Here is a 144,179-nt window from a genome sequence, read left to right on the forward strand (position 1 = left end):
GCCAACTTTCTTCCATACCGTTGGTCTGACATATAATTGATCTCATCTGTTTTATCTACATCAGGTCTGAGTCTGCTCTTGCTGGAATTAATGGGAGCAGGATCGGGCCCGATAGGTCATCAGAAAGTTTTAAGAACACTTAACATTTCCCATAGGGATTTGAGTAAATTTCAAGACAAGGGCCCAGCAAGAGTAACAATCACTCCAGGTGAGGAAAAATATATCGCTTAAACTTGTCTTTAAATGAGAGAGATTTCAGAGTAACAGCCGTGTTAGTCTGTATTCGCAAAAAGAAAAGGAGTACTTGTGGCACCTTAGAGACTAACCAATTTATTTGAGCATGAGCTTTCGTGAGCTACAGCTCACTTCATCGGATGCATACCGTGGAAACTGCAGAAGACATTATATACACACAGAGACCATGAAACAATACCTCCTCCCACCCCACTCTCCTGCTGGTAATAGCTTATCTAAAGTGATCATCAAGTTGGGCCATTTCCAGCACAAATCCAGGTTTTCCCACCCAGCCGCAATCATGACGGTCATGACATGAAGGTAAGATAGCGACAGACATGAAGGTCGCTATCTTACAACAAAAAAACTTCAAATCCAGACTCCAGCAAGAAACTGCTGAATTGGAATTCATTTGCAAATTGGATACTGTTAATTTAGGCTTAGATAGAGACTGGGAGTGGCTAAGTCATTATGCAAGGTAGCCTATTTCCCCTTGTTTTTTCCTACCCCCCCACCCCACCCCACCCCCAGACGTTCTGGTTAAACTTGGATTTAAACTTGGAGAGTGGTCAGTTTGGATGAGCTATTACCAGCAGGAGAGTGAGAGTGTGTGTGTGTGTTTCCGGGGGTGTGTGAGAGAGCCTGGATTTGTGCTGGAAATGGCCCACCTTGATTACGATGCACATTGTAGGGAGAGTGGTCACTTTGGATGGGCTATTACCAGCAGGAGAGTGAGTTTGTGTGTGGGGGGGGGGGGGGAGGGTGAGAAAACCTGGATTTGTGCTGGAAATGGACCAACTTGATGATCACTTTAGATAAGCTATTACCAGCAGGACAGTGGGGTGGGAGGAGGTATTGTTTCATGGTCTCTGTGTGTATATAATGTCTTCTGCAGTTTACACGGTATGCATCCCATGAAGTGAGCTGTAGCTCAGGAAAGCTCATGCTCAAATAAATTGGTTAGTCTCTAAGGTGCCACAAGTACTCCTTTTCTTTTTGTTAAATGAGAGAGAGTCTCTCTCCCCCCCTTCCCTTTCCCTGAAACCTTAACGCCACAAATCATCCACATGGGTTGAAGGAACTTGTTCCTCCATCTACATGGTTATGTACAGTCGAAGCCCTACGGTCACAAGCGTCTGCTTTGCTCTTCTCCAAAAACTCCGGTCTTCTCCAGGAGCAAAGCTGCTTCTGGAAGGGCAAGAAATAATTTAACTTTCAAACAGGCCCGCCACTTTTATGAAATATAGCTGGTCAAACTAAAGTGCATTACACAGAAACCTAATGCTGGAGTCGGTGATATTTCATTGTCTGCTCCTGACTTCCTAACTCCGTCTCTGTTTAAGCGCGTGCATTGCATGTGTACACCCAGTGCGATCGTTTACAAACTTTACAGCAAACTGGATAACTGCAAACCCAAATGAGAGTGTTCTCCCTCCCCAATTGTGGTTGGTTTGGCTGGGTGGGTTGTTTGCTCTAACCTTATACACTCGCTGTCCATAGCCTTAGCTTTTAGCCACACTGCTATACCTGGATTTCACATCCATTATTTATTCTTCTTGTGTTGCAGCGCTCCTAAGATTGAAAAAACAAGTTTGGAAATCGCTGACTTGACTTTGCAGGACGCTTCTGCCTCACAAGAGCCATGGAGCATCTATGCTATGGTGAAAGCCTGTTCTATTTAACAGAGCACTTAGCCCAGTGAATGTGCTGGAAGAGGTATGAGGTTTTCTCTTCTCAAAATAAAAGCTGGGTGGGATAGAACTTAGAACACAATCCCAGACTAACCGACCAGACTTCCCAGACAGAGCATATCCAGGGAAAAAGAAAAGGAGGACTTGTGGCACCTTAGAGACTAACAAATTTATCTGAGCATAAGCTTTCGTGAGTTCACTATCCCATCTGCAAGGGCCTGCCTGCTCCTGCTGGTTGAAGTCAATGAGAGTTTTGCTATTGATTTAAATAGGATCAGCACCTGTTCCTCTTCCCCTCCCCCATCCATGTACTGAGGCTTTTCTGCTCTGTTTGCACATAGACTTGAACAGATCGAACCGGCGGATTGTGCATTTTTTTGCAGGGTTCCCATCTTAAACCCGTCGGCTGGCACCTGGCTGAAGCAGTGACATTCCTCCAACAGGCCGATTGATCTCACTTGTGTCGTGGGGTTCCGCAGCAGAACCTCAGATGACAAAGCGGCGCTCTGTGTATGACAAACCTGTTTCTCCCCGTGGTTAAGTGTACTGACCACTCTGCTCCCGCCCTGTCTGAGAGCCCGAATCCCAGAGAGTGCAGCCAGGGGAACTGAGAAAAGTGGGGAGGGCTTGCACTGGGATTTTGCTTTATTCCTTAGAATTTAATTGTACTTTGATTTTAAAATATGAACAAGCATTTTCTATGAGGATCAGGCGACCGGCCTTTCAAACCAACCCCAGCGCTCTGAAGAACCCTGCTGCTCCCTTTCAATCAACGGCCGGGTCAGGGCAGAGGCATCTTTGCTCCTAACTACCTTTGACTCCAAGGGCTACTTTCCTTTTATTCTTCCAGTGCAGCACGCCTGCGCACAGTGTGCTGGTCCCATTCCTGGCAGGCGGCTTGTAAGATGAGTGAAGAAGCAGGTGGGGGGAGAGAGAGAGGGAAGCTCTGTCATTGAAAATAGCTCACTTTGACAGAAGCAAGCCAGAGAGACAACCCTGAATCTATGTCAGGGGCTGCTTACCTGCAAGGTGTGCAAAGATGATGGCCATGAACACCAAGCAGCCTTTCACTATGCACCCTGCCCTGCAGGAGCCCAAGTACTCCAGCTTGCATTCCAGTTCAGAGGCGATGCGCAGAGTTTGCCTTCCAGCCCCGCAGGTATGTAGCTTAAGCATAATTACTGCTTTAAGGCACATTTTTTGACAGGCACTTGCTTAATGTTTTTTTCATGTCGCCAGAACAATCGCATATCTCTGAACCGCTCTCTCTCTCTCTCTCCCCCCCTTCTCTCTCTCTCACTCTTGTCTCTGATCCACATGTCTATTCAAGCAAAGCTGCTGCCTTCATATTAATTTTTATGACCTGAGCTTTGAGGAGGAATCTCTGTGCTTGGAAATGTTTTTTAATCCTGAGTTGACAGTATTCCCCACTGACTCCAATATGCGCATTCTTGCTTGCAGCTCCAGGGCAATATATTTGGAAGCTTTGATGAGACTCTGCTGGCCCGCGCTGAAGCTCTGGCGGCTGTGGATATTGTCTCCCACGGCAAGAGCCATCCGTTCAAGCCAGACGCGACCTACCATACCATGAGCAGTGTCCCATGCACGTCTACCTCCTCCACAGCGCCCATCTCGCATCCGTCGGCCCTGACTTCGCATCCCCACCACTCGGTGCACCCAGGGTTGGATGGAGACCTCCTGGACCACATCTCCCCAACGCTGACCGTGAGCGGCATGGGGGCCCCCGACCACACGGTGATGTCGGCTCAGATTCACCCGCACCACCTGGGCGCCATGGGGCACCTGCACCAAGCCATGGGCATGGGGCACCCGCACCCGGTCTCGGCTCACAACGGCATGTCCTGCATCAGCGACGTGGAGTCGGATCCCAGGGAGCTGGAGGCTTTCGCTGAGAGGTTCAAGCAGAGGCGGATCAAGCTGGGGGTGACCCAGGCAGATGTAGGGGCGGCTCTGGCCAACCTCAAGATCCCCGGCGTGGGCTCGCTCAGCCAAAGCACCATCTGCCGGTTCGAGTCTCTCACCCTGTCCCACAACAACATGATCGCCCTGAAACCCGTACTCCAAGCCTGGCTGGAGGAGGCTGAGGCTGCCTACAGGGAGAAGAACACCAAGCCGGACCTGTTCAGTGGCAGCGAGAGGAAGCGCAAGCGGACCTCCATCGCCGCCCCGGAGAAGCGCTCCTTGGAAGCCTATTTTGCCATCCAGCCCAGACCCTCTTCGGAGAAGATCGCAGCCATAGCGGAGAAACTGGACCTGAAAAAGAACGTGGTGCGGGTTTGGTTCTGCAACCAGAGACAGAAACAGAAACGCATGAAGTACTCCGCCGTGCATTGACTCGGCCAGGGGCTGGACGGGGTGGGCTGCTGGCTCTTCTAAGCCTGGACTTTTATATATTTTATTCAAATAAAGAGCAGGGATCTCCGTGAGGACTCTCACTCAAACCGACCGACCAACAAAGCCATTAACTTCCCCATCACGCTGATTATTTTCCCCCTCCCCCTTTTCTTGTCCTGTCTTCTTGAAAACAAAAACAAACCAAGTTTCTCCTGGTTGCTCCTCGGCTGAGATTCACTTTTGTTGTGTCTGTTGTGCACTAGAATGTAAACCGCGTGTCACTTTTGGAAGAGTTGGAAGCTGAGAGGTACTGGAGAGGTGGGAGAATTGTCTTCTTTCTAACACAGTTGCAATAAAAACAAAAGGATAGATTTAAGGGGAAGGGGATGGAAAGGGGAAATGCCCCTGAGGTGAAACCAGAGGATACATATTTATTAAGATTTGTGAATTATATTTAAAAATAAAAAGACTATTTTCAGAATGTCATGATTATACCCGGAGGTCAAATTCTACCTATACTTTTTTGTGTGAGTCTATATCTCATCGCCTTCTAGGACCGGAACGCCTGGTAGAGGGACCAATCTTAACCTGAGATACATGAACAATTGTTTTATACTCCTAAACTTTGGTGAAGAAAAGCAAATCAACCTATTTTTACTCAGCGAAATACTCTGGCTGCTCTTAGTGTGAATTTTTCTTTCCCCCTGACACTAACACACACACACAACTACACACAACTATCTCCAATTAGATTCCAGGTGTATTGCCTAGATTTTTTAATTCACCTTTAAAACAAGTTCTCTTATTTAGTTGACTTTTTTTGACAAGAGATTAAATTGGGGAAAGAAGTGGTATTCTTGCTTTGGTCTGAACACAGTTTTACGTCTCAGCTCCATAGATTCCCACCACAGACTTGTACAGTGCACTCACTTGGGTTTGCAGCCACAGCACTGGGACTGTATCATCATAGAGACTTGGCGGAATTAACAGTAGCTCTGTAACTTCATGGACTTGTCTGCAATCACTTCAATAATGTCTCCACTCGATGATGGTGGGGTTTTTTTTTTTCATTTTTTTTTAATCCAAGGAATTTTTTTCCGTTTTAATTAAACCCTGTATCTGAGTTTTGTAATCAACAAAGTTGGTAAGGGTTCTTGTAACACATTCGTGGTTCAATATTTGCAATGAGCTTTCTCCCTCCCACCCCCATATGTTTCATATTTTAGTTATTATCTCATAGTTTATGTGCTTGTGTGTGGTTATTTATTTATTCGTTCATTCATTCATTCATTCCTCGGGATAAATGCTGAAACGTTGTTTTCCCTTGGATAAACTTCTGAAATAAATGCTTTATTTTTCAACCCGAATGGAGAATTTTCTTTTCAGAGATGAAAGCAGGTCGGATGAAGCGGAACAGAATATTATAAAATGTGCAGTAATAATAAACTTTAGACAGTGCTTTTCCACTGGACAATGAAAAGGGATTTTTAAATCGTAATGAATCATCCTTCCCAGTTAACCTGTTATCTTTTTCTTGTATTATTATGACTGTTTCTACAAGCTATAAAGTTTCCCCTCCTTGTTTGTTGACTTTTCCATGTATTGATTTATCTCCATATTTTTTCCCAAGGCGGTCATAATTTCTCTATGCCAGAAAATGTATTATTTCCATCTATAAAATGTAAATTACCAGATTCCGATAGATTCCTACTGTGCGTGGATCTCGTTATGTTTATTCACTAGTTCCTAGGCTACGTGTAATTCAAATTAGGAATAAAACCAATTCCCCTTTGCAAAACAAATGCCCCAAGTTTAGTTAAGTTTTGGAAGCGACGGGGATTCATTCTTCTCATCCAGACAGTTACAGGAAGAATTTCATTCTCTAAAATTTAATTTTAAAAAATCGCTCAACCAACTCTCTGAAAGCTTCATTTCTAATGCTGTTTAAAAGAAAAAAGGGGGCTTTTTATTTATGAATCCCAGAAGCACCTTAACGATTAAAAATTAATGATCGAAGCCAAAGTATCTTCTGAATATTTCACGGTAGCATTTCAATGAGTGTCAAACATCAAACCTTAGATGAGGGAATCTCTCTCTTTCACCCCTCCTCCCCACCTTTGGGAAAGCACCTTACAAATCCATCGTTTCAATTTTAGGGCTTTTAAGAAACTAGAATGCTAAACCTCTCAGAGTTTCCTAGTTCTATTTCTTACTAATCAGCCCCAATGATTTTTCCCCAATCAAATGTCCTTTAATAATAAATGTCCTTATGCCATTACATTATATTGTGGGTTTTGAAAATTTAAAATAAGGGTGATGCAATATTAATTGGCTATCGTAGTATAAAAAGGGCAAAAGCAATTCAGGCTGCCTCCTTTCACTACTGTCCACTAGGATTTCAGCAGATACTCTATAAGGGCATGGCTGGGTTTGTTAAGTCCAGGTAAGATATATTTTTAATATTTTTCTCAATCCTTAAAATCCTATTAACGTCACCTATTATATTTATTTGTGGGTTTGTTTGTTTTACAGCCAAGATATCAAGATCAACAAAAACAAGAAGCTGTAGTTGGTGGTGGTTGTTTATTTAAGTTATTTTTGGAGTTTCAGATAGAGAAATTATTTCCTAAATGTGGGGTTAAAATATGGGCTCTAATAAATTAGCCAGAAGCGTTGTTCTGGAATCAAGGTAGCCGGTATTTCTATGCCAGGTCAAATATTTTGATCCAATAAATATCTGACAAATACAGCAACCAGATGCTAGAAAAACGAAAACACCAATTCAATTTAAAAGGTGATTGAATAATGCACCAGCTTCTTATTTTCCTCTTTTCCTGGCTTATATGATTTTTATTCCTCCCGATACAACTCTGAACTGAGAACATGTCTTAAACCCTCAAAATGCTGTTTCCTTCCTTCGGGCTTTAGCAGCAAGGCGTTCTGGATTTCAGAACTGGACAGATCATTGCGGCTGCTAAATGCTTTTGTTTGATGTAGGGAACTTTCTCCAAGTTTTTCCCTGGATCCCACTTTCAGAAGAGATGCCTTCTTAAAAAAAAAAACAAAAAAACAACCCTCTTTTAGCACCGTATCTTTTATTTATAAGATGGCTGTTGTATTTTATTATTTTATCAGCTGCCTGGTTTGGAAAGTGCTGCTAATGGCTCCCTGCTCTTAGTCACAAACTGTCTGAAGCAAGATTTAATCCTTTTGGAGCAAATGTACTAATGTTGCCCTGAAGGACCTGGGGGCAGAGAAGGCTAGATCTTCTATGGTCTCCTAACAGAGGAATGGTAGCAAACCGTCCGCTTGTCTCTAACACCAGAACGAGCAGAGCGTAGATTTGCAGTGAGCTTGTTTTTGGTTGCAATCTCTCTCAACTCGGACTAGGATATTTGGGCAAGAAAGTCACTGTGCTCTGTTGCCAGCAAAAGCAAAGGCAGAGTTCACAAGGAGATGCTGCTGGTGGAAAGTTAAACTATAACACTTTGAAGAACCCAGACCCTTTTGCTTGACAGCAGTGGCCAAAGGAAAGAAGTGCGTAATCTGTGGGAGAATGAATAATCTCTCTGGGGGTAGGATACGTGCGTGATCTCTGTGCGTGTGTGCTTACGGTAGTTTATTTACAGACAGCTGAAGTGTGGGTGCCTAGATTTATTTGGTTCTGAGACCTGGTAAATCTGTCACCTATGTCTCTCCCTTCGGAGCGAAATTCAGAGGGCCAGGCTTGGCTGGGGATAGCTGGACGCTAGCGAGCTTTAGGGGAAACCCCCTCCCCCCAGTCTCAAAGAGCCCACTGCTGGGTACTGCGAGCGGCAGGGCCTTTGCCCCACTCTGTGGCCACGTCGCTCGCTCTCCCCAAACCAGGCGCCCCCCTGCTCATTAACAATGACTCAAGTTACACTTTCTTTCCCTGAGCTGGCCCTGGGAGCTGGCGCTCCTGCGGCCCAACGACTTCTCTGCACAGGAAGGCGAGAAAACGCTCTAGTCCGGCCCGAGCAGCCGCCAGGCAAAGACGCTGGCGCTTCTGCTTCTCCTCCCCGCTCGGGAGCCCCCTAACGGCACAGGAAGCCCAGAAGGGGGCTGCCCCGTCCGCGGAGACCAACCCGGGAGAGGCTGGGAGCCTTCCACTGGCTCGTGCTGGAGTTAGAGGCAAACCCCGCGTTTTTAGCGGCTTTGCAAATCTTTCCGTCTGAGGGATAACCAGCCGCTGAGAAGGAGGTTGGCAGAGCTGGGGGGGAGGGGGTGGAGAGCTCTTTCACCCTCACCTCCAAAGGAACGAACGTCGAATTGGGGGGGGGGAGGGGTGTGTGTGTGTGTTTGCAAATGCCCGGACGTTTGGTTACCATAGCGTGCACCCAACGCCCAAGCCTGCTCCCTCGCCTGTAGGGCGCTCGCGCTGCCGCCAGGCGCCGGCAGACTGGAGAGCGGGAACCCGGCGGGGAGGCCGGGGCCTTTCGAACCTTGGGCCGGGCGTAACGTTACCCCCGCGCGCGCGCGCGCGCCCGCCCGCGCCCGCCTGAGGCGAATGGACGATGGCCGAGTAGGGTTTTAAGCCAGGCTTAAAGAAGAAGCGGGTCCGTGCAAACAACAGGCAGGGGAGCAGTTCGGGCCGATCCTGCTCCCCGTCAAATCGACACGAAACTCGCGTGGACGTGGACTTCAGTGGGAGCTGAGCAAAGCCCCTTGTTTCCTCGGGGGGAAGAAGAGGAAGCAGCTGACCTGGGTTCCCAGGCTCCGGAGCTGTTCATAAGAAGGGGCCTGTAGGCCACGTTCCCCTCCCGTTATACCCCCTCCCCCCAGCGCATATTCCTCCTTCATTTCCCACTGCCTGGAGCAGACCCGCAACCTGTAATTACCCCCTCCCCCCCAATTCGTGGCGAACTGGCCTTGGGAAGGGTTCTGGCTACGGGCCTGGGCGACTAGCCCCCACATCCCCATTGTGCAGCGCACCCTCACTCCCCTACAACAAAGGGGCTGGTTAGTGTAGCCCGATGGTGCTTGAGGTTCTTCCTGGCTGCTCACCTCCTAAGTAGAGCTAGTCAGTATCCACCCCTCTTCAATCAGGGCTTACTTTTATATGCACTCAATCGCTACCAAACCCAAACTAATTGCATCAATTCCTCTAAGCCATTTTGCGCTGTAATGGTGCTTGGGAGCTGATCAATTAGTCATTAGGCTCCTCCATTAGCTGAGCGTTAAGCTTGCTAATATAAATGTCTTGTGCCCATTTCCTTGTAATTGAATGAATAAAAAATACAATTATTAGCATGAGGGGCAGAAAAATGAAGCCAGGGTTGTTACAGCCAATATGAAAGCGGTACACTCTGTCCTCTTAGCATGGACTTTTCCAAGTCTCTCAGCTCTCTCTGGATCTTTGTTTAGAAGATTATAGCAAATGTAGCTTTCTCTTATCCAAAGGAAAATATCGGTGTGTGTGAGCATCAGGCTCTGAAGCTGCTAGGTTAGTCAGACCTACCTTACCAAGTAGGCAATGTATATGATCCTAACAGAAATGTATCACCTGAAAGCTACCAATGCAGGTGTAATTTCTTAGCCTCATTGAAGTCAATGGCAAAACTCAGTAGGTCCAGGATTTTTCCCCTTATGCTAGATTCTGACATCCATGGTTCTTAAATTCCTTTTGAAATCCATCCTAACCCCCCCCCCTTTAGTTCTAAATAAGATATAGAACATTTTCAACAACACTTTTTGTCAAAATTTTCTGTTTCATTGAAGTTGAAACGTTGACAAAGTTTTTGATGGGAAGGTTTCTGAAATCCAGGATGAACTCTCTGGTCACAATAGAGAGAGAGAGAGAGAGCGAGAAAGAGACTTGAATATAAAACCTGATATTTTTTCCATCAGAAAAATGGATGTTTCTGCCACAATTCCATTTCATGAAAATGGTCAAAAGGTTTGGTCTTCATTCCAGTAAGGAACAAAGACAAATTCTGAAACATCAAAAATTGTCCCAAAATGGAATTGTTTTCCAGGCAGCTCTAGTTCTAGGGTGTGCCTTGCTAAAGCCCAACTAAAGCTGAGTTACCAGATGAAGAATATTTTGTGATTACATTCACCTAAGGAAAGGAACTTTTTAAATGGGAGAGTAAAATATTTTTATTTTCATTCTCATTATGGTAAAGGGTGGAAAAATAGGCTGGGTTTGCAGGCTTTTTTTTTTCCTGGACCAGTCCAATTTTGTGGCAATTTTGTATAAGTTCCTTAGAGCTCTGATTACAAATAGACAACAATATATGGGTTGTGGTGATTTCACTGAAGCCAGTGGCAAAATGCTCTTTGACATCAGTGGGAATAGGATCAGGGCCTGTGTTTGTTCCTTAGGAAAGAGGGAGAAAAGGTGAATAGTTTTCTCTTGATGTAAACAAAATGTAGCACCACATGAATATAAAACTACCACATACCAATACCTTAGGGGTGGCTTTTGCATTGATGGATACAAGAGACTGATAGCACTAGTTAGAGTCAAGTGTATTGGGCTGGATTCTGATCCCACACACATGCATACACACCATCAAGTAACTCCACTGAAGCCAATAGTATTACAGATGTGTACCAGGTCTGAAAATGACCCCAAAAGTGCAATAGAAAAAGTGCTGTGGGTCACACTCAGATGTGTAAACCAGCTGTAGCTGAAAGGAAACTCAGGCCCAATGTACAAAGGTTCTGTGTATAGTTCTTCCACATTGATCTGTTAATGCACTTTGAGTGTGACCCACAGCACTTTTTCTATTGCACTATTGGGGTCATTTTCAGACCTGGTATAAGCAAATACAGCTCTTTTAAAGTTAAATCTGTACCTGCTCATGCCAGGTCTAAATTTGGCCCTTGGGCTTCTGAGAATAGACAGTCATCATTATTTTATTATTAACTGTTGAATTGTGCCAGGTCATATCATGTTTTTTGTGATGTGGACGTATTGGGCCAAATTCCTCCCTGATACAACTCTGCTGCCTTCTTGCAATGCATCACACGTGAATCATGGTATCTATTATCTCTGATTGCAAATTATTTAAGGTCCTGTTTGTTCAAAAACATTTAAATACTTACCTATATAAAAATAATGATCCAGGCTTGCCACTCCAACAAAATTGAAGTCAAATCAGAGGAGCAATGTGATTTTTTTTTCAGCTGTGGTGAGAAATTGCTTACATAACCCTGTAGATTGCTGGTGCTGGATTTAAAGATCTGTTTCTATGATATTGGGAATATAATTCCAATGGCACGGCAGGGATTAATATGTCATTTCATGGGATTTTTTTATTTTTTGGGCTCTAGTGCTGGAGAAAGGATACAGGCTGACAATCCTGGGAACTGAAGTCCTATTTTTGCAGAACAAATATAAGACTGGTAGAAACTTCACCATCATTGTCTCCCTCAATCTGAACCTTGATGGGCTACCTCTTAGGGTGAAGGCAGTTCAGTGCCTCTTTTTTAAGCAGTGACAGTTGTGTCTATGGTGCATGTGTGTGATGTGAACACTAATGCTAGGAACTAGGCTGAGCCCTCAAATTTATTTTACGTAGAATGCCAAACAATTATCTGATGATTATTCCTTTCAGCCACTACTGATTTAGGTTGGATTCAAACTAGCAAACTAAAGGTGAAAGGGTTACTACCAAGCCTATAAACCATCCTATTGCCTAATAAATCATTAGTTATAAAGGCCTGGTACTAATTTCATTGAAGTATAATGACAGGATCAGGCCTACCTGTGTAATCTAAACAGGATTTATTTAGGATGTAGGACTTGTGCCTCTTTTTTATTTTACATTTTTTCTTTAAAATGAGTCACATTACAAACCCTTTGCTTTTTTATCATCAAAGCTGTCTATGGAAGTGTGGAGAGCAAGATTACTTGGAACACAGCTTGGTACACCAAATGCAGAGAGCTGACTAATTTTTTTTATTTCATCCCTGCTGTGTTGTGTCCTCCCTATGCACCCACTCCAGTCCCAGACATGTCAGCACAAGATATTAAAAAGGGGAATCTAACTAAAACTTCAGTTTTACTCTATCTGCGAACTTGCTTAACATTCTCCATGAACAGGCTCACCTGTGAGATAAAAGTCTCGGTGGTGGACAATCACTTCTCCAGATGGTGAGATGATGGTCTGTCTTAGAACCTTACTATATTCACTTTAATTGTTCTTTAAACATGGTTGAATGGATGAGCAGCGGGGCTGCTGTTTGTTCTCTGTACCAAAGATGTGAAATATACAAGACTCATCTGTTTGAGACATTGCAAAGCTCCAAATTCCTTCATTAAATCCAGAGGAGAAGTAAGTTTTATACTGAACTGATCTTCTAACTGTTGGTGCTGATTATTTGATATCATTTGTGAATTGATTTAGGGCCTATTTAAAGTGAGGGACCAATAGTATTGGCTAGCGGAGGCACATTGCTGGCAGGTGTCATGGGAATATTTCCTTCAGTGCTCTGACTAATATGTTGCAGTTCTGTCCTGCAACACCCATTCTTATTCACTTCTGGAATGGGAAACATATTTTTGTAGTCCGCCTCAATCCTGAACCGTCACTGTCCTAATATTCCAGGTACACTTGGTGAAATGAACTTCAGTCTTTCTCACCATCAACACAAGCTAGTTCAGTTCTGAGCTTCCTGTGAATTGTGTATAATACTGTATCCTTGTAACCTGCAATGTGTTTAAGGGAAGTTTAGCATGAGACCCACCTAACTCCTTTTCATCTCTGTGACTGAATCAGGGTTGAATCCAGAGGTGAAATGTTATTCCCATTGAAGTCAATGGCAAAACTCCCATTAATTTCAAAGGGGCCAAGATTTCACCCCAGGTCTATATAGACAAAAGGCCAGACCCTGATCTGCTCTCAGTAGTTTGAACTATCAATGGGCTGTCATTATCTGCTATTTTATACATATTTTTCCTATTTAAATTTTTGTTTTCCTACAGAGAAAGAACTTTCAAGAACCAGCAAAGTAAACATGTCAAAACTACAAATTCTAAAGAGCTAGCCCATCTGGGCAGAGCAACAAGATTACAATCAAGAATGATGCAGAAAAGGTAACTGGCAAACTACAACTAAAGTAAATAAAATGTTACCCTCTGATGCTGCAAAGTCTTAGGCACACAGAGTGAGTGAATAGTCCCATGGGTCGCAGTACAAAAAGTTATTCACGTGCAGAAGTCCTTGCAGGATCAGGACCTTAGGTTTGTTCATTAATGTTTCACAGGGCTGAACTGAGCCTGTGAGTCAAACTACTCTTGTCCCTTGGGGCTTCCAGGTTTCTGGTGTTAAGAGGTTGTTGTTCCTAGGTATTTTTTTTTAAATAAATGTAACCTCCTATAATCCTGTTTTAAGATCAAGTATTACATTAAATAGACTTGGACTTGCAGTAGGAGATGATTATATTTCTTTAAACCTTGGAGACCAAATGAGAATTATGTAGAGATGATATGACACTGAATTTTTCACACCTTGTAGCCATGTAATGAAAGCTAAGACCAAACTGGGACTCCATGATGCAATTGTCAAAAGCCCTTATGAACAGGAGCCAAGGGCAACTTTCAGACTTGAGAACCTCTGCAACGAGTCAGATCTGCTACACTTTAGTATTGGTAATGTGATGTTGTTACACCATGACCGTGAAATTATATTATCTTCTGTATCGTGAGGAGATAACACTTGTATGACAATGTACTCCACCACAAGTTACTACAGCAATATAGCAAAAAGGCATTCACACCTTCCTGGAGCCTGATCTTTTTAATTTAAGTCTAGTCTACACTGGACTTTTTAATTTAAATCTAGTCTACACTGGGCTTCTAGCACCCTCCTCCTTTCCCCCATCCCCACTGTGGCTCTCTGGGCCAAATTTACCTCTGGTGTAATTCCATTGAAATTCCAGGGGGGAAGTCCATGGCAAAGCTTCCATTGACTTCAGTGGAGCCAGGAATTTCACCCAGGGTTTTTAACAGGGTACCATGTTGTATGAGATCTATACTGTGACTGGCATATAGGGTTTCTCTTGCGCTCAACAGTAGCTGGGTGGATTTTTAGGGAAGGAAGAGAGTCTGTAGTTGGTGATGTCTTCCAGGACACTATCTCAGATGTGATCTGAGTTCAGGCTGTGGCAGCAAATGCAGATGTCTGATATTCTTTGTCTATGCTGAGGAAACTCACGTTGACATCACTTGGAGCTAGGCATTTAGAAGGACAGGAGAAGTGACCCTTTAGTTCCTTGCAAGGCAGTATTAGTATTACAACACCCAGAAGCTGCTCCTTAGGGGCTAGATCCTTTAAAGTTATGACTAGCTCAGATGAGATGTAACATGTCCTTAACTCCCATTAGTCTCAATGAATCTTGAGGCGCTCAGTACTTTGTAATATTGGGCTCCAATATGTTTAGTCTTTCATATGCTGGAGGGGTTGGGCTGGGTCAGGTATTACCCATGTTCAGTGGTTCTGTGGAATCATCCTGTAATAATTGATTCCTTTAAAAGAAAACTCCACCCCCATTTCTGGCTGTGATCATTATGGGAAAAGGAGTTCCCCTTTAATGATTGCAGTGGGCAAGGGAGTAGAGAAGGAACAATCCAACCTGGGCTGGGAGGGGGAAAGCTCAATAAAGTGCATGCTGCACTGAAAGAGATTTGGCAAGACAGGTCCCTTACATGGTTTCTGAACCACTAACAATTGATTTTTTTTTCCATTCTGTGCTTGTTCCCTAATATCCTGCTCTCCGTCTCCCGGGGACTGCACACAGGAGATGAAAGCAAAGAAAACCAAACAAGCCATTGGCGGCGCTCACTCAATTGATTTTTACACAAAATTTGCCTTCATGCACGAAGGATGGAAAAATGATCCCATTAATAATGAATAACAAAAACAAATGCAGGGAGGAAATCAATAGAAGCACATTTGATATCATAGGGAGATGAGAAGGGGGAGAAAAAAAAAACCTATAAGACCAAACCTAGCAACACAGAGATGCATAATGCAGGAGCTGTGAGCTTGGGGGATGGCTGCCTCTCTGTGTTACACCTGTCAGGGATATACCCGAGGGAAGCTGGTGTGCAGCAGAAAGTGCTGAACACCTTCCCAGCCTGTGTGACATTTATACTTTATGCCAGGCAGTTCTGCAGACCCAATGAGAGATGGAGTAATGGTTTGAAAAGCAAAAATAGCCTAAATTTGCCTCTGAAACACTAACTCAACTCTTCTGATGATTGAAAATATCCAGTTAACTTTCTTTTGTTTTCATTTTCCCTGGGTGCTTCTGTGCTTCCTGGTTTCATCCCTGACTGAAAGTGAACACATACAAGAAGGGATAGGCCTTGTATGCACGCACAAGGTGTACCCCTTTATCAGTACAGTTAAAGGGGTACAATCCCCTGAGGATGGATGCAGTTAAACCAATATAAATATACTTATGCTGGTATAACTTATTCCTCTATAGGAAGAGGAATAAGCTATACTGGAATAAGGCACTTCTGTATTGGTATAACTGCATCCTCACTAGGGGTTGTGTATTTCAATAAAAAAAAATCACATCCCTAACCATAATAGTTATATTGGTACAAAAACTGTATATAGCCTAGCCCATATTCTGTTTCTGGCCCAGCTGGAAATATCATGATTGGGCTGATTTTCATGAAGTTTCTAGCCTGATTTCCAGGTTTGCATGAACAGTGACATCAGTGAGGCCAGCATTTGGCCCAGAAGAAGCTCTAGAGTGTTACCAAGCTTAGCTGCGTTCCTCCACCTACAGCTCATTTGAAGCAGTCGGGGAGGACGTTTTGATATCTATAGATTCAGCAACTGTCTGAGGGAACTGACCGGCCCTGGGATGTGGTGGTGACTATGTATGTTGGCATGCTTGGCCAAACCCATTGGGCAAAACTAAGCTCTAATTAATTCAAGATTTCAGTTAATAAATGAATAATAATAGTGCATATCTTAAAGCTGATTCAAGTTTCTTTTCCCACGGAAAATTTATATTTTTAATTAAAAAAGAAATCTGGAAACTTTAAATGGGTTTTAAATGGGTTTTCTTCAGTTTTCAGCAGATTTTGAAGGAAAAAATGTTCAGTTTTCTGATGAAAAATCTTTTATTTTTCCATTTGTAGGAAATCAGATATTTTCCTTGAAAATTTTTATTTAGTTGAAAATCTAATTTTCTGTCAGTGAAAATTTTCTGTTGAAACTTTTGTGTCAGCCCTAGAATACATTATTTTTGGCCTGTAAATGTGAAAGCAAGAATCATTATTCCCATATAAAGGACAGAGAAACTGAGGTGCAAATAGGTCAGTGGTTTCCCAAGGTCACACAGCCAGTTAATGACAGCTAGGATTAGTAGACCACAGGTACCAATTTAATGGTGCCAATTTCTAATCCAATATTCAACCAACTAGATTTACCATTGGTCTCAGTGAATGGGATCATAATATACACAGCAGTTGGCCCAAACAGCTCAGTTTCAGATTAAAAGAATGGTTTTAAGACCAAGCATAGAAATAAAAAGGTTCTGGTGTTGGTCTTAAAATACAACAGCACTGAGTTCCTAGTGGTTAACAGGAAATTACAAGTCTTTTCCTTAGCCTTATGCCAACCTGAGTATGGGTTAGGAGTAGTGAATTAATGTCGATAGTAAAGGTTTGGGACCATTAATGGTTCTAGTTCTAATCAGGGCTGTGATGTTTACTCAATGTGTATCCTTAGAGGAATCGCTGGGTATAAATTACTTACTTGAAAATTAGATGATGAATCTGAGCTGACTTTTCTGGGGGAAAGTCATAAAACTCCCATCCCAACCCCTTCATACTGAAACTGTTTTCATTGGACTGGTCTGGCTGAATAAGGGAATCTGAGTCTGGCGGTATGGTGCTATGGTGACCTGAATGTAGAATGAGGGGTATGGCATCACCTGAAATTTAAGACAGTCCCATAGCCCCACTCATCTCCATTTTTTTTGCATACTGCGTATATCCAGTGTTTCATCTTGTTTTGAAAATATTCTCTTTTCCCTTTCCTCCGGCCTTTGCTCTCGCCTGCAAAAATGTACATTTTAATCTCGTGTAACTGAAACACTCGATGGGCCAAATTTTCAAACCAGGGTCCCAAAATACCAGGCAGAGCGCATCCATTGCCCTTGCAAATCCTGCATGTAATGTAGCAAACCACCACATATTCATAGTCATATTCACCACATATTGGTCTTTACTAAGTCTGAATTACAGGTCGGCATTTTGTGAGTGCACTGGAGGTACATGTGCAGAAAGTACAGATCCAGTGAAGTTCGAGTGCACATCAGGAGGAGGCAAGATTTTGGGAGCCCACACAAGGGACTGGAGCTCAGATCTGCACGCACTCCTTGTCTGTGTGCAACATGAGAGTATGCAAAGGAAGGGGGAGGGGCAGAGCCTGTGAATCCCCCAGCTATTTCCTTAGCTGCTGCAGTGATGAGGGCCATACAAGTATACAGACAGATACTTTTCCCATGGAGCAGGAGCACTGTGGAGACTACTCCAGCCTGGGGTGAGATTAGCAACATAGACTGGAGCCATTGCTGCTCCAAAGCCTTGGGAAGAGGATTTCTGCCTCCCTGTGCCAAAGGAAGTCACCAGTGCTCAGGACAGTTACTCAGGCAGGGCTTGGGGCAGAGAATTTACCGCTCACTGGACGTCTCTCAAATAATAACAACTATCATCCCTCTTTTCTAGGGCAACCGTCCTGGTGTGATGAGCTGCTAAGCCTGAAAAATGAAGATTTATGCTGGAAAGCCTGGCAGACCCTAAAATGGAGCATTGCAAGGCATGGGAATGTAATAACGTAAGCTCATCCCTAATAAAACCAACTTAACAGTTAGCTACACAAGGGAAAATGGGACTTTCTTTTCATGCCACCTGTTGTTTCAACTTAATCAGTCTGGGGATACTGAGTACATTTTGCCATAGGCTTCATTTGGGCATTCAGAGCAAACAGCACAGAGATACAATGAGAGCCATACAGAAATGCACTGAGTCAAAAAGGAAATATTCTACTACACTGGTATAAAGTGAAAGGAATTTATTTCAGTCATGCACCTTCACTGGCTATTTCCAGCTAACTACATTGGAAAGCAAGGAAGTGGATTTCTCCTTTCACAGCAGTAGCTGGGTTACTTCACCTGGACAGTGTTAGATACAAATTTGTTCCTTCAGCAAAGCAAAGATTTGGGTTTTGTTCTGTAAAGCAAATTTAGAACTATGTATTGTGTGAGAGTGCTTATAAAATTCTTTTCTATTTTATAGGGGGGAAAAAGCAATATGCCAAAGGAGATGAAAAGATTTGATTATTTTTTAAATGAATGGAGCATTTTAAAGCAGCAATAATGCTACATAATCTAGACTGACTATTAAAAAATTTTATTGACATAGTCTAAAATTTTCCAACCTGGGTGACTAAAGTGAATCCTTCTAAGTCTATAGTTACACTTCAAAATAAAAGTGGCCTGATTTTCAAAGGTACTGAGTACCGGTCTTTCCCCATTGACATGAACTGGATGTGCGGGTGCTCAGCAGAGCTCATAATCAGACCACTTATATTTAGTGCATATGGATTTAGCAGGCCAGCTTTAAGGCCCAGGTTGGAAAATGTTAGCTTCAGTGCACTGTCAAAGTTTACAACAAACGAATACTTTGAATTCTCTCTCATCTGAATACTTACCTCCCTTCTCTGCCAGGTGTTGAGGGTTAATTAATTAAAGTTTGTAGAGTGTTTCCAGGAGGCAAATGTAAGAATAACAATGATACCAATAATTAACAAACTATAGAGCTCTTTGCGGATTTGAAATATTGGACCAGCATTAATGAATGTGTCCCTATAACACCACTGGGAAGTAGGAAAATGCTAAAGCCCCCTCATACAGATGGGGAAACTGACACAGAGGGTTGATGTGACTGGTCCAAGGCTGCACAGTGGTAGAACCAGGATTAGAACTCCAGACTTCTAAGGGCTTGAACTCCAGCTCTGGGACCCCTTCTTTAAACCATCCATGCTGCCTTAAATATGTGCCTTCTAAGGGCTAGTCTATGCAGGAAGATAGCCTGGAATAGCTTTTCCACACTAGCGCCCCCTGTGGACACTCTCGTTTTGCACTAAGAGTGGACTAACCTAAGCCACATAAAGTGTGGCTGTTAGTGTGGAATAAAAGTGTCCACATGGAGAGTTATTGTGGAATAGCTATTGCACTCTTGCACAGCCTGGCTTATTTCACAATAGCTTCTCTATGTAGACACTCTCTAAATGATAAATATTACTATTAGTTTATTATCTTGAGGTGCCCATTGGAAAACCGAGAGCTGATCCAATAGTTTGTGGATCCATGTTTGGAAACGGTTGTTGTGTTCCAAGTGTTAAAGAAGCAAATGGCCATGAAGCCTTCCAGTCTAAGCACCTGAGAGAAATCCAGAGCCAGGCATTTCCTCCAGGAGGTAAGCTAAATGTCTTCACCTCTGTCACTGCCTGATTTGTAACCCAAACTCAGTGGTTGAGCATGATCCTTAATGCAGGTTATTATTTATAAATTGTTGAGGAGTGCAATATCTCTCCATTTACTGACTGTCATAACAAAAGAGCTGGGAGGTAAACCAAGTCATCATCTACCAAAAGAACACAGCATTTGGACAGTGCAAAGGCACTAAATAATTCAGCATCTATTTAAAAGTATAGTGTTTTGTAATTTCAACAGAAGTTAGAATAGTTCAAATGCTCTGGCAGCCCCTAAATTCTGGGAACAGAAAAGGTGTTGTGCAGCCACATTGGATCCTTTGCCAAGCATGGTGGGTCAGATTTAAGAACTGGGCCTTGTATGCATAGACAAGGGTGAAAAATTAAGGATTTAGAGCCATTTCAGTGTGAGGTCTAAATTGATATTGTATATGATATTACAGTGCTCAAGACATGTATCCATTTGATTTCACTGGTGATACTGGAGTCAGATGCTGTCCAGCTGTGACATGAGAGATTCTGAGAAGTAATAGTAAAGCTATTGAATGCATCAGATGAAGTGAGCTGTAGCTGTAGCTCACAAAAGCTCATGCTCAAATAAATTTGTTAGTCTCTAAGGTGCCACAAGTACTCCTTTTCTTTTTAGTAAAGCTATAGCAGTTTTTCTGGAGGAGGGGAAAAAGACTGACTTACACTGTGGAAGAACCTGGTCAGAGTAAAGATGTAGATTGAGTACTGAAGAGTAGAGACTAGAACTCAGCAGGTTGAGAAGTTCTGTTCAGATAGGTGCTGAAAAGTCTGATGCACACATGAAAAATAACTGTCCTATTCTGAACATCTCAGGACAAATCAATCTCTGGTATAACTCTCTTGTTACCCCAGATATTAATTTGACCCTAGGGGACAAAGTCAGCCTGCCTGGCCCAGCCATGGGTGTCTAATTGCAGTGTAGACATACCCTCTGGTTCAAATCTGCAGAGTAGATCACAGTAGGAGCATCTGTTGTGCTGGTACAACTCTGCATTTGTCTGTGCAAATGAGGATTTGCACATATGCAATGGATCTTTGTCTAAGTGCTTGTTTGCATGCCTAATTGCCCAATTTGCATGCAAAAAAGTGGTGCTTTGCAGCACAGCAGGAACATACACATGTTATAAGTGCACCTGTTGATCTTGATTTGAAAGTCCATAGATGCCTCGTGCACACTAGCCCCACTGCCAAAATGTGTACCGTACTGGATGGACAGGAGGCAGGACAGGACAGTCCTGTGTCTTGGTGAGGTGCTAGAAGCTGAGCATGGCCCAGGCTGAAACTACCTTTTGAGACCCTCACATAAAACCACTTCCTTACAGCTTCCCATCATTTTACTGCAGTTGGTTTTAGCTGCCCTCACCATTGCTTTTTGATGTCACTTCTGAAGAGCAGGGGGAGTAAATCATGGGGCTGAGGGAAGATGAGAGAAAAAAGCTGGTACCAGCAGCACATGCTCAGGGTCAGGCTTTCAATAAAACATCTGTTCCCTGGGAATCACCTGAAGCTATGATCCACATGAAAACACAAAAGGCAAGTGAAAAGTGATAAGACACTAATATATTTGGGCTTCCCTGCATTACATGTTCTAAAAAGAAAAGATAAGAAAGCGGATTGTAGATGTTCCTGCCTTTCAAATGCACAGAGCCACAAGTAGAAACTGCAGTATTTATGGGAGACAGAAGAACATCCCTTTCATCTCTGGCATTTGAAATTTTCTTTTCGAGTTACCTGTGGGACAATGGTACACAGAGCTCGCCTGCATTCACTGTATAATTCACACAACAGAAACTACATTAAAAAAATGTTGTGCTTAGAAATCAAACCCACTAGAACTAGCCAAGAAATACTTTAGAGTGAAAGACCTAAGCAACTACTGGATGCACAGCAAAGAAACTTCCAAGTGAAAATCCCATTGTGCCCAGGCACTCATGATGGGATTCAGAATGACGAATTCCTGACATACTTTTGGGATGTCACCTGGCTTATATCTCTCTTGAACACAGGATAGGTACCCCATTGCTCCATGTAAAGAGCATTCTCCTTTGATTGTGATATAGGCTCAGGGCTTGATTTTCAAATGTACTTCTACAATTACTGTGACTGCACACACAAATTGGGTATTTGCAAACATAAATGCTGATTTACTTGTCGCACTGGCCATTTGCATTCATAAATATCCCATTTGCATGTATAATCTAAGTAAAAGTGTGTGAAAATTAGGCACTGAAATCCATGGAGTCGCATGCGTTTACAGTAAGTCTAAATTTGACGCTCAATGTTCTTTCTCTTAGGGACAAAATTTCAAGCCTGGCACACCTGCAAAAATGCACATGCATCCACTGCCCTTCAATGCAATGGGTATACTGGAAAAATGTGCATTGCACCCTCCATACCTGCAAAAAACTTCAGTCATGTGGTTGTGCAAACTGACCTCTGCAGGTCCAAGTTGAGGATTTGCACAGCTCTTTGCATATATACATTGTTGCTGGAATAGATGTATATGAATTTTTGCAGATGCTCCTTTTTCACCCAGGTTCAAGAATTGGCTCTTAAGATTCTCTTATTCTGTGAAGCATCTTGCATTTCCTATTTCATAATATATTTTTTCAGAAATGTTTGCTGTGCCCAGGAAAAGTATCAGATTGTTGGACCTGGAGACTGATATTGTCTATCCACAGAAGAGGTGCGGCCTCAGCAGTAGCAGTGTTGGTTTCCCCTACACTCTAGCCCATGTGCCTCAACCCTGAATTATAGGAACTAAGCCTAGGGATAAGAGGATAGTTCAGTGTCTGTGCCATAGTCAGTATTTGGCCTCTTTGCTGAGATGACCAAGGCATTGTTATAACTACCATTTTATGGTGGTGGATTTTTGTGAGATCGATGCCCATCCTAAGGGAACTGCATAAGGACAACTAAACTCATTTCATATAAACTTGGCTGAATTTGACCGGACAATCTGGACAAAAGACTGTATCTCATCTCCAGTTCCCCTGGATAATGTCACAGTATAATAATTTAAATAAACTGTCAAAAGTTGTCCTGCATTGGCTGAGGGATTGGGGGAAAAATCAGACTATGGGTAAAATCCAGGTTACACTGGAGTCAGTGGAGTTTTGCCTTCGACTTCAAAGGGGCCAGGATTTCAGCCTACCAGGCCTTCTCCAGATGTAATTGCTGTGTTCTTCTGTTGAAGATTGATGTGTTAAATATTCCTTCAGTAGCTCTGAGAACAAGGGAAAAAAAGATGTACAGGGTCAGAAGCAAAAGATGATATTTAAAGTTTGATATCTCAGCTGTTTCAAAATAGGTTTGTTTTTTCCCAAACGCCAAAACAGATTAGTCCATAAACATTACCGCATCATGGAATAAGTGCCTGCAATCCCCCCCCCCCAAATAAAATAAAAACCCAACAACCCTCTTTTTAAGTAATACAGTAGGAACATATAAAAGCAGCTGAAAAAATTATAACTTGTTTGTTGCTTGGTTGGTTTTTATCCACATTATACAACCAGCTAGATGGTTATGGCTTAGCCTTAGGGAACTGGTGTTGGGGTATGGATCTGTATAGCACTTGGGCAGGAGTTCAAGTTCAGTTGGGGCTGAAAGCTGCTATGATTTGAAGGCTGTTCAGTTGCCAGTATGACAGGAGTCTGCAGTCTTTCCGTCTTAAGCATTTCTATAGTGCCCACAAGCTTAGCTTCAGATCACTGGGGGAGGTCTCAGTCCAGTTTCTAGTCTGTCCTTCCCCTAAAGCAAAGGGAGGGTATATGGGATACACTGGAGGGGCAGAGAAGCCAAGGACCAAATGAGCTGTGGAAACTGTTCTTTTCCCATTTCTGGTTAGGACTGAGGGCTGTTGATGGGAGAAGTTTGTGCTGTTTTTTTCCTGTGCTGTATCTGGTCTATGGTTAAATTATAGTATCTCTGTCACCAGGGCTCTCAAGCTTTCATGAGCAATAGATTGGTGAACCATACAAAATGCAAATGAGCTACACACATGCTTGAGGCCAGATTTAGCAAGAAACATCTTAGACTGAATGTTTACACCCGAGTCCTAAAACCCTGAAAATAGAAGAGTCTATTTGGGATGTCAGCACAGTCCCTTTTGCAATGGACTGGTGTGTGCTGGGAATCCAGGCAGGCACTGGAATGGGTGGCTGTTCATCAGGACTCTCTTCTTCTCACTGACCAGTCTCTTCCTGTTTGATCTCCCCCCTTTCCCCCTTTATTACCATGGCCCAGCCCTCCTCCTTATTCCTTCCCCTGCCTCTCCTTCATGGGGGTAGGGGGTGGAACCAATGTTAACACAAGCACAAGAGATGTCCTCACTTGAATTCCCCCAGTGTCAGGCATTTGTCATTGTTTGGCAAGCTTCAAAAGTGAGAGTGATGGCTAATGACGAGGCAACAGCAAATGTGGTCCCTGGTGGTCTGGATGACTTGTTTCTCCTCTGTCACACTGAGAGGGGCTGGCAGTCAGCATCCAGAGACCAGCCCAAATGTAAGAGCCGTGCTAGGAACTTTCTTCTGCTCTTTGTGTTTGCTTGCTTGCTTGGATACATACTGAAGTATCACAGGCAAAGGATAAAAATATAGCAGGGTCAGCGCTGTAAACAATTAGGCCATTGCAGCCAGGCAAAGGGTAGGGCAAGAAACAGCTCTGCTTCCATGTTTCATGATTTTCCTCCCCCGCACCTAATGGGTGCTCAGGGGGACTGTCTTATTTCATTTTATCTGCTGTTCTTCTCTGGTTGAGTTTTCTTTCCTAGTTTTATCTATTGCTTAGAGACTAGGGTGATGGAGCCATTAGAAAAGTAGAAACAGACAGACAAATAGCCAAGCTTCTCCTTCCCCTAGTGCAAAGGGAGGCTGATACTATATGGGGTACAAGGGAGGTGATGTCTGGAGTCTCTGCTGGATGTAAGAGAGGTGGCATCTTTGTCAGACGCATTTTCTACATTAGGCACCAGGAAGATGTGTTTACGGGATACACAGGAAGAAGGTGGGGGTCTATCTATATTGGCCATGGGGCGACACAAAAAGAAAAAAAGTTTTCCCCAAAAAGCTCACCTTTCAGCATCTAAGCTCCTAAAGCTTTAAAGGACAGCTCTAACCCAGGGCCAGCATAAGGGGAGATCAGCTGTGAAAGTAAAAAAATAGAGGGCACCTTTAGAGAGAGGTACACGAATATCCCCATATCTTTATTGCTTTGGTGGGAAGAGTCCCAGATTCAATCTTACCTACAGCACTGTTTGACCATAGCCTTTCACTATCCATGGTCATTCACACCTGTGCAAAGGGGGTGTATTACAGGTGTGGTGGGGAATACTGATTTGGTAGCATTTGAAATCCACTTTGCACAGGTGTGAACAAGAGCAGAAGGTTCAAGATAGTGGCAAATCAGTCTCAAAGGGGCCCTGCATTAAACGGCCATCTGGTAAATGGAATAAGGTGCGCTAACTCTTTATGGCAGAGAGGATGTGCATTTCTTCCCTGCTTCCCCATGCAAATCAGGCATGTAAGTGAGTCCCATACTTCCAGCTGGATCCACGTGGCAGATGGGTTTGATGCCACGTGCACATGCATTAACATGGAAAACACATTACCACCCACCTTGGTTCCTGATAAAATGGGCCATAAGCATCATTGCCCCAGGAATTAATGGAGGACCTGGATTGCTGACATTGCATGTCAGTGCCATTCCCTGTCTCTCAAAGGCAGACCTGAAACTGATGCAGAAAGGTGAGTTTATTCCAGCTTCACTGCAAAGTCTGGAGATGCAAATAAATGTTAGACAGATCAAGACCACTGATCTTAAAAAAAAAAAAAAGCCCATCTCCACTCATTGTTTTATCACATAACTGCGTCTTTAGCCCCCTCCCTGTCTCCATCTGACTTCTCTTTCTGTCTCTTAAAACTAGAGATGATGATTAATTATCTTTGTTCAGTGCCGACAGTGCACTCAGTTCTGTGCAAGACATAAAAGAAGGCACGAGCATACACCACGAAGTCCACTTGGGATTATGCTATTGCTTTTACCGGGAAGACATTCAGATACTACGGGGATAGGCAGCAATATAAAACTTTAATATATTGTCAGAGTCTAAATAACAATCTCCATCCTGCAAAATTCAGACCTGCCCATAAACTTCCCATCAGTACAGGAGTGTTCAGAGCTGAGATTTGGATTCAGGCTCATTGCTTCTTGATTCTCTGCATCACAGGCCTTACCTGGCAACTTATCCTGTCTGATTCTGCCTACATTCTCCTATTACCTTTAACTCCTGACCTGTATGATTGTTTACCCTTAGTTCAGGCATGTGGGTTATGGTGTTGGACAGCCACTCCCACCCTGTGTTACTGGGCAATTGTAAATGTTCACCTCTGATGTACAGTGTCTGCAGGGTAGTGTGGGGTGTGGAGGAAGCTGGCACTGCTGCTGTTTCTCCTTTAACTATTCTGTAGGCAAGTAGATGTCTTTGGTCTCCAGAGCCACCAGTCTGCCACCTCTCACCAGCCCTAAACCAACTAAAAATAATCCCCCAAACTGCCTGTTATGCATCTATATCAGGGAAAAGAGAGCAGGAGCTGCCGTACTCTTGGGTAAATGATATGCCTTTTAAAACGCAATTAAATTTTAGAGACCGCATTTCTGATCTCTTAAGGAGAAAAGTGCACTTTTTTTCTTTTACTATTTATTTAGGACATTTTAACAGGTTTACAAATCCTTGCCGTGTAAATATCAGAAACAAAACAATCACTACAACAGTAAGCTTTTGTTTAAAGAGACATTATACAGTAACACAGTCACCAGCTTTCTCTGTTAACAGGCTGTAACCATACTGCAGGTGAGTATTATTACAACACTCATGGCATTGTTTGTAGTGATTTTATTAAATTGAGTGAAATCTCTGATTTAACAGACCAGGCACGTCTATCAAATGTTAATATTCCCCCCAAATTGGACAGATATGGTGGTTATTTTTGCAGGCAAATGTACTTTGTCTGAATATTGAATAAATGGTAACTAAATATCTAAGTAACTATTTGTTCTCAGTCTATTTTGCTGGGTTTGTAATTGGTGCTTTACATTTTCCATAACAACAACCTCCTATATTTTTTGAACCATTCCTTTAAAGTTGGACTATTTTTATTTTTCCAGTGAGAGGCTATCAGTAGTCTTGCAGCTATTAGCAGATGAAAGATTAATTCTTCATTTTTTTTTGTGTGACCATTTTTGCTAGGAAGCCATAGGAGGGTTTTTCTTATTGTGATACAGACTGAGATTGCTGATCTTTTGCAGATCAGATCCATTCCTCTGGAGGAAATTTGTCTGTCCAGATCCTTTCCCCAGCGTATCACATATGGACTTTTTTTATGGTTAGAAAGTTGTCTGTAAAGATTGCTATAACTTAGTTATAATTTTTTTGTTTCCTAATTGACCAAACACCACTTCTATTAAAGTTAGCTGTCTGTAGAAGAATAAACTTTTCTAGAGAGTTAAGAAATGTAATTCCCTAACTTAAAAGCATTGATATCATGGGAGAGTGGGCCAGCTGAAGTTAGTTTTGATCTCTAAATATGTTAAAAAAGTTTCTTTACTGAATAGCTGGGTTATACAAATGAATACAACCATTTGTATTCCATGGCTTTCCCAATCTTTAGAAGCTCTCTGGTTTGTGATTTGGGTTAAGATATGGATTATTTACAATGGGTGTCATTGGGAAGGAGAAAGAACATACCCAGACCCATCGAGTAGCCTATGCTAAAGGATGTGTATACATTTCTAGAGGGCATGATGCTTTTATGAATTCATGGTAGCCTGGCAATCTTTACATTGCCACAATTTCTTGTTGATTTAAAGACCCAGTGTTTGGCTGGGTTAGAGCACCCCAGTTCACTAGTCTTTTGATCTAGCTGGCTTGATAATACCATAGAATATGTGGAACAGCTAATACACCCCGTTTAATGGATCTGTACAAAGTATGTGCATTCACTCTTGGGTTTTTTTTATTCCATGTAAATTCTAACATCTTCCTCTGTATTCCTGCCATGGTTTTATCTGGGGTGATTACAGAGAGATTTTGAAACAAGATAGATATCTTTGGCAAAATTTTCATTTTGACTGTGGCTATTCTTCCCAACCAAACAATTGTACACTTCCCCCACCAATGTAGATCTTTTTCATTTGCAGAAGTAGTGGTTTGAAATTTAAATTATAGAGCTCTCCTAGGTTTGAGATTTGAATTTCCATGTACCTTACAGGATTTGTTGCCTATTCGTACCCAAATGTTTTCTGGATGAATGACTTCTACGAGTTTGGCAAATTTATAGCTAGCATTTCAGATTTGGTATTATTGACTTTAAATCCAGAGGCTTTCCTCTAAAGACATGGATTTCTTTAGATACTAATTTTAGAGAAATATTTGGTTTAGATAAAAATAATATATCATCTGCATATATAGCTATTTTCTTTTGTGTTCCTGCAAGTTTTATTCCTGTGATAGTCATTGTTCTGTATCCTGTGTACAAAAGGCTCCAGGGCCAATGCAAAAAGTAAAGGCAACAATGGACATCCCTGCCTAGTCCTTCTGCATAATTCCAGTAGGGGAGATTTAACTCCATTAACTTGCAGAGCTACTTTTGGGCTAATGTAGAGAACACTTATCTGTTTAAGGACGGGGGGCCCAATGTGCATATGGGATAGAACTTAGAATTGAGTGGAACTTCGTTTCATCAAAAGCTTTCTCTGCATCAAGTGATGATAAAATAATTTTTTTTTCTGATCTGGCATTGTGGATGATTCCAGGTACGCTCTGAATATTGTCTGACACTTTTCTCTCCTTAATGAATCTATTTTGATCTGGATTTATATATACTCAGAGCACAATCAGCTAGCTAGTATTTTTGCTAAAATCTTTGTCATGATCCAGCAGTGATATGGGCCTATAAGAACTGCACAAGTAATGTCTTTTCCAACTTTGTTTGTAGGTTGTGGAAGTTTTTCCCCTAACAGAATAGCATTGAAAGGTAGTTCTCAAGGGACTCATTAATACTTCCTTAAATACCTTGTAAAATGCAGATGGAAAGCCATCAGGTCCTGGAGTTTTACCACTTTTCATGTTTGCTATTGCCTCTAAGATTTTCTTCTTCTATTATTTTTTTAACCTTTATCAATTTTGTTTATTTTTGACAAGCCTGCAACTTCCAGGTATTTTTGAATAATTTCAGAACGTGGAGTATCTGAGGTATAGAGATTTTTACAATAAGTAGCTGATTGTTTTTAATTGTTGGAATAATATGTTGCTTTTGAATCCTTTTAAGCTTTCAAGCTAATGTTTTATCGAAAAGGAAATAGAAGTGATAAGCTATATGCCCTGTATTCCAAAGGTCTTTTTCAGTGGCATCTGTTATCAACATATTAAATTTCCCCCTTATATTAATTAATGGTTGATATACTTTTTTTAAGCTTGTGTTTTTATGAATGTCTTATAATCTTTTAATCTCTTGTTCTAGTTTTATTTTTTCTTGAGCTCTCTTTTTTTCAGTCGAGAGGCTCTGATTTTCAACTGCCTCCTAAAAATTACTTTACCTGCCTCCCAGAGAAGATGACTTTTTAATCTTTATCATTTATTTGAAAATATTGAATAATGTCCTCTTTAATTGCTGCAACCCAATCTTTGTCTTCCAGAAGGAAGCAGGTCATTTCCAAAAATAGTGGTCTTAGGTTAACAAATATTACTTCCAATGGTGCATGATCTGACCATGTAATGGTGCCAGTTTCTGCAGACTTTGTCTGTTTCATTAAGAATTTAGCAGTGCTGGATTAAAGAATTTGATGGCCCTGTGCACGATGGAAATCAGGGGGCCCCAGCTTCCTTCAAATTTGACCCAGCTGTCTCCCCCACCTCTCCCCTGTCATGACAAAGAAGTGGCCAGGCCAAGCCTGAATGGTGCTCTGACCCCTGTGCACCAGGTCAGAATGCCACTCACACACATTTGGCTGTCCCCTGTCATGACAGAGAGGTGGTTGGGCCAAAACTGAGGGACACTGAACCTCTGTCATAATGCCACATATCCAAATCTGATGGTCAGAGGCCTCCCTCAGATGGGATCCCTATACAAATGCTCAGTGTGCACATTGGTTAATCTAGGCCTGGGATTTAAAGATTAACATTACATCTGTTTCAATATATAACTGATGAGGGTGTGAATAAAATGTGTAATATCTTTCCTTATGGGTTCAGTTCTCTTCAACAGTCTGAAAGATTGAACTTTAAAGACATTTCTTTAAGAGAAAGAGCCATTGAGAATAATTACTTAGCTTATTGAAAAACTTGAAATTATTGTGATTCCTTAGCTGTGTGATTGCATGAACCCTTGTGTGGCCAATGTCTTTCTTGTTTCTAATTACGGTGTATTCACAGTTGTGTGCCTGAATATGGTTTGGTTTCTATTTGCAAACTTCCATATCTATTTCTTGTAATAATTTCCTCACTGCTTCCCAGTTTCCTCCCCTCTCCTGCCTTCCCCTTAGTTTAAATCCAAAAATAAAATACCAAAATATCATAAATAAGTCCCCAAATGATTGTGCTTTGCTGAAATCTAAATCCCCATACATGCCTCATGAACTCTTGAACTGCTTCTCTTGCAGTCCAAAGGAGAGACATTTTCCACCTATGGGGCCTTAATCCTCGCCTTAGGGAGAAATTACCATCTGATCCTTTGAGTTACATGAAGGGAATTTAGACTGACCCCATAAAGGCTCCTCCCCATCCCCACTCTGTTTTCTCCAATCTCCTCCATCCCTGGGACCACTCCTGCCCAATCCCCCCTTATTTGTCCTTTATTTTCCCTAATTTTGGAAATACAGAACACAGCTATCACAAAGTTATAATCATCCCAATTAAAACAAACCTCACACAGTTTTCTTTTTTCTAACATGAAGGTAGTTACCGCATAACTTTTCATTCTTGATGACTCCCAGGAAGTCCCTTCTGGATAATCTTTATGTTACTTCTCAGGTATCCGAGTCCTTTGGTTCAGCTTCACTTCTGCTATTGTCACTATGTTCAAGAGATTTTTGTCTTTTCTTTTCCTATCCTATCCTCCTTTTCTTGGGAATCACCATTGCCAGGATTTTTCCAGCATTTTATCCTTGGTTTCTACCTCTGGAGTATCCTCTTGTATGGCTGAGGTTGGGAGTTGTGTCCCAAGCAACCGGAGTATATGTTTTGTCTTGTTTAAAGTCTCTTAATGCATTATACTTATTTTGGAACTGAATGAGAATTTAAATAGGAATCCCCATCTGTAAAGGATATCTCCCCTCCTGAGTGCTGCTGTAATTTCCCTCATATCTTTTCTTTTTTTAAGGCTAGGTCAGTGAGGTCATGGAAAAATTGTAGCCTGTTGCCTTTGATGTGAGCTCTGAATGCTCTCTGGCTTTTTTCATAATTAAATCTTTCTGCTGATAATGATGAAATTTCACAATTAGATCTCTGGGTCTACTATTATTAGGGCCAGATGGGAGGTGGGAGCTCCATCAAATGTACTTTCTCTACTTTCACCTCTTCCAGACAGCTCAGATTTAACAGCTCTGCAATTAAAGTTTTTACGTACCAGATTGGTTTTCCTTCTTCAGAATTAAGGGACTGCCTGAAAACACTGATGTTGTTCCTTCTTGCTTTTCCCCCTGTATCATCCAATTTAGGTTGCATCTCTGTCTTTCCCTCTTTCTCCCTGTGCCATGGAGCTCCGCAGGTCTATCTTCATCTCTCTTGCTTCTCCTTAGACTAACCCTAACACAGACTCGCTCTTCCAAGTCAGTAACTTCCTTCTTTACTGCCAGAAACTTGGTCTTTAGATCAGGTTTCAGGGCCTTAAACTCAGAGATCAACTCCCACATGTCCACCTTGGTAGCCATTTGATTTTCTTCAACCCTGGAGTTTCTACCTGATTTGGCTGCCATGTGTCCATTATGAGTCTGAGAGGTCTCTCCATGTTAAGAGCCAGAAACACTCCTCTTAGAGAGCTATTCATTTAAAATGTCCAGCTCTTTTTGGAGAATCCATCTTCTGCAACCCTGTTTGTTTGTTTGTTGAGGGGGGAGTTTAGTATGTTTCGGGGGTCAGTGGAGGCAAATAACTCTGCCATCCCCTCAGAGCTCAGGCTTCATGCAGCTGTTTTAGTCTGGTCCCCCTGGTCCTCCAACAAATACATATTTTACAACCTTCCATGGAAGATTTTCCCCCCTCCGACTACTTGATGGAATGTAAGTCTATAAAACAAAAAACTGAATTAAATATTAACAATAAAAATACCCCCATGCCCATATGGGCCCAACGTACACTGATATCAGAAGGGGAATTCAAAGCCAGTGTCTTTAAGTCACCATTTTAGTGCTGGGCATTTTCCCTTCGGGCAGCAGGCCTGATTCTTGTTCTCAGTTATATTGGTGAATATCCAGAGCAGCACCACTGAAGTCAGTGGAGCTGCACTGGCACAAAAGCAGGGTTGACAGAATTAATTATTTTTTATAATTTAAATGGCTAATATCAGTGTTTATTATTAAGCATTTGTTTTCGATATTTATCTATTTAAATGTTCACAGTTGTGGGAGATTATGGTATGTGGGACTCAGACAATAATTATTTAACGACAGTAGATGGTGAGATCCAAAGTTAAAGCTTTATAACGGTTAAAAACACAAATTATCAGTATCACGTCAATATATGAAGTAAATATCCTTAAATCAAATTAATACATTCTCAAGCAGCATTTTTCATACTGTGCTTATCTGTAAATTTCACTTGCTATCGATGGAAATATTTTTTCATCAGTTTGTGCGTGTACGGTGCAACCGACATTATCCTTCCAAGTTTACATAAAAGCATTGTTGGACCAGAACCAGTCCAGCACTTTCATTCTCTGCCTTTTCTAAGCAAGTGGGGAATTGAACGCAGGTCTCTCTGGTAAAAAAAAAAAAAAAAAAAGCTAGTGTCCTAACCACTGGTCTATCTGTGACAGTCCCACAATGTCCTGGACACACCCTGTGGAATGAAGTTAAACCTTATTCAACTAATTTTACATATTTTGAGAGTTCATCGTACTGAAAATGCAAATGTTTATGTACTATTGTGGGATTGTATGGAACTTCTTTTGGAGGAAGGACACAGTGAATGCAATCTCTAGACGATATTAGGAACTTCAAAGGAGTATTGGGGACAAATATGTGTGAAGTGGATTTTCTAGCCAGTATTTGGAGAGTGAGGAAAATGCAAATGTCCACCTTGAATCCATCCATTTGAAGCTGCACTTACAGCAGAGACCCACTGTGTTGGCTGATTCCTTATATACAGAACGAAAGAACCAAACTGGATAAATGAATGATTGACAGAGTCATGAGTGGTTCTTGGTCTGAGCAAAGAGTGCGGTGATCTTGAAACCACATGGCAACCCCATGTTGGGTTTTGAAGGTCTGCTCCTGCTAGAGCCTATGGCAGAGTTGGTGTGATCTCTGAAAAGCTTATTACCCTGCATGTAGGTTCTTTTTATTGTTTTTAATATGTTTTCTCTGTAGTGCTTTTGCCTTAAGTATAAAATGTGCTTGCTTAAAAAGAGCTGTGACGTTCCTTATAACTGGCACAATTACACAGTGCACCATCTCTGAGGAGATAAGCAAAGCAGACCTGCTTAGGCAGCCTGTCCTTTGCTGGGAAATAACACAGTGATGGAAGGGAACTATTCAGCCTGAAAACACCCCATCGGAATAGAGAGAGACGTGAGTCTCCACCCAAGAGAGACAATTGCTAGAGAGCTGGAAGCCTGAGAGTGGGTGCCCTTGCTGGGCCACGGAGGGGAGATACAGGTGCAGCTGCTCTGAACTGTGACATCATCATGTCTCCCTCTGATGCCTTGGTCTCCCTCCCTAAAGTGATGTTTAAGGCTACCACCCTCTCTTCCTTCACATCCCTTCTCAAGATCACCTTGTTCGGATGGCTACAAGGCCAGCCAACTTAGCCCCCAATAGTTGGGGAAAGGTTATTATTAATTTTATTTTGGCTTTTGTGGTACTAGAGATGACTCAGTGCTTAAGGGGATTGTCAGAGATCTGCTTTATTTGACATCCAGTTCCAGCTGTTGTGCATAACAAGAGCTTCACAGCACCCTGCCCATACTCTCTGTCTGGGAGGCTTAAAGGCACAGTTCCCAGTACTACAGTACCAGCTGAGACCAGGGCCCAACTGGACTATACTCTGTGCAAATGCACAATAAGAGGCAGTCCCTGCCTTGAAGAGCTTGCAGTCTAAACAGATAAAGGGTAGGAGGATAAAACAGAAACACCCAGAGGTGCAGTGTTTTGCCCAGCACCACACAGCAAGTCTGTGGCAGAACAGGGAATAGAATCCAAGTGTCCTGATCACTGAATCAATTTATTTATGTCATTACAAAAGTAAACGGAATGGATCTGTGTCTACTACAAGTGTCCATATTTTTGGTATTGCCCTCTCCTCCACCCATCATCTTAGTGGCCCAGTCTTGCAATGAGATCCATGGAGGTGGAATCCTGCACAGCCCCACTGACTTAATTGGGAGTCTCCAAGGATGTAAGGTTCTGCCCACCAATGCTCATGGAAAGATTGTGGTTTTGGATGGTAAGCTCTTTGGTGGCAGGGAGTCATGTTGACTTCTGTATTTGTACAGCATGAAGCACAACTGGGACTGGTCTTGACTGGGGCCTCTGGATGCCAGTGTAATGTGAATATTGACTCTGAATAATTTAAATTAGGGATTTACAATCTTATTTTACCAAATTGCAAACCCACTCAAACATGGTGGGTTCAAAAGTTCAACCTGAATTCAAACATCCTTGGGTTTTGCATTGTACTTAGGAGGAACTGTAAGAAATGCAGCAGAGAGGGAAAGGGAGAGAAATAATTCTGTGACAATTGAGGATTAAAACCGGGTGAGGGAATGAAGACCAAATACACACAGTGTGAAACAGGAGCCGATACATACTGATGAAAAACTAAATATAGTTTCTGTACTAGATATACAGGGCAACCACTTGTGTCAGCCAAGGTTTTGGGGGCTGCTTATACTTCTAACACATTGCAGAAGCGTCCCTCTAACTAGAGAAATGTAGGGAAAGAAATATCCATGAAAAACAAACGTGGCTTTAAATGATCATGGTAATGAAAGGTTCACAAACTCAGTTTTGCACATCTCCAAATTTGCTAGGAAAACGAAGCCACAAATCTCACCAGGTTCACCCATCCCTAAGGTAAGCATTGGGGGAAGACCGAACTGAATTTTGCAGAAGGCTGGAATCCTGTCTTGGGAAAGTAAGTTGTGCTGGCTTTGCAGCAATATGTACACACATGCACACAAAACTAACTTTGTAACAAAGTGATGCAGGCTGCAAGAGCTGTGTCAGTGAATGGAAGCAATCCTGACATGGCAGCTCTGTGAAAGGTGCTAATTATACTGATCTGGGTACTATGCTGTGCGGTCCTTTGCTCAGAGGAAGGATGTGATGCAGGCATAAGGAACGGCACTACAGAGGAAATGGGAGAGCAGAAGCACCTAGACACATCAATAATTCATAAAATGCCAGCAGCAACAAAGGGAAAGAGGGACCAGAACTAGGGGAACAGAATACCATAAAGCTTTTTAATGGTCTTGTTCTATTAATGTCAGATTGTGACCGTTTTTCAAGTAGGTGGAAGTTTTCCAAAACTCCCACAGAATTCAGTGACAATAGCTAAATAGTGCTTGCTTTAGCTAAGGCGTTTGGTCTCAGAAGCAGAGTATTATCAGTGTTACTGGGTGTTTGATGCTATTTAAAGGCACTTGTAATTTTTCAGGAGGTTTTAAAGGAAGGCCTGGAATGGTCTGCATACCATAAGTCTTGTAAAGGAGCTGCTGTATAATAATAATATTGTAGAATCATACTGGAAAGGCTTCTGGTATCTTGTATTAATGTATTATTAGTTTATTGATTGCCCACATGTTTCCTTTGCCTATATCCAACCCACACCCCATCCGTCTCTATTAATGATTAGCCAACTGTCACCTATCTGTCATCTGTGAGCATCCTGCTCCCACCAGGGCTTTGATCCAGTTGCTAGTTCTGGTGCAGTGCACAACAGGGTCTGCAAGGTTGAGTGGAGGCATCATACGGCTGCAAGCAAGTTCAACCCTAGGCACAGTCCTCTACGCTGAGAAGGCGTGTCAAGCTCCTTGTACATCTGCTCCCTTCCTTCCACCAGTTTCAGGATAAGGGGTAGGTGTGTCTGAGCAGATATGGGTTTAAGTGAGATCCCAGCATTCAGTGAAGTGCTTAGCTGCACGCTCGCCTCTTTGGCTCTAGTCCTGCTATCACGCAGCAGTAGCTGGGTGGCCTTACAGCTCCACTCACAATGGGGCAGGATCAGGTCCCCTGCTTGCCCTGTCCTTGCTTACCACTTTTTGTGTTAACTCATGAATATGCCACACCTGCGCTCTGCAGGATCAAATCCCTAATGCTGCTTCTTCCTCTAGGTAGAAGAAGATCATGATGTACTTGGGCAGAACTCCACTTCTTCTGGGAGATGATTTGTGAGGCTCATAGATCACGCTGTTAGGAAGCTTTTCCTGATACTCAACCTAAAGTTTCCTTTGCTTAATTTCATCTCCTACTCATAGTTGACACCTTCATACCCTCATAATTGTAGCTAATAGTTGGCTCATAATTATACCCCCTCTTTTTGCTCTCCCTCTTCGGTATTTACACTGGATTGGCCCTGCAAAAAATGACTTGGGGACAAATCCTGTTTGCCTTATTCATGTGTGCAATTCCCATTAACTTGAGTGGGACCACTTATGTATGTAAAGCAAGTAGGGTTTGGCTTTGAGTGTTGAGCAGGGAGGTACAATATATGGGAGCCAATGGAGAGGACACCGACACCATATGATATACCTACTCCTTTCCCGGGGAGCTGCTCCATGAAAGCTCAATGCCCACGTGTCTGCCAAGTCACATAGAAATGCGTTGGGGAACTTGTGCACTTATCTGGGTGTCTCTGCTCTTCTTGTGTTCAGGACATCTCAACCAATTTAATCAGTAAGTGGATCCTTGGATGAGCATATTGGCCTTTTTGCACTCAGATGAATAAAATAAGAGGGCTAGATATTTAATAGCCCATTGTGGTACAGGGTCTGGCCTCAGTGTTTGTAGGTATTTAGCTATGGATTTCATTCAGCAGGCATCACTTTCAAAACAAGGGACTGTTTCATTACTGCAGCATGGCAAGCCAAGAAAATACTTTCCCACCAGGTGGTTCATGCTGGCATTGTACAATGAACTGAAAAGTTCTAAATGAAGGCTGGTACTTTTTTTTGTATATGTGATCTATGACATTAAGTGGCACATCAGGTGGTTTGTGGTCCAGTTCTGAGGTGGAGCCAAAGAGGAGACAGTGGAAAGATGAAAAGGGTGTCCTGATTCTACCCTTCTGCAGGCTAGGAGTAAAGCCCACTGATTTCAGTGGGAGTGATCCATATCTAGAAGTAAAGTAAAGGGCACACCACCCTCTCCTCAGCTAAACAGAGGGAGACTACCCACACATCCTTGGTCAGTGAGGTGAGGAGAGCTCCCCCTTTTATTTCAGTCAGAGAAAAGGCCCTGAGTAAAGAGGAAAAGCAGGACAGAACGAGAAATAGGAGAGAGCTGGCAGGAGCTTGAGACCTAAAAAGCAGAGAGAAAAAGAGATACATAAAGGAACATGCTCCCCTGACGGAAAGGAGAAACAAGTAGCTCTCAGTGGAAGAGAAGGTGTGTGTGTGAGAGAGAACGAGTGAATCCTGGAAGCAGAGAGGAAGAGATGCTGAAAAAAGGGGACCCAGGTAGCTGTACTTTGCCAACTCTGAGAGAGGTGGCCTTAAAGGAGACAGCTAAGTTTATAGACTAAGAACAAACTGTTTTGTTATTGCAGGGAAATTTATATGGCTGGATTGCTGGCATTTTATAAAAGAGCATTGAAGCATCTAAAGTACATGCATACAAAGAACAGTCTGGATTTTTGTCATATAATTATAGGAATATAAGGTAGACCAGACCTTGGAGCTTCCGGCCCTGAGAGTGCTCCTTCAATACACCCTATTGTGTGACAACTGAATTGATAGTATGAGGACTCATGTTATTAAAAGTTTAACAATATTCAGAACCATTTGTTTCCCACCTACACTCCCAGCACTTGCAATTTGCCACAACTGTCATTTAAAGCAGTCTCAGTCCTGCAGAACAATAGAAGGACAAAAGAAAAGTATGAATACTACATGACGGCTGATCTCTGTTATGACATTTATATCCACTGGTGAGGAGGAATAGCGTGAAGATGTCTGTCAGACCAGAGCTTAGCCAACATGTATTCCACATACTGGGGCAGAGTCTCAGCATGATGGGTGCGCACATCTCCTGACAGGATTCAGCGGGTTAGGTGCATTCACGGAGAGAATTATGGACCCCAGCGTATAGAAATACAAAGTATATATTTATGAGTAGAGCAAACAAACTCTATGTGCAGTGGAAGTGGCATATAGTGAGCTCAGAAATCATGGAATTTCTTTCAGAGAACCAGTCCCAAATTGTCTTGGTGCATTTAAGAAATGGACCTGTAGCCGTGTATTCATGCCCCAGCGTCTGTTGCAGCGGGTAATCGGGGCGCTGACACAGTCACTGTCTACCCAACTGTTTCAGATCTCACCACGATAAGGCACAGTGGTCAGATTCAGCACAGCTACTCTTGGGGTCAGGACTGTGAGGCCCAATGACCAGAGCCAAAGAAGTGGGCAGCCACCCGGGGTGGGTGGCAGGAGGGTTGGTAGGGGGACCCAGCCCCTCCCTCTCCACCACATCCTGGTCCAGGGTCCTGTCAGTGGTGAGTGTGGTCACTATCCAGTCAGCAGGGATCCTATCGCAACATGCTTACTGTCTTCGGGTGAGTGGTACCACTCACTGCATCCCCCTGGGCCACTTCCTACCGTGAGTCCTGAAGCCGGGGTCCATTCGTCGTCAGGATTTCCGAGCTCCTTCGTACGGGTAGCTGGTTGGGACTCCGACTCCCATCAACTGGCTTTGGGCAGCTGGTCTCCAATCTGGGCCTCAGGCTCTCTGGTTCCTGCAATCGGGGGCTGAAGCGGCTCCTGTGCTGGAGCCTCCACCAAGTGTCCTTGCTCCCCAGCAGTCAGCCAAGAATGAGCTGGGCTTCTCTGCTCTATACTAGTGCAGCATTTGGAGCATGCCCCTTCTGGTCTAAGGGGCAGGACTTCCACCACCCATCATGTGGGATTAACTCTTTCCTGTCTAGTGCGGGGTATGCACGCTCCATCAAAGGACCCTATCCCAAACCTGTTAGGGAGTTCACAACCGGAGTTGAAACAGGATGGCTCAGGCCCTTCATGTGCTGGCTGCAATGTCAGGGAACCTCTTCAATAGGGTGAGGTGTCTTTGGGGGAGAAAAATGACAATTATGAAAAGTTTCTTCTAAGTAATGTGCAGATGGTATTTTCTTCAGATATGTCTAATAGTGTAGTGCTTTACAAACACTAATTCATTAACCCTCACTATAGCTCTGCTAAATATTATTATGATGGTTTAACAGAAAGATTTCCCCATAATGTCATCTCAACATCCATTAAGGTGCATGCCACATCAGAATGAGATGGACCTGCATCAAAATGCCACACACACTTATGCTGATCACCAAACTATGTAAGACCCTGATGCAAGTACCCTCAAATGTTGATAGGAGCAGTACCTGGAACCCAGATCAGATTCTGTGACTGGTCCCTAGCTCTATAATGGGTCAAACCAAACCACTGGTCTCAGAATCTCATGTGTGGGAAAACGGCAGGTGAAGGGGAGAGCACACTCCAACCTAGCACCAACACCAGCAGATTAAAGGCACTAATACAAGAGGGGAATTTTACCTTGTCTTGTATTAGGCTGTCTCCCTGCAACCTACCTGGAAGCAGCAGCTGCCTCACCTGTCATGGCTAAACTGCTCCCACGACATAGTCCCAATCAGGAAATGAGGACAGGGACTCATTTATCATTTCTATACTACACTAACAATTTCCAAATACAAAATGCAAATCTTGACTTTGACATTGTTTTTAAAGATCTTTAATAAAAATCTAGTGGGAGCGAAATGTCAAAAATGTGATGATCCCCAAACAACTTTCCTGCAATTATTGCACTTGAGCCCATATGCCTGGTTTTTGGTGCAGCAGAGGAGAAAAAGATGTAGGATGCTTTATTTTCAAAGGATATTAAGTATCAGTCCTCACGAGACTCTGAGGTAGACAAGTGTGGTTATTCCATTTTAGAGATGGGGAATAGGAAGTAAGGATGGTTAAGTGGGTTGCCCAGATCGTACAGTGTTAGAGAGACTATTACTCAGCAATTCCTGGCCCCAAGGGCTCTATCCATACTAATCCCTGTATAGGATTGCATAGGGATTTGTTCAGTCACCATAGAGTTTTTCCTCCATTTTGATACTATAATTATCATCATAAAATGCAATTAGCTAGAGTCAGACTGTTCAGCATTAAACTAATTATTGTCCTATGCAAATAAAATACAAAAAAATCTATTCCCCAAACACTTAAGAATGGATCCAGTTCAGAACTACAATCCAAGGCCCTCCTCTGCTTATTTTACCATTTATAGCAAGTGTGTAGTGAATGTTCCACTGGGAACGTCTCTGAGAACACCGACGAATCACCTCAGCATGGCAAAGATTGGCATGTAATGCAGTCTAATACACAAAAAGAAAAGACACATTTTATTAGGAGGTAATTCCAAGACAAAAACTGACCGTGGTGCACAGATGACCCAAATTCCTCTCCCCCCACCACCCTCAAATTTCAGCTAATGAAGTTTAGAGTAAATAAAAAGTCTTGGTTGCAAACTGTGATGGTCAAATTTTGCGTGTGTGTGCGCGCGCGCGCACATTTCCTCCTCTGCTCCTATAGGCATCTGCAGGTGCAGCTGTTTGCATATATAAGCACCTATATTTGCACACACCAGCCAGGTGTTGGCACCTCCCAGATCTGTGAACAAACTTGTGTTAATTTAATGTTAACATTAAGGTTTGGTTTAACTTAACCCACTGTCATCTGCAGACCACAGTACCTTGGAGTGGTCTTTTATCCCCCTCCTCCCTTCAAAAAACCCCCAAAATGAAGGCACTCATTTACACAGAAGTCAACAAAATGCCAGAGTGCAGAGTTAGAAAAGTAAATACTTCATTTACTCTTCCTAAGCCAGAAGCTCCCTCCCTCAGCCCTTGTGTTCAGATGCCAGCTGAACATTGCCACAGTCCGAAATAAGACCTGTGGGTCTCCCATGGCAGATGCTGCCACTGCTATAGCCTAAAGACCCTGCAGCCAGCCCAGGGCAAAATTTTTAATTGAACATCAAACTTCAACTTTAAATCTGAAAAAATTTAAAAAAACAAAAAAGACAAGATGTTAATGTCTCTGAACCTCTTTAAATGAACTTCTAACTGCAGCTAATGTGAACCACACAGTACTGGGGAAAGGTTTGTGATTAGCAACTATACAGAAGGCCTTTGCCCCTCTAGGGTTGTGCATGGAGTCCAGTACAAGACAATCAATGGCAAAGGAGCCTAAAGAGGCTTTCTTCTTTAACCAGGAAGTAAACCAATGTGGCAAATAACAACTAATGCTACAAGATTACAAATAGAAGGGGAGGTCCAAGTGATTCTGATCCAGATAGCTTTAAGAACCTGACTAGATTCAAGAGACAATGTCAAAAAAATTCAAATTTTATCTATCTTATCAATTGTCTGCCTGCAAAGTCTGTGTCATTTCTCTTGATTTTTTTTTAACCCCCAAAACAAATGCTTCTCTAGTAAAATAAAAACAGCATCAGCAGCCCTGTGTAGAGTGTACCACTGAGGAGCAACAATGCAATAATAGATCTATGGGAATGTTTTGTCTGATGGAAAAAAGAAAAAAATAAGGAAGTAGCTGTTTCCTGCTCCCAAGGAGTTAGAATGAGCAGGGAGGAGGGGAAGAAGATTTTTGTAAAGTTATGGAGGATTCTCTGTAGACAGCAGATTGGCCCAAAAGATACCAGATTGTGCCCTATCTGATGAGGAAACCTTTCAGGGTTTTGCTTTGTGTTTTTTCCTAAGAAGATCCGTTCACTTAAATAAATGTAAATGTTCGTTTAAATTTTCATTCTTTGAAGACTTGTTTTCCTATGCCCCCCCATTTAGTTTCACTCGCCTGGAGGCAGAATTGGCATCTGTCCCATTTTCCAAGGAGTAGTCCCGTTTTTGGTAGGGTTTCCACATTCTACGGGGCAATAGAGATGTGCAACCCAAAGAATACATTTCCAGAATCACGCAGATAGTGGCCCCAAGGTTTTTTCTGACAGTGGTACAAGGGTGTCTATGGAATCTGGTCCATGATACAGAACAGCTGGCAGCAGAGGCAGCACAAAAGTAGGGCAGTTTCCTATTCTCATTCCTGCAGAACAGTGGGGACCAGCACCCTCCATCCCATCTTACCCCAGAATATCTTCTTTGGGGTTAGGGACAGAAGCCTGGCCAGGTGGCCCCACCACATTCTCAAGATGGGAGACCAATCATCCATCACCCTCAGGAGATCCAAAGAAGAGGTGACATTGAGCCCTAAAAACAACGAACCTCAGTGCTAAGAGGGAGTGTTTCAGGGTACTGAACATGCTCCTAAGAAAACATTCAAAGGCAATGAGCAGGCTGGGGGGCTGTGAGAAGGCAGGGGGATATTGGAGGAGAGTCTAGAGTGAGCCCCATTTGGAAAGAGTCTGATATTTGGATTCAAGTCTCCAAATATTTTGAACCTAGATGTGATCTTCATCTGAATTTAGATACCCACGTACAAGCAGTAAAAGAGTGCTCAGAATACATTTGCAGCTGACACGTTACTTAAACAATGCTACCCCTCTGAAATGTTACTTAACTTCACATCCAGATTTGTGGGAATGACTCAAGCCCCCACCTCTGTGACTCTTTGTTTGCATTAGAGTCAGTTTGCTGTCTGTGTTTGTTCCCGTTTTGTGTTTTCATGCCATGAGTCTCGCAAACTAGTTAACTGGCAGAGTGTTCGTGGAAAATGCAAGTTTTATATTAATACATATATATGAATGCGGACAATATCTTCAGAAAGTGAATTTTGAACTCCTTAAATTGCATGGTTTTCCAAAAGTCACATTCCTCCAATCACGGAGCTTAAACAATACTGATTAAAATGGTCTGAATTTAGAATACTCACAATGAACGGCTCTTGAATGATCTACAGACCAAGAATTATTGGCTGATATTACTCAGCAAATAAAATTGCAGAGCAAATATATTGAAGACAATTGTAAACTGCACATGGACAACAGAAAAAAAAGGCAAAATTTGACAGAGAAATTATTCACTATGAATTATGTGTGTTTGGCTGTGGTCACAACACAAAACATTACGCTGCAAGACTTTAATCCTGTATCAAAAAGGAGGCAGCCCCTGAGCAAACGGTCCCTGCAGGGAGATAAGCCATGTGAAAGAGTTGTTTGGAAATGGTGAAAGGACCTCCTCCTGGAAAAGGGCCAGTTCTTCCTTGAACATAAAATATAAAAGAAACCAGGCCTTGCAGATGCCACTATCTGCCAGTCTGTAATTAATAAATTATTGAGACAATCCTGAAACAAGTAGATGAATAAGGGGATGAAAGATCCTATAGGAAGACAGACATCCCCACTGTTTGGGGAGGATTTAAACTGTCATGTCCAAAAATTGTTTTAATCTCCTGCCATCAGATAGTGCTGAGCACTTCAGAGGTGGAACAGGCAGTTGTGATTGAAGACAATTAGGGGCAGGGACTCGTGTCCTTTTTCATCTCCTCTTCCTTTGGAGTTCAGGAGACAGATATATTTCATCTTGCTGCTAGGACACAGTCAGAAAGGAGTAGTTTGAACTCCTGCTGCTCCTTGGAGGGACAAAGGAAACACTTCTGAATCCTCTCCTTTCTGGAGACCTATCACCACCCGCCCGTCACCCTCTGTAAACATGGCTGCCTTGAAAGGAGACAGTGCTGGGGATCTGGGGACTGCTTTTGAATGGGAGAGACTGGGGGGGACAGAATGGATCACTCACTCATCTCAGAAGACCAGCAGGCGCCCTCTGAACTGTCAAAACTTTTGTAGCACTAGTGGTTTTCAGCAAAATGCATGAATAAAAATTAGATAAAGTGAACAGGAAAATCAAAGTTAAAATATCTAAGAGTCTTTTTATCAGAGTTCCATCAAAAGCTCCCTCAGTAATTCTGATTATTTTTATTATTTAAGAACGGCTGCTTTTTTTTTCCAGGGGAAGAGAGAGCCTGGTAAAAATAAGATCATAGAATCAAAGCAGTTAGAGATGGAAAAGCTTATTAGATCAGCAAGTCCACCCCTGCAAGGAGAGATCATTTGAGGCCTCAGATATGGATTCAGAGCTTTCTGAGTCTTTAACTGAAGAGGTGAGAGTGTTGAATCTTTAACAAAGACAGCTTTTCTCCCCACTGCTTCTCGGGTATTTTAATTGTATGTGTGTTAAATTAAACATAGTTTTAAACAGTCTGAAAAAATGGTTTCCTTCAACAGATAATCACATTTCACTTGTATGGTATCTCTGATATCATAATCCTACCAGTTCTCCAGTCATCTATAGAGTTTTCTAGGGAAACTAGGGTCCTGAAGGCCTGAATTTCTAATTTTTTTAAAAAAGGTAGGAAACAGCTGTTTTGGTTTTGAAAGAAAAAAAACTTCCATAGAGAAGCAAAAAGGGAGCACAAAACATACTTGTTTTTTTCTTTTGCAAGGCAACTTTAACTGATTCTACACTTGATCTCGGCCAGTCCTAAATTCCACTAATTCCTAAGGAAGTAGCTACATTATTTTTTCTACGTCTTAATTTAGCAGTGGGAGAACTTCACAATATCTGGGGTACATATTGAGATAGGTTTCAGAGCCAAAAACTGTAATATACACTCCAAAGCTTTATTTAAATAATCTTACTCTTTGGAGTCTGCTGGACTGGGTCTTAAAATGTCACATTCATATTCTCTCTTCCTCTCTTTCATGACCAGGACTTCCTGTTTCTTTAAGTTCAAGAAACATCACCGGCCTGATTCTGCATTGCCTACACGCTTGTGTAGTAATTGACTTGAATGCAAAGTGGGTGTAAAATGATATTAAAGGTTGTAGGGCAATGAGAATCAGGCTCTGTGATAACAGCTTTTTTTCTAAGTAAGTTAGCATATCTGCTTCCAGATCCAGGCAGAGACTGGAATAGCAGAGTAGCAGAAAAAGAAAGAAAGTCCCTTTAAAATCAAAAGCTTCAGTCAATTTTTTTCCACTCTCCAAATGGTTCAGTACAGATGAAAGATCAGGCTGGCTCTTATTGAATCTGACTGGTTTATCCAGCCCTACATTTTCTGAGTTAAATCTGGTGAATTTTTGGAGGTGACTGGTGTGCTGGGGATGCCTGGTCTACACTACAGACTTAGGTTGTTGCAAGGCAGCTTCCATCGACCTAACTATGGAAGTGGAGTGAAGTCCGCTATGCTGACTTAATAACTCCACCTCCATGAGCAACACAGAGTTAGGATCGACGTAATTAGGTCAACACACTGTCAGTGTAGACAGTGCATTGCTAATGTTGGCTGTTACTGGCTTTCAGGAACCATCCCACAATGTTCCACACTGACAGTACAATCGACACAAGCATTCCTGGTGAGGATGTGCACTGTCGACAGAAGGAGCAAAGTGTAGACATGCACAAGTGATGTAATTACAGCAGCGGTTGTATGCTGACATTAGTTAGGTTGACTTAATTTTGTAAGTAGAGACATGGCCTAAGCATGAGCGTAGCACAGGCATGTGCAGGCCAGGGCTGTCTCTGCCCAGAGACGACCTGTACCTGCTGATGGGCCAGGCGCAAAATGAAGGCAGCATCTTCAGCAGATGTTACTGAGCACTCTCAGTCCATGTGAGCATACTCAGTACAAACCAAGAAACAACTTGGAGGTGTGTGTGGGGGCACATGTGCCGCCTCTGCAATAGGATCCTGACTGGCAGTAAAAGTCCTGCATTTTAGAACTGGGTCTCTTCTGTGCAGAGACTGTCAGTTGTGTTTGAGGGCTTATGGTGCTATAGCTGGGCACCCGGCTGACAGATGTGTGGGTGAGGACGGGGAGGAGGGATGCTGGGATGGGGTCTAGTGTTGGCAGCATGGTAGGTCCTTTGTTTGTGGGAGGGGCATCTCTGCCCTCCTTGTAGACACAGTGGTCTGTCATGGAAGCTGCGCTGGCAGCACAGCCCTTTGGGCCTTGTCTAGACTCGGAAAAATGTATGTTTTGCAATCAAGTTAATTCCACTGAGCTAGCTCCACTGGATAGAAGACTTCACTTAACACTCTGTTTCACACCGTTAGTGTGATTTTAGCAGGCCAGCCGAGAGGAGTTTAACTGTGTCTACATTGGGGATAACTGAGGTTTTCAATCCAGTCAAGCTAGCAGTTAGCTTATTAGAATTCACTCGAGTGGAAAAAAAGCATCTTATCTCCTAGCTTACACAAGACATTGGAAGGGCAATTTCCCCACTCCACAGCTGTAGGTGAAGGAAGGAGGGGAAGGCTGGCAAGCTGCAGGTAAGAGGGTTAGAGGCAGGCACAGCAGAGACAAGGAGAGACTGCAACAGTAAAAGAGAGCAAGTTGCTAATTCCACCCCCTGTTCTCACTGGGTCTCTGTGACTGGCATTTACCTTTTTTTGTTTTTTTTGGTTTCTCAGTCTATGAGGGATGACACCGTGGGGGCCCCCTGCTGCAGTGACAGGCCAGTTGAGAAGTTCTGTTCTTGTCCATATCCTCAAATTAACCTGTAGGAATGTGATGATTTGTAATTGCTTGGCGCACAAATCTGGGAATGTTTCTGGATTCACATTGGTACAAATCTGACTGCTGTACAAAGTTTAAACCTGAGCTAGACACTTACAAGGGCTGCCTGTCATCAGGTAGTGGCTTTTTAGGTATGGCTTATGGTAGCTCCTGCAGCTGCCAACCACTGGCCAGAATCCCTCCCTGATTTCCACAACTACTTTCCAGACTCTCAGGAATCCAAAGTGGTTGGAGGGTAGTGAGCAAGGGGGTGAATGGCACCAAGAGGGAATATAGGGTGAAAGGCTGGCGGTCAGAAGTGAGTTCTGTCATAGGTGGGAGCAAGGAAGGGAGAGGGAAGATTTCTACACATAATTCATTTATGTGGAGAAGTCTTCTTTTCCCCACTCCCCCCCAGCATTATGGAGTCCTCTTCAATGCCTTGAGATTCCTCACCTTTCTTTACTAGAGATAGAAGATGCGGGGGTGGGTGTCTCCAAAATCTGGATCTGTACTTGGTATCAGATTAATACGGATGGAATATACCAGATCTGACAAATCCATCCAAATTAGATTTGTCACACACTTTTTAACATAATTCATAGTATCTACTGTCTGCTGGGGGTGGTGGGGGGAATCGCTTTTTGGTGAAAAGTTTGGTAGAAGAGTTCCCAAATTCTGGGAATATTAAGGAGCTTTGCTCTTGTCTGTTGTGAAGCTGGTTCAACTGATTTAAATGTCTTCTTTATAAGAAAGAAAGAAAGATTTGCCTCTGAACTCATAAGGTTTTAACTTGATAGTATTTCAAATGTCCAAAATTTTATTCTATCAACCAGACGTGCTCCAGAAAAATGTGATTTACTGTGAAATGAAGAATCTGAGAGAACCTTTAATAATGTGACAGCAGTTGGCCCAGACACCATGCTAATAAATTGTTTGTGTAACTGTTTTTGGATGATGAGGTTGACAAGCCAACATGAGGCTAAAAGAGGAAATCTGCCAAGTCAACATGGTATGCCTCAGGCTCAGCCTGCCTCTAGTTGCTGCAGAAGGCAGCATGCAATGCACCAATTCCCAAAACACACTGCTTCAGTCACAAGGTACAATCCACTGACCTGGTGCCAGACAGAAAGCCAACTGGGCCCTTTGCATCCTCAGGCAATCCTGATGTCCGTGTCCCACGAGGCACCTGCTCTTTGCACAACTTGCTCAGAATGCCTGTGCCTTGCAAAGGGCAACAAATCCACTTCCTTCCAGAGCAGACATTGAAACTGGGAGAAGGATAACATTTGAACTGCACTGCCAAAACCATAGGCTACTGCACTACAATAGGTAAGTGGGTAAGGCAAGCCATCAGGACTCTGGGGTTCTTATCCCAACCCTGCCACTGACTTCCTGTGTGACCTCAGTCAAGTCACTTTATGAGAGAACAATAGATAATGCACACATGGCTGATACACATCCTTCTTTCCCTCTCTGAACTGAGTCTACAACCACTGAAGCTTGTCACACTGTGACTGTAGCATGGAAATGGAGGGCTGTAAATTTGCTTAGTTCAGTGAACAAAAATCAGTCTGGAATTGTTCTTTTCGTTTATTATGCATATTGCACTGCAATATGCTAGGCATTGTACAAACACAGAGAAAGACAGTCCTGCAATTACATTCCAAGTAGACAGGACTGGCAAACAATAAACTTACACAAGCAGAAGGTTCAAGATGAGGTTAGGAACACATCTTTGTAAACTCCTTTTATTTCCTGTTGTCCCCTCCCCCCCGCCTCTTCCTCTCTCCAGATGACTCCACCAACATGCCCTGCCAGTGCTGCCCCATGGTTGTTTCTTCCAGTTGCCTACCCCACAGCATAGATAAAGATTTAAAATAGAAAATGCTCCTTCCCCCCACATCTTCAAAGAGATAAGTTGGAGCATTTTTCCTCTCCCATGGTCCCCAGAGGATGAGGTCAGAGTCCATCATGCATCAAAACCAGTATCTTTTTATTTAAACCCCCTTAACATGGAGATTGAATCACCTTATAAGATCATATGGCATTCAAGTAATAATTCCAAAGTCCCCATCTGGATAAGGAGCCCTGATCTGAAATACTTTAGTAGGGTCTGAAGACTTGCTTTCTAGGCCTTTTGCTCCACCTCACTTTGGCTTCCTCTGAAATGGCTCCTTCACCTTTCCATGCTGTTTTACCCCCATAGTTTGGTGTGTTTGGCTTTAGCCATTAAAATAATCTACCACTAAAGCATCTTCTGGCCATCAAGAAGTGAGGAGCAATCTACATCAGTTGCCCTTGGAAAGACAAACGAGACAGAACAAACAAACCATGTCAACAACCAACCAGTATTGCAGACTTTCCCCACTCAAGTCCATGAGAAGCTGCAATGCTGTATTTCTGCCACCACATGGTGCTGTGTGAGGCTACAGATCAGCAGAACTCCCAGGTTCATAGACTTGACTGCAGAATGGCAGCTTCCAACAAATATTACTGCCTTTTCTTTAGGTGGAAACCCAGAACACAGGAACCATCCCCCTAAGTTAAGAGTGCAATGTCTCCCACCGCACCATGGCAACAATGGAGATGCATCATGGATTCTGCCGTCTCTGCAGGTCAGAGTGGATAACACTGCTAGAGCAGCATTCAGGAGAATGCAAAGGCTGCAGACCCTGCCTAGGAGACATAAAGTTTGGGGGTAGCAGGGAAGGCTTCCTGTCATCCTTCCTCCAGCGTTGTGCATCCACTCTGAAATTAGCTACACTCTGATGTATAGTGAAGGACAGCTATCACCTGCTTTCTGAGGCCACATAACTTTTTGGAGTTGTTTGACCCACTTCTACTTGAAATGCCAGCTGGCGAAAGCATTTTTCTTTCTTTTTATATTTTCTTTAAAAGAAGAAGAAGAACAACAACATGTAGCTGTAGAAGCAAATCAAAAGTTCTTCTTGATGCTCTGACAGGCTCACCACAGAACGTGTGGAATATACTCCATTTCTGTGCAAACTCTTTGTAGATTCCCATCTGTGACTCTATGAATATTTGATGCCAATGGCCAGTATACATACCCATATTACTGATACTTTTGCCCAGGAGCTACAGCACAATTATCAGCTAGAAGAGTAAGTTAAAAAGAGCCCATTCATTAGCAACATCAAAGGGTCGGAGATATATATATATTTTTCCCAGCTAGCAGTTTTCTGAATTTACACTGTCAGACCGTTATCATCTTACATTCATGCCATTGCGGTAAGGCAACCATAATAGCTTGCTTTTAGAAACACTGTGAGCTGCCTTTATGCTGACAGTCACATACACAGCTTATTTGAATGAAGTAAAACACACCATTAATCAGGAGTAAATAGTCAAGGCATCATATAATAAAAATAATAGAAGGAACTCCAGATAATACAATAAATAATACTTTGCCCTTGTATCACATATTTCAATAGAGGATCTCAAAGTGCTTTACAAACACTAATTAAGCCTCACACAATCCCACTGGGAAATTAATTCAGTATTGCTACTATGGCTGGGCAAATAGTGCAATCGCCTGCAAATGTTCACAAACAAGCAAAGTTTGAGCAAATTTGGAGGAATATTTATGAAAAGGAAATGTGTAATCATGAATATTTGTGCCAGAATTGGTTTCAATCAGAAAAAAGAAAGTAAACCATGTGATCTATGTCCGATCAAAACAGCTCAAATATCAAGTATCAAATACTCTCATTGAACCTCTTTCTAGAAGGATGATTCTTTGCAAATACTAAGCAACAAATAATTCTGAGTGATGCACACACATTCTAGAAAATTGGGATCTCTTTTTAGACAATTAGCAAACAGAAAAATGATTCTCTCACTCTAATTTCCTCTCCCATTCCACAGATGAAGAAACTGATGCAGAGACAGTTGAGAATAGTTTTACAAAGTTATACCATCAGTCAACGGCACAGCGGGGAACAGAACCCAGAAGTTTTGCTAGGACAGCATGAAAGACTCAGAAGCCATTGCCCACTCAAAATCAAGGTGAGTTTCTGTGTTTTTTCACCAATAGCAGCCCTGGTTTGGGAAAGAATCCAGACCAGGCTGCCAGCCACTGCCATTCTCACAGGCACCTCCACCTCTGTCCCCTTTCGCCCCAATTCCATTTTATCTCGGGCACCATCATTCTGTGTTTAGTTAACCGTCTCAGGTTTCAACTGGGAGTTCAAGGGTGCCAGCTAGCTGTTCTCCACTCCATCATGATTTCCAAGGTGGAGCTGTTTGGGCCACTGCCCTATAATTCATACAGGGTCTTAAGGGAATCGAGGGGCAATGGAATAACCCACCTAATAGCCAAAGAGAAAAATACTTTTACTCCAAATTCCTAGCAATTGGCCCAACTGAGCCAGTGGTATAGATATCCCATAATCCCTACCAACCACAAAGAGAATTTCTTGAATACCTAGCTCAGGGGTGGGCAAACTTTTTGGGCCGAGGGCCACATCTGGGTCGGGAAATTGTATGTAGGGCTGGGGCAGTGGGTTGGGGTGCGGGAGGGAGGGAGTATGGGGTGTAGGAGGGGGTGTGGTGTGCAGGAAAGGGCTCAGGGCAAGGGATTGGGTCAGAGGAGGGCTGTGGGGTGTATGAGGGGGCTCTGGGCAGGGGTGCAAGAGGGGTGCGGACGGCGGGAGGGAGTTCAGGGCAGGGGTCTGGGGTGCAGGAGGGGTGCAAGGTGCAGGCAGAGAGTTGGGGGGTGGGGTGCAGGAGGGGTTCAGGCTCCGGCCCAGCGCCGCTTACCTAAAGTGGCTCCGGGGTGGCAGCGGCGCGCACCGAGGCCAGGACAGCCTCCCTGCCTGCCGGCCCTGGCCCCATGCCATGCCACTCCAGGAAGTGGCTGGAACCATGTCCCTGCACAGCCCCTGGGGGAGGGGAGGGCATAGGGCTGCACGCGTTGCCCTTGCCACACCTCCAGGTACTTCCCCCCGAAGCTCCCATTGGCCACGGTTCCCCATTCCCGGCCAATGGGAGCTGTAGGGGGCGGTGCCTGGAGGCAAGGGCAATGCACAGAGCCCTCTGCCTCCCTACCCCCCCCCCCCAGGGCCCCAGGGACGTGGTGCCAGCTGCTTCTGAGGGCGGCGCAGGGCCTGTGGCACCACGGGAGGTAATCCCACAGGCTGGATCCAAAGCCCTGAGGGGCCGGATCCGGCCTGCGAGCTGTAGTTTGCCCACCCCTGACCTAGCCCTACCATGCAATAGAGCTTATAGGGTGTGCCTGCTATCACTGCAGCAGAGTGGAAAGGAGACAGCAGGTGCAACTGTTACCTTGTTCCAGTGCCATACTATAATGAAGGCATAGATTGCCCCCTTAAGAATGGATTGGAGAAGCAGTAACTCAGACCATATGATCCTTTCTTCCCCTACAAAGAAGCAGCCATATAGCACCCCCTGAAGACTCAGCATATGGTAGAAATGGTTATTGGGCCCCAAGAGGATGGCACAGAATAGGAGAGGCTCATCTCAAAGACAAAGTGTGCTGGAGTAGAAAAGAGAAAACACTGAGGAAGGGGGATTTCAAGGAGGTCTGCTCAAGAGCACCTGCAGGGTTTGGTCCAGCATTCCCTTGCACGGTTTGCGCAGCACTAGTCCTGTTCCCTGCTTTACCACTAGATCTCACTCAATAAGGCTGTTGTTCCATTGAAAGAGTCTGGTGACATAAGAGCCTCTGCCCCAGGATGGAATTTTCAAAGCTACATTGTTGCATCTTTGTTATTAAATGTTTTCCTTTGAGAAGTTGTCAGTTTAATCCATAGTTGAGTAAAGTCCATTAATTATTGCCTACCATGGCAATACCAACATCCAGCTACCAACAAAACCAATGATAATACTGTACGTCAGTCAGAACCAGACTTTGCATGTGATTTAGTCCATAATGATCTCATCCAGATTGTAGTGTAGATTTTAAACCAACTCAAAGTTCAGAGCTGTTTCGGTGAGCTGGATTTGGGATCAGGCACCTCTTTAGTATACTGATTTTTGTTCTATGGGAATTTTAAGAGGGTATGTGTCATAAGAACATGATAACACCTGACCTAGGGCATGTTTGTCAGTCAATACACACATACCTTGTACTTTCATATTTGTAATTAGTTTTCTAGCATCTGTGGTTGTCCAGAAAACCGTCTGAACCTCATGTGATGCCGTGCTGTCTGCCTGGGGGTATGGTAATAATGTAGGGACAGGCTGGAAAATATCTCTAATGGAAGGTCTTAATATTAATGGGCATCATGCCATGCACCTCACATGGGAATTGTGAGGCTTAATTAATTGAAAAGCTCTTTGGGAACTACAGATGAAGGGTGCCACATAAGTGAACCTATTTTTAAGAACATATTTATTATTCCTAACATGCATATAATAAATAAATAAAATTAACCATAACCAGGAATCTGTGAAGTTTTGCTGCATCTGAATGTAGTGAAACTTGATAGCTTTTCACACAGCTGTTCAAGGGGATCTCCTAGTGACTGAAAGGAGAATTACAAAAAAGAGTTTCAGAGTAGCAGTCGTGTTAATCTGTATCCACAAAAAGAAAAGGAGTACTTGTGGCACCTTAGAGACTAACAAATTTATTTGAGCATAAGCTTTCATGAGCTACGGCTCACTTCATCGGATGCATTCAGTGGAAAATACAGTGGGGAGATTTATATACACAGAGAACTTGAAACAGTGCATGTTACCATACACACTGTAACAAGAGTGATCAGGTAAGGTGAGCTATTACCAGCAAGAGAGTAGTGGGGGGGGGGGAGGGGAGGGGAGGGGAAGGGGCATCTTTTGTAGGGCCATTTCCAGCAGTTGACAAGAACGTCTGAGGAACAGTGGGGTGGGGGTGGGGGGGTTGCATGGAACCTTGTACATCCCTATAACAAGACATCTTTGTTGACTTCTGTAATCCGCATGAAAAAGAAAATCAGATAGGCCAGAACTGAAGGAGTCTAGTCTCAGAGTTCTCCCTTCCCCAAGGAATCTGCCCCCTCCATCACATTCTTTCTTTAGAGCACCTTCCAATGGTGGTTCCCATTAGAGCTTGTTTCTGATGGCAAAGAAAGCAAACAGGAAGTGTGGTGCAGTATGGAAAGGAAAATACAAACTTTTCCCCTATCAAAACTCAGCTGGTAAACAGGAAATGGGTCTGCATTAATCCCCACATCCTAGAATTTTGGAGTAGTTTGAATGTAGGCTCTTTGGAACAGGGACCACCTGATTGGTCAGTGTTTGTACAGCACCTAGCATGATGGGATCCTTGACTGGGGCTCCCAGTTGCTATGGTGATACAAACAATAAGCCCCACCTTTGAAGCTCAGGTCAGCTCTAATTAAACATTAGAAAAACCTAATCTAAAAATCTCCTTGAAGGCTATTCTGAAAATCATTGGGAAATAGTAATGGGGTTTTGGACTCTCTGTTCCAAAAACTGCAGGGAGCTAGTTGCCTGGAGAAGAAGGAGCAATGGGGTAGTGGAATTTTGGTCTGAGGGAAGATGGGAGAAATGTGTTTCTTATAAATCAGCTTTTGCAGCAAAATATAGTAGACATTAGGAAGAGAGCTTGGTTCCATGTCAATCTTCTCATACTCCAGTTATGGGATCTCTAGTCATTTACAGAGCCAAGAGTTGGATCCTTTTAGCACAGTCACTTGCTATGTATGCAAATGTGAGCTCATGCCCAATGCAAATGCAGCATGGATGTTGTGACATTTCACTCCATATCGTTATGAAAATATGCTTATGATATGAATATGACATAACTGAGATATACTTTATACAAGGTGGCTTCATGTGAGATATCATTGGATAGAAAAGGAGTACTTGTGGCTCCTTTTCTTTTTGCGAATACAGACTAACACGGCTGTTACTCTGAAACCTATCATTGGATAGGTTTTTACTGAATGTGATTATCCGATTTGTATGACTATCATTTCTGTATCTAAGTTAGGAATATTAACTATGTATCTGTACTTTAAATGTATCACTTTGGGTGTCACCCCCAACCAGCCCTTCAGGTGCAACAGTGGAAAAAGCCAGATAGGGCTAATGGGCCATTAGCAGAGACAATGGACTGTGAAAGGGCTTAGGGTTGTCTACACCTGCACTTTACAGCGCTGCAACTTTCTCACTCAGGGATGTGAACAATATCTAGGGTGAGAAATTACTATTTGTAACCAACTTCTTTGGTGAAACAAGCTTGTTTGTGTGTTTGGTTTTATTTGTTTAGTAATCTGCTTTGTTCTGTTTGTTCTGTACCCTTTAACCACTTAAATCTGCCTTTTATAGTTAATAAAATTTGTTTTGTTTCTTATTAAACCCAGTTTCTGTAATTTCTAACTGGGGGGTGTGTGGGTGGGGGGCGTGGCAAGAAGTTGTGCTTACCTTCCTCCATCTTGAGGGAGGAGGCGGATTTCATAATATACCTTTGGGTCTCCACTCCAAGGGAAGTGGATACCTGAGTGCTGGGGCAAGTCCCGTAAACTGAGCCATCCCAGAACTGATCTCAGTATCTGTTTCATTCTAAAGCAAGACAGGTAAAAAGGGTCCCAGGCTGGCATGACAGGTGTGCTCAGTGTATCTCAGCACATCAGGTGGCATTCTAAGGGGTCCAACCCATCACAGGGTGGTTGTGGGTGGTATTTGTAATAACAACTAATTTTTAATTTCCCGTAGGAAACATAGTCAGCTGTCAGGATTATTTTGTTCTTAGTAAGACCTATTATTAACTAGCTAGTTCTAGCTAGCATTTTACTGATCTGACTGTGTGTAGCTGAAGGCAATACCTCCCGTTCATGTATAAATTTCAAATTGTTAGCTACACTCTTAGGAGAAAGGGCTGGGGATGTAACTGGTAAAGGCAAGGCACAGGTAACTACAGTTCTCTTCTGCCTGTGTCTGGGATGCGCACATTAAAGATCCCATAGCACTTGTAGGGAGATAATCCCACTATTTTGGGAAACATTTCCTTTCTCAGCAGTAAGTTCTAATACCCAAAGCTGTATACAGGGTATTTCTTATGTGCATAACATATGCTGGTTTCCCCCACACACTTATTATACTATCAGAAAACTATAGAAATAATTTTGGGATACCTCAGCTAACCCAAAGGGACACAGATAATTAAGATCTAAACCAAACATAGGGGATACACATGCTTCTGAAGTGAGGGCCTTAATTAATAAAGACTTTGTTTAAAAGAAGAAGTGGTACTTTCTCATTCACTTGGATAGATAATCCTGCATTTCAATATATTTATAATTTTTTACTTGCTAGCTATACTTAGTGAATTGAGATGAGAATTTAGCCCTATGGGGCAATTTTTTAAACGTGGATATCATGGGTCAGGTGCCACCACAAAACAGTTTTTGGATACAGAAGTAACTTGCAGTTACTCCACTTGTATAAGAACATAAGAATGGCCATACTGGATCAAACCAAAGGTCCATCCAGCCCAGTATCTGGTCTACTGACAGTGGCCAATGCCAGGTACCCCAGAGGAAGTGAACCTAACTGGTAATGATCAAGTGATCTCTCTCCTGCCATCCATCTCCACCCTCTCACAGAGACTAGGGACAGTTTGTACAGTTACCCATCTGTCATACATATATGTAATTTTACAGGAACAATGTTTAGCCTTAGTTTGAAATTTACTGTGCAAATACTCTCTCAGATTCACTGTGCTGGACACTCTCCTATATATTCCGTCTCTTTCACACATACACAAAATTGATTTCTGTATTTTGTATTTATTGTTGCTGGGCAGGTGATTTTATCTTGATTTTATTTTTCAAGCACTCCAAACTGTGCTTGCCAAAAGGTAGCTGGCTCCAAAGAGTGTGCAAATGAAATTAAACGTGAAATGGCCAGTGGCATTGGAAAAGTTCTTACAGTGGGGTGCTGAAAGCTATCGAACAAAACTGTAAACCCTGTATATGATGGAAACCACGTCAAGCCAGGGGGTGCTACTGCACCCCCAGTACCGCTAGTTCCAGCACCTCCTGGACATGGCAATGTAGGAAGTGGAGAATGAAAGTGCCAATCTGGTTATGATCCCAAGCATATGTGGGGTTTTAAAAGTGGGAGGGGGGGCTGTTAGTTAGCCTCCCCCTCGCTTCTCAGGGGCGTTGCAGCAGAAGCATTGTGTGTCAGCTACAGGAAATCTAGTCATAAGAAATCAACTAAAACTATCTCTGTCCTTCTGCCATCCTCAGAAAGGGAGGTGGTTGCCATAGGAGCCGGGGCCACTCACTAAGTACATGAGAGCTTTGCTTAGCTCAGCAGAGCCAGCTTCTCCCAGTCAGCGGCCCCCTTGGGGCAGAATGACGCCTGCTGCCAAGCGCCGGCATCTAGGGCAGGCCGTGGGGCAGCGGCCAGCCCGTCAATGGTTTTCTTCATTGGCCAGCCCCAGCCCCTGGAACTGCCCGGGCAGCCGGCCCGACTCTAGGAGTCCAGGGTGCCAAGGCACCCGGGAGGCAGCCCCCCCTGCAGCACGTGCAGCCACCCAGCCCGCCTCTGTCCCCGCCGCCTGTGCGACGTGTCCCTGCCAGTAACTTATGCATTTAGCCTGTAAATCAGACAATAATGCTAATACCGCTCGCTGATTGGCTGGCAAGGTCCTAACTCTGTTCCCTGATTCGCTAGAATATCTGAATTTTGTTTCCTGCTTCGTTGGCACGCTCGCTCCTGCCAGAGGGTCTCCGATTGGTTGGAGTGGGAGATTATTCCTTTCTATCATTGGTTGCATGGTACCTCATTTTGTTTTTTGACTGGCCGGCACATCGCTCATCCTGATCTTTGATTGGTTAATATCCTACTTGTCCTCTCTTTGAATTGGTTGTATCTTTCTTTCCGTTTTCCTGACTGGCTGGCATCTTATGTGAGGTCAGTTCCAGTCTTCCTGTGGGTCACGGATCACGTGATACGGGTCGCCTGGGCCACTAAGGGGAGCAGGACCGCTTCTCGCAGCCAATCACAGCTTGCTTTACTTCCCTCGTTCAAAGTCGGCGGGCGCGATGGCCAATCCTGGTTAGGTCCCGCCCGTGCGTCTAGTGAGCGACGGTCCCGTCAGCCAATGACGTGGGGCGCGGCCTGGCGGTGGAGGTGGCGGCTTCGGCGGGGCTGGTGAGGCGGTGATGGCGGACAGAGGAGGCGGTGGCGGCGCTGGGGCTGGCGGCGGCGAGGCCGACGCGGGGGCGGCGGCGGCGGCGGAGCGGTACAATAATGAGATCAGGTAGCGCAGGCCGGCGGGGATTCAGGGAGAGGGAAGAGCGGGATTTCACACGCCCCGCGTTGCGGCCTGGCCGTCGGGCCTCCCCCACCGGCCCCTGCGGCTGCAGGCTCCTCCCCCAGGGCCTTGTGGTCCCGCGTGCCCACCCTTCACTCCCGGTGGTTTCGCAGGGTCTTCCGCTTCTCCCCCATGGCCCGCTGGGCAATCTGCCCATGATCCCTGGGTCCGGCAGCTCCTCCCGCCTCTACCGCAGCAGACCTTCCCCCGGGCCCCGCCATCTCTCTGTATCTCCCCCTTCCCCCGGCGGATCCTCCCCTCCCACCCTCTCTCTGCTTCCCCCTCTGTGCTCCCCGCGGAACCGGGCCCGGCGACTCGTGTGAGCTGCCTGCAGCATGCTGCCTTGGGAGGCAGGCGCTGCCTGTAGGCTAAGCACACCACGAGCTCTGTGTTCCCTGGCGTGACGCACGGTATCCAGGGCCTCAAGGGGCAAATGCAGCCGTGCCTGTCATGTTTGATTTTTCTCTGACTCGTGCTCTCTTTCCATGCTTCCCAAACTGCAGTGTTGCCCCCGTGTTAGTAATTGCATAAAAGCTATAAAGCTAGAACGAAAGCGTTCAGTATTTTTGGGGTAGGATTGATGTCTTTTGGGTGTGTGTGTGTGTGTGCACAGCATCCAACAGGCTGGGACTCTCATCCTGATTGGGGTGTTGCACCTGAAATAAAAGTAACGGTCTCTGGTGCCTGGTGCAACAGGCAGGAACTAATGCCAGCATGAGTGGTAAAATAGCTTTATTGGGCTTATTTAATTGGAACATAAGAACCTGCCATACTGGGTCAGACCAAAGGTCCATCTAGCCCAGTATCCTGTCTTTAGACAATGGCCAGTGCCAGGTGCTTCAGAGGGAATGAACAGAACAGGTCATCATGAAGTGATTCATCCCCTGTCCCCATTCCCAGCTGCTCACAAACAGGGGCTAGGGAAACATAATGGCTCCTGGGAGCACATAACCTGGTGTTATGGTGATAGGTGTTCTAAAAACTATAGTTCTGTCTTAACAGTACGATTCATGGTGTTGCTGATAAAACCCTGTCCTGTTTGGGACCTTGCTCTCTGACTGTCATTTGCCTTGTTTCTCTCATGACTATTAAGATTAGCTGGGATGCTGTTATTGTCAATTCCTAGGATCATGTTTTCCAGGCCTGACAGAAGAGTCTTCTCAGTAAAGAGTGCCCCTAAATTTAGAATTTGCTCCCTTTGGTGCTCCATCACTGTTAGAGGTTGGTGATCTTTGGGGCATCATTCAAAGCACATTAATTTTGTTTTGCTCTTGGGCATCTCAGGGTTGGTAGCAATGGTCAGTTGTGTACCACATAGTGGGCTGCCCCTATAATTTCCTTTTTTAAAACCTATGTAAAACAGCACCTGGTTTCTAAAACTTTAGGTGCTTTATGAAACTTAAATCAGCAGAAGTAGAAGTCTGTATAATCTGAGTGCTGAGTTGCATGTGTTTTGCCGTTCACCACCTTATAACCTTTGTTTTTTTCAATTTTGAGTCATCATGCCAACATTGGTATTGCACTGGCACTAAATGGTGGGCAAAATTGTTTTCCTGAGAGCATCAGAAGAGCGTTTGTTGGTTGCAAAGGTGAACGTTTTTTTCTATATATACACTTATTAAGCTGCCTGTGTAGTGGGCTGGGTGGCACATTGGGTTTAGTATATTAGCCTTTCATCATTGCAGATCAGAGTTCAAATCCTTCGTTAGGTCATAAGTGAAAAGGATGCAGATGGTCTCATCCAAGTCCCTGGTGGACACCCATTTACATTATGGAATAGCTAAAAACCTTGGCACAATCGGCAGCCATTGCTCGAGAGGCCTAAGATGTGACTATAGATAGACATGGTGATTCAGGTCACGTTTGAAGTGCTTTGGCAGAGCTGTGTGAGGGAAGCTTGCACAGTGCCTGTCCGTACTAAGATGGTTCAATCTAAAGGTCACTCATTTTCATGAGTGAAAAAAATCATATTCAAACTTCTAATGAATTTAAATTGTGGGGCGGGGGGGGGAAACCTATTAAAGTACTTGTACTTTTAATTTTATCTATTGAAACTTGACAGAATTTGTCATGTCCTTCTGCTTTTACTAGTTTCACTTTTTGTAACACAAATTAATCTATCCTGCAACTAATCAGCAAACACAAATAGTTTTCTTTTGGCTTTACACACAGAATGGCTCAGCAGCAAGCACTGAGATTTCGTGGCCCAGCACCCCCACCAAATGCTGTCATGAGGGGTCCACCACCTCTCATGCGTCCACCTCCACCTTTCGGCATGATGAGAGGTCCACCTCCACCACCTCGTCCCCCCTTTGGCCGACCTCCATTTGATCCTAATATGCCTCCAATGCCACCTCCGGGAGGGATTCCTCCACCAATGGGGCCTCCACATCTACAGGTAAAGAGTGTATGGGTTTGGTTTTCTGTTTTTGATGTGGATGGATGTGGTAAGAAGTCAGCAGCATTCAGAAGCAATTACAGCAGGAAAAGAAAAAAGTAAATGTAAAAAAAAAAAAAAAAGATCAGAGCCCAGTTAGTTTTATCACACTGCATGTTGTTCAAAAATATCTAATAGAGGGTCCTTCACATGGTTCCTAAAGGCAAACATAATGCAGTCATGTGCACAGTTAAGATGAGTTCATTGACAAAAAACTCCAGTAGTGCAGAGTTAAAATTCTCTGGTAGTGCATTGTGTCCTTCCAAATCATCAAGTTTAACTACACTCTATCTTTTGAAAACAAGGTAATGAAGAGTAGAGCTAACACAAATTTAAACCTCGGAAAACCATTAAAGTTAAGGTACATGCTACCCCCACAATGTAACTGCTCCTTGGAGCTGGCCTTAGCCACTTGGAATGCTTTAGTAAGGGTGGTGCTATAATAAGATATGAAGAGTAAAAAGGAGAATGTCCCATTGTGTTGTGATCAACAGTTTTTAATTCCAACGTTTATCTACATGCACTCCAGCTGCATTCCTTGTGTTAGATATGGTTATATTGAATGGTGGATCAATTAGTTGGAGCAGTTTGGAAGAGTAGTTACTGTGATATGAAAAGAGGTGCATATGTACCTTGAGGGATCAAGTGGGCCTAATTTCAACGCTGGTTCTGTTGAGGTGTGTCAGTAGTGGTGCACAGTGGTCTTGTCATGTGGATTGTCATCAGTCTAGTGAGGGGATTGTAATATTTAGCAAATTTGGGTTGGTTGCTGTGGAGTGGGCACAGTCTGTGTAGGTAGCTCCTGTTTGCTATGCCTGGCTTAAACCAGAGTTTTGTCTTAGCAAAGAGGTGTACTTTGTCCTACAGTGCTCGTAGGTGCAGTTCCCTGAGTGTTCTGCAGCATCTCCAATGACAGAGTGCTTGTATGTGTGTTATGGGTGTGTTGCGGTATTGCTCGGAGAGAATGGAATTAAGATTATGTTGTGGTGATGGTATATACCTTAACTGTGTATTTTCTGGTGTTTAGGAAGGTGAGCCTGGCACCCTTTCCCACTGCTGGAGGTAGCATGGGGAAGATGGGGAGTTCTGGATTCTCAGGCTGGTGGAGGAGTCATGGGAAGGAATTGTAGGTGTATTTGTAAGGGAGGGAGGAGGATTGTGCACAGATGACTCCACTTCTTTTCCCTCCAAGCATGTCACTGGAGGGGAAGGTGCCCAGCTGCCCACTCTTTATGGTAATGTTGTGTCCGTGCTTCTGAGATGCCAGAGAGCAAAGACTTCAGAGGATGATCCCTTGTTTATTGAGAATTGTAGAAAAAATACTTTTTTTGGAAACCCAGTTTTTTATCAAAGCTTTAAGTCATCCAACTGGGTTTTCAAAAACATAGTGTTTGATCTCTTACACAAATAAGGGTTGTTATCTAGGGGTGTTCTGGCCCCTCAGTAGCTGTGCCAGAGCACAACCCTGAGGGGCAGAGCCCTCATCCCACTCCCTCCCAACCCTCCATGGCACTGCTCTGATCATCATTCCCCCCCCCCCCCCATATTCCCTTCGCTCTCCACCAAAAAAGTTATAAGAATCAGAAGAAGTTATGATCTGATCATGCTAGTGGAGCGGTGTATTGAGAACCCTTGACCAGATGCCACCGAACATTGATCGCATTAAGTTTTATTGTTCAGGAAAGGGTGAAGACTGAGTCATGATTACGTTATCCTAACCATTTACTGTCTTTCATCTTCACTGTATTATTTTTAAATTCTTGCTATTACTTTAAAGTAAAAGCGGAGTTTACATGTAGATTTCATAGCATTTTTAAAATATCACTTTTAAACCAGAAATTTGGACCTCAGGGTGAAATGTCCAAAAGAGCCCTGCAGCACAAAATGCATTTCCTGAAAACTGCGTAGGGTAGGCCTTAAGCTCTCAGTGCCTGGGTGCAGCTAAGGTCCAGTGATGACAGCAAGTCATCTTGAGCCACCTATTCACTCTCATAGCAGGCTGCCAGCAGACCTGTTTTTACAGAGCCCCTGGTCTCGCTGCGTATATATGTTTAAATGCATCCATGATACTTGTGCCAACCTGGAGTTACAAACATTGTCCTCAGTAACTTTGTCAGTATTGCTTCCTGAAAGGGCCAGGAGGGGGAGAGGAAGCACATGCTAAAATAAATCCTGAGTGACTAAGGTCAGTTTGGGATGGATCAGAGCCTTAGTTTGAGCACAGGTTTGCCCAAAAAAAGTGGACGAACCCGATGATTTTGTAAAATGCTGTGTTTTAGGGGGTCTGTATTTTGGGGAGCCCCTGGCTCAAATGACCCCAAATTTGAACTGCTTACACAGTCTAGCACAGCAAATTTAGAAAGAATCAGAATATACATATGTTTTTTTAGAATACTTAGAATAGTCAACCTTTAAACAGAAGAAATGCTCAATCTTACTAACAGGAGAATTGTTGCTTTGCTATTATGCTAAAACAGTGATATTCAGACTAAGGCTCGCAAGCCATGAGTGGCTCTTTAATGTGTCTCCTGCAGCTATTTGCAGCACATGATATTAAAGCACTGTGATTCAATTATTAACCAATCAGGATGCTTTTATCATGTTAACCAATTGTAGTTGATTAAAAATAATAATACCTGGTCATTTTTCTGGGAGAATAATATATAAACTAAATATTTCCCCTGCTTTACTGTTTAAATATGAATATATAGTAGTATACTAAATGAAGCAATGAATTCATACTACTGTGGCTCTTTTGGGTAATGTTGATCTCTAGTTTGGCTCCTGAACCACTGAGATCTGAGTATCACTATGTTAAAAGTTCATGTACTATGGGGGACATGCATGAAATAAGAATTTAGAATGATATTGGGGTGTATCAAATTAGTATTAAGCATTTTAAAATTAAGATTTTTTTGCTACCTTTGGACATTTAGTAATAACTACTTAAGTTGAACTAATCCTCTGCTGGATCATCTGTTTTTTATTTCTCTTCAATGAGGGGGGGAATCATTTATGCTACTCCAGGCCTCTTCTCTTTATATGGCCGCTTCTTTGCTGCTTTGCATTTAGTTAATACCTCAAGGCTTGAAGTACTTGTTAAAGCTGTTCTCTGTGCTATGGGTTGACTTGTCATGAGGTGTGGCCCTTGCCTTGATAATACTAATTGAGGCCATGGCACCCCTGATTTTCTGTCACTGGAGGCATTCCACTTCCGTAAGCAACGAAGCTAGGTGGATGGAAGCATTCTTCCACAAGGCTGAGGATTTTTCATACTCCCTGAGTATGCTATGTCAATCTAAATTTTAAGTGTAGAACAGGCCAGAGATTGTAATGTTGTTTCAGTGGACTGTATTAGAACAGCATGGAAGACTGTTGCTAAGTCTTTGCTTGCTGAGGCTGTGCAGTCAAGTGATACAGAATATGAACGCAAACTGTATATGGCAGACCTGTGACATTGTTACTGTTATATGATTTTACACAGAGGCCACCATTCATGCCTCCTCCCATGGGTAGCATGCCACCGCCTCCTGGTATGATGTTTCCTCCAGGGATGCCACCTGTCACTGCCCCTGGAACTCCAACTATGCCACCCACTGAAGAGATATGGGTAGAAAACAAGACTCCAGATGGCAAGGTAAGACTGGAACCAAATATAGCAAGGAGCTATCAGGAATAGTGAGTGACTGCTACCATGTTACAACATCTGATCTTGTTTGCATTGGTGGTGGTGTTGTGTTGATCTTGGCCATTGAGGCTGCAGATTGTGTATAGTAAGAGTCTTTGTTTTTGTCATGCTAAATAGGTAGGCAAAACAGAGCAATTTCCTTTTATTAATACATATTCGTATAGATATTAACTTTTTCCCTCCTAATTTGAGGATGGGGGACTAGGCCATTCATTGTGAAAACATACTATTGTTTGACAATGACTTTTCTACTCCATAGGTCTATTTCTATAATGCACGAACGCGTGAGTCTGCATGGACCAAGCCAGATGGGGTAAAGGTTATTCAGCAATCAGAACTGACACCAATGCTGGCTGCTCAAGCGCAGGCCCAGGCTCAAGCGCAGGCCCAGGCTCAAGCGCAGGCCCAAGGTGCCTCCACACCAACAACCAGCAGTCCTGCATCTTCAGTGTCTCCATCAACCTCGTCAAGTACGCAGTCCTCCATGACCTCTACTACAACCACAGCCACTTCAATTTCACAGACCATTTCCAGTGAGTTACTGTGGGTTTCTTAGGCTTTGTGAGAGTGGGAAACAAATGCTACCTTGGAGGAAATACTGTAGTAAAGACTTAATGTGACATGGGGCTCCTCTTTGCCAGGTATTTGTTTTTTCTGCTACTGCTACCCATATGTTCTCAAATAACCAAATAGATGCTTAATAGTTATTGATATACTTGGAAATGCTTTGTTAAGAAAAGGAGGAAGGGGTTGTTCCACCAAGGTTTCCCATCTTACCTGTCTCCAGGATCCAACCTGCCCTTCTGGCTGAGGAGGTGGACATGTCAGTGCTGCCTCTGGAACAAGCAGAGTTGATTGTTATAGAGCAGAACTTCTGCTTTTTCATTCTGCAGAACATCCCAGTGCTGCAGTTACTTTGTGTTTTGAGTAACAACACAGACCACGAGAGGTTCTGAGCTTTATTGATGAATGATCCATGTAGTTTGAAAACTATTGCTCTTCACAGGGGATTGACCTTGTGGAATGTATATATTTAGATTGTAGCCAAAGCAAATAATCTTACAGTTGACTCATATGTCATTTTTTACTAGACCTGCAAAGCTAGAAAGTAGCTACCTAGCCTATTCTCTTGATATAGTTAAGTGTAGTGTGTAGGGCATTATTTTATAGTCTGTGTAGACATTTGTTAAATATGTAACAATGGACAAGAATCACAGATGTTTAGATTCCATTCCATATCAGATCTTTGAGATCCATAGTTTACTCACTGTAGTTTTCTCTGCTTTTGAGGCATATGTTTATAGTGAGGCCCTTTTTATGTAACTTAATAGAGTATTGTAGACGTTGACTTGACTGTTGGCTGCCAAAAATGTAATTTTCTGACACCAAGCACTAATGAATTTTGCCTTTTTTCTTAAGGAAGTTCTGTTAATGTTGATGCCTGTGGCCAGGTGCTAAAGCTTGTGTTTTAAAAGATCAATTTTCTCAGCATTCAGAATCAGTCTGTAAAGTATTGGGGGTCAGAAGAGCTGGGTTCTAATTCTGACTGTGCCATTGGTTTATTGTGTGACCTTGAGCAAATCATTTAATCTCTGTATGCCTCAGTTTCCCTATCTTTAAAACACGAATAACTCTTACCCTTTGAGAACTGCAGATAGTGTTAAATATATACTAAATATTAAGTATCTTTATATCATTGAAAAAGTGAGTTAATCACTTTATTAAATAAAGGAGAAAATAATTTCCTTGCAATATGTTTTTCAGTTTTTATGACAAATTTAATATCTACAACATAATCACTTAGTACAAGAAAAGTGATATTTCTCCATCATTACACTGTATCGTCTCGTAAATTTATAACATTGCTTTCCAGGGTAAAAAATCAAAATGATGCCTAGTATAAGTTTAATTCTTGAAACGCATTGGCTGCCACTTTTCCTTCTTTTACCCCACACATTGATATGCAACATTAGCATCCTGTCGAAGGCTAACTCGAATCATCCTGCAAGAAATGTTGAACTGAATGTTTAATATTCATTTACCCACTAGGAGGCACTGAAGGCCACTAGAATTCTTCCATTCCATGACAAAGCATTTTCCTAAACTTTTCTTTGATTATACATGTTTGAATCACAGTTGCATGGCCACAATCTAAGAATACCACACTGTTGTCATGTACATGCACATGCAAAACTGCTGCCATTATATTGTTTAAACAACAATATTCTTTGTGCATTAGTTCCTTCATTCAAGGTTTTGTACAACTTTCTACTCCTAGTTGTCTCAATCTGAACAGAGGTTCATATTTCACTTTTCACCCAAACAAGTTAGACTAATTCTCTGGTAACCAAAGCAAGGAAACTTTTGCCACTGCTCTAGAGATTTGTTAGTTATATTATACAAACAAGGGGGTGAGGGAAATAAGAAATATAAATTGATTTTTTTTTTTTCCTGGAATGATATAATGTCACAGGGTGGAGGGAGGGATTTTTATTTCCAGCGAGCATCCTTTTCTTATATGTGCTTCGGTAAGGGATGAAATACTTTATAGTATGTGTAAGGAAATATTTGTGAGTGCTCATATATTTACAGTTCACATGTTGTACCATTTAAGAAAACTACACGTTTTTTTTTTTCCTTCTTTCTTTTTATCAGCACCAACAACACAAGACCAGACCACAAGTTCAGGTGTTTCAGTTGCTACATCTTCAGTTAGTGTTTCAACCTCCGCTCCTTCTGCTACACCTGTGCAGACTGTACCCCAGCAAGTCCCGCAGACGTTGCCTCCTGCAGTTCCTCATGCAGTACCTCAGCCAACAGCAACAATTCCTGCTTTTCCACCCGTAATGGTACCTCCATTTCGTGTCCCCCTTCCTGGCATGCCTATTCCACTTCCAGGTAAATTGGTACACTGTAGTTGTCTTATCAACTATGTGTCCATGTTGTCAATTTGTTTGCACTCATGTGTCTACTGTGTATTTAATTGCCTAAATCCTCTCCATTTAGAACATTTTCTGAAATAATTCAGGTTTAGTGGACAGACTTTAAGTAATAGTCACTTGAAACACATTTTAAATATTTAATTTTCTGATACAATTATTACAAAGTTATTTAAACATGTAAAATCCTTGCTTTGATAATACAAATAAATTAGAATGCACTGAAAAGTGCATTTTATAAATGGATTATTTTAAAGGGATCGTGTCTATACTCCAGTCCCATACAAAGTAATGAAGAGCTGCATTAATTCTTTAAGTGACTCTGAGACTGTTAATCAACTGTAAAAATAGTTTATTGCCAGTATGCCCTAGCACTACTTTTTTTCATATAGCAGAATTCATGGTTGGTATGTGATCATTGCAGTCACTTTGTTACTTGGATTTAGAGCTTTAATCTTATGCACAAATGGAATAAAACTAGAGGGGACTAAAAGTGAATTACATATTGTAGAGTCTCTCTAATATCCGGGGACCCTCACATCTACAACTATTCTGCATACATATTCAAGAGCAGAAAGTATTACAATTCAACACTGATCTCAAGTGTTCCCAAGCCTGATCTCTTGCAGCCACCAGGAATAGTGTTGGAAAAGGAACAAAAAGGCTTGAGTTGCAAGGGCTCATGTTGAAGCTTAGTCCATGTTCATAGATTCTAAGTCCAGAAGGGACCATTGTGATCTAGTGAGTCTGACTACTCTATAACACATACGATAGAACTTTCCCAAAATAATTCCAAGAGTATATCTTCTAGAAAAACATCCAATCGTGACTTCAGAATTGGCCATGTTGGAGAATCCACAACCCATGGCAAATTGTTGCCATAGTTAATTACTGATACGGTTAAAAAATTACACCTTATTTCCAGTCTGAATTTCTCTATCTTCAACTTCCAACCATTGGATTGTGTTATACTTATCTATCCGATTGAGGAGCCCATTATTTAATATTTGTTCCCCATGTACATACGTATAGACTGTAATTAAGTTACTCCTTAATTTTCTCTTTGTTAAGCATAGATTGAGCTCCTTGAGTCTATCACTGCAGGGCGTGTTTTCTAATCCTTTAATCATTCTCATAGCTCTTCTCTAAACCCTTTCCAATTTTTCAACGTTCTTGACTTGTGGGCACTAGAACTGTTCACAGTATTCCAGCAACAGTCACTCAGTGCCAGATGAAGAGGTAAAATAACCTCTCTACTCCTACTCAAGATTCCCCTGTTTATGCATCCCAGGATCACATTAGCACTTTTGGCCACAGCCTTACACTGGGAGCTAATGTTCAACTGATCATCCACCACAACCGACCTATCTTTTCCAGAGTCATGATTAGAAAAAAAAATCAACTTTATAGGAGTGATACAACAGCACAATATTGCTTTAAAAAGGAAATTATAGGGAAGTCATCAACTTAAACAAGACAAAATTATAGCAGGTTGAGGACAGTACTCTGGTTGATATTGAATGTTAGGTAAGTAATTTAGAGGTCTGATTCTGTACGCAACTGCACATGTGCAGAATTTATGTCCATCTCAGATTTCTTTGCTTCCCTGCAGAAAACTGACTTTCTGACGGGGAAGCAAAGGGAAGCCACAACAGCAGTCATGGGGCCCTCTCCAGCAGTATGTTTTGGGTGTCCAGGGCAGCTGGCAGAGAGAAATCATTGAGGCAGGGGGCAGGACTGGGGAAGACCGGCTGGTGGCTCCTGCTTGTCCCAGTTGGGTTGGGGAGGACGGGACTTCCTCTTTCACTGCATGGCATCTGGGGCCGGGTCATTCCACCAGCATCTGGACCCCACCCCATATTCCCCCCCCAACCCACACCTGGATCCTCCCACACTAAGCCTCTCCACACTTGGATCCTGCCTTGCTGAGCCTGCCTTCCCACACCTGGTACATCTGGAATGGAGGAGCAGGGCCCTGGGGTGTTTCTGGAATAGGCCCGGTCCTTGCGCTCTGTCGGGGTTAGGTGCAGCCTCACCACTGAGTCTTTGTCCTGGTGGGTAGCTGTACAGTGATTTCCCACCTCTGTGCAACCAGTGGCCTGTGTTCCCCAGTGCCATGCTGGAGCCTTCACATTTATTTGACAAATAAAATTTGCAGAATTTTAAAATTGTGTGCAGCATTTTTATTTTTTTGGCACAGAATTTTAAATTTTTTGGTGCAGAATGCCATCAGGAGTAGATTCTTACATATTTTGGGGAGTTAAGGGAAAAGAATAACTAATTATTAAGTTTTAAAATAGGCATCTTAAGTCAGGATGAAGAAAGTTTGACTACTCTTAACTTCAGTTCCTGCCTCTGCCAGCAAATGATCAGTGTAAGATGAAGGATCCAATATTCTTCATGTAAAATGCATATTCAGCTATTCTTAAGTGTAAACTGGCAGGCAAAATTTGAATGATCAGTACAATAAGGAAACAATTTCAATATCCAATAAACTGCCCATGAACAAAGGACACTTGTATTTTTTGTAAGTTTCCAGTGCAGAAACTCCCACACTGAACTACACTGGAAAAGAAGAGAGAAGTATGAAAAGCAAACAAAACACCTTGGTTATTTGATGAAACATTTTCTTCAAATTCTCTCAGAACATGAATATAGTTTCTGAAGTTCTGGAAGACTTATACGTGACCTATTTTCCCTTTTCACTGGGAAATAACACATTGGATTGAACTGGGAGGACTCCATGCAGTTTTGAATATGTTTTCTTTGATTGTTCTAAATACACATTCTCTTTGATTAGGGAACAAAACCTATGTTTTGTTTTTGTTTTTTAATTTAGATAAAATTGATTTAACTTGGTTGTGCTTTTTTTGTGATGTTCCTAGAAAGTCTTGGAATATTCCCACCATAACTACAAAATGCCTGAAGAGATGAATTTTTAAGAAACAAGCTAAAAAGATCCTGTTAAAATATTAACAGAATTTAAAAAGACATATTGAGCATAAGTTTGTAGCTCTTTTGTGTTAGGCAGTGATGAGCATGAAGCCATCCAAAGAGATCACTTCATATTAAGAAAAAAGCTGAGCAGTGCAATTGACAAGTGATCTTGACATTTAAAGTTCTGCAGCATATTGTGAAATGACACTAAATTAACTCTTCCGTTGTGTTAATATCTTATGATACTAAATTTTAAAGTTGGTCTGCTTACTCTTAATTCATATGTGAAAAGCTAGCTGTACATTTAAAAATGTGAAATTTGTCAGAGGAAACCGCTTTTTTTTTTTTTCCCCTGTAGTTGCTAAGAAGTCTGTCTGTTCTTCAGTAGAACCAATTTCCGTGGTCAGACAGATGACATTATTTATCCTGATTTAGTTTTAGGACATACTGTAACTTCCTTAACAAAACAAATCTTTACATGCATTTAAAGGCTGTAGCATAAAAAACAAAACAAAACTAGACAAACTTCATTCAGTACCATTTGATTCAATGCTTCGGTATCCTAATTCATATATACTACATAAATGCTATTAGAAATTTTAATAAAAGAGCTCAAAACTAAAGAGCACTGACATTTTGTCTTTTCTAAAAGTTTTTTTTATATAAATTGGAAGTGTATTTTCTATATTAGATTTTTGATAAAGAAAATTAACATTTATTTTGGTTATAAACACAGGGGTTTAATTTCATTTTGTGTTGTGGGAATTCTCACCTCTTACTACTTTCATATGGTGGGAATTGAAGCATTTTAGGGTCTGGGGGTATATTTCTGAGTTTTTCAGTTACCAGTCTGAAAGTACTGGATTGATACTCAGAAATACTATACAGTCATGACCCCTTCCCCCTAAAATGAACTGTCTTCTGGAATCTTTTTTTCCTCCCTTTTATTCTCTCATCTCTCCTAGTGATTTTTCATCTCACTGAACGGGATTAGATGCCACAGCTTCCATACCTTTCAGTGTCATTTCTTTAATGAGCTAAAAGCAGTTCATGGTACTACCTCTCCCAAAGGCTAAATGTTCTGCCTACACTGCATTCCTACCCCATGCTGCTTCATAGACTGTGACAGAGCTAATACTTCCTACCGCTGACCCACCAGTACAGTTTCTTTGTTTGTGTATATTTCTTCACCCCTTCACAATTTTCTTTTTGCCTCTTCTCTTTCAGCTTCAATGCCTTTTCCTAATCGCCATCACCTCCTCTTTCCTTTCTGATTGAAATTGTGCTTTCCCTGCCACTACCACTCCCACCTTTGTCTTAATTGATTAAAACTGTACCTCCACTGTTGCTCGTGCCTTCTTTCCAGCTGGAGTAGGAGCAGGATGAAACTGCCAGGGACTGCAAGAGTTTCTGCAGCTGCTTCTATTGGCCTCTTCTGGGCAAATGCTATGAGCAAAACTACCCTCAGCACAATCTCCTGCAACATTGTCCCATACAGAGGGGTGAGACTCTTCCCCACACTGAATTTAAACCCCTGAATCCTCGCTCAAATGTTTTTATAAAGTTCTAATATATGTTAAAACTGTGGTTCAACGTAAAACAGTAAGCGTTGCTGTAATTTAGAACTAGTTTTATAGTTGATCTGGCACCACTTTTCATAATCTGTTGAAACAAAAAAGAATTTACATGTTCCTGCCTGGGATGTGTCTTTTCTATTGGAAAATGACATTCTAAATTGTAGCAGGAAAATTTGTAGTATTCAGACTTCCAGTAAGAGCCAACGTACAATGGCAGCTTTCCAACATGCTTGCTTATCCATTTTACAGGTGTAGCAATGATGCAAATAGTCAGCTGCCCGTATGTAAAGACAGTCGCTACCACCAAGACCGGTAATTTTTAAAACCATCTTAGTTCATTTTGTCTGTAAGTTGGCATGGTAGTGAATGTTACTGTTTATCTTTTATTTATTTATTTGCTTTCCCCCAATTAATGGATCTGTATATTTTTATTTTCAAAAAAGGTCTAAATGAAAACATATTGGCCAGCAAATAACTTTCCTAATGAGTTGTTAGTGTTAGCCTATTTAGTACGAAAAAGCTACACAAATGCACATTATTTTAATCATTGATTTCTGAGATAAATGTGAACCTCCTCATGCCTATACTACTTAGTTTTATTTCTTATGTGTGGGGATATTTTGTTTTTTCTACTTCCGTTTGTACAGGGACATGACTGCTTGCATGTTAGTATGTATGTGGTGTATGAGTGTCTTAGTATAAATCTTCATTTTAAGGTTGTGCATTATTTAAAAATAAGCCATTTTCAGGAACAGATGTGTTTTTATATAAAAAACAGTTGCTTGTTTCTTCAATAATGTACTGATTTGTTTTTTTTTGTCCCAGGGTAAAGGCATTATAACTTGTACTTTATTATTAAACTGCTCTAAATTATGACCATATTGTGTTGGTCCTATTTTCTTACTTGAAAACAAATTTGATTTCACTTTCCAAAAAACCTGGTATATCAGGGAAATGGTATAGTAATATTATGTACTGGCTCTTCATCTCTAGGTACTTGCTTACCATTTTGCCTTAGGACATGAGCAAAATGGTTTTGGTAGTCTGTCTCCAGTACTCCACAAAACCATCACAGCATAGTTCAATATTACTCTTTTAAAAGCATTATGTCATCAGACTTTACCTTGAACTGAAATAGCAGGGATTTTGCTCTTGAAACACTGATATTGAATGCCTAAAATGCTATTATTGCATTTTAAATAATTGTACCAAAATTTGCCCAGTTGAGTATGGACACTTGTGATTTAGAAACATGGTAGTACAATTAGTAACATCAGCTTCCAATTTTTGAAAAAACAGACTTATTTTGTAGTAGTTTACATTAAACTATATGCTTAGTTGATTATCCTAAAACAGTATTTTGGTGCTTTTGTGTCACAAAATGATACTTCATTGTCACTCGCTCTTTTGTTTTGTTTTTTATTGCTCCTTTATGTAGGTGTCTTGCCAGGAATGGCCCCTCCTATTGTACCTATGATCCATCCTCAGGTTGCTATTGCCGCTTCACCTGCTACTTTGGCTGGAGCAACAGCAGTCTCTGAATGGACAGAGTACAAAACAGCAGATGGGAAGACTTACTATTATAACAATAGGACTTTGGAATCAACATGGGAAAGACCCCAAGAACTGAAAGAGAAAGGTACAGCATTCGATTTTAGAGTCCAGCCACAACTAGGTATGATCACTTTTACGACTTATTATAAACATTGTTGCAAAATGTGAATGAGAATTACTTTAATCCTCTTCTCCCTTAATTATGATTTCCAAATTGTGTTGCTAGTGGTAACTTTGGGTTGGGTATAGCTCTTAGAGTTAAAGCATATTTGTCTTCTATTATGTTAATAGGTGTTCATTGCTGCTAAACCATGGAACATTAGATATATAAACACACACACCCCTGCTTAAAATAACTCTAAACCATGCTAGTTAAGACTGCTGCCCATGATCTAATTGACAACTCAGTTTTCACTAATTCAGCTTACTTCTCCTGACTTGAGAGGGCCATAAGACAGAGAACATCTGAATTAAGTTCCCTGAATAAAGAAGCGTTTTCTAGATCCTCATAATATATAAAATATATTTTAAAGAAAAGAAATAGGTGCAGAAGAATGCTTAGAAGGCTGTCTCTCTGCAGTTGCATTGTACAGTCTTTTTTAGGCAAGATGTCCATTCCAGAAACTAGACTGCATCATTCACTTGAGTATTCCATACAAATTTAATGTATAAAACATTTTCTAGTGGTTCTGGAACCCATGCAGAATGCCCAGTATCCAAATATGTGTCTGCTTAAAATTGCTCTCTAGTATTTCATCCTCTTCTGTAATGTTCTTTAAAGTTCCAAATACATTTTAAGACTTTCATTCTCAGTTTTTAATATCTCTTGAATCTTGATAAATATGTAGTTTATTCTAGAGAAGTTCAACAAACTGCAGTTTTTTTGGAGCAAGAGTATCTAGCTCACCCTAGTTTATTTTGTAGCTCCTAATGCATCCAAAGAAGTTGCAGACTTGTCATCTCCCTTCCCAAACCCATGGTCTCCCTAACCAAATTTGTCATGGAAGGGAAGGTGATAGCAGCTGATCTTGCAGGGGATTCCTTTCTGAGACCTATTGTCACCAGACATAGTATCAAAAACGAACAAAAAACTAATCCAGAAAATAAGGGCGCTGTAACAGTATATAAACAACAAGCAGTTTGCTAAAAAGGCAACAGTCTGCAAAGGAAGTCTATGTCAGGATGGTGTGCTGCTAATAGCAACCCTTCTGCATCATATAAGACCCACCAGAGCAGCCAGCAGTGCAAGTCAAAGCATTCAAATAACTTCCCTCTTCCCCCTCCCCAATATTCATTGATTGGATTTTAGGTGGAGAAGTAGTCTCTGTGTTGGAGTTAGAGAAATACCTCTTTCTATCACACACAATATTCTTTTATTAAAATTTAGTGCAATTTCAAGCCATCACTTTATTATAATATTTGATGGTTAACATCCCTAACTGACTATTCTTCCCAAGTGACTTGTTTCTATTGATGTAACCTCCTTGTCGGATTTTTGACTTCTAACATTTCCTGCTGGCATTGGGACTAAGGTATAGGAACAGACAGGCTGCTAAAGGGCAGTTTTAATTACAATTGTGAAATCCTTGCATGGAACCTGCTATAAGAAATATGTAGAATCTGAGTTATAATTTATCCTGCTAAACAAGGAATGTGCATGAGCACTTCAGGAAACTGGACTGAATTTGGAGCTCTTGTCACAGGGACACACACTGAAAATCACATCTCTTGCTACTGTATTTACATGCAACACTTACAGTTGCTATAAAAGTTGGCGGGGGGGGGGCGGCAAATACTCTCTTTCAGGTTATTTACTTTGTGCATTTGGCGTTACTTTGTATTTTGTCAGTTTCCCCTGTATTGTCTGTGAGGTTCCTGTTTGCTGAAAAGTCCAGAATTTAAAAAAAACAAACACTCAAATCAGGCCATACTCCTTACAGAGTATTCTGTCAGAAACTTTAATTTTTAAAAATGAGCCAATTTCAAAAATTAAAGTTGACTGTGTCACTTGAGTCCTATTAGGACCCTTATATGGGTAGCAAGGTGTTAGTAAGAGGGATTCCATTTAAATTTTTTTCTACAGTGAATGGCCAGGATGCCTGTTTTTTGGGTCAGATTCTCTGCCCCATTCCAGTTCCTTCACAACATCTAAAAAACAGAAAGCAACCAGAATTTGGCTTCAGCTGCCAAGTTGATAGTTCTCCCAGCAGAACTTCTGCCTGGGGGGGAGAGATGGGGAGAGTAGGGTCCACTACAGCAGTTCACACACCAACGGCCATAAGTTAGGAAAGACTAACTTACATTGGGGCTGGGATACCTTGAGATCAGGAGCCCTAACTGCCTTTCCCCCATGTTGAGTAGATCCTGGCACAGGACAGAATCTGGCCCTTTGAGGATGACATTTAATTTAAAGTCTGATGAAGAGAGAATGGCAAAAAATAAAATAAAAAATAGTTCAACTTGAAAAACCACATTGATAAACTGAATCTGATGAGTTCAGTAAGAATTGTAGGTTACCGTAGGCAAACTTTTTTTAAAAAAAAAATAATCCTTTTCTGATAGAAAAAGTAGAAGAGAAGATTAAAGAGCCTATTAAAGAACCTACAGAGGAGCCTTTGCCAATGGAGACAGAAGAAGAGGAACCCAAAGAAGAACCTATAAAATTGCTGATAAAGGAGGTAAAAGACCTTGCAACCAAATAAAATAATCTTTCTGTGTACATATGTGGATGCAGACATATTGATAAGAGATTATGGTTACTAATTTGAGTTCTTAGATTATTGGGGGTGATTTGAAAACAGTATTCTTTTCTCATGACACTTAGTGATTTTTTCTAATTAAAAAGAAAAAAATATAGAGAGATGAGTCAGGGAAACATCCCAATTCAGGCAATTGTTTAAGTATATTTAAATTCCATTGAAGCCAATGTTAAGCATGTGGCTTAAGGGCTTTCCTGAATCTGGGCCTTGATTTAAATAGAAACTAAATTCTGTAGCATAATAATCAAAAAATTAGTACATTTGAGAAGACTAATTGAAAACTAAGAAGAAGATATTAAGAAGGAAGGTTTTTTAAACATATTAGGCGCAAAAGAAATTCTAGCAATGGTATAGGCCCATTACCAGATGGAGATGGTAAAATTGTTAATGATGCAGGAAAGGCAGAGTTGTTCAATAAATATTTCTGTTCTTTATTTGGAAAGAAGCAAGTGTAGCAAGGTATCTTCTTGGTCTCACTAGCCTCAGCTGTTTTTAGCCTTGGTGAGACAGGCTTGGGTAAAACAGTCCTAAGATGCACAGGGGCAGTCCGTTCCTTCTCTCAGTCAGTCTTTTGGGCTTGTTTTTCTTCTGTTATGAGAGAGAATGCAGCCTCCCCTCCTGGTGAGGCTTGCTGTCCTGCTGCTCCTGGCAGCTTGACTCCTCCTCTCTTTCATCATCCCCTCTTCTCCCAACAGGGGAGGGTTTAAGAAGGTCTCAGGCAGCCCTTAGTGGGAATCAGCTGATCCTAATTGACCTCAGGTAACTCCCTCTCAGCTGATCCAAATTGATTCACTGGTAGCCCCTTCTCAGCTGAACCTGATTGACCTGTAGTTACCCCTCCTCAGTTGATAGGGAAGAGGGCATTTTAACCTTCTTGAACTGTTTTCTACCCCCCCTTGCAGCTGTCTATCCTGAGTTTATCACATATGCCCCCTACCCCACTCACCACTGCAGGGTTGGGCTACTTGCGTCGGCAAACAGTGCACCCTCGACAAGCCATCTGTGTTGCCATGCTTGATTCCGGACCTATGTTATATTCTGAAGTGGAAGGGTTGTAGCACTAAGAATCACCTTGTTCAAATAAATTTGTTAGTCTCTAAGGTGCCACAAGTACTCCTCATTCTTTTTGCTGATACAGACTAACATGGCTACTACTCTGAAACTTGTTACTCTTGTGTTTCTTTCTTTGTTTTGGTGAATCTACTTCAGAGGGGCATGGTCCGTGATGAGGGTAAACCTCCGTCTGAGTAGGTAATAGCAAAGGTTTTCTATGGCCCACTTTACTGCCAGGCATTCCTTCTCTACTTCAGCATATTTACCTTCCCTGGGCAGGAGTTTCCTACCAAGGAACAGGACTGGGTGGTGGTCTTCTCCAACCATTTGTGAAGGAATCACTCCCAACCCAACCTCAGAGGCATCAGTTTGCAAGAAACTCTTTCTCCCAGTCTGGAGCTACCAGTACTGGGATGGTGCAGAGGGCGGTCTGCAAATCTGCAAAAGCCTCCTCGGCCATGCTGGTCCATCTTACTATGTCTGGGCCACAGGCTTTTGTTAGGTCTGTTAACGGGCATGCCCTGGTGGTAAAGTGGGGGATGAACCGCCTATAGTATTGAACTAGTCCCAGGAATGCTCTGACCTGTTTCTTCCGGACTGGTCGGAGCCAATTCTGTGTAGCCTCTAACTTGTTGAGTTGGGGCTTCACCATGCCGCCCCCCCCGCCCCCCCCCCACCTCCCACATATATGTGAGGTACTTGGCTTCTGCTAGCCCAGTCACGCATTTGGAGGGATTTTCAGTCGGCCCGCCTTCCTCAGGCTGTCCAGGACTGCTTCCACCTTCTCCTAGTGCGTCTTCCAGTCTGGGCTATGTATAACGAGGTCATCAAGATAGGCGGCCCCATAGTTGCCATGTGGACGCAACAGTTTGTCCATAAGTCGTTGGAAACTTGCAGGAGCCCCATGTAAACCAAAAGGGAGGACTGTGTACTGATACAGTCCTTCTGGTGTTGAAAAGGCAGTCTTCTCTTTGTCGGCCTTGGCCAGGGGGATTTGCCAATAACCCTTGGTCAGGTCAAGGGTGGACAAAAATCGTGCTTTTCCCAATCGGTCAGTAAGCTCATCTATCTGGGTATAGGGTACACATCAAATTAGGACCCTTCATTCAGTTTCTGGAAGTCATTGTAGAACCTCATACTGCCATTAGACTTAGGTACTAGGACAATTGGACTTGACCATTCGCTATGAGACTCTTCAGCATTTTCCTGACATCTATCTTGATCTTTTCTCTTTTTGCCTCCGGAATCCGGTATGGCTTGTCATTCATCTTCATTCCAGGTTCTGTGAGGATGTGATGGTGAACCTCAGTAGTCCTGCCTGGCTTTTCCGAGAATGTGTCATGGTTGCATTTGATCGTGTTGATCACTTCAGTTCGTTGGTCGGGGTCAGTTCCGGGGATATTTCCAGTTGGCTGGGCTGGTTGCTTTTGGGGGTTGGTGACCCTACAATGACCACATGAGCTTCTCTGTCTTGCCAAGGTTTCAACAAGTTTGTGATAGATCTGTTCCAGCTTCTGGCGACCAGGCTGTTGGACCTTGTAGTTGACTTCTCCAATGGCTTCTTTTATCTCGTATGGCCCCTGCCACCTTGCCAGGAGCTTGCTGTCCGCTGTGGGTATGAGCGCCATTATCCGATCTCCCACCTGGAATTTTCAGATCATCACTTTGCTATTGTAGTATATCCGTTGGGCCCCTTGTGCCGTCTCCATGTGTTCCCGCACTATGGGGGCACTTGGGCTATCCAGCCTTTCATCTGCAACGCATGCTCAGTGATGTTTCTCTCTGGGTTTGGCTGTTCTTCCCAACCCTCTTTGGCATTGTCCAGCATGCCACTGGGGTGGTGACCATATAACAGCTCAAATGGGGAAAACCCAGTTGAAGTCTGAGGAACCTCCCTTATAGTAAACTTTAGGTATTGCAGCAGGGCATCCCAGTTCTTCCTGTCCTGGTTCACAACCTTTCGATCATGTTCTTTAATGTTCTGTTAAAGCGTTAGAGGCCATCGGTCTGCGGATGATAGACTGACGTCCTTATGATCTGTCTGTGGAGCATTGCACATAAATCCTTCATTAATTTAGACACAAAATGGATTCCTTGATCCATCAGGATCTCTTTGGGTAGCCCCACTCTAGCAAAAATTTAGATTAACTCCTTAGCTATGGTCCTGGACATAGTGTTCCGTAGGGGTATGGCCTTGGGGTATTGAGTGGCATAAACTACCACAACTAGTGTGTGCTAATGGCCCCAGGCTGATTTCTCCAGTGGCCCTACTAGGTCCATAGCTATTCACTCAAATGGGATTTCAATAATCGGCAGAGGTTCCAAAGGGGCCCTTAAGTGTGGTTGGGGGCCATGTAATTGGCATTCAGGACAAGAGGCACAATATCATCGGATCACCGCATAAATTCCAGGCCAAAAAGACCTCTGCAGAATTAGATTGAGGGTTTTATCTACCCCTAAATGCCCCCCCTGAACAGATGGCTGTGGGCTAGATCCATCATGCCCCTCTGATGCGTCTCAGGTACTAAGAGCTGTTCCACGACTTGCTCTTGGACCTGGGCGACTCTGTATAGCAGATTCCTCTTTTATCATATAATATGGCCCTGGGCCCTTGGCTCTCCCTTCCACAGGGACCCCATTCACCTCAACTACTACTTTGCGAATATTGTTATATATTGGATCATTGGCCTGATCCTGCCCAAAATTCTCCAGTGAAGGTCCAGTTTGCCCAAACTCGGAGAAATATTTCCATCTCCCTCTCGGGGGGAGTCCTCGGGGAACTGAGTCCGGCTGTGGGTTCGTCAAAAGCCTGCATAGTTCCCTTATCAGTTGGGCCAACTCTTTCCCCTACAAGTGTAGACTTCTGGTTCTGGGCCAAGATTCTCATTTCCCTCCTTATCTTCCCTCCTTTCTCGCCATGTCTTCCTCGGCTTCCCAGGAGGAAAGAACAAATCCTGGGCAAATTCACGGAAGGCCGGGGGGTGCTAACTATCAGGGTCATCACATTGCTCTCAGGGTTATCACCGTCTTTTGACTCCTCTCTGGGGAGTAGGCTGCCAAACCCTGGGAAGTCTTGTCCTATGAGGACTGGGTAGGGGAGTTTCGGGACTACTCCCACCTTCACCTTAGTGGGGTTTCCGAGGACTTCTATTTTTACCGGGATGGTCGAGTTGTAATTGACATCCCCATGTACACAGGATATTCCTGTGCACTTGGCCCGAGATAGTTGGTCTTGCCCGACCAGCTTTCCCGAGACCAGCGTGACCGCACTTCCCAAGTCCACTAACGCAGTGGACTCTATGCCATTCATTTTAACTGGTCTAGTATACCGATGAGGGACCATTGCAACCCCTACTAGATTTATTAGGTTGTATGGTCCTCCTGTATCTCCCAGGTCGCATTGCATGGGCTCTTCTAGGTTAGGGCATTGGGCAGCTATATGCCCTATTTCCCCACATGCCTAACATCTGTACCCTGCTTGGGGCAGCCCTCTATTTTTCAGGCTGTTTGGGGCCTTATCCCCCCCTCCCCCGAGTCTTCCTCCCCCAGTTCCCAAGTCTCTCCACAATCTCTGGCTGTTCTTCAGCCTCTTCCTCCCCTGCATAGTTCTTCCCAGGGCCACGGCAACCTGGACCCTCAGTGCAGAGACTTGCCTCCTATTCTGGCGCCTTCCTTCCCCGGTGGTCTGAGAAGGTTCTTGGGCTGCTAGGTTTCTGTCTACAAGAACAACTAGCTTGTCATATGAGGAGGGATCATTTTGACTGACGCCTCTTCTTATGTCTGGTGGTAGCCCTCTCATGTACCTGTCCAAAACTATGATTTCCCCAATTTTCTCTGGGCCATGGGTCTCAGGGCGCAGCCACTTCCAGGCTAGGTGGATCAGGTCAAACAGCTGGGACCTCGGCGCTTTGCTGTCCCAGTATTTCCACTCGTGAAACCGCTGGGCCCTTATGGCTGTCATCGTGCCAGGCCTTGCCAGGATCTCCGCCTTCAGCTGGGGGTAATCTGTAGCTGCTTCTGTTGTCATGTCAAAATACGCCTTCTGGGCCTCCCCACACAGAAAAGAAGCAAAGATACTTCCCCACCGGTCTTGGGGCCAGGCCTCCCACAGGGCCGTTCTCTCGAACGCGAGGAGATATGCATCTACGTTGTCATACATTGTCATCTTCTGTAAGTAGTTGCTTGCCTGCAGGGGTCAGGTCCTATGGGGGCCGTGCATCCGAGTGGTCAGGGCCTTTAGCTGGTTTACAACCTCGTGCAGGGTGGCTCGATCCTGGGCTGCCTGGCTCATCAGTAATTGATTAGTCTCCTGCTGTATTCACACTGACTCCTGCTGGGTAGGCATCTGAACCCTGGTAGCCTCTTGTTGGGCTGCGGTGGCCTGCACCAACGCCTTCACTAACTCCTCCATTTTTTTTTTTCTTCTTCTTGGGGTGATATACCTTGCCTTGAGATGGTGCGCCACAAAGTCTCGCTCACATGTCCTGCCCCTGACACAACGTGTGGCAAGGTACCTTCTCGATCTCACCAGCCTCAGCTGTTTTTAGCCTTGGTGAGATGGGCTTGGGTAAAACAGTCCTTCTAAGATGCAGAGGGGCAGTCTGTTCCTTCTCTCAGCCAGTCTTTTGGGCTTGTTTTTCTTCCCTTATGGGAGGGAATGCAGCCTCCCCTCCTGGTAAGGCTTGCTGTCCTGCTGCTCCTGGCAGCTTGACTCCTCCTCTCTCTCATCCTCCCCTCTTCTCCCAATAGTGGAGGGATTAAAAAGGTCTCAGGCAGCCGTTAGTTGGAATCAGCTGATCCTAATTGACCTCAGGTAACTCCCTCTCAGCTGATCCAAATTGATTCACTGGTAACCCCTTCTCAGCTGAACCTGATTGACCTGTAGTTACCACTCCTCAGTTGATAGGGAGAAGGGCATTTTAACCTTCTGGGACTGTTTCCCGCCCCCCTGTCCCCCGCCCCCCCCCCCCCCGCAGCTGTCTGTCTTGAGTTTATCACACAAGATGTAGTCATATCAAGTGAGGGTGAGGTACTTTCCAGCCCATTAGTAATTGAAGAGGATGTTAGATGACTTCTCTTAGGGATAAGCATTCTTAAATCAGCAGGCCTGGATAAATTACTTCAAAGACTTCTAAAAGAGTTGGCTGGGGAGATCTCTCAACTGCTTATGTTAATTATTAATAAATCTTGAAATACTGTGGAAATTATAGACTATTCTAAAACAGTACTACTGTTGTGCCATTATTCCAAAAGGGCAAGTGGGATGACCTGGGAAACAGATCAGTGAGCCTGACATCAGTCCCAAGCAAAATAGTGGAAAAACTGATAGGGAACACAATAAAGAATTAAAGGACAGTAATATAGTTAATGCCAATAAACCTAGTATTATGGAATGTAGGTCTTGTCAAACAAGGCTGATTTCATTTTCTGAGATATTACAAGTTTGGTTGATAAACTTCAAAGAAGTAGTGTACTTATTTTGTAAGATGTTTGACTTAGTGTGGCCTTGTGGTAGCTGTTTTGGTCCCAGGACATTAGAGGGATCTGAGGAGCTCTGTTGGTGAAAGAGAGAAGCTTTCATGCTCAAACAGAAGTTAGTCCAATAAAAGATATTGCTTCATCCACGTTGTGTCTTTAGTACTGCATCACATTCTGATTAAACTAATTAGCACAGTATATCCATGGAACATGTTAAATGGATTAGGAACTAGCTGACAGGTCTCAAAAAGAAGGCATCAGTGAGGAATCATCAATCAGTTGTGGTGACGCAAATGAAGTTCCAAAGGGCATGGTACTTTGCCTGACACTACTTAGCATTTTAATCAGTGATCTGGAAGCAAATATAAAATCGCTGCTGCTAAAATTTGCAGATGACACAGATTGGCAGAATGGTAGATAATGATCATATGGACCAATCAGAAAGGGCCAGGTCACCAGGAAATCCAAACAAAATGTGTTTTAATACAGCCAAATACAAACTTATACATCTAGGAACAAGGACACAGGCCATATCTACAGAATGGTGGACTATCCTGTAAAGGGGTGACTGAAAAGATTTAGGGGTCATAGTGTACAACAACTCAATGTAGCTAGCTCCCAGTGTGATGCTATGGCAAAAAGGGCTAATGTAATCCTTGGCTGTATAGACAAGGGGAGAAGTGAGAATGAGTAGGGAGATGATATTTATATCAACTTATAGCATTATTGAGAATGATAGAGGTTTACTATGTATGATTTTGGTGTCCACATCTTAAAAAGGACGTTGAAAAACTGGAGAGGGTGCAGAAGAGCCACAAAAATGATTCGAGGGCTGGAGAAAATAACTTACAGTGAGAGGGTTTAGAGGACAATCCTTTTTAGCTTATTGAAAAGAAGATTAAGGTGACTTGGTTAGTATTTAAGTACCTTCACGGGAAGAAAGTACCAGGTACTAAAGTGCTCTTTAATCTAGCATATAAAGAACTGGTGGCTGGAAGCTGCAGCCAGACAAACTGACATTCGAAATTAGGCACAAATTTTTAACAGTAAGGGTGATTAACCATTGGAACAAACTACCACGGGAAGTGGTGGATTCTCCATCTCTTGAAGTCTTCAGATCAAGACTGGATGTCTTTCTGTAAGACATGTTTTAGCCAAACAAAAGTTGTGTTAGTCAAAAACAAGTTATTGGGCTCAATAATTGGGGAACTGGGTCAAAATTAGTGGCGTTTGATATATAGGTGGTCAGACTAGGTGATCTAATAGATTCTTCCTGCCTTAAACTCTGTGAATATAATTGAGGCTGTTGATTAACATTATTTTAAATAAATAAATTTGATTCCACATTACTGTCAATTGGATATAAATGAAATAGCTGAACAGAGAACATGGCAGACTCTTACAACCTTTATTTTTTCCCTTCTAGGAACCAAAAGAGGAAGAAATGACTGAAGAAGAAAAAGCAGCTCAGAAAGCAAAACCAGTTGCAACTACTCCTATTCCTGGAACCCCATGGTATGTAGTGAACTCCCAATCTACACCTTTGGTATTCCAATTCCTTTCTCTGTAGTATGTTGCAGGAAATGTGTTGTTGATGAGGAGTGTTGCTCCGTTGTTGGAACAGGAGGCTGGGAGTCAGGACTCCTGAATTCTTTCCTGGCTCTTTCACTGACTCTCTGTGTTTCCTAGAGCCAATTACATAATTTGCTTTGCCTCTTACCTGTCTGTTAAATGGTTCCAACGCTGTACCTGCCTTACAAGGGGAATGGAGCTCAAGATTTGTAAAGTTGTTTGAAATCCTAAATGAAATATACTTCAAACTTCAAAGTAATATTAACAGTATTATTGCAAGATCTCTAAATTGAGGGTAATGAAGCCTAGTCTCTGGGAGCAAAAATAGGACTGTGAAGGACAAAGGTCTGTAGATCTTAATGTTAATAGGAAGTTTGGGAATATCATTTGACATTTGGATGTATATCTGTCAACCACATTGGAGCCCTTAAGTTTGGAATTGTTGCTGCTCAGTGTGCTAATATGAAAGTAATCATGCTGTGAAATAATAGATCAGAGAACCTACTGTAAGAAAGAAAATCATGGGGACCATTGGAAGGAGCTGTCTGCCATTTACAAGAAATGTATACACAGTATTCCAAAGGGGCTTCCTGATATGATTAAAATATATGGTGGATATACACAATACAGACTAGAAAATCTGGTGGGAAAACCTCTGTACCTCTGCTTGGTGGATTTTTTTCTTTTTTTAACATTTTCTTTTTCAAGTGGTTGTCCACAGGATTCCATTTTTGGTGCACATATACCCAGTGCATGGGAGATCAGATTCTTTTGCCCATCAGCATCTTTTGAGGGCACACCTACCCCCAGCTGTCCAAGGAGTTAGAGAGAAGAGTAGGCCCAAGCATGTCTCAGTTCTTTCTTATTGCCTGCGGCAGCAAGAGAACCCCTACAGAAGTCATGCTTTTGTACGACTTTGTTGTAGACAGTTAGTGGTGAGTTAGTATAGTTGTTACATAGTTAACTTTTAGTTTGACTGTTAGCTACAAAAACAATTGTTTTTGTATTTTTTACTAACTTTTTTCATAGAGAGTAGGCTCAGAGCTACCAGCAGCTATTCCTTCAGAGACTACTTTTTGAGCAGGAGAAGGGCATGGGTCTTAGAGGATATGTGTACGCTGAGGTGGGAGGGTCCCAGAGCTTGGGCTGCAGCCTGACTGGATGTCTACACTGCCAATAAATAGATTCTTAGCCCAAGCCCTGTGAGTCCAAATCAGCTGGCTCGGGTCAGCTGCTGGTATCTAATTGCGGTGTAGGTATGCCCACAGGGAACAGGCCCTCATTATTCACCTGTGTCCACCAGTGTAGTAGCCATATGCTTATTGGTTACGCCCGTACTGGAGTACAGGCGTCCTGGAGTACGCAGCCTTATTCCCACAAGACAACATCCTCTGTCCCCATTTTGAGGGGTTAGATCAGAGGTGGGCAAACTATGGCCTGCGGGCCACATCTAGTGACATCCACTGAAAGGAGCAAATCGGCTGAAGTTCAGAACATTCTGCTCCAAAGCAGGAAATTCTCAACAATATTGACTTAAAAGCTAAATGGAAGAGGTTTCCTTTGTGAACATTTCAGCATCAGTTATATCTCTTTCAGCAACACCCATTTCAGCAAAATTGGACTATTTACTAACTTCGAAACCATCTTGATTTTTCAGGTAGTTCCATAAAGTGTTCATCTAGTAGCAATATCTGCTCATCACCCTCCTATCTATGGCTGCACTGTATTTTTGCACCCTCGAGTGGCTAGATTTCTAAAGGGCCTTATTCATCGTTTTCACGCAGTTTGGGATACCTAAGTGTAATATTAAGTGTTGATGGATCCCCCCCTGTGAGCCAATAGCAACCTGCTCCCTATACCTATCAGTGAAACCTTCTTTTTTAGAAGACCTTACACTAACTCAAAGGGAGAGAAGATTCAGACCCCCATGGAAGGTCCCCCTTATATAGTGTTTCATAAGGACAGGTTTACTCTCAGACCTCATTCCAAATTCCTAGCCAGAGTTGCTTCAGAGTTCCATATGAACCAATGTATTCTTCTCCCGGTCTTCTTTCCCAAGCCTCATCAACCCCAGGGGATGCAATACTTCATATTCTTGATGTAGTAAGGGCATTGTCATATTAGCTTAACAGAACAGAAACATTAAGGAACACACCTAGATTGTTTGGGACTTTGCTGATAGGTTTAAGGGCCAGGCAGTATACTCAAAGAGATTATCAAAACGGGTCTCCAGCAGTTAAGAATTTCTTACAAGCTAGCCAAGTGAGATTCCTCTAGCCACATGAGAGTTCATTTCACTAGAGCTCAGGCAACCTTTGCTGCCTGTCTGAAGAATGTACCTATTTCTGAAATGTATAGGGAAGCCATGTAGAACTCAGTCCACACATTTACAAGATACTATTCTTTGGTAGATGGTTCCAAAAATTATCCCCATTTTAGTGGAGTTGTCTTACAGTCATTCTTTAAGTACGACTTCTAGTACCTAGCTCCAAGCAAACAGGCAACTGCTGGTTAGTCACCAAGAGTGGAACTGTGATTCTTTGAGACTTTTTGTCCACATGGATTCCATGATCCACCCTCCTGACCCTGCTACTACAGAGTACTACTCCTCTGGTATTCTGTATTGGCAAAGGAACTTAGGGTTGGTCGGGCCTGCGCCACCATTTATGTTCTCAGGTATGGGGATGTGTCCCTATCTAGAGCACGGATGTGGCCTTAAAGGACGCTGCTGGCAAAATAATCTGATCTCATGAGCATGAGGTGTACAAGCACCTAGAGTGGAATCCATCTAGATCAGTGGTTCTTGAACTTTTTTTTCCACGGACCACTTAAAAATTGCTGAGGGTCTCGGCGGACCACTTAATGATCTTTCCAAATGCTGTTCGTACCATTAGCTAACTACTGTAAAATGCTTTGGATAAAAGCGCTATATAAAAAAACCCCTTAATTAACGCTTTTTTGTTCTACAAATAAAAGCATACAACTCATATTTCAATATCAGTAGTCTTACCTTTCTAATGCAATGGATGTGCCCTCTCTCCCCTAATGTTGCAGCCCCTGAGCTGCGGCTGGGAAGGACGGGGGGGCAGCAGTCTCCCCCGCGACAGCAGCCACAGAGCTGAGGCTGGGAAGGAGGGCCGTCTCTCCCCAGCAGCCACAGCCCCGGAGCCGGGTAAATTCACCTCTTTCTCTGGCCGATGCAGCCCTGCATGTCCCAGATTCCCTCCACCCCATCTTCTCACCCCACTGCCCCCTCCCACCTACCCTCTGTTCCCCCCAAGGTCACCACCTCTCTTTACATGTGCATCTTCTCCAAGGTCCAGGCACCTAATTAGTGGAGTCACGCCTGCACGGCTCCACTAATTAGGTGGGTGGCCCTTCATTCTCTTGTGTGCGGCCACCCAGGCGTGCACCTTAGAGGGAACTATCAGCGGACCACCTGAATGGCGCTTGCGGACCACTGATGGTCCACAGACCATGGTTTGAGAACCTCTGATAACCTCTTGAGGATCCACAGTTACTATGAGATAAGTAACCATTCTTTGTGTCTAAATAAAGGAGCCTAATAATGTCATTTCTTTGCAAGTCTGGTTTAACCATTGATGTCTCTTTAATACCTGGGTCTTAGAACAATTAAAGTCAAGTCTCTATCTAAGGCTACCTCTGTAACCACTAACATAGTAAAGCAGCAGTTTTCACTTCAGAGCATGGTCTGTAAATTTCAGACAGCAGTGTAAGGATTGAATTTTCCCGAATGGTGACTTTATCAAGGTAGAGGAGATAGAAGGTTCCTTAGTACTAATATCTGATTCAGACTTCTAGACCTAATACTTTTCTAGAGTGGTATTGGATTTTCTCTGTCTTTTGGTAAACATGTTGGTAAAATTCGATTTTTGAGCTTTGAGGCCTATTTTGTAAACTACCAGGGAAAACCAGTCCTTCAGTTCTCTTCAGGGAAAATAGATACATCTTGCAGTTATGTGTTAAATATAACCTAGACCTGACTATGACCTACATTCTGGTATCCTGTAGCGTAGTAGCAGGCTAGCTCACAAGAACAGAAAATCAATCACATGAATGGGAGCTAGACCAAAATAATACAAGGCACATTATTTCCTATATGGAGATGTAGTTCAGGTTAGACTTTTACACATTTGGTGGAAACAACAAATGCAGATTTGTTAGAGGACAAATGCATTCAGAAGTGGCTCCCCTTCTCTCCCACAGAACTCAACTCTTCCAATCTGTTGGTGTATGGGTTTTTTTTAATGTCTTCCCCTGTGGCTATTTTCTCATGCTTCTCTAATGCTGCATACGGTTTTATGAAGCAGCAGCTGCAGAATGAAAATTGACTAGGCTCCAGTCAGTTTTACTTCCCCCTCAGGGTTTTGATCAATAGCAGTGACACTTTAATATTTTCAGTTTTACTCTTTGCTGGTTGAGAAAGCAGTAGTATCAAATGCAGAATATCAGCTCTATTACTGAGTGAGTAGGATGGTACTGTGTTGCTTCTCATTTGGAAGGTTAGCTTTGCAACATTATAAAGCTGCATTTTTTAACGAAAACTTACATTCTGCAGAAACTGAAAGTTTTAGGCCACTTGCCAGAGAAAGTTCTCTACTGGTGATTGGTGAGTGTGTGTGGGTTTTTAACCCTGTTGAAGTGCAGTATCATTCATTTAGCATCAGTTTGTTTTCCTCTGTTTCTGTAAAGTGGATAGTGAATAGCTGGAATAGATTAGAAATCTAAATTCTTTGCAGGGCAACATTAGAAAGCATTGTCTTTTTTCTGGGTGACTTCATATTTTCAGTTCTCATGGGTGTTATAAAGCAGGCATATAAAATGAATATAGCTAAAACTGAACTTGGTGCATGTGCATTCTCTGTTTCAAAATTCTTAGGTGTGTGGTATGGACTGGTGATGAGCGGGTTTTTTTCTACAACCCAACCACTCGTCTCTCTATGTGGGACCGGCCAGAGGACTTAATTGGAAGAGCTGATGTGGACAAAATTATTCAGGAACCTCCTCACAAAAAAGGAATGGAAGAAGGAAAGAAACAAAGTAAGAGGAAAATCATCATTATTAGTCCCCATTTTCCCCATCACCCACCTTCATAGGATTAATAGAGAGACAATGAACAACCTTTCACACAAGCTCCATTTTGTGCTTATTTTCAAAACGAGCATAAAAAATAAGTGATAGAACTGTAAGCCGACTTTGAAAAATGAGGTGTAATTATGAAATCAGAGACAACTAAATTAAGAAGCTGATTGAGATAGTAAATTGCAGATATATAAAATGCTTAGAAAGAAAGCCCAAGAGAATAAAGGGGATGTTAATGACAGGAGAAATGTTATGTCTGTTAAAAGAAAATATGTATGAAAACAGACTAAAGGAATAAACAGTCTTTATTGAGAAGAAAGGTAGAAATGGTTAAAAAAATTATAGGAAACGAATAGATTTTCAGGCCAACAAAAAGTAGACAAAGATCTAATCACAAAGATAAGACAGTAAAATACTGGAGCATTGAAAGAAGGGATTAAATTAATGTTGACTGAAATAAAATTCTGCAGAGATCAGAAATTGGTTATTTCTGGAGGTTAGGCAGCATTGTTTTCATTAGGAAACTACTGAAGTAAGACTATTTTGGGCATATTTTCTAATATATCATCCAAGAATGATAGACTTGCACATTTAGGGGGGAAGGTTGTTCTTGGAAGGAGAGGTATAAGGGTGATGATTTAATTCTAAAAACAGTAGTGCAAAATATTACTTTGCAATTAGAAGATATAAATGGGCTCTATGAAGCATTTACAAAGGCAAGTTTTAGCCTCAGTTTTTTTTGGAAATGTGAGTTTAATTCCTTTAAAATATAAAACTGACCACAAATCATGTAGTGCAGTGTTTCTCAAACTTTTTGCTGGCTAGCCATTTGGATTTAAAAGAAAAAAATCATGACCCCCTCCCACCCTCCCTCTAGAAAGAATTGTGACCCTCTACCTTCAGCCCCACTCAGGGCACAGGGCTCAGGGCTTCAGCCAGGCCTGGGGCTTGGGACTCAGGGCTCCAGCACCCCTTGAGGAGTTCCCGCTTGCAGCTTTCTTCCCTGGTGATCCTAATGAAGTGGAGTGGTGGCCCACTGTTTGATAACAGCTGATGATGTGTTTTCTTCCAACTTATACTAAAGTGCGCCCCAGTCCTACAGTCAGATCCACGGGGGGAGGAAAGTGGGTCACCTATACAGTTCCCTGGGCTTCTTGCTGGGTTTGGGGATGATAGTTCGATTACATTTCACTGAAATGAATGAGTTCAGCATTTTGAGTTTGTATATTTATGGTTCTGTTGTATTTTCTGCATGCTAGACCAAGCTTTGGCAAAAAGTGTATAAAAAACCAATGAAAATAGAGTTCTTAAATCTTGTTATGGGAAAGGGATTTTAAATGTAATTAGTTAGCAGATTTCATAAGAACTAATCCCTTCTGTTGAATGAATGGAAAATAGAATATGGAAGAGAATTGTTTTGTGGCTAATATTACAAAACCAGGCTGTTGGCGCTTGCTGTAACAATCTGATTTATAGGGATAATTAAAGATGGAGAGTTAAGCATAATGCCATAATGACAAAAATTACCTATCTCTGATGATATTTCTCTAAAACTGAATGAAGAATAGCATCTAATTTCTTTCAAAATAGAGAGTTAAAATTGTGATCAGGCAGCTTTATATAGTATGCAAGAAGCTTCAGGCATAAGTTGTGAACTTTTCTTTACTTCATCTAGAAGACTGTTAATGAAATTTACCTTACAGTTAAAGAAGATCATGAATCAGCAGAGGAAACAAATGATGATGAGCCTATTAAAACAAAGAAGCGGAAGTAAGTTAATCTTAAACGGACTTAGTCTAGATCTAGAAGGCTCCATCCTGGTCTCAGCAGCACTAATGCAACCCTGTTGAAGGCAATGGGATTGCGTGGGTGTAACGGAACAGGATTACTTTAGCAAGAAAGGTAGCAGAAATCTAATGTTACTAAGTTTGAGGGTTTTAGAGCTGGATAGAATTCGTGTTGAGAGAGAATTCCATCTTCTGTGGAAGTCATAAATAATAAATGTGTGTTTGTGATAGAAGCTATCTGTGATAGCCAGATCTCCCTCAGGAGCATTTTGAGCTGTCTTTACATTATACAGTTCCGTGGCATTAGCATATGCCACTCATTTGCCCAGTTTGTGTTCACTCTGTTTGCACAAGTTTTTGTTGCCCAAAAAAGATAGTAGTATGGATTTTTGAGCTGGAGTTTTTCTATAAAAAGGCTGTTTTGACTGTGCTATAACATCATGAGTGATTGTTTTTGCTCTCTTTGATTTACAGAAAACCAGGGCAAATTTTATTGTTCCTAGAGCTATATGCCTTGTTACAAGTAGAAGTGAGTTTGTGTGTGTGGTTTTTGAAAAAGGGCGGGGGGTGGGGGGTAAGAAAACCTGGATTTGTGCTGGAAATGGCCCAACTTGGTTATCATACACATTGTAAGGAGAGTGATCACTTTGGATAAGCTATTACCAGCAGGAGAGTGAGGTGGGAGGAGGTATTGTTTCATGGTCTCTGTGTATATAATGTCTTCTGCAGTTTCCACAGTATGCATCCGATGAAGTGAGCTGTAGCTCAGGAAAGCTTATGCTCAAATAAATTGGTTAGTCTCTAAGGTGCCACAAGTACTCCTTTTCTTTTTGCGAATACAGACTAACACGGCTGTTACTCTGAATACTTCCATCTTGGTATTTTATGTTGTTTGATGTAATCATGAGGTAGTCCCTGGTTATGACTGCGAGAATTTAGAATAATACTTCTGGGAACTAAGAATGTCTCACTAAATATCCCTAGAGGAGCAGTGTATTTTTGAAAAATGTCTTAACAACGTGGATTATTTGGTGGGGTTATTTTTTTGGCAGTTCCCTCCTTAAACTCAATTTGATGTACATTATAAATGTTATAATCTTGCTCAATCATGTCCTTTTTAACTCAGTAAACAGAGCCTGGTGTTTTTGACAAAGATAGAATATAAATAGAGTATAAAACAAAAGATGGATTAAACTTTTAACCATAAAACTACTTTTCTTTCTAGTGATGTTACATTTTCTTTTGTGATTCGCTTTATAGTACTTAAAATCGGAATGCCTTGTTTGTGTTTATTCACTCTGATGTGTCAGTCTTTGACAAACCTCTTGCAGTGGTTTGTACAAGCCTGTATTGCTGGAATGATCTAAAATTTCTGTTCTATTTGTGATGCAGTTAGATTTCTTAACTGCAGTGTTAACATCACTTTTAAGAGGATGTTTCATTTTTACAGGAAAGATGACAACAAAGACATTGATTCAGACAAGGAGGCTGCCATGGAAGCTGAAATTAAAGCCGCACGTGAGAGGGCCATTGTCCCTCTGGAGGCGCGAATGAAACAGTTCAAGGATATGCTGCTAGAGAGAGGGGTCAGAGGAACTATCCTTTTGGCAATAAAGTAGAACCTTGTTAATTCTTACTTTGCTAATTTGCAAGCCTAATAATTCTCATACACGCAAAAGCAATCTCATTCCACTTCTGAGGAAAGATTGAATATGATTAGGGGCTGTGATTACTAAAATCATCAGTTATCCTAAATAATTAAAACTGAGCTAAGTTGTCAAAATAAGTGAACCAAATATTCTGTGATGAATTATCTTTTCCTTTCATACCTCCCAATTCTTTGAGCCACAATCAGTGTGAATTAGCAAGTTTTTGTTTTATATTTAATTTTCCGATGTTAGTTTTCAAGTTTCAACAGTGTGCTGCTGATGTACAGCAAAGAGAAGGGGATAAATCCCTGCCCCAAAGACTTTTTTTCTATTTAAAAAAAGTGTCGTATATTGACAGGTCAAAACAGAGGTAGGGAGGTGGAGGCTTTTCAGAGCCACAAAAGTCATATTAGGCACCCAGTACCCATTGAAAATCAGTGGGAGTTGAGCACCTCGTTCCTGTTTGTTCTTTTAAAATCTTCCCATAATCACAAGTTGAAAGGAGAAAAAGTTTCGCCTCATCTTTCCTTAGACTATTCTGCTAATGTGGAAAACTAGCCATTTATTTTTTAATTAAACTAAGTTTGAGGCTTGTTCAATCCCAGTTGACTTTTATAGATGCATTGACTTGCATATAAACATTGCTATCATTCTAGGAAAAGAGAAGAGGTTCCAAATTTGAAGTGATGCCTGTACATCTTTTGGTTTGATCCACAGCAGTGGCATTTTATGGGTTATTACAAAAAAGCTCCGTTGAGATCAGCTTACAGATAGCATTTTTTTCAATACAAAGATCCATTTGTGTATGAGTAACTTTTAATTTAAAAACTCAGAATGTTTAGCAAAGGAACAGAGCAGTCATGGGAAATCAAAATGCAAAGCTTGAAGGTTCTCTTCTGATGTAGCGATTTTTAAATGCCACGCAGTAGTGGTTATTTTAATGAGTAATTAGATGTGTGTTACTTCTGTGTAATTATGTAGAAGTTTTCAGAGCCAATTAGTGTGGAAATTTGCCATGCTAACCTCCCACCGCTTATCATCTATTAGTGATGAAAACTTCAGGATGGATTTCGGTTATGTCTTCTTTTTAACAGGTGTCCTGTAGATTTCAAGCAAAACGCACAACCTTTGTATCTTTAGGGGAACTTAATTACCAGGCAAAATCCTGTCTATTTTTTACTTTTTAAAGGTTTCTGCCTTTTCAACCTGGGAGAAGGAGCTGCACAAGATAGTTTTCGATCCTCGGTACTTGCTTCTCAATCCTAAAGAAAGGAAACAGGTAATAGGAAAGGTTAATTAACTTCAAGACACACATCATTAAAAATAATCTTTGAAAGTATAGTTCTTTAAAACCTCCCCTTCGGGGACCTGTGTTGCAAATGTCTTTTTTTTTTTTTTTAAATGCTTTATTTTCAACAAAGAGCAGAAGCTGGTACTTTCTCTGATGCTAAGATTTATTTCCTGATGCAATGAAAATTATATATGGTTAGGTGGCTGCCAAAAAAGAGGTGCAGCAGAGAGCCTCTTCATTGTCACACCAAAATATTAATAAAATGAGTAACAAACACATTAAAAATCTGAGCAATGAAAAATTCAAGCACATGCTTTATTATAAGGCAGGCTCAGTCCAGGAATCCTTTCCCCAGATGAAGGAAGAAAAGTGAAAAAACTTGAAAAGCCTAGGAGAGGAATAAGTCCCTTTTCTTAACATACTACCCAGAAATGTTTCAACTTTTTATTTTTATATTAGTATATTTAAATCCTCCAAATAAGTCTCAGGTTAACAAACAAGTTATGGGGGGGAAATGTTCATATGATGACAAATACTAATGTATTACACCACTTCCCATACATGCATTGGGAATGGATTCTGAGTGTATTATAGAAGCAATTCCAATCTCTACATTACTGTTGCTATGCAAATATGTGAGTGTTGCATAAATGGATGGTCTCTATTATAATGGTAATTAATCCCTTAGTGTAAGTAGTCAGGATTACGCAGGATGCCCATGCTAATATAAAATGTATCAGTTGTTAGGGGGAAAGGAGAAGTTCTGTTCTCTTGTAAAGAGGTATCTAACAAGAATGGATTAGTAATTCCTTCCAAAATAATGGTGTGTGTGTGTGTGTGTGTAATACACACACACACTCTCCCCCCATTATTTTGGAAGGAATTATTAATCCATTCTTGTTCGATACCTCTTTACAAGAGAACAGAACTTCTCCTTTCCCCCTAACAACTGATACATTTTATATTAGCATGGGCATCTTGCCTAATCCTGACTACTTATATATATAAAGAATGAATGAATGAAAGGGAAATGGTATTGGTTATTTTGGGTATTTGAGTACTGCCAGGGTACATCTACTAGCAGAGCTTGGAGAGATATGGTAAAATGGCTTCCTTTGGAATTGTCCTGCAATTGGAGAAATAAATATTGGGCCCGGGCCCTGAGGGGTCATACAGAGACCATCCGTGAGTGTGAGATTTCTCTACTAATATGAGGTCAGATCTGCCAGTTTGCTGGGCCAAAGCAGGCATACCCTTCCACAGACTATTTGGGGAAACTCTGCAAGTTAAAACACATGAAGTTTTCTTTCCCTTCGCCCTTTCCCTACTTCCCTTCATAGGGGATGATAATATGGCTCCAAATTTGTACATCTTATGTCTGATTGGTATTTCTCTAGGTATTTGACCAGTATGTGAAGACCAGAGCAGAAGAAGAGCGCAAGGAAAAAAAAAACAAAATAATGCAGGCCAAGGAGGATTTCAAGAAAATGATGGAAGAAGCAAAGTTTAATCCAAGGTAGGTGGCGTATTTCACATTCACATGTGAAAGCTTTTACCAGGTCAAAATACATTTTATTTTTCAGTAGGGCAATTTAACCCCCCTTTTGCTCCTTACTCTTTCAAAACTGTAAAAGAAGGGGGAAATGAACTCTAGAAAAACGTTGGGCCTGTTGAAATGTATTATTTTCCTCTGCATGATTATAGGCTTCCTAACCAACAGAGTGCTGGAATTTTGGGGTTTGTGATGTTTTATATAGTCTAATTCACTGGTTCAGAATGTGAAAAAATCCCCAGCACATGGCTGGGTGGTGAGAACGGGCTCATTTTTTTTTCTGAGTGTTCTCATGTAGCTCTTGTAGCCTTTGTGGATCGTACTGGCCTGTGAGAAGTTTTCCTTGTATAAGAACATCACAGTATACGTATTTGGGTTTGTTTAGTTGGTTTTTTTACCTTCAATGAATAAGTGTATATCGTGTATTTGTGGATGTGTAGATAGTGTACACAGTATTACAGACAATATTAATTTTGCAGTATAAAAATCACAATGAATCTATGCCATCCCGGGGTATCTATTGCAATAAGTGTTTTGGTGTTTTTAGCATGGATACTAGATATTCTAGATTATGGTGCCAAGGTACCTGAATTGCCCACGTTCATAGTTCTCGCTCAAACAGCTCATAACCATCCTTATGTCACTTAATAGCTTATAAGCGTTATATTTTACATTAGATGTATTTCAGTGTCACTTTTAACCTAGATCAGACAGGAATTCTTTTATGTTAAAACAACGGTTCATTTGATTCACTTCAACTTCATGGATTCAGTGACATACATTGAAATGTGCTGGAAGCTGGCATATGCAGTCTTTTTAGGTTAACCAGCGTAATTGACTTCACATCTGTAAAAGCAATCAATCAGCAGTGTTTTTAGACACCCAATAAGGGAAGTTGTCAGTAAAATTACATTTTTTGGCAGCTGTGGGATTTTGAGTATTTAAAATACATTAATGGATGTGCTAAATATTCCTTCAGAATGATTGACTTTAGTACTTTGCAACCCAAGAAAAACTAAAACTGTTATCTCTGCGAGTGTTTATGTATACCAAGACAAACACTGTTTTCGCACAGAAAAAAAATAAAAATGGGAGAGAAGAATATAATGTCCAGATGAGGGAGTTCATGTTTTGTTTTACCCTATCCTTCATCTTCTAGTGGCAGTTGTTTGTCTAAGGCATTGCTGTACTTCCATGGGTGTCAACTACTTAAAAAAAATCATCTATCCCAGTCTAACATGCTCAAGTTTGTATTCCACTCTTTTTATACAGCTCGTGTTCTTCAGTATAGCTGTACATTCACTTTCTAATCTTTTTGAACAAGCTATCAAATTTTCTTCTTGTTTTAATTTACCCTACAGCAACGGTAGGCGGGATTTTCCAAGTCTAATTATTTCCATGCTGTGATGAGCACATTCGTATGATTATAAGTGTCTCACGTATTCTTGGGGCCAGATTTGCATCAGATCTTGGAAAAAGCACAGTAGTGTTTTTTTTCGAGGTAAGTGGCAGTACTATATTTACTGCACATCTGAGATTGGAATCTGGCCCTGGAGGTGAGAGAACTGTAAAGAAAATGCTACAGAGATAATGGGTGGAAAGCCTTGCACTACTGCACCTGCTCATAGTGTTAAAAATATCCCAACTTTTTGTGTCATAAGGTTAAACTATATAATGTTCATTGCAGGAAAATTAATTTATCCAGTGTTCTACATTGACTAACACCAGATGTTGAATTTCCCAGTCTTAGCACAGTTTGGCTGCAAGTGAGTGCATGTCAATTTTAGATCGCACAGCCGTGAAATATCTGGACAGGCTGACTACAGTGTTAATCCACAAAAAATTAAGGTTTTTTTAGACAATTGTATTAAGTAAATTTATTTTCTTTGGTTGCATTGTAATCTTTTTTCCTAAACCTGCACAGATAATATAAGTGCAAGTCTTGAACAATATTCTTCTTTGTGTCTGCTTAACCCAACTCCTTTCTGTAGTTTACTGATCAATTATTTGCATAGTGAGAATAGAGGGTTTTTTTTTTAATTGTATTTTGGCACGTGAGCTAGCAGAAGAAATGGTGTTTTCTGCTGAACCTACTTCACAGCAAAGATAGCTCGAACAAATCAATTCACTTGCCATTTTGTTACAGAGCTACTTTTAGTGAATTTGCAGCCAAGCATGCTAAAGACTCGAGATTCAAGGCAATTGAAAAGATGAAAGATCGAGAGGCCTTGTTTAACGAGTTTATCACAGCGGCAAGAAAGAAGGAAAAAGAAGATTCGAAGACCAGAGGTGAGAAGGTAAGGTGGTTTTAGTTCCAGTGGTGTGAGTGGTGGGAGCTTGAATGGGATGGAAGAAAGCCAGTACTTGGTTTCCAGTGTTTTTTCGCTGAGATTTTTGTTCCCCAGCCTTACAGCTTTTAAAAATACAAATATTTGACTACTGCTTTTTTTAAAGGCCTTTTAAATTAATCTTATTAATTTTGCAGGTATATCAACTTTTAGTAAATGTAAATATACTGATCGTTTATTATATTAAAAAAAAAACAAAAAAAAACCCCACAAATCACATCATGCTTTTTTAACTGGAATGATATTTGTCTTTTTTTTAAAAAAAAGGTGACATCCTGGAGGATGAAAAGGATGCTTGTCTTCTTTGGGTAGAAAATCCAGAACTGGCCACTACCTTCCTCTTCTCTCAGTGGTGGCTATAAGATTTCAGAATTCTTTGTAGACTATTCCATTTAAATTTCAAAAAGCTGCTTTGTCTCCTTTTTCTACCTAAAAGGTAGCACTTGAGTGACTTTCTAATCTTTCAGTAAACATACCTTAAATATAAATTACTGCTTATCAGAATTAAAGGTTGACTATTAAAGATTAATGAATTCCAAATGTCATTTGGCTGCGATGTCAATACTCAGGAGCAAGTGCTCACCACTGGGAAAACAGACTGCTATGGAGGTGGCATCAATAGTGTTACCATCAGAATATGCAGCCTCTTTCCTAAATGTCCCTGTGTGTTGTGTGAATGGAGAAGAATAACCTCTGAAGCCTAATCATTTTTGACATTTAAAATCTCCAACATTTATCTTGTAAAACAGAGCTAGTGTAAAGTCCACTTATTAGGAAGCAGTGGTGAGAGAGTAGCATGACACTTGTAGAAGAGAAAATGCTGTGGCATACAAGAATTGGAATACCTTAATAATTGAAATGGCAATTTTGGATAAATATTTCCAAAGTAAAGAATTTGATTCCTCTAATTTAATGCATTATTGGTTTTTAAATTACATTTATTCTATTGCTGATATTTTCAATAAATGATTATGCTTTCAGAGAAAACTAATGAAATCTAATTGAAAACTATACCTAAACTTTTACATACTGTATTTGAACCACAAATGTGGAATTTAAAAACACTGTTTTTGCATCATAGTAATAGTTTAGCTGAAAGTGTAAAGAGATGTAAATGCTTTTAGTTTTAATATTGCATGATTGTTCTAAATTAGACAAGTTAAAAGAAGAAAGACTGTATTTCTCTTTGTACTTGAAACTAATGTTCTTTCTCCAAAAGCCTTTTGTAACCATTTTATGTATTCTGTTTTATAACAAGTGGATAGACTTTACAGTTATGTGCTGTGCGGCCTGTCAATCAGTTCAGTCTGACAGCTGTCAATCACTGACACGCAAAGTATTATGGGATTCCCTAGTGAGGAAAGAATTGGTATCTCTGTGTGGTGACTTTAGCCTCCCGCAGTTCCGGTACTTTACATTTTTTTAGTTTTTCCTTGTGAAGTGATGAGAGTTGTGCCCAGAATGTGTTGACTGAAAAAAAATTCTAAATACACCTGCAGTATTTTCAGCCTTATTTTTGTTTTCTTTAAAAAAAAAAAGTAAAATAAAATAAAATAAGGCCGCTAAATTGTAAAGTGAAGCTTTCTCAGCCAATATTAAAAATCCAAAGATTTTGTATAAAGAAGGTAAGCTCTTCACAGAAATCTTTAAAGTAAGGGTTTGAAATACAGTTTTGATTTCAGTTGAGATTTATTGTACTAAACAGTGCCATGGGAGCCTCTCTTTCATGTGGTCATACAGTCCTTTTTATTACTGTAATGTGTCAAATCCTGCCCACCTTTACTCATATGAGTAAGTGGAACTCCATAGGTACTATTCAAGTGAGTAAGGTGAGTGAAGTTTGGCTCAGTGTGTGAATTTTCAAGGTGAAGAAATGAAGGAATCAAGTGTAATATGGGTTGGTAACATGGAAGCTTTTCTGCAAGTTCTCATCACACTGACCCAGAACACTTCCTGTCTTCCTCTGGCCTTTCCTCAAAATAGATATTGCAAGAAAACTAGCATAAAAGGCCAACAAACTCAGTGTAAGCTGAAGTCTCAGCCATATGTATACTCACTTTGCCAAGATTATAAGGTTAGTGCATTAACTTTGTTCCATCTGACCATTATTATCCTATATTAATAGCCATCTACCTGCCATTCTGCTCTAGTTTAGGCATGTACTCTGTTCTTTCTCAGTTCAGGACACTTAAGTTGGCAACATCTTAAGCCCTTACATAGCAAGATGACAAAATTTTCTCAGGTTATTGTTTTAATTAATGGCTTGTTAATATCCTGCCCCACCTATTGACTTGAGGTGGCCTGTCTTAGTGCACTGCCTTGTGCCATGTGCATGTAACCAAGGACGTTTTTGGGTGCCGAAACAGTGTTATACTGGCCTCTGTGTTAGAACTGTTAAAAACGGCATTGCGTTTTCTGAGGGAAGAAAGCTACTGGCTACAGGTTCCCATTTACTACTAAACAGACCCGTAGTAAAGGAACAGTCAGCTAAGACAATGTCTGTTCCTTCTTGACTGAAGAAAAAGTACTAGGTTGTGAGATCATGCTGGCTTTAAAGAAGGAGAGGAGGGAAGACAGCTAACTGTTTCTGTAGTAACAGGGAAAAATGTTGTGTTGATTCTTGAGCTGGAGCTCGTGCCATTGTATTACTGTTTGCAGTTGTGCTTTGCTTGTGCAGTGTTTTAGTCCCCTTTCTCCTTGTAAGAGGAACCACTGCATATTGTGGATTCTCACCAGGCTCTCAGAATGGATTAATGAATAGCCAGTGACCAGTATATAAAGGAAGCAGAAATGCTGTCTCTGTAGGTATATATTACAAAAGAGTGCTCCTGTTTACACTTTGACCAATAAGATACCCTTACTTTTATAGATTTCTGTAGTAACATCTGAGAACTCCTTGTTTTACATTTTAAATGTAAGTTCCTAATGCTCATGGCTTAGAAAGCTTCGTATCTTGATACTGCTTGCATGTTTTATTTAAGATCAATTCTGGAACAACATACAGCATTTTATAAAATAAGTAAAAGGTTTTGCTTTGTATCTTGTTCAGCACCCTAAGGTTGATTTACAGTACTGTAGGTGAAGAGTTACAAACTTCTCCACTGTAACACTAAGGAGTTGTTTCCTAATCTCTACTGTACTTGTCTCCTGTCTTGAGATAGCACAGGAGAAGTCCATAAAGATTCTTACAAACCTAAGCAATAAAAACACTGTCAAGAGCCAAGTTCATCAGTGGGGAAGCCTGCAGAATATTGGCTCTGATCTTCATTTTACTTTAATATGTGGTAATAACTATATATATATGTCACTTTAAGAGAGCTGGAAGATTTCAGTTAGCTGATAAGGCACACACTTCGATAGCCTTACATTAGTCTTCAACTTCCATTGTTAACTTCTGTATGTGGGAGCTGAGACTTTTGGGGGAGTGCAAAATATATAGCCAAGCCAGCCCAAGCTAGGTAATAGTATTCTACTGCAGCAAAGGAACTAGTTATGGTTTTATTCCTATGCCACCGGGGCTTGGTAGTGCTGTGAAGGCAGCATGCTTAACCCTGGGTAGAGAGTGCTTTGAGCCATTCAGTGGGCTCTAGCCCTTCAACAAGTGATGTCAACTGGCCTCTCAAGGGAAGGCTTGTTCTCTTGATTCAGAAAGATGGTGGCTTAAATGCCAGGGCCTTGAGGGTTTGAAATAGTGGGAATTAAAGAAAAAATCCTAAGATCCCAAAAGGGACATGGAGGAACATCCACCCCAGGGTTAAAAACCCTTACCAACTGTACTGTAGCTGCCCTTGCAACTGCTGATGTGATGTTGTATCACTAATTTGGCTCTTCTGTCCTGAGGTCTAAAGTTAGTGTAGGACTAGATCTATTAGTCCGCCTTAATGTTGTAGCTATGTTCAGTGTTGAGGGTTTTATTATTTGTAACATGCCATTTCCATTTTTTAAAAGTAGCTACAAATATTTGTTTATACTTAAATAATATATTTTAAATGTAACTGCTGAATTACAGCATATGGGCACACTTTTGAATATATCCGTCTTCTTAAGACTATAGACTTAATCATTATTTGCTTAAGTTCTGTACATCTTTGTTCAGTTAAAAAAGGTTTAATGAAATGTAACTAAAATCCCACTATTGATCTTAAACAGGAGATCGCTGTACTGTTTACTGTTTAATCGCAGATACTGTATATACCTCCATCCACTGTAAACTTGAGGCATGAACCCATGGGTATTTGCGCTCCCTAATTAGGGCTCTGCTTAAAATCTAACTAGCTACTGTGTCATGGATGCCCTGAAATACTGGTTTGTGCAGTATAGAAGTTGGAGGGATTGTATTTTAAAAGTTCAACAAGAAAGCTTAAATTAGAGTAGAGCAAGAAAACTAAGTGTGTGGATGAATATTTCTTTAAGGTATACAGCTAATCTTAGATTTTGATAGTCTTCCTAGTGTTTCTGTTTTAATATATTTCACAAAAAGTATACCCAAAGTGGATTTTAGAGATAATGAACCCTAAAATTCAATATACTTTTAGTGATTTTGATGTTCTAGTATGTAAAATTCATATAGTTTGCTTCGTTGAGGTAAGTCTGCCTCTTTTTCTATTTTTCCAAACATTCAGGAATCCCGTTATTCATGAATTGTTTTTCTTCCTATATCTTCTATGTAAAAATAGATTAAAATGGACTTCTTTGAACTACTGTCTAATCACCACTTAGACAGTCAGTCTCGCTGGAGCAAAGTGAAGGACAAAGTAGAGACTGACCCCCGTTACAAAGCAGTGGATAGCTCTTCACAGAGGGAAGACCTTTTTAAACAGTACATTGAAAAAATAGCTAAGGTATGTGTGTAATAGTTAAGTGCTGGGTAATACTTTCACTGTTGTCTACACTGTTGTTAATATATTTAAGCAGTTTCAGAGATTAGTAATGCTATCACTTTTGTAGTGATACACGTGGAATGCAGCCAGACATTTCCTAGTTCCTATTAGTTGTAGGTATAGCTAGATACTTAGTCATATACTTTAGCTGTTAATCACAATCTCCCAGATCATCCCTTGACACAGGTTTACAGTGCATGAGCGCTGTCCATGCTAATTCTGCCAGTGTGCACAAACCTGGGGAGTGGAAAAGGTACTTGAGAGAATTCATCAGGCAGAGATAGGGGTAGAGCCTGCAATAGCTCCTTTTCATAGCCACGTATTCCCAGCCAGACTAGCAGAGGTGTCCTTCTTTCATGTGGTTTCCTTTCAAGTGAACTCCAGTTGACTCATATGCAGTGCCTCCATTAGTTCTTCCATTTCTGTTTCATGTTCCTACCTGCCTCTTCAAGGAGCTAATGTTATGAATGAGAAGTTAAAAATAGTTTAACTAGCATTAATTTCCACAGCAACATCGGGGAGCATGCTTTATAGAGTGGCTGCTCTCTGACCTGTTTCCTTCCCCAACTCCCATCCAGTGAAGATCCAAACTGGCAATGGTCACTTAATAGCACTTATTTATTATATAGAGATTTTAATTCATAGATCTCAAAGCACTTTATAAAGAAAGGATTATCTCCATTTTACATAGAGAGCAAAAAGGTGAAGTGACTTGTCCAAGGTCACAGAGCAGTCTAGTGCACGGTCCATCAGACAACATCACTTTCCCCTCTCCTTCTTTCAGTTGTATTAGTTTTGAATATTTATTTTTACAAGATGAGATTTTGGGGGACTCAAAAGCAGCATGCAGTTCAGCTCACTCCTTTGCTTTCATGTGCATGAGCGGAGGAGGGGAACATCTGTCCCAAAGAGGTGGGATGGACACAAGATTTATCTGTTGTACTTGAACTGAATAGCTTCATCATTCAGACAATCATTTTGAGGTTTGATTTCTCCTCCATGGGATGGGTTGAGGCATGTCTCTTTAAGGATGTTACAATAGCCACATACAAATGGTTGAATGGTCTTTGACATTTTAAAGCACAGGATTTTTAATACCGCTGTTGAGCTTTTCCTCCACTTTAAGTTCACAAAATAAAATCTTTAGCAAGATTAGCTTTTAGTGTTGCCAGCCAGCACCCTGTATACACTGTGGCTCTCAACATTGCTAACATTGCCTGTAAGCCAGTGTTAGGGCATTTTTGCAAGAATTCCTTCTGTTGCTAAGTGGAGACAAACCTAGGTAGTTCAGAAGTGGTATATTTCATTTTACCTATTTCATAAATGACAGTTTGTTTAATGATACTCATCCTCTTGTTTCCATTAACTGTTTCCATTAAGATGCTGCCTCTTTATATGTTGTTAATGGGAAAATATGCTCTTGCTTCTGATTCAGAATTTAGACTCTGAAAAGGAAAAGGAATTGGAAAGGCAGGCTCGCATTGAGGCAAGTTTGCGTGAACGAGAAAGGGAGGTTCAGAAAGCTCGTTCTGAGCAGACCAAGGAAATCGATAGAGAACGTGAACAACACAAACGAGAAGAGGCTATCCAGAATTTCAAAGCGCTTCTGTCTGATATGGTGAGGCTTGCACAGTTCTGTCTCTGATTTGATTACTGTAGGACTTTATCTTTGCCAGAACAGTTCATCTACTTGTTACACTAATATAGAAATAAGTTCCCTGACTACACAGCAGCACATTAGCACTGGTAGTGATTAAGCTTCTGTTTCTATGATGCATTTATTTTTTCAGGATTTTTGTCTTGCTGGGAAAAATATGCTTGCTTCAGCCTCACAGCTGGTGTCTGAGGTTTCATCCAACAAGTGCATTATTACAATATTACCAAAAAAGGCAATTAAAATTGTAAATACTTTGTACTAGAAACTCTAATGCACATGTTGGAAATAAAGATTTATTGATTCAAGAGCATTTTCCTCACCTCGTTTTGTCTGCCCTACTTATGTCCCCAGCATAGCATCTGACCCAGCTCTTTCCACTTCTCAGTTAGAGAGTACTTTATTGCACTAGCTGATCCAACCCTTGAAATACCACTTCCTAAGAGGGCAGACTTGGTGAGATGAGAATCTCGTGGTATGAAAGGGGAACCTCTTGCCTGCTGATCTAAGATGTGGCATACCTGAAGGTGGGTGGTGGTTGAACACAGATTCCAGTCCTGTTGTCTTTTTGGGGGAAGGTGCAGTATATAAATCCAGTTTCTTTTGACCCAGTTTCTTTGCTAGGGACATAATGCAGGTAATATAGATTTAGTCGGAGCTCCTTGGAGGTTGTTTCTGGTTCCAGAGAGTAAACCTTGGACTAAATAAAGTGCCCAGTAGCCACTAGGAATTGATTATGATGTATTTCAGAGGCTGCTCTTCTTGGTTAATACAGTATATTATTCATAGGGGAGGATCCTGATTTTTCTATAGAGAATGGCAGAGCAGTCCAAGTAGGGTGTATCTATCTCCATCTGAACTGGTGCACAGTGAGACTCTCTGCAGCATGAGGTTGGCATTTGACAGTGGTTAACTGCATGAAAGCTGTCATTGTCTCTTACCCCCCTTACCAAATACAGTTTTAATTCAGATAAAAGTTGATGATGAAGTATAAGCTAAGTGTTTGAAGAATTGTCTGATAATGAAACAGAGAGAGAACGTTTTTGTAAAAGAAAAGTGGTTTTTGTAAAATGTAAATTTTTGTGTCAGGTGAGATCTTCAGATGTGTCATGGTCCGATACTAGGAGGACGCTCCGAAAAGATCATCGGTGGGAATCTGGCTCCCTGCTAGAAAGAGAAGAGAAAGAGAAGCTTTTTAATGAACACATTGAAGCACTTACCAAAAAGAAGAGGGAGCATTTTAGGCAACTTTTGGATGAAACTTCAGCGGTAAGAGACTTGTGCCTGAAGGCGGTACAGTTGATGAAAATGAGTGTCTAGAAATGGAAATGACCACTTATGAGGTGGAAGAAAAGTGAAGATAGTGAAGTATTAATGCTATTATACAAGGCACTGGTCAGACCTTATTTGGTCACCCATGTTCAAGAAAGATTAATTTAAAATAGAACAGGTGCAGAGAAGAGCTACTAGGATGATCAGGGGAATGAAGGGCCTATTTTAGGAAATTGGCAGAGCTTGGCTTATTTAGCCTTACAAAAAGAAGGCTGAGGGTGGATATGATTGTTCTCTGTAAATACATTAGGGGGATAAATACCAAGGAGAATGAAGAGCTGTTTCAGCTAAAGGACAATGTTGACACAGGAACAAATGGATATAAAGTGGCCGTGAACAAATTCAGGCTGGAAATTAAAAGGTTTCTGACAATCCAAAGGGTGAGGTTCTGGAACAGCTTCCCAATAGGAGTGGTAGGGACAAACTACTTAATTAGTTTTGAGAGAGAGCTCGACAAATTTATGAGTGCAATTGTATAACAGGGTTGGTTGTGATGGTACATTGGTATGTTCCCAAAGCTCATGTTTCAGGGTTTCAGCTGGCCACTGGCAAGGGTCTGGAAGGGATTTTTTTGTCCCCCAGTGTATTCTGGGAGGGGTTTTTTAATCTCCTTTCTCTGAAGCCTCAAGGATGATCACAACTGAAGATGGAATATTGGACAGGGTGGGCCAGAGCTCTGAGGTGGCACCAAACATTGTCTCTCAGGTGCTTGGCTGGCTGGTTCTTGTTCACATGCTCAGGGTCTAACTCAGGGGTGGGTAAACTTTTTGGCCCGAGGGCCACATCGAGGTTGCAAAACAGTATGGAGGGCTGGATAGGGAAGGCGGTGCCTCTGCAAACAGCCTGGCCTCCACCCCCTTCCACTTCCCACTCCCTGACTGCCCACCTCAGAACCCCTGACCCATCCAACACCCCCTGCTCCTTGTCCCCTGACTGCCCCCTCCTGGGGCCCCCCGCCTCTAACTGCCCACCTGCTGTCCAACCCACCACCCCTCCCCGCTCCCTGTCTCCTGACTGCCCCCCCAGGACCTCCTGCCCTTATTCAATGCTTCCCCTCCCCCTGCCCCCTTACCATGCTGCTCAGAGCAGCAGGACAGGCTTATTGGAAAGCCTGGGAGGTAGGCAGGTGCAAGCTGTGCTGCTCGCATGGCGGTGTGGCTGTCGGGGAGGGGTCGGGAGCTCGCCTCCCTGGCCGGGAGCTCAGGAGCTAGGCAGGACAGTCCCGTGGGCTGGACGTGGCCTGCGGGCCGTAGTTTGCCCACCTCTGAATCATAGAATATCAGGGTTGGAAGGGACCTCAGGAGGTCATCTAGTTCAACCCCCTGCACAAAGCAGGACCAATCCCCAACTAAATCATCCCAGCCAGGGCTTTGTCAAGCCTGACCTTAAAAATATCTAAGGAAGGATAGTCCACCACCTCCCTAGGTAACGCATTCCAGTGTTTCACCACCCTCCTAGTGAAAAAGTTTTTCCTAATATCCAACCTAAACCTCCCCCACTGCAACTTGAGACCATTACTCCTCGTTCTGTCATCAGCTACCACCGAGAACAGTCTAGATCCATCCTCTTTGGAACCCCCTTTCAGGTAGTTTGAAAGCAGCTATCAAATCTCACCTCATTCTTCTTTTCCGCAGACTAAACAATCCCAGTTCCCTCAGCCTCTCCTCATAAGTCATGTGTTCCAGTCCCCTAATCATTTTTGTTGCCCTCCGCTGGGCGTTTTCCAATTTTTCCACATCCTTCTTGTAATGTGGGGCCCAAAACTGGACACAGTACTCCAGATGAGGCCTCACCAACGTCGAATAGAGGGGAACGATCACGTCCCTCGATCTGCTGGCAATGCCCCTACATATACATCCCAAAATGCCATTGACCTTCTTGGCAACAACGGTACACTGTTGACTCATATCCAGCTTCTCGTCCACTGTAACCCTTGGTCCTTTTCTGCAGAACTGCTGCCGAGCCATTCGGTCCCTAGTCTGTAGTGGTACATGGGGTTCTTCCATCCTAAGTGCAGGACTCTGCACTTGTCCTTGTTGAACCTCATCGGATTTCTTTTGGCCCAATCCTCTAATTTGTCTAGATCCCTCTGTATCCTATACCTACCCTCAAGCATATCTACCTCTCCTCCCAGTTTAGTGTCATCTGCAAACTTGCTGAGGGTGCAGTCCACACCATCCTCCAGATCATTTATGAAGATATTGAACAAAACCAGCCCAAGGACCGACCCTTGGGGCACTCCACTTCAGACCGGCTGCCAACTAGACATGGAGCCATTGATCACTACCCGTTGAACCCGACAATCTAGCCAACTTTCTATCCACCTTATAGTCCATTCATCCAGCCCATACTTCTTTAACTTGCTGGCAAGAATACTGTGGGAGACGGTGTCAAAAGCTTTGCTAAAGTCAAGGAACAACACATCCACCGCTTTCCCCTCAGCCACAGAGCCAGGTATCTCGTCATAGAAGGCTATTAGATTAGTCAGGCATGACTTGCCCTTGGTGAATCCATGCTGACTGTTCCTGATCACTTTCCTCTAAGTGCTTCAGAATTGATTCTTTGAGGACCTGCTCCATGATTTTTCCAGGGACTGAGGTGTGGCTGACTGGCCTCTAGTTCCCAGGATCCTCCTTCTTCCCTTTTTTAAAGATGGGCACTACGTTAGCCTTTTTCTAGTCGTCCGGGACTTCCCCAGATCGCCATGAGTTTTCAAAGATAATGGCCAATGGCACTGTAATCACATCCGCCAACTCCTTTAGCACTCTCTGATGCAGCGCATCCAGCTCCATGGACTTGTGCTCGTCCAGCTTTTCTAAATAGTCCCAAACCACTTCTTTCTCCACAGAGGGCTGGTCACCTCCTCCCCATGCTGTGCTGCCCAGTGCAGTAGTCTGGGAGCTGACCTTGTTCGTGAAGACAGAGGCAAAAAAAGCATTGAGTACATTAGCTTTTTCCACATCCTCTGTCGCTAGGTTGCCTCCCTCATTCAGTAAGGGGCCCACACTTTCCTTGACTTTCTTCTTGTTGCTAACATACCTGAAGAAACCCTTCTTGTTACTCTTAACATCTCTTGCTAGCTACAACTCCAGGTGTGATTTGGCCTTCCTGATTTCACTCCTGCATCCCCGAGCAATATTTTTATACTCTTCCCTAGTCATTTGTCCAATCTTCCACTTCTTGTAAGCATCTTTTTTGTGTTCAAGATCAGCAAGGATTTCACTGTTAAGCCAAGCTGGTCGCCTGCCATATTTACTATTCTTTCTACACATCGGGATGGTTTGTCCCTGTAACCTCAATAAAGATTCTTTAAAATACAGCCAGCTCTCCTGGACTCCTTTCCCCCTCATGTTGTTCTCCCAGGGGATCCTGCCCATCAGTTCCCTGAGGGAGTCAGTCTGCTTTTCTGAAGTCCAGGGTCCATATTCTGCTGCTCTCCTTTCTTCCCTGTGTCAGGATCCTGAACTCAACCATCTCGTGGTCACTGCCTCCCAAGTTCCCATCCACTTTAGCTTCCCCTACTAATTCTTCCCGATTTGTGAGCAGCAGGTCAAGAAGAGCTCTGCCCCTAGTTGGTTCCTCCAGCACTTGCACCAGGAAATTGTCCCCTACCCTTTCCAAAAACTTCTTGGATTGTCTGTGCACCGCTGTATTGCTCTCCCAGCAGATATCAGCGTGATTGAAGCCTCCCATGAGAACCAAGGCCTGCGATCTAGTAACTGCTGTGAGTTCTGGAAGTCTAACTGATTGTCATGTGTGGGGTTGGGAAGGAATTTCCCCCCAGGTCACACTAGCGGTGACCTTGAGGGGGTTTTGCTTTCTTCTGCAGCGTGTGGATTTGGGATCCTTGCCAGGATTATCTGGATAATATCTCATTTAATTATTTCTCTGCTATTGCGGGGTCCTTGTGCACAGTCAGTCACAATGTATTGGAGGTCAGACCAGATGATGTAGTGGTCCTTTGTGGCCTTAAACTCAATGACTCTGACTTGCATCCCCTAGCTTTACCTTCTGTAGTTAAAGTTCTCAATAATAATTCTTCCCCAGGCTTTTTCTCCCACACCAACTTTCCTCACTTCCCTAAGAAAGGGAATGCTGGAAAGAACAATCTTTTTCTCACCTAACCAGTTATACCACAGTAACCACCTTGAGTGTTGTGGTCCATTTTCACATTCAGTCTTTTCACGCTCTTGAACCTGGTGTTGGTCTTTGTAATCAGTAATTGTCATTCATTTTCCTTTGGCTTTTCCACATCTCTTCAGTGTTGCATTATTTGATACCTTCTATTATGACACAGTCCCTTGGTGTCTTGGGCATTTTAATCTTCTGTCTTTGCTCCTACCTATTCAATAACTTGTTTTAATGAATCGCAGTGGGCAAGCCTCCGGGATTCTGTCCTTCACTTTGTCTCTTTTATCTTAACTGTAAAATTCATTCTTAACTTTCACTTGTATACCAATGCTATTTAAACCTCTCTCTCCTTTCTTAATTTGTTACTTTGTGTCTTCCTGCCTCCCTTTTATCTCGTTCTGGCTTCATCATAACTTTCTTGAAGTCTTAGGAGGCAATCTTATTAAATATTGGTTAGAGGAGTATCTAATATTCTAATCACTTTTTATATGGCACACTAAAATAAATTAAAACGATTAATATCTGACTTTGAGCTGGGGCTTCTATACATAGCTGTTTTTACGCATACAAACATGTTGTTGAAATTATCCAAATATGCATTAGGAAGAACTGTTAGAATTTAAACTACAAGAAACTTTCATAATTTTGTGAGGACTTTTCTCTTAAAATCCACCAGTTTACAGAAAACAAGAGTTCAAAAAGGAAAATATATGCCACAAAACAATATGAAAGTAATACTAAAGGGATAAGAGAAGTCAACAAAATGAAACATTTAAAAATTGTTACTATGTCCTTAGTTTTCCCCCTTATGCATGAGGATTTCAGGGCTCTCAGGAAAGTGATATGTACTTGCATGCTTAGACTCTAAATATAATTTGCAATATTGAACTGTTTTTGCCTCTTTTGAAAGATTACTTTAACATCAACGTGGAAAGAAGTGAAAAAAATCATTAAAGAAGATCCCAGATGCATTAAGTTCTCTTCCAGTGACAGGGTAAGAAATAGTCTTGCTTCATTGCTGCTAGCCTTCCCACAATATCCAAAGCAAAAGAGAGTGAATGCTTGTTGAAATGGATTCCCTTTCATGTGAATATAACTATATCACTGTGTTAATCAGATATTTGCTTTTTTAAAAATCTTAATTAAAAAACACTTTTCTGTAGTGATCTTTAAACTAATTACAATAAAATTATTTCTTACACACTGTAAGTTAATATAAAGTACTTTATAATCTGCCGTCACCTTTTCTATGGTATTACTCTTCTTTTTCTTCATGCAGAAAAAACAAAGGGAGTTTGAAGAGTACATCAGAGACAAATACATTACTGCCAAAGCTGACTTCAGAACGCTATTGAAAGAGACCAAATTTATAACGTACAGGTGTGTATCATAGTGTTTTAGAAGAGCAAAGACTTTTCTTTACTGTACCTTAAGAGTGTTGATGAATGGAATTTCACTTTCTCCTCCCATCTAACATTTATAGGCCAGTGTCTGAGGAGCTTTAGTGCAAAAATTGTAGATTACTAGGCTGCCTATGAAGTTGCATAGTAGTGAGAGGTCCATCACTGTATGTTGGATTCTGAACTGATTATTATCAAGTGTTGGCAACTATTCTATAGCAGGGGCTTTTTGGATTTTTGTTTTGCTTGAGAGCATTGTTTTGGGTATTTTGAATACATTGTCAAGTGATTCAGCTCATTCTGTAGTGAAGCCAAATTACCGTTTAATTAGGGTCCTTGGTTCAGGCCTAGAAATGTCTTTGCTTAATACCCAGTGAAACTTCCAGTGATGCTAGGGGAAGTTTGGAGAAAAGACAAAGGGTGAAACCCTACCCCCATTAAAATAAAAACAAATCTCCCATTGACTTCAGTGGGCTTTGGGTATTAGCTTTACAAACAAGCTAACTGTTGAAGTCAGTCTGGTCTTGAGCCTACTGCAGAATGTTATGGTCCTAGGTAGATTCCCATCCCAGTCCTAGGTAGATTCCCATCCCAGAAGCAAAAGAGCTTGAGGTAGAAGGCTGCTGACTAGGTTTCTTAGATCCTAATAAGTTGTTTGTTTCCCTTTGCAGCCAGTGCTGTGTGTAAAGTATTGGAGCTCTGTTTCAGTTGCTGCTGTTCCCAGTGGGCTGAATTGCAGTCTGAAATTGATGCGGTAGCCAGATTGATGCATCAATCAAACTGGGCTGCAACTGGGAGTTTAACGTCCATGTTTTAATAGTTTGCTTCTTCTTGAGTGCTTAATTTCAATTGTGATTATTTTTTTCTTATTTTTACATTTTTGTGGTTCATTTAATGCTGATAAATGGTTCTGGCGGCCATTAAGACTGAAGTCTTCTGTTTATCCACAGAACAGATACAGCACAGGCAGTGGCAGTGCAAGATTTTTTACACACGCATTCCTGCCAATGTGCCTCACCCCTGACCTGATGGGGCATCTGTATAGGTGAGAGGATAGCTCAGTCTCTATGCCCTTTCAGCGCTTGACCTATCTGCTGACACTGTCAAGAGAGGTTCTAATGGTGCGGGTAGTTTTTGTAATTTGGACATCTACCACCAATAACTGGACTAAGATTCCCAGTGCATTTTATGCAGGCTCCCAGACCGCTGCCCAGATGGTAACTGTTACACTTCATTTCAGATCCAAAAAGTTGATCCAAGAATCCGACCAGCACCTGAAAGATGTAGAAAAGATTTTACAGAATGACAAGCGTTATCTGGTACTTGACTGTGTGCCAGAGGAGAGGCGCAAGCTCATAGTATCCTATGTAGATGACCTGGACCGCCGAGGTCCCCCTCCACCTCCCACAGCTTCAGAGCCTACAAGACGAACAACAAAATAATTATGAAATACTCTCACAGTGGGGTGTCTGTTAATTCAAAAGCTTGCATGAGCCATCTGTCCGGTTTTTACATCTACATTACCGTGAACGAATATTGAAAACCATCTGAGGAGCAGAGGAAGCAGCAGCATTTGTGAACATAAAATGGTCTCTGTGCAAAGAGAACACTTAAGATATTTATGCTTTTCTTTGTGTGGCATGACTGACAAAAATCCCAACCATGCAGGCTGTGTCTAGTAATTTTAGATATCAGAACAGTGGACTATCTGTATATGAGGTGTGGATGTCCGTGATATTTGGAGGCATTCTTTTCAGCAGTGTTATATATGCAAGTCTTAAGGATGATTGATATTTGTGGTTTGAACTAAACTACAAAGTACCACAAACTTCCTCCTAATGGTTACCCAAGTTCAGCTGTTTTAACAGATGAAACACTGTCTCAAGTTAAACTATTGAGTGCTGAAGGCTACAGTAAAAATATTCTCTTAAATCTGAAAACAAATGGCCTGATTCTCTATTTGCTTTCACCCTTGTAAATCAGAATTAAGTCTATTAAAGTCTATAGAGTGACAGTGATGTGAGTGAAGAATTAGGCCCACAGAGACCAAATTAAACACCATTCTGAATTTGTTCACGGGTCTGCTTTATTTCCTCCCCCCGTCCGTGTCTCCCACCCCCCCGGACTCTGAAGTACAGGCAAAATCAGGTTTCTTTTGTCCAAGTGAAGATTTGTCTGATAATTTTTTGCTCAAAATTGGAAACACAGTAAATAACAATGGTTCCCAGAACAGGACGGTTGTATAAACATATTTTTATTTACCATAAAGTGATCTTTACTGATTTCTGGATTAGACTGTGGATTTCCCTTCTGGGTAATTCTTGTAAACTATACTCCTGTTATGAATGTTAAACTTGTGTTTCTAAAGTTTAATTTTGAAATGTTGGGATTGTTTAGTTTATGTATTTGAACTACAATAAACCAACCCTTTTTATATATGGATTGAACATGCTTAATAAAGAAGACATCTTTGAGATTTAAACTTAACAACAAAAAATCCAAACTAACATTAGCCATCCTGAAACAGATCATTTGCCTAAAGAGACAAAATGAGAGTTAGTGATAAATCATGTAGACAAGTGTAATTTTGATACTAGAACATCGTATTCAAGTGCAAATACAATACAAAATTTGCAAGACAGCAAAAATCTCAATTTGTGCATGTTTGCTTAGTCCCTCGGTCACTTTAGTGTTCATTGTACTTGAGATGTTGAAAGAGCAAGAATTCCTTTGGTACATAATCTGTGTGGTGGGGGTGGGGGAGAGTTTCCATTTTTCTGACAGGACACAGCTCTCTCCCATTTGGATCTTCTTTTCTCCACAAAAAAGATTTTTGGAATGAGAGAAATCATTTTGTCATGCATTTTTGTTGGACTGCTGTTATTTGAGCCTGCTGGTGCTCCAGGTCCCAAAAAAATCAAGTGGCTAACTCCTTGCCAGCTGGGAGGGTCTTGTTCACTAGAATATGAAATTGCTTTCTGTAGTTTTAACAAAGTTGTATAACCCATGAAGTTTAGGTAAAGGCAAAAATTCTCCTCTTCCATATTGTTTATTAACATGTATTTTACAGTAGTACTAATAGGCCCTACCATGTTAAGCACTTTTATCACACACAAGCTGACATGATCTGGATTCTCTTGGGTTCTTGGAATTTAGATCACAAGACAGATTAAGAAAATGTTGCCCAAATTAACACTGTAAAAATGTGTTTAAGAAGCAAACATTTAATCAGTTTTTCTATAAATGCACTAGCAATAAAACCTAAAAATCAAAAGCATAAAGAAGTGACACATTCCTCAGCTCCTCCTGAAGAGAGAGACACAAGCTATAGTGGAAAGAAAAGGAGTACTTGTGGCACCTTAGAGGCTCACGAAAGCTTATGCTCAAATAAATTGGTTAGTCTCTAAGGTGCCACAAGTCCTCCTTTTCTTTTTGCGAATACAGACTAACACGGCTGCTACTCTGAAAGCTATAGTGGGTTATAGGTAAAAGATCTTGTAAAATTTGACATCAAGATACAACCTTAAGCACAGGGCTAGTAGTGCACCCCCCCCCCCCCACTATACTTACAAAATAAAATCTCTGTATTGGGTGTGTAAACCGGCATGTCTGGACAAAACCATCTGGGCCTTCCCATCTCCTCTGACATCTCACTAAATGAGCAATGCATCATGTCCTGATGATTGACATCTCTAGCTCTATTGGACTGGGTAGGGACAGTGCCTGTTCCTGTAAAGGGCCCTCTGACTAAGAATGACCTGCTTCTAGTCTATCTCATACAGATGTAGAATTTAGTGGTATGTGAATGTCAGATCTCAACTGCCAAAATGAAGCATGAGGTGGCCTCTCAGGATATGTCTACACAGCAAAGAAAAACCCATTGTTGGTCCATGCCTGCTGACTTGGGCTGCAGGGCTATTTCATTGCTGTGTAGACATCTGGAACCAGGCTGGAGACCAGGCTCTTGGACTATTCCAACCCCAGGCTTCCAGAGCCCGGGTTCCAGCCCAAGCACAGATTTCTACTCAGCAACGAAATAGCCCTGCAGCCCAAGCCTGAATCAGCAGGCATGGGCCAGCTGTGGATTTTTCTTTGCTGTGTAGATATACCCTGAGATGCCAAGTATCCAGATCATGACAGGCTTTATCGATCAGTACCCTGAATTGCACTCAATCCAACTGAGAGCTTATGCATGCTTAGATATAATGGTGTCTTATATTCCATGTGTGAAGCTGGTAAGAAAGCAGGCCCGCCAGATTGTGCACTAGCTGAAATTTGAGTGGACTTCAAGTGTGGTGGTGGTAAAGTAGTCTAAACTGGAGGGATGCAGCTAGGATAACTAGTGGATTGGAACAATTGTGACCTCTTACCCATGTACAGATGAAACACAGCCAGCCATTGCTGCAGTCTTGAGACTCAGAAACTCAGTTTGGAAAGGTAATCCAGGGAAAAAAAAGGGTGGAGCTCAAACTCTGCCTGACATTAACACATCTGTCTCATAATTCATAGATTCTAAGGCCAAACAAGATTATCTAGTCTGACCTGTATAGCACAGACCACAGAACCTCCCCAAAATAATTCCCAGATCAGATCTTGTAGAGAAGCATCCAGTCTCAATTTTAAAAATGGTCAGTGATGGAAAAATCCACCATGACCCTTGGTTAAATTGTACCAATATTTAATTATTCTCACAGTTGAAAGTTTTACACCTTATTTCTAATCTGAATTTGTCTAGCTCAATTTCCAGCCATTGGATTGTGTTATACCTTTGTCGACTAGAGTGAAAACTTAATATTTGTTCCCCATGTGTATTTATAGACTCTAAATAGTGAAGTTACTCCTTATCTTTCTCTTTAAGCTATACAACCACACAGTCATGTTAGGGTTTGCTCTTGTCTGTGATACATAATGGGTATTGTCTAGTGCTGAGAAAGTATGAGGCTGCATCAATGAGTAGAATAGCTCCTATTTCCGAATACTTGGGGTAATTCACAAGGTAGGACCAATGGCTAAATTCACTGAGGGCAGCCTTTAGCTCTAGTGAGAAATTCTCTCAACTCTCCATTTTGTAGTGTTCACATAGGAACCAATCACCCTGTTAAGATACAATGCTAGTCAAATTCAAGAGAAATTAATAGAATATCTCAATGACCATATCAGCATAGCTTTATAAAACAGTCCATTCACTGCTACTTAACTAGAAGAAATGTCTCCTTTGAATTTCAGGGGGCTGAAGATAATGATTTTTGGATCTAAGTAAGGCAAACCAACTTCACTTTTTATTTATTCACAGTTGAAAACAAACTGACATTGACAACTGTTATGCTTTATAAGTGCTTTACAAAATGGGCATGAAACATTTTCATTGAGGGAGAAATCATATCTAGCTTAAAACAAGATGCCTAAATATACCTTCATCTCTGTAATGCACATTCAGAAAGAAGGGATTATTGTTTTGGTTCTGAAAGGCAACTCTGGCCTGTTGGCAAACCTCACCTACTTTATCAGACCTCAGTGCATGTTTTAAGTTGTCTCAAAAAATATTTCTGAAAATATTTCAACTTCAGCATTCAAATTCTGCATTGTCACTCTGTGCAACTATATTGAATTCCACAGAAGTCATTGCAGCACTTAAACCAGAAAATTCAAAAAGATACATAATCTGCACTGTATATAGTTTGTAAATACTACTATTTTAGCTTTCTGACGTTTAGACAGATGCTGAAATTTAGCTCACCGGTTTGTCCTGGCTTGTTAAGAAGAACCACTTTTTGTGAGTTTTGTGTCAGTTCTCCTTATTTCTGCTCTCTGAATTCTGCGTGTCTCAAACACCTTTAAAAAAAACAACAACTCCATTTTGGCTACTGAAGTGCAAATCATCATAAATATTTCAGAGAAGACACTTCACCAAAATCTTAGAGTAGGGATTTGAACTATAAATGCATTGCCCTGATATACATATATATACGCACATGCACACACACACACACACAATATTGTGGGTGAGGTGATACCTTTTACAGAACCAACTTCTGTTGGTGAAAGACAAGCTTTGCAGTTCACATAGCTCTTCTTCAAGTCTGCAATATCCTGAGACCAACAGGGCTACAATAATACTGCAAATATGAATATTGTTACAGATTAGGAAAAACATTTAATGAGCACAGGAAATGGTAAGAATTTCATCAGTGTAACACTTTGCATTTCTTCAGTATCCACTTAAGCACACTAATAAGTAACAAAACTATACTGACAAGACCCTTCCTCTGGTTAAAACTTCCCTAGCTTTCTAATCTCCAACCACTTTATTGATCACAGCCTATATTGTCTCTTTCTCTTCGTGCTCCCAAGGAATAGGGTCATTGTCTTGAGCATCGGGGGCTGCTTCTCGGTCATGCCAGAATTGCTCTACGTCTGGAAAGACGGGCATCTCCTTTTCCAGGCTTTCTAAGGCCTGAGGGGCAGCTGGGAGTTCTTTCTCTTGCTCAGCAATCTCTGGCTCTGGAGAAGGGACCGAATCGGGGAGAATCTCAGAGTTAGCAGCTGGGATTTCCTGGTTGTCTGTGGCAGGGAGAGGCTTTTTCAGGGTCAGCCTTTTCCACAAGCCCTTAAAGCCCTCTCTGAATTCCTCAGACATCACCAGGAAGATGAGCGGGTTGGCCGAAGAGATGGTGAACATAAGGGCTTGGGTCAGAGCTAGGAAGCCTTCGGGGGGAGCAGGGCCTGCTGGCTTTAGGTGCCAAACCCACAGCCAGGATATCCATTCCGGCAGCCACATCACGGCCAAGATGACAGTGACGCTCAGCAGCATGATTGTAAGGCGCCTGGATCTGATCTGGTTCCTCAGGTTCTGGGTCTTGGTCCCCCTGCGCTGGCACCTGCCATAAGCGCGCCAGAAATAAAGGAAGGCGCAGAGCAGGGGCGCGCAGAACACGAGCAGGGGGTAGAGCTTGACAAAGGCAGCCATGAACTCCCGGGCGGGGGCTGGCACGGCCACGACGCACGCGGGCGAGCCCGCCGCGAGCTCCCGAAGGGTGCTGAAGAGCCAGAGCGGCAGGGAGCTCACCAGGGCCACCAGCCACGTGGCCAGCAGCACCGCACAGATCGTGCCGGGCTCAATACTCACTTGCTTGGCCGGGTTGCTAGCGTACATGAAGCAAGCCTTGGCCACCACGGCGGTCGTCAGGCTCTTGGCGGCCATGCACGTGTGGAGGAACCCGTCGGAGGTTTTGCAGACGAACCAGCCCAGGGTCCAGGCGCTGCGGGAGTAAGCGGCTGCCCGCAGGGGCGCCGCGAAGAGCAGGAGAAGCAGATCCGCCAGGCTGAGGTTGAGGATCAGGGAGTGGATCAGGGAGGGTTTCCCTCGCCTGGCGCTGTAGAGCAGGATGCCGATGACACACGCGTTCCCCGCCAAGCCAGCCGGGCAGATGACGCCCAGCAAAGCGGGGATCACCGCCTTCCACTCCCGCGAGTCGTGGGGCTGACAGCCCCCCGCGAAATGCACCTGCGGAGCCAGGGAGCTGTTCATGGTGCTGCAGCCGGGTGCCGGGACCGTCTCCCGCGGGAGTCACGCCCAGCCACGCTGGGGACCAGCCGGGCGCCAAGCGGGCTCGCTCCCCTGCTGCCTGCCCCGCCGTCTCTCACCCGATCGCCCCCGCCTGGCGTGACCTGGCAGGCGCGCGAGCGCAGCGCGTGTGGGAAGCCGAAGCTGGCGCGCCTGGCCCAGCGCGCTATATACCGGCCGCGGCTGGGACTGACACGCCCCGGCGGGAGCGCATTGGCCGCGCCTCAGTAGCACGCCTGGAGCCCCGCCGGGCAGCCCCGCGGCGCCCCTGAAGCGCCGCCTCCCTGCCCCCCGGGAAGGCGGGAACGGGGCTGCCATGGAGCCCCTGGGCGGGAGGGCCGCTGGCTGTGCCCCCCTGGCTAGCAGAGCGGGCGGGGAGGCAGCCCGCCGCTCAGCCTGGCAGCCCGTCCCCAGTCCCCTCACGAACGTGGCTCCGGAGGGCGTTTGAGCGCAAGCCCCGGCTGGCGGAGCTCGCACAGGCCGGCCGCGGGGCTGGGCCAAGGCAAAGCTCACTCCAGCCGCGGAGGGACGGGCTAGAAATTAGCGGAGCGTTGTCGCCTTGCAGCGGCCCCTCGCCCGCAGGCCGGCTAAGCCCCCCCCCCCCCACCCCCCGCAGGCTGAGAGTTAACGGACGAATAGCAATTCGTCAATAAAAGCCGCGCGAGGCACATGTCGCGCATCGGGAAACTGGGTCCTCAGTGGTGCCGCCGGGAGGCGACGTCCCGCTCGTTGAAGTGCTCCAGGGTGGGGGCAGCCGGGGCAAGCTTTAGCCGAGCTGGGGCCCGCCTGCGCAGGGCCGAGCGGGAGAGGGGGGAGAGAGAGGTGCTGACAAAGGAGTAGGTTGCTCCGCGGGTGTACCAAGCGCTCCGTGTTTACACTGCTCCGTTCCAGCTCCGTCCTCCCAGTAATCTCCAGCCGTGAAATATGGAGCGAACTGGCTTGAATTTGGCATCAGCTGTACAGCTCCAGGAAGGACGCTTTCTAAGGTACATTGCTATGAAACATGACAAGAAAGCGGCTATACTTCCACAGGGAAGTGTCTCACTGCTTTAGCAAACCAATCCCGTATCATTTCCATGTATTGGTCTAAGTCAATAAATACTATCTAGACATTATTACCTGTCATACAATCTAGACACCTAAAGCACATTCACCAATCCCCAAAACAAGGATGCTGTTGACACTCCCCTGCTTGTCCTTGTTAGATGCTGATTGATTAGTCCATTATAATTTACAACTCCTTTTACCTTTTAGACCAGGGTGGGTAAATTACGGCCTGGGGCCGCATCCGGCCTTCCACATGCTTTAATCCAGCCCTTGGGCTCCAGCTGGGGAGTGGGGTCCAGGGCTTGCCCCGCTCCGCACTCCCAGAAGCAGTGGCATGACCCTCCCCTGCCTCCTACGCATAGGGGCAGCCAAGGGGCTCCGCATGCTGCCCCCGCAGCTCCCGTTGGCCGGGAACCTGACCCATGGGAGCTACAGGGGTGGCGCCTGCGAACAGGGCAGCTCGCAGAGCACCCTGGCCATGCCTCTGTGTAGAAGCTGGAGGGGGGACATGCCGCTGCTTCTGGGAGCTGCTTGAGGTAAGCACTGCCCAGAGCCTGCTCCCCTCCTGCACCCCAACCCCCTGCCCCAGCCGCCATCCCCCTCCTTCCCTCCGAACCTCTCAGTCCCAGAGGACTGCACCCCCAACCCCTTATGCTCAGCCCCAGGCAGAGCCCTCACCCCCCCCACACCCAACCCCCAATTTCGTGAGCATTCATGTCCCACCATACAATTTCCAAACCCAGATGTGGCCCTCGGGCCAAAAAGTTTGCCCACCCCTGTTTTAGACTATTGATCAGATTAGTCCCTCTCACAAGTAACTGAGCAGCTGTTTGGGCCCCAGCATGCTCCTATTGAGTTCAGTGGCACAGACTGCAGCCCAATATGATTATAAAATAATGTTTACATCAGATACAGCTGAGGTAATATAGTTTCAGTACAATGGCCCTATCCTCCTTAATTATTTCCTTTACTCCTTACTAGTCCAACAGACCTGCTGGATCTCTCACAGGCTTCCTGTTACTGCTATACTTAGATAATATCTTATTTAAGTGCTTCGCTCTTTGCTCTTCAGATTCCACCTCCCCGCGCCATTTCCATCTTACCTTTTAAATGTCATAGTTTATGCTTATTTCCATTGGCTTCACTAGGAATTTCGTTTACTGAAGGACTGGGTGGTAACCTCTTGTTCATGTGACTCTATTAAGGTTGCTTAAATAGCCTCCAGGCTGAGTGTAAGGATCTTAATGTCCTTACTTTTGAATGTAGGGTCCTTATGACTGGCATCATCCTCACTCTTCCAAGATTCCTCTTTAAAAATCAGCCCTTCAAAAGATTAGTGTCAAGGTGCTAGTTTGGTTGCTATTATTTAGTGCCTCAACCATTGCTACCTCTTGAATCAGCTTCTGGGTAACTTAACTCTAAATTGATATTAGCCTCTTCACTGTGTGCTCTAGTTAGAGACAATCATTTAAGGTACTGAGAAATGGCTCCCCTAACCTATGGCATTGATCGAGCAGTTGAAGCCATCCATTTTATTAGCACATTGACAGTGCACCTGATTTTATGTAACACATTAGGCTTGCTACCCAGTTACTTTTCCAGGGCTGTGGACATGGGCACTGTAAAAAATGTAAAGTAATAAACATACATGCACTGTCATCAGTGGGCAGAGACAACTGCCTCCACTCTTCAACTGCCATTGTAGTTCTCCTGACTGCAGCACCAGTAAACAGGAGAAAATCTGCCTGCAAAGGTATGCCCCTCATTATTCCCCTAGGTTGCCTAACCTGAGCTCTGATGGGCCATGAGTAGGAGTAAATTTCATAGTCATGATGCTTTTACATGTTTTAGCAAGTCCCCATGAGTTGTTCAGCGCTAAACACTGACAGCATCCCAGCTGTACCAACAGGGCATCAGTAAGAGGCAAATTGCAACACAGCCATGTATTAGACTATTTAAGGTTTTATGTATTGTATCTAGCAAACTGAACTGCATTCTCAGCTCTAATGATATTCCTGCTTGGGTAAGATACTTGCCTACATCAGAAGCTGGTTGTAAATCTTAATTAATGCCTGTAAATCACATCAGAATCCTCAAATGAAAGGCTTACATGCAAACATTAAAAAATCTTATTTTTCTTAATTGCATCATTACTGTATCTTCACTGGCTTTTGAATTGTTGCAGATCTTAATTTTATTTCTTCTAAATTGTTTTCAGCTGTCTCAAGCCCTAGCTAACTTTCCCACAGAGCCAAGTAACTGGCAAATTTTCTGCCAGTGGTGAGTGTAAGTTTGCATTTGCTTTACTTGTGCTACATTTTTTCTACCCATTGGGAGTGCTTTATCAAAGGCACGAAGTCTGATAGAACATTGTCTAACAGTGAGATGTACGTGGTACAAATGAAATAATAAAGATACATAGCTCTTATAGAGCACTTTTCACGAGCAGATCTCAGAGCACTTTACGAAGGGCCCTACTCTGATGAGTTTACAATTGATACTAGACTTTATAGAGAAAGGGATGACAATAAACAGTGGTGAAGGGCACATGGGAGGATGAAGATCACAACAATGAAAAATCATGAAATATGCTTGAAGTTAGTCTCCTATCAGATCCCAGATTTAAAAAAAAAAAGCTTACACTGTCTAACGCTGTGATCTAGCAGAAGTCTCTTAAGTTTTTTATGCTTCAGTTTTCCCAACTTAAAAGAGGGATAATACATACATACCAGATTTTTTTGAAAGACAAGGTAGAGGAGGCGATATCTTTTTTGGGATCAACTTCTGTTGGTGAGAGAGAGAGGCTTGTCCAATAAAAGATATTACCTCACGCACCTTGTCTCTCTGATATCTTGGGACAGACACAGCTACAACAAAAATGCGGATTTTTTTGAAGCACTTTGAAATCCTTCGATGAAAGGCACTTGTGTTATAAATACAAAGTATTATTGCTCTTATTATAACAAACTTTTTTTTATTCTGGTCTATCAGTTTGTCACTTAGCTGTTTCTGAATTTTAAAGGGTGGGTTTCACAAAACAAAACAAAGAGCTCAGGGAAATAAATATTCCAAATGGCGGAAACCCCAGTTGCTGGTTTTTGTTATTGTTGTGGTTGCAGTTTTGGAGTCGTTTCAATTTGGCTCTGAATTAAACTTCATTATTAAATAGGAAAATAAAGGTACAGAAAATAAAACTTTGATCTATGCTGTCCCCATTAAATGAATAGGTTTGGAAGTTGTTGCCTTAATGCTGCTGAGGTATGTTCATAGTCACCCCTCAGCCTTTCCTGGTAACACCAAGAGATGGATTCTTTTTGTTTGTGATCCAGACAAAAGCTAAAGTGAATTGTCTGTTTATTATTCAGTTTCTGCTCTCCAGCTGAAATTACAGATGAGCCACTTCTTTAGGTGACAATGGAAATTATTCTTATTGCAATGAATTATTATTTGTAAAATAAAGTTCTTGCTACAAAGCCTAGGCAGCAATAGCTGCTACTCATTCCTGGATGTCCTTGCTAGAGTTGATGATTGATCTCCTGTGATGAAGGCAATACGAACTTTGAAGGCAGTGTGGTCTGGCAGATAGAGCACAGGTCCCTGGGTTGTGGTCTCAGCTCTGCTACTGATGTACTGCGTGATCTTAGGCAAGCCAATTAGGGCTAGATCCACAAAGGGACTTAGGTGCTGCAGTGCTTAGCATTGCAATACCTAACTCTTAGGCACCTTGCCAGGCAATGGAATTCACAGCCCTTAGTTAGGTGCCCAAACTCCCCCTGCATTCTATGAGAGAGTTAGGTGACTAAGCAAAGGACTCACAGAAGCCAGCAAGCTGAGTGGGGGAGCCACTCCTGGAATTAGGACTGACACAATTATCCCAGCAAAAAACTTTTAAATGTCAGCCAGACCTGAGACTCCCAAGAATCAAATAGCTAGCAGATGGTAAGGCTTCTAATTGATATACATTATTTTAGATGCAAAAAGTTGATTCACAAATCCATCCAGCATCCGAAAGAAACAGAAAAGATTTTATAGAATGACAAGTGTCATCTTCAGAGCCGAGTAAATGATTCTCAATCATTTGTTCAACAATTTTGTCCTTTTTTCTTCTGTGCAATTTGTTGATGAGCAGTGTGCAAATTCCTTCAACAAACAGTTTTTTCCCTGTATATTGTTTCCATTAAGTATTGTCAATGTCATAACTGAGAACACAATTCGTAATTCACAGTGTAATTGATGCTACCAATTTATGCAATTTATATAATTAAAAACTAACTTTACTAACCACAGCCCCGATCCTGCAACTGGATCAGCATGGGCAGAACTTTGGGGTCCTATTGATTAATGATTGAGACAAAGGAGTTTGCATGAGAGGATGGGTCCACACACACAGAGCTTCTTGCAGGATTAGTTGCAAAGACAGCATGTCTCTTCCATTATCGTTTGTAATTCACAATTTATATTGTTTTGGTTAGTTAGAAACATCAGCCAATTAGGAAGCAGAAAAATATCACATGGACTTAATGAGTAATCTACACAAATCGCAGATTTTATAGCTGAATCTACAATTTTAAGCTTGGTTTTGAGGAAATGAAAGCTAAAATTTCCAAGTATCAGAGCTGGAAAAGCTCAAGAGTTTAAACGTTTACAGAAAGTGATCACAAAAGGGTAACAAATACAATTGAAATGAAACCCACTTTTAAGTTCAAATACATATTCACAGAATTTTTTACCCCGGTTCATTCACTCTGACTTATCTCGAGCCTGATCCCAAGTCATTGAATCAATAGAAAAATTTCTACTGATTTCAATAGGCTTTGAATTGGACCCCTGGTCGTTGACTATGCCAGAGGAAAGATACAATTTCATCATGTCCTACGCAGATGACCTGGATCACCAGCTCCCCTTCCACTTCCCACAGCTTCAGAGCTTATAAGATGAACAACCAAATAATTATGAAACACTCTCACGCAAGGGTATCTGTTAATTCAAAGCTTGCATGAGCCATCTGTCAGGTTTTAACATCTACATTACCATGAATCTATTTCAAAACATCTGAGGAGCTGAGGAAGAAGCAGCATTGTGAACATAAAATGGTCTCTGTGTAAAGAGAACATCTGAAATCTCGATGCTTTTCCTTGTGCAGGATGACTGACAAAAATACCAGCTTTGCAGGCTGTGTCTAGTAATGTTAGCATCTCAAAACAAAAGAATAACTGTGCATCAGATATAGAGAGCTGTGCTTTTTGGAGGCATAATTTCCAGTGGAGTTATATATTAAGCTAGGTTGGGGGCGGGCACTTACACCATTATATAAATATATTTTTACAAGACCTACATTTTAGACTTGAACTCTCCACTCATTTTCAACTTTGACACTGATGATTGTCCACCAGTCCAAGCCTTAGTGGTTCTCTCTTTTCATATCAAGGATGGTCTTGTGGTTAAAGCATTGGACTGGGACTCAGGTGATCTTGTTTCAGCTCCCAGGTCCCCCACAGATTCACTGTGTGACTGCAGGCAAATCGCTTCATCTGTTTATGCCTCAGTTCCACAGCTGTAAAATGGGGATAATATTTCCTCACCTTGCAAGGGTGCTGTGAGGATATATTCATGAATGCTTGTGAGAAGTTCACATACTATGACATAGGGGCCATAGAAGTAGATAGACAGACCTGTGTTATGCAGTAGTTGATCATAATGATCCCACTGGCCCTGAAATCTATGAAACCATCCAGTATTCTGTTGCAGAATCTGTTTGCAGTTTGCACTGTGGATCCTTTTCCAGTTTTTATAAAAGCCTTATATTCATGTTGCCAATTTTCAGTCTCTCCCCCCCCCCCCCACCTTAGCTCTGATATTTTTGGATTGCTTGACCATTTACTGTTCCCTTCTCTATCTTCCTTCTTCCTTTTTTACTATTCAGCTGTGAGCAACCTTTTTCTATTGCTATTATGTAACTTTAATTGCAGGCCATAGTAATTGAGCCAAGTTCCCCAGGTTATAAAGTAGAGCTGGGTGACATTTGTTGCATGTAACTTTTTTCCAGTAAAGAATGGACACTGAAATATTTCACAAATTTGCTTCGATGTCAACAAATAGTTTTGGGCAGAAAAGGACAAATAAATAAATCCAAAAATATCAACACATTTTGTTTCAATATTTTCAAAATGAAATGTTTTGAAAAGTCACCTTGAACTGAAAGATCATTTCAAATTTTCCTTACATTTTATTTAAAAGACAATAAGAAACATTTAAAATGGTCAGACTTGAAACAAAACAAAAATTTCCCGACTTCTTAATTAGCTAAAACTTTTGAAAATATTGTTTTTGGTTTGACCCAAAATGTGTTTCCCCCCGGAATTGCCAGAGAACTGAACTAGCCGCTGTTTGCCAGCTCCATATAAAAGGTTGAGAATTCTAAGAGAACCATAACTTTGTGTTTACAAACCTCAGGTGATCCATTGAGTTGAAATCATCCAAACTGAGTGCTCTTCTGTTATTAAATGTTTCCACTAGATGGTGCAGCATCTTCGTGGATCAAAGGATAAAAAGGAGACTGAAAAGTAGCAACGAGAGGAGCTTCCATTCTCCATTCCATTCCATAATCTCATCATCAGTGGCAGTTTCTGTGGAGAAGGTAGGGGCAATGAGACCAAAGTCTGCTCTCTTTGGCAGAGGTGCTTTGTTACTCATGGTCCAAGGTGCAGTACAAAAATATGTATAAATGAGTCAATCAGAAAAGAGAAGCTCTGAGACCAATACACAGAATTGCTTGTAATATCACATGCCTGAAATCCTGACAGAATTTATTACATTAGGAGAATAATAGGATCATTTGGAAAAGCTGGACACAAGAATATTACTACGCTCTTGCTCCTTATGGATTATTGAAGGAAGCCAGACAAAAAAGGAAAAGAGGGGGAATGAAATTCCAGTTTAAACCCACACTCATCCTAACCCAAAGAACAGGGACGGAACTCAATTACAGCAGGCCTCCGCTTTTGTCTGCTACCTGGTGAGCTGCTCTGCTGTTTTAGCTCAATTTGTACCGGTTGTTTGGCTTCAGATGCTAACCTTAGTAGCTAGATCCACAAAGGTATTTAGACCTTTTAGGTATTTAGGCCTAGATCCACAAAGGTATTTAGGCTCCAAATTTCCTCTGAATTCAGTGGATGTTAGGAGCCTAAATACTTTTGTGGATATGGGCCTGTATGTCTGAGCGCTTGATAAGGGGTACAAATCAAGCATCCAGCATCTAGTCAAGAGAAAGAAATGAGGCAAATTGTCTTCACAAACAGGAAGACTCCAGTTGGAAAACAGCAGGAGTTATGGAGCTAATGGTTTTTGGGGCTTTTGGTCCCTCAGGAGAAAGCAACACAGTCCAGTATAAATCAGTAGATACAAATGAAGGGTTCTAATGGAATCTAAGGGTAGGCTGACACTGCAATGTAAGCCTAGGGTTAGTAGAACTTGAGTTAGCAGAACCTCGCTTTGTTAATCTACGGCTTGAGCATCTACACTCATTTGTTACCCCATGTTAGGAATTGTTGAACCCTGGGTCCCAACCTGAGGTTCCAGCATTTTCACTGCATTATGCAGGCCTCAGTCCAACCACCCATATCCCAGACTTCCTTGTGCCTTCCTAAAATATGGCTGCTCTAGCGCTTTGTTCATGGTGCAGTGTGAGAAAACATGAGTGTCAAGAAGACAAAGAAAGTTGGCCCTTGAGATTGTGGAATACTTTTGGTGGACTCATAGGGCATGTCTACACTGCAGTTAAGCACCCATGACTGGCCTGTGTCAGCTGACTTGGGCTTTTAGGGCTCCAGCTATGGGGATGTTTAGTTTTGGCTTATACCTTTGGGCTCAGGCTGGAGCCTGAGCTCTAGTATCCCGTGGGGGGTGGGATATCCCAGAACCTGCTCTCCAGCCCAAGCCTGAATGTCTGTACTGCCCCGTAGCCTGAGCCCTGCCAGCCGAAGTCAGCTGACACAGGCCAGTCACAAGTGTTTCATGGCAGTGTAGACATACCCTTTCTGGTCTGGAGAGCACTGAGCTGCTGCTTACGATAAGTATGGGGCCATTTCTGCCACAGCTGTCAGCAGAGGGCAGCATGTTCACCCAGCGTGTTCTTTCATTCTCACTTAAAAGTCGCAAATAATTTTTTCTCTCAGCTGAAAAACTTCCATGAGACAAACAAATGTTTCAAGGCATAATTGAAACCTGAGGGCCAGATCCTTCCATGGTCACCTGAGTTCAGCTCTTTTGTGCCATTCTTTTCAAATGCCAAAAGGACTGGAAAGTGGCCTAACTGACATCCTGGGATTCTCCCAGCATAGAGGAAACCTTGGGTGAAATAGGGCCAGTGGGGCCAGCTCATACCTCATGATGTCTCACAGCTCCTGCTGTAGGGGACATGATGGTGTCAGGGAAAGAACACTGGGCACTCAGGTGATCCGTGGCTGCTAGAGCAACCCCATGGCATCTGGGTATAACTTAGAGCAGCCTTGTGGTATAACCCTTGGCCCCACTGCCCCAAATTGAGCACAGTTTGGCAGCCATATTGAAGATAAAACACGGGACTGTATTTGGATACGGTAATGGTACAAAATATACTCAGCACATCCCTAATATAATTAAGTTATTATTATGTAGTCTTACATTCTTTCACAGGTATCTGCCATAGCTGTCACCAGCCTTGCTACATGCTAGCCAACTCTTGTCTTATAGCACAGGGAAGGTGAAATGGAAATGGTTAATTTATAATCTGCAAATCCCAACATAAAATATTTTCTGTAAATCACCCACTCAGTACCTATTACAATGATGCACTTACTTATCATTCTTCAGTGGTTTGAACATAAAGGGCTATATCCTCAGTGGGTATAAATCAGTGCAGTTCCGTTGCCACACAAATTAACCCCATCTGAAATTGATTATGGTTTACAACCCTTTCCTGAGGTTCTGGTCCGATTAATGTATCTGTTAAATTAATAATTGTAAAGACTATCAAGTAAGCAGAAAAGTTATTCAGTATAAATGGGGACTGCATGGAAACAGATTTTCCAAGCTAATTTTGGTTAAAACATCAATACCCCTTTCCTGATTTCCCTCTTCAGGCTCTTAACTCTGTGTTTTAATTGCATTTATGTTAACCAGGCATGCCCTGTTCAGTGTAATCTATAGTGTAGCTACATGAAACAAGTGGCCTTGTAATCATTTTGTCCAGCTGTGCACTTGGAGATAACTAGGCTGGTATTTTGCATGCTTTTGCAGTGGCTGCTACCAGTTATTTTAGAATGTATAGAATTTACCACAGTGCTCGGTGATCAAAGTATCCCACTTCATTGATGTTATGTTTTATCCTCCACAAAGAAAGAGGAGATGGAAGGAAGTAGAAGTGAAATGTCTGTAATCGAATTTCGGTGCTTAAAAAGAAACTGTAAAGTAGTTTAAGCCTCTGGTTTGACCTACAATAATGGTTCTAATTAAGTGAGGGGGGGAGCTCTGCAGATTTTAAATGTTTCTTTCTCACTCGCTTTTTTAAAACACAGCGCTTGGTTAGCCACATTGTAAATACCAATAGTGCAATTGTCACTAATTGGCCACATTGCTGGGAGCTCCAACAAAGAGGTTGTCACGGAGTCACCAGGCGGGCAATGCTCTGGAACTACTCCATATGAAGCCAGTCAGGACTCTGGGGGAGTATGCCTCCTCTCTCTGAGCATACGGTCGCCAGGGCAAGAAGCTTACACAGCTTCGACTTTCCTGGATCTGACCATGGAGCATTCAGCATCCCCTTTCCACACCATGTGCTTCCCACAGCGAGTCTGTCTGGGCGGGGTTCCTGGGGAAGCCAGAGGGCCCTGCACCCAATTGTGCAGTAAGACATGACTCTCAGCCAGCCAGTAAAACAGGTTTATTTAGACAGAAACACAGCTTAGAACAGAATAGCACAAAAATCAGTGACTTTCAGCCAAGTCCATCTTGGGGAGTCCTGGTCCAGAAGCTCTGGACTCCTCATCTTCCAGTCCCTCCAAGCAGACTTCCAGCTTCCAGTGACCCGACCTCAGACACCCCCGTTGCTCCTTCTCCTCCTCTTTGTCTCTCTTCCTGGGCAATGAGTCTCCTGGTTGTCACTTGGTTGCATCCCCCTCCTGGGTTTCAGGTTATGAAGGGCACCGGCCATAGCATAAGTGCAGGCAGCTGGAGCAGCCTCACCTGCCCCAGAGGTCTTAGCCAAAGTCACACACCCCTATTCCCACCACCCAGGTATTGGTGCAGCACACAGAGAAACTGAGGCACACACAGTATTCATGCAAAACAGTAAAACTCACTTAGGCTCAACAGTAAGACTCACAACATAACAAGGGAAAATCCCCACTTCATCACAGAGATCAAGGGCTGAATGAGCCTGGGGTAAAATCTTGGCCCTTTGAAGTCACCCATTGACTTCAATGGAATGGCCATGATTTCACCCCTGGAGAATAAGCTACCCAGTCACATATAAGGTGGCCTAAGCAGGCACAGTGGTGGGGCTTGATCCTGCAAGGAACTGAGTCCTACCAAAGGGGCTTTTGGCAGTTCTAGGTGGGGCTCAGCACCTTGCAGGTTCAGGGCTTCCATCCCCAGGGCTGTCGGCCCACCATCTTTCAGAGGCACCACATTCACACTCACAGAGTTTGAACCACAATTATTAAGAAGTGAAAAGAAGAGCCTGCAGCAGCCACCCTTCCTGACTGACTCTTCTGTATGGCTGAGCTGTTTAATATTGTGCACAAAAAAGTTCTCAGGGTATGAGAGGGGAGCTACGAGATTACACACAGTGTGGGCCAATGGAGACGGCACTGGCCTCACACTGAGGAGATTTGGGGACTAGTCCTAGCTGTGCCAATGACTTGCTACATGACTGAGTAAGTCACTTTCCCTCTCTGTGCCTTTAGCATCTCAGGGCAGGGACTGTCTCATACTTTAGGTCCCTTATCTCGGTAGCGCTACCTCAATAAAATGTTTATTAATAGTAATAGATATATAACTCTACAATGGACTTATTGATGTGATTTAAATTGTTGCTATTGGATAGTATGGGAAGGATAATATATTTGTGTAACTTCAGGGGAGACAAATCACAAAATATAGTGGTGGTTTCCTCCCCCCTTTCAAACTGGGAATATTTTACTGTATTTTGGTTCTGGTTAACCATATCACCAGCAGAGGGAGCCTATTCTCAGAGCTCAGCTCCTGCATAACCATGGGAGTAAAAAGAAAAGGAGTACTTGTGGCACCTTAGAGACTAACCAATTTATTTGAGCATGAGCTTTCATGAGCTACAGCTCACTTCATCGGATGCATACCGTGGAAACTGCAGCAGATATTATATACACACAGAGATCATGAAACAATACCTCCTCCCACCCCACTGTCCTGCTGGTAATAGCTTATCTAAAGTGATCATCAAGTGATCATCATTGTGAAGAGAGTTGTCACTTTGGATGGGCTATTACCAGCAGGAGAGTGAGTTTGTGTGTAGGGGGGTGGAGGGTGAGAAAACCTGGATTTGTGCTGGAAATGGCCCAACTTGATGATCACTTTAGATAAGCTATTACCAGCAGGACAGTGGGGTGGGAGGAGGTATTGTTTCATGATCTCTGTGTGTATATAATATCTGCTGCAGTTTCCACGGTATGCATCCGATGAAGTGAGCTGTAGCTCACGAAAGCTCATGCTCAAATAAATTGGTTAGTCTCTAAGGTGCCACAAGTACTCCTTTTCTTTTTGCGAATACAGACTAACACGGCTGTTACTCTGAAACATGGGAGTAAAGGAACACAATTAGGCACAACACAGGGAAGAAAGAAATACTGTTTATGTGGAAGATTGATTAGATGGCAGGCAAGATTGGTAGTGGGCTGGAGAGACTTTCACCTCTAGGTTACGAGTTTGAAGTCAGTGATAACTGAAAATTGTTACCATCTGATACCTACTGGGTGGCCTCAGTTTGGTGGATCTCCTTCCAGTTCTTAGTGGAAAGTTCTCCATACCACACAAACTACCATCACTGATGACCTCTTTTCTGGTACGCTCATCAAGAGACCAAAGACCAGATGTGGAAACTGACCTCCTCATTCCTTGAGATGATTCCTTCAGGTTAGGTTTGAAATACTTTGGTGGTGGGAGTGCTTGGGAGGAGTCACATGTGGATTGGCTGCAGAGAGGGGAATCAAGGCTCACTCATAGGCCAGCATTGAGTGCAGCGATGGAGGTGGGCCACAGACTCTGTGACTACATGTGTCCGGTGGCCCCAATACCTAGTACAAGTGGAGCAAAGGGGCTATTGCTGCTATTCCTGCTATTCCAGCACATGGGCTGGAGAAATAGCCACAGAATAACAATGCTACTGTCCTGCAGCTTGGCCTCAGCTTGGATCTAATCTTCCTGCCCTTCACCTGCTTAAAACCAGATTGCTCTGCCTCAGGGTGTGGGGGTGGGGAGAGTCAATTTCACCCTATCTGGATAACAATACGCATGTTCATTCTTCATGAACGGTCTGCTCAGCGGGGGGCTGCACATTTGGTTTTATTACCATATTGATTGACACCAAAAACCTTTCCTAAATGTGACCCTGCAGTGTAGCCTGTCTGTCTGCAGTGCTCACATGCTACAGTGCTCTCTAATAATAGAACATGAAGTAAAAGACTTTACTGAAACCCCCTTTAACTGAGGAATAAAGTGACTAGGAGCTGAGGCTTTGGATTAAAGGCTCAAAGTATTGTGCTCATTCGTGTGAAATGCAGCATCAGGCCATGCTTTAGCTGCAATTACTCAATAGTGTGGTTTCAGAGTAACAGCCGTGTTAGTCTGTATTCGCAAAAAGAAAAGGAGTACTTGTGGCACCTTAGAGACTAACCAATTTATTAGAGCATAAGCTTTTGTGAGCTACAGCTCACTTCATCAGATGCATATCGTGGAAACTGCAGCAGACTTTATATATACACAGAGAATATGAAACAATACCTCCTCCCACCCCACTGTCCTGCTGGTAATAGCTTATCTAAAGTGATCATCAGGTGGGCCATTTCCAGCACAAATCCAGGTTTTCTCACCCTCCACCCCCCCACACAAATTCACTCTCCTGCTGGTGATAGCCCATCCAAAGTGACAACTCTTTACACAATGTGCATGACAATCAAGTTGGGCTATTTCCTGCACAAATCCAGGTTTTCTCACATCCCCCCCACCCCCATACACACACAAACTCACTCTCCTGCTGGTAATAGCTCATCCAAACTGACCACTCTTCAAGTTTAAATCCAAGTTAAACCAGAACATCTGGGGGGGGGGGGTAGGAAAAAACAAGAGGAAACAGGCTACCTTGCATAATGACTTAGCCACTCCCAGTCTCTATTTAAGCCTAAATTAATAGTATCCAATTTGCAAATGAATTCCAATTCAGCAGTTTCTCGCTGGAGTCTGGATTTGAAGTTTTTTTGTTTTAAGATAGCGACCTTCATGTCTGTGATTGCGTGACCAGAGAGATTGAAGTGTTCTCCGACTGGTTTATGAATGTTATAATTCTTGACATCTGATTTGTGTCCATTTATTCTTTTACGTAGAGACTGTCCAGTTTGACCAATGTACATGGCAGAGGGGCATAGTGTGGGTGATTTTAAGCCTGATTCTGATCACATTTACACTGGTTTTTGTACCCGGGTAACTTCATTGACTTCATGGGAGTTACTCCAGATATATAGCAGGGTCAGTGAGGTGAGAATCTATCACTATATCTATATTTACACATAGTTAGTTTCTAATGATTAACTGCTCACTGTCTGAAAAGTTTATTAAATCCCCAAACTTACGTTTATTCCTTCCTTAATTCCCCCTTAATCATGTTGCTTGAAACCTGTTGTGGTTCACTTACAAAAAACCAAAAACCTCAAATCCAATCAAACTCTCAATTTCAGTCTTTATTCTTTCTCCCATCAAATACTCCAAATTCCTGAATCAATCTCTCCCTCTCTCTCTTTCTCTCTCCCCCCATCAAGTCTTGACGTGCATTAGGAGAAATCTTAATTTAGTGCACACAGTATAGTCTCTTGGCTGATTTTCAGAATGCTGCCCTTACTTAATATGCGTACTGGATATATTTTACCTGCAGTATATCAATCATAATCTAGTTGATTTACATGCTCTTAGCATTCTCCATGCCTTAGTTAATGTATCATCATCATCACCCCTTTTTGTGTCATAGGCATTTTTTCATTGCCATCTCTTTAAAACTCTTAATTAATAATCTTCCATTTGGCTTATGCTAAAAGAAATTTCTTCCTCAGTTCCTGCATGTCTCCAATGATCCAATTGTGATCTGATTATTATTGGACAAACAGAAAGGTTACATATGGAAGTACACTGGTTTATGGGCAAATCATTTAATTTGTTAAAAGCCATCGGAAAGTTACATTGCTGGTAGGGAGTTTAGGCAGCTTCAAGTACCTCTAAAATGATGTGCTACTAGAGAAACAGCACAGTTCATTTCAGTGTTCAGTACCCACTGATGAAACCGGGTGGCTTGTATGTTGGGAACCAGAGTGGTATTCCTCTGTTTAAAGTACTAACATGGTACTAACTTCTGGTCTCCAGTATCTGTTCTGATGGACACTAGCTGTCTTTTATAGCAATCTCTGAAAAGGTAAGGGGATACCTTTAGTGCTCTGACCAGCAGATCCTAATATCTGAGGAGGTGTGTAAGTGCCTGTTAACTGGCTGCCTTTGACTGAACCGTTGCTTCACCCCCCAGAATCTAACTCATTGGTCTAATTTCAGAGGTAAGTGACAGTAAATCCAAAGGAATAAGAATGTGACCCACAGTAGAAGAGAATGGATGTTTGTCTTCCTCTAGTGGCTGGTTCACATAAATGGAAGTCAGCTACTACTGCCAACTAGTGGATTTAGGAGTTATTTACAATGGGGAATTGCCTTAGTTATAGCCATCAACGTAGCTGCACCAGTGCTGAAGAGCAAAGCCACTACAGTATTTGCAGCAGTGGAGCTAAGCATACCCCAGCACCTTGACACTGCTGGACTCACACCCACTTACTAATGTCTAATTTACATCCATGCTTTACTCATCACCTGGGAATTTGTCACACTAAGCCAAAGCTTGATCCCTGTTCTTCGTGCTTAGTGCTTCTCAGCAATACAAAACTGGTTTAAGTGGCTGATTGGAGATTGTCTTGGTGTAGGAAATCCACATAGAGCCCTCATAGCAAAATCTGCTCTTCCCCTCTCCTGCCCTTTGCATAAGGACATGTTGGGGACTGGGTATGCCTGGAGTTCTGGTGCACATTCTAGTGATTCCTGGCTTCTAGAATAGTCCCCTTTCTGAGCCCAATTTACAGAAATTACGGTTGTGCACAGGCAAAGCTGGAATTAGCCCAGGTATATAGATGAATAAATGCCAGATTTTCAAAGGTATCTAGGTGCCTAAAGATGCAGATAGGTGGCTAATGGGATTTAGAAAAGCACCTATACATCCATTAATTTCAATGGGTGTTAGGTGACTTTGTTTAGTTGCTTTTGAAAATCCCACTAAGCATCTATCTGCATCGTTAGGTGCCCCAATAACCCCAGTGCCTTCTGTTACAAGAGCTGAGGCGTATTGGGGGAAATTTACATTGTTACTACCTATGATGAACAGTGGGCTACAGTCTCTGGGACTGGCAATACTACACCTTCACAAGTACAAACCAAGAGTAAAACAACAGCTTTCTCTCTTCTTTAGATCTGGTCTCTCTTAGTGCTGAGAGATCAAAATGAAGTAACAAAGAATTTACCTCCTTTTCTGGATGTAATAATCAAAGCTTTTGGCAAAAATGCCTGCTCTTCATGACGCCACTAGGTAGCCCTGGTCTGCCACTAAATGAATTCCTTTTGCTTAGCTTAGCACATCCTGCAGGAAGTCATGCATTTTTTTATGCTGCTGTTTTTAAAATATGGTTAACTTGTTCATTAAATGAAAAATATTATTATTAATTTTAATGTATCTTTTTTCTTGAAACCAGATGTTCATTACAATTTATTTATCTGCTTATTTTGTGGATAAACTAATTACATAGGATATGCCATGTTTCACGTGCATTGTAATTCTGTTCTATAGTGTCCACAAGCAGGAGGAATAAAATTCAGTGGTGGTAATATCATGATCCCGCTCTGCCTGGGGTGAGGGATGTGATGGCGTATACAAACCCCACACTGGGCCCAAAGGGGTTAATAGGTAATCCTGGGCCCAGGTAGCCCCACCCCTCTAGGCTTGCCAAACATGCTCCAACTGGAGCAGTGGACTAAAAGGGAGCTCAGAAGGCCGGGCAAAGGCTGGTGGACGGAATGCAGGAAAGAGGAAACTTCTTCAGGATGCTAGTCAGAAGGTTGAGCTTGAGAGGGGATCACTGCAGGCAAGGGCCTTGGACAGAGCCTTCTCCAACTACCACCCCTTTGAAAACCGGCAGGTCCTGCCCCTTTGGACTCTGTTGTTTGTTGAGTGACTGACTGACTGTACTGGAGTTGACTGCACTGACAAACTGAAGAGAGTTGTTGGTAGGAAGAAGCCCAGGGATGTAAACTTAGACTTGTTGCAGGAAGGACCTTGCTGGTGTTGCTGCCCATGGAGTCCGGGACTTAGACCCAGCCCTTCCCTCTGCACTGGGTTCATCTATCACACCCCGATAAGGGCTGAGGCCCACATGTGGTTGGAAAGTTGAAGATTCCTGGCTTAATACCAGGAACAGGTTCATCTACCACCCTGACAGAGAGGCAAGGGGCTGGAAGCCTCATGTGCTAACCATTCTGCTGTACATCCCTCTGAGCCCCCTATCAGAGGAGCATTATGGTGTTTTGGGTTTGGAGTTTTTCTCTCTGAGGCTCCCATTCGGTCCCCTCTTTCCCCCCACTCAGACTGCTTATGGACTAAGCTGCTACATGAGCAGGCAAAGCTGGGCCCTGAGTTAATGTAGAACCAATGTCTCAGACTGATGTCAGAGGGACCTGTGTTTCTACAGGTATCAGCTTCAGGTTGAGAAGGACCAGTTGTATTGGAGGATGGCACTGATCCTGCTCATGACTCTATATAAGCTTCGCTAGGGTAGAGATGCCAGTCAAAGATGTGGTTAGATAAGTGGTTTATGTAACACTGAAGATTTCATCTCTTCCCTGATAGTGATTCTGTGCCAATTATCTTCCTAACTATTTCATCATGTCAGAATAAGGAAATATTAGGCAGAAAAATCTTGACTATTTTTGTCCATGCTTTCCCTTCTTCTGTCTGGTGTATGGATTTGCAAGAGAGTAATATAGCAATGTGGTGTATGCACAAAATATAATCTTTCTGTCACTCAACTGGTCCATCTAATCATACTTGGAGGAAGATTCTTTTGCCATATCTTTCGAGACAGTATTTCCTTGAATGACATATCCTGTGTTCCAAATAGATGTTGTATAATCTAAATTCTCCCTGAATGGAGCTAACCCTGACAGCATGTTCCTTGAATCATGAGTATTATTTACTGTTGAAGCTGTCAAAATGGTTCAATTGATTAGAATTTAAATTAAAAACTGTTTAGAAAATAAGAGAAATACATTTTGAAAAGCAAGTTCATTTTTCAAGGTTACCAGATAGGATTTGATCATAGGTAGGAAATCCTGAATTCCACTTATCTATGGTTCAAAATTTCACTTAGTTTGTGGTGTTAATTTTCAGATGTTTATACAGTGTAGCTTCGTCTATGAGACATTTTTCCCAGTTCACTAATCAGTTTAATCAAATAATCTGATATGAAACCTTGAAGTATATCTTGCTGATCTATACTTTGTAACTTTTACTATTTTAACCATAATAGTAATTTTCTTTATTCTGTAAAAACTGAAGAGTAATATTGTTTACCATCATTAAACTATTGAGTAGTTTAATTTCATCTTTCTCTTCCTTCCCATGCAACCTTAACTCTGCAACCTTGAGCAAATACACTACATTTCAATCTTTAATGAAAGATCTTATACTCTTTCCAAATACTACAATACAGTTTCACACTACTTTAGATTCAAATGTATGAATCTGTTAAGCCCTATATGCAGAGGTGAAAGTAAGCTGGTATGCCCCGGTACAGCATACGGTAAGAGCCGGTGCGCTGTACGGGACTGGCTTTCCCAGATGGCAATTTAAAGCCCTGGGGTAGTGGCGGCAGGGCTGCGGCGGGGATTTAAAGGGCCCCGGAGCTCCAGCCGCCGCTACCACCCCAGCCCTTTAAATCCCCGCCGGAGCCCTGCTACCGAAGCCCTAGGGTAGCGGTGGTGGGGCTCCAGAGGGGATTTAAAGGGCCGGGCGGTAGTGGCTGCCGGAGCCCCAAGCCCTTTAAATTTCCACGTGAGCCCTGCTGCCGAAGCCCTGGGGTAGTGGCAGCGGGACTCTGGTGGGGATTTAAAGGGCTCCAGAGCTCCAGTCGCCGCTACTGCCCTGGGCTTTTAAATCCCTGCCTGAGCCCTGCTGCCCAAGCCCTGGGGTAGCGGTGGCAGTCAGGAGCCCCCAAGGCTCCTCAGTGATTTAAAGGGCCCGGGGCTCCGCTGCGGTAGCAGCAGCTGGAGACCTGGGCCCTTTAAATCACTCCCGAGCCCCGGGGCTCCCAGCTGCCTGTGCAGCTGGTAGCTCAGCGATGCTTTAAAGGGCCCCAGGCTCCCAGCTACCACTACCGCAGCTGAAGCCCCAGGCCCTTTAAGTCTTGTTTTAAAGGGCTGGGGGATTTAAGGCCCTTAAGGCCTCTTCCGGTTGAGGCCACACCCGCTGCTCAGGACTCCAGTGTACAGGTAAGTCCTCTAGCTTACTTTCACCCCTGCCTGTATGTTTTGCATGCTAGCTACCTAAGAGAGCACACTTCAGCACCACAGTTAAGACCGGTTTCAGAGTAACAGCCGTGTTAGTCTGTATTCGCAAAAAGAAAAGGAGTACTTGTGGCACCTTAGAGACTAACCAATTTATTTGAGCATGAGCTTTCGTGAGCTACAGCTCACTTCATCGGATGCATGCCGTGGAAACTGCAGCAGACTTTATTTATACACAGAGAATATGAAAAAATACCTCCTCCCACCCCACTGTCCTGCTGGTAATAGCCTATTAATAGCAAGGTAATAGCAAGGTAGCCTATTTCCTCTTGTTTTTTCCTACCCTCCCCCCCCCAGATGTTCTGGTTTAACTTGGATTTAAACTTGGAGAGTGGTCAGTTTGGATGAGCTTTTACCAGCAGGAGAGTGAGTTTGTGTGTGTATGGGGCTGGGGGGGATGTGAGAAAACCTGGATTTGTGCTGGAAATGACCCACCTTAATTATGCCCATTGTAGGGAGAATGGTCACTTTGGATGAGCTGTTACAAGCAGGATAGTGAGTTTGTGTGTGTGGATTTTGGGAGGGGGGTGAGGGGGTGAGAGAACCTGGATTTGTGCAGGAAATGGCCCAACTTTATTATCATGCACATTGTGTAAAGAGTTGTCACTTTGGATGGGCTATCACCAGCAGGAGAGTGAATTTGTGTGGGGGGGTGGAGGGTGAGAAAACCTGGATTTGTGCTGGAAATGGCCCAACCTGATGATCACTTTAGATAAGCTATTACCAGCAGGACAGTGGGGTGGGAGGAGGTATTTTTTCATATTCTCTGTGTATAAATAAAGTCTGCTGCAGTTTCCACGGCATGCATCCGATGAAGTGAGCTGTAGCTCACGAAAGCTCATGCTCAAATAAATTGGTTAGTCTCTAAGGTGCCACAAGTACTCCTTTTCTTTTTACAGTTAAGACCAGCTGTGGTCTACAGTTGAACATCTGTGCCTGGGGGTAGGGCATTTGGAGAGTTCATGGTGGCTCTGGAATCTGCTTGCTCCACAGATCAAATGAGCCCAAGTTTATTGACTATCAGGGCACAAAGACTTGGGGCAGGTGATTGGGGGGAATGCACGTAATTGTGGGATGAGTCTATTGCTAACATTCATCAATTAGTTCTGTGTATTATTTTCCAAATGTCCCCAAGGACTATGTCATGGAAACATTTTATACATTTTGAAATAAATTCCTTAAATTATTTTAAATTAAAATACTCAACCTTTTTGAAACTAAAGCATCCAACAATCTTGGAATTTTCCCCTCCTACCCCAGCCCCCCATGTGATCAGCAGACTAGTCCCCTCTACGCTCCTCTAGCTGCGTGTCCTCTTTTAACTATTTGCATTTGTTTAATGGTGTTGGACTCATCCATCTGTCCCCAGTTCCTGCCTGCTTTGAGAAATGTGAGGTGGCAGGCAGCTATTGATCAAACTAGAAGTAGGTAAAGCTTGAGCAAGTTTTGATAAGCCAGATTAATGGACAACTATGCTAATGGCAAATTTTCAATAGAGCCCAGAATGAAGCTGACTGAGAGGCTCTTCGCATAGAGTTCCAACAGCTTTGCTACCAACTCAAACTGGCTAGACACCTAGGACTGGATCCTGGGCTGGGCCAGCTCACACTTCTTCTAGATGGGGGTGAGTTTGGGAGGTAAAGGTGACTCTAAGTCATCTCTCCACTTACCCTGAGCCTGGAGAAAGCTAGGGATCAAATTGGCCTCAACTGTAAGTTAGAGAACCTACAGGGCTGCTCTAATTTATGTTGGCTGGAACAGTCACCTAGGGACCATTTCACTGACTTCCAGTCGCTGAAGCAGATGGTGCTCCAGTTTCACCCCTTTCCAAGTCTCACTATATTCTCTAATAAGTCCCCCTTGTCATGCTGGAGTGGTGCAAAGGGGACTTAACCAGGGCTAAACATCTGGCTATTCATTTTAAGTCTAGGGAAAGCTCGCACTAGGGTGCTGCTGCCTAGGGAAAGAATTGATTTGTTACCCTATCTTTCTTCCCTTCATTGGCTCTCCCCCTTTCTAGTCCATTAGAATAGGCAACTCGCCTTCTGTTTGCCCAGTTTTCTGCTACAGCCCATGCTGCTGTGGATGATGTTCCAGAACATGAAGTTTTCTGGTCTGCCTCTTCTGGAATCTTGAACTCTGAACTTGTAGTGTGGGGTCTTCCGGCTGTTCATCTTGCTGCAGTGGGTGGTGCCAACCGTAACATGGCATTTAGGAAGGCAACATATAATTATCCCAGGTAGAACTTTGCCTCAGTTACAGGCTGATATCCCTACCCATGGGGAAAGAATTGAGAGGGTCTCTACTGATCAAAGATCAGTGGATATTGGTTCTACATCTCATCTGAAAGATGGCACCTTTACCAGCAATACATCTCCTAGCATCATGCCAGGACACTGGATCAGGCAATGCATTGCCTGTTCAATCACCACCACTACTTTCTGTGGCACCTTTTGTGTGTGTGTGTTACACCGTGCTAAAAGGTTGTTTAATGGTAGACAAGATAATACAACTGGTTGTCAAAAAAAACCCAGAGCATTTTATTTAAACCAGAGCAGAACTGGATTCCACCTACCTACAATATCATTAAATATATGAAGTATGTATGTAATAAAAATTAACTATTTGAATATACACTATAACTTACTATGAAGTAAATATAACCCTCTAAATAAAAATGTCTCTCTCTGTTTGTGTGCACAGGCTATTATCTTATAGGTGGTGGTGGTGATGATTATTATTTTTAGTTCAAGGTTCTGCTTTCGCCAGATCTCTCATTTGGTGCTATCTAACACCCAAGTCAGTCTTTTTACCGCCAGCGTCTCTCGTGATGTACTGAAGAGATGGATTTGACTCCAGTGGTGCTTGCTTGTGGGGGTGCACATTGGGCCAGACCCACTGGATCTGAAAGACCTTTGCTTTTCCTGTTCCAGTTCTCTGGGACAACATGAATCAATGACAGGAGATGATCAGGAACATACAGAAACGGATCCTCAGGAACATGCCATCAAACGGGGACTGACTTGACCAGCCAGCTTTAAATTAACGATACCCAATTCTGCATGTCTGTCTGTCCTGCCCAATCTCAGCCTTGCCACTATCTCTGGGTTTCTCTCAGTCCTGGTTTACCTCTGGCTGTCCTCTCCCCTCCTCCTGTTTCTCTCCATTTACTCTCAGACTCTCTCTCTCTCTCTCAGGCTGCCCACCTCTGTCCCTCCACTGTCCCCCTCCCCTCCACAGAACAATGACAGTGCATTTACACGTGAACCTAAATCCTGTATCCCCATTCAGCCTCGAGTGCCTTTACCATATTTACACAAATGCTGATGAAGCGCCACCCTACTTAGCTTGTACCACCCACCAGAGCAATGTGATTTCATCTACTGTTGACAGCAGATGAAATCACATTGCTCTGGTGGGTGGTATGGTAGGGGTACAGGTATAGTATGGCTCAGAGAGCAGGTCTCATTCCAAAACTCTCCTACCGCCTGGGCACTGCAACAGCCTTACTCCATGGAGCAAGAATAAATGGCATTGTTGGGATCTGATTGATGAACGTTGAAAGCTTTTCAAGTTTTAGCACCCTTTCCATTGAATCTCATGCTCACTGATGTTTTGTATTCTGGTCTTTTTGTAGGTGTATTAAAAACAATATACAGAATATGAATAGTATCAACTGCCACCCCAGGCTGCATTTCATGCGCAGTTACATTGTGCTAACATTTACCCACCGCATTACTTTTAATACACAGATGCATTGTCTTTAATAAGAAGACTTCAACTGCTGAATTAACATCAGGGTGACCTTAGATATGGCTCTTCTATTGGTATCTAAAGCCATTTCTTTGAAAGCTCTTTGTATGATACCATCTGGCATCTGTTCAGTGAGCTATGTGAAAATGAGTTAGTGGTTCAGTCCATATCCTAGGTGGAATGTGTCCATATCTGCAAAGCGACCACCATCATAATACTCCTCACTTCCATGGATCTCAACATGAGTCACAAGCATTGCTAAATTATACCTTATGACCATCCCTCCCACCCCAGGAGGTGGGTATGATTAGTTCCATTCTACATGCGGGGACACTGAGGCACAAAGTGTGGCTTCCCTAAGGCCACTCAGCAAGTCAACAGCTAACAGGAAGTAGCGTGCAGATCTGATTATGAATCCTATGCTTGAACCAATGGAACAGTCCCTAGAGGATTGTTCCAGCTAGGATTAGTTAGAGCAGAACTGTGGTTGCTCTAACTTGCATTAGTAGCCAGTTTGGCCTCTCCCAGAGCCAGAGAATGCAGAATGGCTTAGGTGCACGATGATGACATTGCCCAGAATCCAGCCCTAGGGGTTTAAACAACTGTCACTCCTCTGCCAAAACTGTTGACAGCAGCCAAGGCTTATTGGGATGAGTGAGACTAACCTACTTTGTCATTCACTGAAGAGAGGTGGGCAGTGGAGGAAGCTTGCTCTTTGGTGCATCTGTTCAGTAGATAACAAAGACCATCAATCTGGCATGTCTGACAACAGAGCTCTTCTGCACAAGGCTCCAGTCCTTTTGCCTCCTCTCCATTATCACACGTGCCCCAGATCTGTTTGGTAGTCACATTTTTACAGAATTTCAGCTGATTGAGGTGCATGAGTGATTTTTAATTAAAGCCAAGTTGTTTGTTTTCTCCAAATACAGTACCCTAATTAAAAGACAAACAGTATAGAACTTCATCAAGTACCATGGCAGGGAACAGCAGTAAAATGCTAACATCCAGAAAACAAATTAGAAACCTTTATCAACAAATGAAGCAGCATATGCAAATGGGCTACAGCAGGCAAAAACAAGGTGGGGGTGCAGGGAGGGGACAGGAGACCAGCTCACACTTAAATCACTAAGTGTAAAGAGTGAAGAACTGCTCTCAGGTGATGCATTCGATGAAGTGAGCTGTAGCTCACGAAAGCTTATGCTCAAATAAATTTGTTAGCCTCTAAGGTGCCACAAGTACTCCTTTTCTTTTTGCGAATACAGACTAACACGGCTGCTACTCTGAAACCTCTCAGGTGATGATTGCAGGGAAAAGAAGTGTATGAAAACAGGTTGGCTGATGCCATTCATTTCTTCAAGTGCTTGCTCATGTCAGTTCCATTCTAGGTGTGTGCCAGGGGTGAAAGTAAGTTGGAGGACTTACCGGTACCCTGGAGTCCTGAGCAGGGGGTGTGGCCTCAACTGGAAGAGGCGTGGCCTTAATCGGAAGAGGCCTTAAGGGCCTTAAATCCCTGGGTCCTTTAAATCTTGATTTAAAGGGCCAGGGCTCCAGCTGCGGTAGTGGCGTCTGGGAGCCCGGGACCCTTTAAATCACCCCTGAGCTACCAGCTGCAGAGGCGGCTGGGAACCCTGGGGCTTGGAGGCGATTTAAAGGGCCCAGGGCTCCAGCTGCTGCTACCGCAGTGGAGCCCTGGGC

At 42.6% G+C, this 144,179-nt stretch overlaps 3 protein-coding genes and 1 long non-coding RNA gene across 10 annotated transcripts; 3 read left to right on the top strand and 1 right to left on the bottom strand.

The window, feature by feature from the left end:
• Nucleotides 1-2,681: 2,681 nt before the first annotated feature.
• POU4F3 (POU class 4 homeobox 3) lies at nucleotides 2,682-5,548 on the top strand. Its single transcript, XM_084637509.1, has 2 exons — nucleotides 2,682-3,084; nucleotides 3,387-5,548. Exons 1-2 carry the CDS (start codon nucleotides 2,965-2,967, stop codon nucleotides 4,278-4,280), a joined length of 1,014 nt encoding a protein of 337 aa, XP_084493635.1. The 5' UTR covers nucleotides 2,682-2,964; the 3' UTR covers nucleotides 4,281-5,548.
• Nucleotides 5,549-6,660: 1,112 nt separating this feature from the next.
• LOC311525457 lies at nucleotides 6,661-18,130 on the top strand. Of its 2 annotated transcripts, none has more exons than XR_014712777.1 (3): nucleotides 6,661-6,723; nucleotides 13,234-13,344; nucleotides 18,004-18,130. It is a non-coding gene; the product is annotated as an uncharacterized lncRNA (long non-coding RNA). The 2 variants fall into 2 exon arrangements; XR_014712778.1 differs by lacking the exon at nucleotides 6,661-6,723 and adding an exon at nucleotides 8,382-8,501.
• Nucleotides 18,131-57,745: 39,615 nt separating this feature from the next.
• On the top strand, nucleotides 57,746-113,631 carry TCERG1 (transcription elongation regulator 1). 6 transcript variants are annotated; one of them, XM_084636525.1, is made up of 22 exons: nucleotides 57,746-58,018; nucleotides 60,245-60,470; nucleotides 63,994-64,146; nucleotides 64,457-64,730; nucleotides 66,853-67,095; nucleotides 71,900-71,962; nucleotides 73,089-73,325; nucleotides 75,767-75,882; nucleotides 83,921-84,009; nucleotides 88,967-89,127; nucleotides 90,873-90,939; nucleotides 92,407-92,542; nucleotides 93,795-93,884; nucleotides 95,294-95,412; nucleotides 97,595-97,745; nucleotides 102,473-102,637; nucleotides 104,112-104,294; nucleotides 105,420-105,599; nucleotides 110,704-110,787; nucleotides 111,073-111,173; nucleotides 112,144-112,238; nucleotides 112,434-112,571. In XM_084636525.1, exons 1-21 carry the CDS (start codon nucleotides 57,921-57,923, stop codon nucleotides 112,220-112,222), a joined length of 3,015 nt encoding a protein of 1,004 aa, XP_084492651.1. In that variant the 5' UTR covers nucleotides 57,746-57,920; the 3' UTR covers nucleotides 112,223-112,238; nucleotides 112,434-112,571. The 6 variants fall into 6 exon arrangements, with proteins under 6 accessions (XP_084492651.1, XP_084492650.1, XP_084492648.1 ...); XM_084636523.1 differs by lacking the exon at nucleotides 112,144-112,238 and adding an exon at nucleotides 59,570-59,661 and having other exon boundaries at nucleotides 57,914-58,018; nucleotides 112,434-113,631; XM_084636521.1 differs by lacking the exon at nucleotides 112,144-112,238 and having other exon boundaries at nucleotides 57,758-58,018; nucleotides 73,089-73,289; nucleotides 112,434-113,631.
• A 2,297-nt stretch (nucleotides 113,632-115,928) lies between these two features.
• On the bottom strand, nucleotides 115,929-118,979 carry GPR151 (G protein-coupled receptor 151). The gene has a single exon (XM_084636526.1). It carries the CDS (start codon nucleotides 118,719-118,721, stop codon nucleotides 117,513-117,515), a length of 1,209 nt encoding a protein of 402 aa, XP_084492652.1. The 5' UTR covers nucleotides 118,722-118,979; the 3' UTR covers nucleotides 115,929-117,512.
• Nucleotides 118,980-144,179: the final 25,200 nt, after the last annotated feature.

Source organism: Lepidochelys olivacea (assembly GCF_965140295.1).
Source record: "Lepidochelys olivacea isolate rLepOli2 genome assembly, chromosome: 8".
NCBI classification, from domain to species: Eukaryota; Metazoa; Chordata; order Testudines; family Cheloniidae; genus Lepidochelys; species Lepidochelys olivacea.

Bases quoted from the DNA above. Each gene is read 5' to 3' on its own strand.
- POU4F3 (XM_084637509.1), top strand. From the start codon at position 2,965: ATGATGGCCATGAACACCAAGCAGCCTTTCACTATGCACCCTGCCCTG. The intron at 3,085-3,386 runs GTATGTAGCTTA...TCTTGCTTGCAG, and splicing joins TTTGCCTTCCAGCCCCGCAG to CTCCAGGGCAATATATTTGG.
- TCERG1 (XM_084636520.1), top strand. From the start codon at position 57,921: ATGGCGGACAGAGGAGGCGGTGGCGGCGCTGGGGCTGGCGGCGGCGAG. The intron at 64,731-66,852 runs GTGAGTTACTGT...TCTTTTTATCAG, and splicing joins AATTTCACAGACCATTTCCA to CACCAACAACACAAGACCAG. The intron at 89,128-90,872 runs GTAAGAGGAAAA...TTTACCTTACAG, and splicing joins GGAAGAAGGAAAGAAACAAA to TTAAAGAAGATCATGAATCA.
- GPR151 (XM_084636526.1), bottom strand. From the start codon at position 118,721: ATGAACAGCTCCCTGGCTCCGCAGGTGCATTTCGCGGGGGGCTGTCAG.